This window comes from Perognathus longimembris, chromosome 2 (genome assembly GCF_023159225.1).
Source record: "Perognathus longimembris pacificus isolate PPM17 chromosome 2, ASM2315922v1, whole genome shotgun sequence".
In the NCBI taxonomy this organism is placed as follows: Eukaryota; Metazoa; Chordata; class Mammalia; order Rodentia; family Heteromyidae; genus Perognathus; species Perognathus longimembris.
Window position 1 is genome coordinate 149,062,479 of NC_063162.1, and position 125,611 is coordinate 149,188,089.

Here is a 125,611-nt window from a genome sequence, read left to right on the forward strand (position 1 = left end):
CAGCGCCACGTCTGGCTTTTTCTGTTTATGTGGTGCTGAGGAATCGAACCCCAGGCTTCATGTATACGAGACAAGCACTTTTACCACGAGGCCATATTCCCAGCCCATCACCTTTCATTTTTAACACCTAAGCTTGTCTCGAGGACAGGAGAACAGCATTGAGTCGGGACCGCCCGCGAGTTCCGTCTGATGAGCTCATGGGAGGGGGGACGGGGCCATACAGGCCGAGCCCGCGGGAAGGGTGGACGGGAGCCTGGACGCTCCGGCCGGGTCTCGGGCTCCAGGGCTAGCCTCGGCCGCTACATGGAGACCGCGGTGCTGCCCGGGAGCCGGGCACCCACCAGCGGGCAGGAGATGGAGCCTCACAAACTTAATTCCCCTTGCTGGCTTTGAACCACTGATGCTCTGACCCTCTGGGCCTCCTGAGTAGCTATGATTGCCGTATCAGCCGCCACCAGACAGCAGAGAGACACTTCCGATAGACTGCGCCTCCCGGGGGAGCATGGGATTGATTTTTCTTGAAGCAGAAGGGGCTGAGGAGGAGGAAGTGGAGACGCAGGCCCTGCGCAGGGCTGAGGCCCCTGGGTTGCACTTGCCTGGGGTGCTGTGTACTGCCTGGGTGCTGGTTGATTTGACCCATCTGGCTGGAATGAAGCCTCCCGAGTGGTCTTTACAGGTTGGTGGCGCGCCACACACGCACACGCACACGCACACGCACACGCAAAAGCATTGAGTGACCGGTGGACCACCTGGGCTGGTCACCTTGAAATTCTCCAGGGCTGCCACCCCCCAGGCCGGCTTAGGGAACCTGTGGGCGTCCATAGACTAGAAAGGCCCATACGGAGGGCTCCGGAGGGCTCCCCGGTCCAGCAGGCCCTTGGGGGAGTGCGACCCGTGCCCAGCGGGGAGCCACGGCCTGCCGGGCGGGCCAGGTAAGAACCGACCCCACTGCGGCCTCGGGTGCCACGCCTGCGCGGGCTTTCTCATTACAGCCACTGGTCAGGCGCTTTTGAATGTAAGCCAAAAGAAGGAAGTCCCAGCGTCGCCCGAGCCCGCGTGGTGCATCGCAATCCTGCAGGGTTGCCATTGTATTTTCAGGGAAGACTTGGAAAGCAGCCGCCAGAAGCGTGAGTCCCTGGGCGGTGGCTGTCCCTCCCGTGCAGGGCTGCGCTAGACGGTGCAGGGGCAGCTCACGGAAGCGCCCGCCCCCCCCACCCCCGCATTCCCAGCCCTTCCTGCGTCTGGAACGTGGCCTAGGGAGATGAGCACATGGTAACCGCCGCCCAGTGCTTCTAGAAGGCAGAGATGGAAGTTTACTTCAGAGCAAACCACATAGGGAGTGCAGGCCTGTCCACGTGGCCCAGCACTGTGGATGCCCAGGGACAACACGGTGGGTGTTCTGGGGCGGGGGGTGTGTGTGGAGGGGAGGGTTCTCCCTGAATAGGGTCTGCTCCCCTTCTGTCCTTTCCATGTCGTCAGCTGCATGGCGGGAGCAGGCAGTTTTGCAAAGCTGTCACTGCAATGAGGCAGGGGACGGCCAGCCGTGTTAGTCCCAGGCTTCTGGAGTGATCTTGTTTTTACTGTTAGAGCAGCCGCGTGCTATCTGGCTACTCGGCCTCCAGCCCGCAGTCTGCCACTGTTCCCCATGCTTATCCAGCCTGCCCCATTGCTACAGCTATTGCTAGCTAGCTACACTAGCGAAGGAAAAAAGGCTTTGCCTGCACATTATCCCAGGACTGCGTGAACTATTGCTGTCTTCACTTTCTCTTCAAACAGGACCCCTTTAACAAGCCCCCCCCAAAGTCCTTGGCACATAATACCACAGGAAGGGCCTGCGCAGTGTGTACTTGCTATAATGCTTGTCTTGGAATGGTGGCCAGATTGGAAAGCAAGTGTACTTCCTGGCTGGCCTGGCTGAAAGCAATGTGTCCCCAGGGCTGGGAATATGGCCTAGTGGCAAGAGCACTTGTATACATGAGGCCCTAGGATCGATTCCTCAGCACCACATACATAGAAAAAGCCAGACATGGTGCTGTGGCTCAAGTGGCAGAGTGCTAGCCTTGAGCAAAAGAAGCCAGGGACAGTGCTCAGGCCCTGAGTCCAAGCCCCAGGACTGGCCAAAGGAAAAAAACACGCCCCCTGCTGACCCTGCTGACCTCGCAGGCCGGAAGCTCAAGTGGAGTAGCCCAAACTAGTCGGCTATGGCTGCCAGTGACTGCCCACCCACCTCATTGCAATCCCATTTTGCATGCGCGTTGGCACACTCCGGGCCATGACAGTTGACAACGGCCCTGGTGATGACTGGAAGGACCCATAAAAGGAGAAGTGGCAGGGCCCAACTTCAGGGGAAATCTGCTCGTTGCAGAAGATAGTTATCCCTCCCCGTTACTGGCCTGCCCTGCCCTGTTTTGTACTCTATAACCTCCCAACCACCAAGCATTGACCAGTTGTTGTTATTGTTGTTTTTAATCTCCTACTTTTCTTTTTGGACACTAAAAAATTTCCACTGCTTAAGTGTCAACAGGACTGCCTATCTTGTTACTGGTTCCACAGCCCAACAGGTGAAAAAGGACTCAGTTTGGGGGCAAAAATTAAAAAAATCATAGCAAGGAAAGTTATACTTTTCAATCGATCAACAACTTCACCTCCTTAAAATATTCATCTTCTGCTGGGCACTGGTGGCTCGCGCCTATAATCCTAGCTACTCAGGAGGCTGAGACCTGAGGATCAGAGTTCAAAACCAGCCCTGCTAGGAAATTGTGACTCTTACTTCCACCAAAAAGGCCAGAAATGGAGGCTGTGGCTCCACTGGCAAGGTGCTAGCCTTAAAGGAGGAGGGGGAAAAGCTCAGAACATGGCACCCATGCTCTGGGTTCAAGTCCTAAGACAGCCACAAAAAATGATCTGCCTTTAGTCTTGCTGAAAAACAACAAAAATCACACTAAGGTAGAGGAAGAAAGTGTTAGTAAAGCCAAGATGGAAAGATCAGCCAACCCGGCGGGGCAGGCGTATCTGACAGGTGTTTGTGGCAAAGAAGGTGGGGGCTTGGCTCAGATTCATCTCGGGATCATTGCTCCCCTTTGCACGTTTGGGGGTCCCCGCTGTCTGGCCAGCCTTTCTGTTCGGGTCATGGGAACGCAGGTGAGTGAGGCGCTTTGCGTGGAAGGCAGGTCTCTCGGCGCCCTTCACCACAGGTGCCCATCGTTCGCCAACACCTGTGCGCCCGCAGTCTCCCGCCCAGGGCAAGTGTCTTTAAGAGCTCTTTGCTGCGTTTTCCAGAGGAAAAGAGCTGCTCTTTATCTTTCTCCTCGTTTCTGGATGTTGCAGCTTACTGGGGAGTGAGGCTTAAAGCAAAGTGCTCATGTACTGCTAACCAAGCTATGCATGCACTCAAGTGTAGTGGGAAGAGCGCGTGAGAGAGAGAGAGAGAGAGAGACAGCGAGCGAATGAGAGCGAGATTGTTTTTTTGTTTGTTTTTTTCCAGTCCTGGTGCTTGGACTCAGGGCCTGAGCACTGTCCCTGGCTTCTTTGTGCTCAAGGCTAGCACTCTACCACTTGAGCCACAGCACCCCTTTGGGCTGTTTTCTATATATGTGGTGCTGGGGAATCGAACTCAGTGCTTAATGTATATGAGGCAAGCACTCTACCACTAGGCCATATTCCCAGCCCCGAGAGTGTAATTTTTCAAGTACAAATAAACATACCAAATGGGAATTATGTCAAGGGTCTGAGCAGCAAAACCCCAGTGCCGGTGCGATTGTTACTGCTTCCCCTCGTGGTATGAAGGCCCCTGTGCCGTTCTCAACATTAGCTGCGTTCGCAACTGGTCTCTGAGGCTCCTGGGGCTCCGCACACTGCGCAGCTGGTGGTCTCCGGGAAGCACCTCCTGGGCGGCTGCACCCAGGAAAGGTCAGGAGTCACGGCCAGAATGAACACTGCTGAGATACCCAGGAGCCTTTGGGGGTCCTGAACAGGCCGAGCCCACTTGTGATGAGAAACAGATGCGCCCCGTTTGCCTGTGTCTCAACAAGCCCATTCAATTAACCACCAAAACAGCCAACCACCAGTGGCCTAACCCATGAGAAACAAGCGCGCGAGGGCCTCCCCAGGGGAGGGGCCGGCCGCCACCCGCTCAGCTCAGGTGGAGGAAGTGGCAAGGGCGAGGAGGCAGCCAGGGCCGGGACCTGGAGCCCCTGTTCTACGTGACCCAGTCAGCAGCAACCTATGGAGTGTGTGTGTGTGTGTGTGTGTGTGTGTGTGTGTGTGTACGTGCACACGCGCCTGGCCTCCAACTCATGATCCTCGTGCCTCCCTCCCAAGTGGTGAAAGTGCTCCAAATGCAGGTGTCCACCACCCAGCCCGGTGCCCTTTCATCTTTTCTAAGAATGTTGGGAATTCCTATTTACACAGCTGTATTTCTTTGGGTTTTTGTGTTTTTTTGCCAGTCCTGGGCTTCTTTTGCCCAAGGCTAGAACTCTACCACTTGAGGCACTGCACCACTTCTGGCTTTTTCTGTGTATGTGGCACTGAGGAGTGGAACCCAGGGCTTCATGCATGCTAGGCAAGCGCTCTACCACTGAGCCACATTCCTAGACCCACAGCTGTATTTCTAATAACTAAATCTAGACTAGTGGAATTTAGAGCTAGATAGACAGGATCTTAAAATAACCTACTTCAGGGCTGGGAATGTGGCTTAGCACTAGAGCGCTTGCCTTGCACGCATGAAGCCCTGGGCTTGATCCCTCAGCACCACATACACACAAAAAGCCAGAAGTGGCGCTGTGGCTCAAGTGGCAGAGTGCTAGCCTTGAGCAAAAAGAAGCCAGGGACAGTGCTCAGGGTCTAAGCTCCAGGACTGGCCAAAAACAAGAAAAGAAAAGAAAGAAAGAAGCTAGTTCACTTCTATCACGTTTCATATGGAAGTTAGCTCTCTCTCTCTGGGAGGCCCGCTGCCGAGAGCCCAGCCTGTCGGGGCTCCTGTGTGCAGGGGAGCCCCCAGCCTGTCGGGGCTCCTGTGTGCAGGGGAGCCCCCACCCCCGGCCCTGAGGAGGCAGGCGTCGGCATATCGACAGGCAATACGAACATTAATGATGTTACATATTTAGATAAAATGTATGAAAGCATCTTTTACAAATTACACAAATTAATTCTGCCTGTTAATGCCAACAGGCAGGATTCATTTGTTAAATCACAATTTGGAAAAAAGGAAACTAAAAAAAACCCCGAGGAGTGAAGTCTTCAAGTGTTTTCCCACTACAGAGAGTCAGTCAATGAAAGTGAGGTGGTAGACGCGCGACAAGGAGAAATTCAAGTATTCTTTATTCAAAGTTGAAAAATGTACCATACTGCATTATTGCAAAAATTCACTGGTACAAAACACTTTGCAGCTGGTGAGAAGGCAATAAAAAGTTGATTTTTAAACTCATTACTATAAATTATCGTTACAGTACTTTGCAAATTCAGACTTTCACACTGCGCGTTCTCTTCTACGTCGCCCACGGTCCTGGAGGCTCCTGACGCTAAGGCCGCTGTTGCCGGGAGGGGGAGGTAGACGTCAAGGGATTTCCATTTCTCGCTCAATGCCCACGTACTTCAGGGCATCGGCCTGGCTGTATCTGAAACACAGGAACAGGAAGGAGCACGCGTCCAGCCTGCAGGGAGCTTAGCTCCACCCCCCTGCCCAATTCAGGGGGGCATTACAATGTCTTTTTAAAAGCTCTCCCCCAACTGCACCACGACACACAGGCCCCTCTGTGGAAGGCGGGGCACCCCCAGATGAGAAGCTGCTGGCTCTCAACTGAACAAATCTGGGCTGGGAGCCACCGGGAGCTTCTGCCCCACGCAGCCCTCCAACGCCGCTGTACTGCCGTAACTGGGGGCTGCGGGGGGTGCCAGGCGCCCCCAGCCCACGAGCCAAAGCTCAGCCCAGGGGGCACACCTGGGGTTCCCTCCTTCAACACCGCAGCATGCTACTAGAGCTGGGTACACACGGGCCCTAGTTTGCAGTAACTCAGTTCTCAAGAAGTGTTTCTCGGGGGCTGGGAATATGGCCTAGTGGCAAGAGTGCTTGCCTCCTACACATGAAGCTCTCGGTTCAATTCCCCAGCACCACATATATGGAAAACGGCCAGAAGTGGCGCTGTGGCTCAGGTGGCAGAGTGCTAGCCTTGAGCGGGAAGAAGCCAGGAACAGTGCTCAGGCCCTGAGTCCAAGGCCCAGGACTGGCCAAAAAAAAAAAAAGAAGAAGAAGAAAGGAATGAAACTAAGTAAAAGAAATTAAATATAATAAAAGTAAAAAATTAAAAAAAAAAGTGTTTCTCGATAGGATGCAGGCTCAGCTACAAAAATTATCCAAGTAGACCATAAACGTGTATTTGATCATTTAAATAAACATTCAGTGCACGCTAAGGATAAACTGCCAGGCAGATACCTGCCGGGAGTCCAACGCGGCCAGGGGCTTTGTGTCTCCAGCACCCCAGCAGCTCCCCCACCCACCCAAAGAACCCACAGCATAACAGAGTGGATACTTGCCACAGTGCTTGACTTTTAAAACAGTAAACGATGGCCAGGCACCAGAGGCCCATGCCTATAATCCTAGCCACTGAAAAGATTGAGAACTGAGGATCACGGTTCAAAGCCAGCCTAGGGTAGGAAAATCCATGAGACTCTTATCTCCAATGAACCACCAGAAAACTGGAAGTGGCGCTGTGGCTCAAAAAGGTAGAGCACTAGCCATGAGCTGAAGAGCTCGGAGACAGCGCCCGGGCCCGGAGTTCAAGCCTTATGACTGCACCCCTCCCCCCCAAAAAAAATTTAGAACTGGAAGAGAGCAAGAGGAGTGCCACTGTTCAAAAAGAAATATACTCTTTACTTGCTTTATGTAACTATAACCCCTCTGTAAAACACCTTTATAATAACAGTAAATTAAAATTTTAAAAAATTCTTGGGGCTGAGGTTCAGGTGGCAGAAAGCTTGCTTCTTGAGCTGCAAGGCCAGAGGTACAATCTCCAGGACGGCAAGCAAACAAGCAAGCAGACCAGGAGGAGCTACGCTGCGAGGAGAGGGTGGCCACGCCCCTAGCAGACGCTGGGCACACCGCGACGACCCCTCCCGGGACAGAAGACCCAGCACAAGACTGAATGCAAAGCAGCTCGCCCCCATGTCACGGCGCAGGAAGGAAAGCCCTCAAGACCACACTTGAAATGGTCTTTACCAACCTGTAATCAAAAAACAGCTCTTCACCGGTCTGGATAGCCCTCTTGGCAAAGATTCCTATCCTGTGATCGCCGTTGACCATCATCACTGGAAGGAGAGACACGATGGGGTCAGAGAGCAGGGAGCCTGGGACAAGCCACAGCGCGAACCAACGCCCATTAGCGAGAGTCCTGCGACCAATTCTGACTTCCCAAGAACCTACCTTTTGCATAGCAGTTTGGATTTACTGAATGATTGGCAAAACGAATTTTGTTACCCTTGCGAGTTGCATCCACCACAAAATCTAAAGAAAAAAAATAAAACAAGCACAATCCAGTGAGGACCTGAAATTCTTAACTGCTATAAATGTGTGTGTGTGCACACGCACATGTGTATACACCTGAGCAAATCATGGCTTAAAAAATGTAATTTCTCCCCAATATCAAGAACTGGAGGGCTGGGAATGTGGCCTAGTGGTAGAGTGCTGGCCTCGTATACGTGAAGCCCTGGGTTTGATTCCTCATATATAGGAAAAGGCCAGAAGTGTCGGTGTGGCTCAAGTGGCAAAGTGCTAACCTTGAGCAAAGAGAAGCCAGGGACAGTGCTCAGACCCTGAGTTCAAGGCCCAGGACTGGCAAAAAAAAAAGAACTGGAGCCTCTAATCAATCCTAGCTACTTAGGAGACTGAGATCTGAGGATCACAGTTCAAAGCCAGCCTAGGTAAAAAGTCTGTGAGACTCTTACCTCCAAATAATAATCAAAAAGCTAGAAGGGGAGCTGTGGCTCAAGTGGCATAGCACCAGCCTTTTGATAAAATAAAGAAATAAAGAAAAGGCTGAGTTCAAGCCACGTGACAAACAAACAAAACTTTCACACTTAACAACTCTGCCAGAAAACCCATTCCCTCGAGCCCACCGTTTCTCTGAGTCCGTCCTATTCTGGGCACACTTCTACTTCACGCAGTCGGCATCCTGGCGCGTCTGGAAGGCACGCTCAGATCTGGTTCTCATTGTCCTTCTAGGTCAGAGGCTCTCAGGGACAAGCACCAGGAAGCATGGCTTCCTAGACCGCCAGGTTCTTAGCATGGAGCGGGGACAGGAGGCCTGCACGGGTCCCATGAGGACGGCCACGTCCTGCACCAGTCCAGCCAGTCCGCATCCATGAGGCAATGAGACAAGAGGCAGCAGGGCCACTGCCGGAGCCAGCCTTCTGTGGTCAGTCGCTGGCCTCTATTCTAAATCCTCTGCCAGTAGAAGGTTCTCAAGCCAACTTTAACTAAGTGCCTGCTGGCTCAGAAACACATACCATTGTTCAAGTTGAACAGAAAGCTGCACATGTACTTATCATAGACTTTCCCTCTTCTGTCAGCTTCATCTTGAGAAATAATCTAAAAAGAAACACAGGAAGAGAATGTCTTGGGGTGAGGTGGAGCCTGTGAGAACAAACAAGAGCCCATCAAGGGTGTCCTGGTTCTTCCTGAGAATCCTCCAGCCCATTCCTCCACTCCACTGGGCTGCACGCTGTGAAGGCGCATTAAGGCCTCTAAGGCAGAGATCTCTCTATCTCAAGCAATAAGCTTAGAGAAAACGATCGACAAAAGTGTGCTGGCTGAATAAAAAACACACAAACTGTAGCTTCAATCCAGTTGAAGCTGGCCCTCCAATACAGTCCCTAACCCAGCAAGTGACAAGAGGATAATATCACGACGCTCGTGTTCGCGGTCACTGTGAGCTGGGCTGTGGATTAGGCAGAGCAGTCTCCACAGAGTAAAGCTTGCATCGTCCCTATCCACCCCAATCCCCAGGTGAGAAAAGCTAACCACGGCGAAAACTAAAGCAATCCAGTCACTGAGCAAACCAGATCCACAAGCATAATAAATCCTAGCATTTTATGTTAATTCATTCTAATTCAACCCAATGATTTCTCCAATAAAAATCATTCCAAAACAAAGAAAGCTATTATAAGATACTACCACTTTAGGGCTGGGGATATGGCCTAGTGGCAAGAGTGCCTGCCTCATATACATGAGGCCCTGGGTTCGATTCCCCAGCACCACATATACAGAAAATGGCCAGAAGTGGCGCTGTGGCTCAAGTGGCAGAGTGCTAGCCTTGAGCAAAAAGAAGCCAGGGACAGTGCTCAGACCCTGAGTCCAAGCCCCAGGACTGGCCAAAAAAAAAAAAAAGATACTACCACTTTAGTAGTGATCGTTGCCTTACCTCTCCACAGTACTCTGAGATGAATTCATTTTTCTGTACAGGATCTTTGATAAAAATCCCCCATCCTGCCACATCAGATGGTGCCAGCAGTAAGTGCTAAAGAACAAAACACAACCACATATCAGAACTGGTGACAAATATACTACCCAGTGAGGCCCAAGGTGCCACGGGAGGCCGCAGCCCAAGAGCCACAAGGCAACACACAGGCAGATCCAATCTGCACAAAAGCAGGTGAGCACAACTGCAAACTATGAAGACCATGTCTTTCAGGAGGGAACAGACCAGCCTTTGGTGTTATGGGTCCCCTACAGCTACGGCAGTGAGCACGCTCAGGGACTGCTGCATAGTTATGCCCCCCTTCAGCCCTGATTTTGTTCGTTTGGATGATGAAGTATCCCCCAAAAGTCTTGTGTACTGATGGCTAAGGAGGGCTCTAACCCACTGATGGCACTGTTGGGAGGTTGCAGGAACTAGAGGGGACCTTGCTGCAGAAGTGGGTGACTACAGGGTGGATTTCACCCCAGCCCCTCCCCTCCATGCTCCCTTCCTGCTGCGCTGCCTCACCACACGCAGCCTGGGAATCAGGCACTGAAACCTGTGAAGCCATCAGCCTAACAAAGCTCTCCTCCTCAACAATGCTTTCCTGTCGTACATTTCTGAGCTTTTTGAGACAAGATCTTACTCTGGGCAGCCCAGACTGTGGTGGAACTCATGTTCCTCCTACCTCAGTCTCCCAAGTACTAGGAGGACAGAGGTGAACCACCATATCTGGCTAACACAATTAAATACGGAAACACCAACCACACTCCTCTCAGACTCCTCCCTCCATTCTTCTATTACCAGTGCTGTCTGGCTCTAGACAGAGCATATTGGGGGGGGGGGGGGGTCTGCCATTTTGATCATGGCAGCTTTCTTCCTTTTGGAGTCTTTTTCCTACTATTTATTACCCATGGTACCAAAATCTTCCTGTGACCTTGAAAAAGGCTCTAAGATCAAGCAAGCTCCTGAACTATGCTGTTCTGGTCCATTCTATATTTTCCCATCAGGTGAGCTTCTCACTTTTCTGATCATAAACAAAATTAAATATTCTGAATTAAAATGAGCCCCAGTTGATAACCTAGGCTTGCTTTGAGAAGTAAAGGACGTCAACAAGGAAGGAGCACGGTGAGCATGAGAGCACATCGCCCTGCGGCCCGGCACCACGCACAGGGAGGCCGCCTGGAGGAAACTGCCAGACAGCCTAAAAACAATCACCCTGCACAGCCAGCCAGACCACTCGTGGTAGGGTCACAGGTGTTGCTTCAGAGCCACAGGGAAGGAATGAGAAGCTGAATGTTTTGCGTGGGGCAGGATTTCAGGCAGAAGGAGCTCTGAAGAGTGGGGTGAGCTCAGGCATGACCACCCGAGCCGTACACGCACCACGCGCATGCGCAGAGCAGCACAGGGGGGCGCTGCAGTGAACACAAGGGAGTCGGGGCCAGAAATGGCAGCTAGTATGCTTAAAAAGATTACCGTTAAAAGCTTATTTTGCTCAGTAACTGCTTCATTTGAAATCGCCTACAATGCTATTCTCAAACTTCAAACTCCTAATTTCTGGATGTATGGCTTTCAAGTTTTTGCTTGGTTTTGGTTTTTTGCCAGTCCTGGGGCTTGGACTCAGGGCCTCAGCACTGTCCCTGAGCTTCTTTTTGCTCAAGGCTAGCACTCTGCCACTTGAGCCACAGCGCCACTTCCTGCTTTTTCCATATATGTGGTGCTGAGGAATGGAACCCAGGGCTTCATGGATACGAGACGAGCACTCTACCACTAGGCCATATCCCAGCCCCACTTTCAAGTTTGTACTGATCTGTGAGACAGGATCTCGTGAGACAGCCCAGGCTGAGCAGGAAGTCACTGTGATGACATCCAGGCAGCAAGAAACTGGAGGGCCCCTCACGCCTTAGCGCCCCCGGGGGCTGGGCATCCAGCCACTCCAGAGGCCCGTTCTCAGGGCTATTACACAAAGACACACCTACAAACCCCTGCCGTGGGAAACTGTACCTTTCACTCTGAAAAGACAGGAGCCTAAAGATTCCACCTGATGAGACTAGATCTCTCTATTGTGATAAAAATTAACATCTGTTTGGATTGAAAAAAACATATTAACTTAAAGAGAAATCTGTCATCTTTTAAGCAACTAGAAATGCCTGGTACCTAAGACCTACTTACTCTGTCTCGCCACCAAGTGGGGCATTCCCTGGGAAATGGGAAAGACGGCAGTTCCCCATAGAAAACCTGACTGTTTTCTCCTCAGCTGCAGCTTGACTTCCGCTGCCCCTGCCTAGCAGTCTGTCTAAAGCCAGGTGACACCAGAAGATGAAACGACCTTCTGACCTTGCGGTGGAGACTGCCGCTTACCTTTTTGGAACCCCGCTGAATGCTACAGTTCTTGCAGGACACGTTTTTACTGTCCCAATGGTCAGCAGCTCCACAGGTGAGGCAGAGGTCGGGGTCACACTCTCGGACAGCCAGGTAGCACGGGCACTGCTTGGTGTTGCACTGTGCTTTGCACCGGCATCCGGGAAAGCGGTTCTGACCTTCAGAGATAAGTTCAGCATCATCACCACCACCATCACCCACACTCATGCAAACACTTGCATAAAGGTAGTGGCAAGTACTGTGCAGAGCACCTGACGGACTCATCTCCCCCTTCACAACCATCTTATCATTCCACCGCGTGGATGAGGAAAGGACGGAACCGCAAATGCAAAACTGTTAGGACCAAGCAAGATCGCTGCTGAATGTCTGTTTCCAACTTCATACTTAGTAAACAGTACATGAGGCTGGGTGCCCGTGGCTCACACCTGGACTCCTGGCAATTTAGGAGGTGGAGATCTAAGGATCCCAGGAAGGAAAGTCCATGAGACTCTTATCTCCAAGTGATCACCAAAAAGCTGGAGGTGTGGCTCAAGTGGTAGAGTGCCGGCCTTGCAGAAAAGGCCAGAGAACATCTCCCAGGACTGAAGTTCAAGCTCCAGTACCGGCAAAAAAAAAAAAAAAAGTATATGAATTTTATTCAAGTTTGAACTACACAGCATCCATGGTCCTGGACCAATCTACCAGCCCCGATAGTTCAAACCTGGTCATTAGAATACAAGCTTTCTGTGCAACGTCTTTAAACAACTACAAAAATCCATTACCCTTGTGCTACCTTTTCTTCATTCCGAAGACTAAAATCTTCCTAACCCTAACAACTTCTAGTGCCCCCAAAATGTTTGGGCAGCTCCTTCTAGATTTCCCCTTATAGTCTATGCCAAATATACTATCATTCAATTTAAACGATCAAAGGATAATTTTTTAAAAAGAAAGAAAAGTCAAGTATTTCAATACAAGTCTGCCTAAACTTGCGTGCGCGCACATGCACACACTCGCGCGCGCACACACACATTGCCCAGGAGGGTGACCGGACACTGGGACAGTGCAGTTAAGGGATCAATGAGTACTTGTAGAATAAATGGGTTTCGTAAAGTAAGTGACAAGGGAGCGCGCCATGTCCTTATGCTTTGGTGTAAATTGCTAGGTTAAATTGCCAACCAAAGGCCTATTCGGTTCTCATGCAATTGCATCAAAGCAACAAATACTTACACTCTGAACTACATTGACAAAACTTTTCACAAAAATTTTGTGCTATCACACAAGGGCACGAACTGTCACAAGGCTGCCGTGGATGGTCACAGGGTTGATAGTTGTAAACATGGTTAGAGGAGCCGTCTGAGTAAAGACAACAGCACGCAGCCAATGAATCCAGGGAGATGGGAAACGGTCACACAGTTAACAAGAGCACATCCTTCCCCACTGCCTGCGGAGCTCCCTGCTGGGTTCTGCCACCGTACTTACAGTGCTGCGTAAGTTCCACGGCAAACCGCAAGAGTCACCTCCCACCCCCAAGGGCTGTAGCAAGGCCTCACATCTCCAGCCCATTTCCACAGCGCTTCTCTCGGGCTCACTCCATCCAATCAGCTTTCGTTTCCAAAAGATAACTGACTGGAGACTCATCCACAGGTTATCTTTCATTTAAGTTAGTTTGTTGTATAAAAAAACAATTAAATCCGAATAACCCAACTCCAGTCCAGTTACTACTCTAAAACATGAGAACGAGGTAAACACTGTTACAGTAACCAAGTTAAATGGAAAGCTACTCACCCTTTTTCAACTGTATCTTTCTACAATGGGCAGCCCACAACCTGCAAAAACAGAGGAAAATACATCATCTTCTGGGGAAGGCCCAAGTATCATGGCTGTAAATCCAGCCAAGCTGCTTAACCACACACCCACCTGTGCACTAATCTAGCAGGCGGTATGGTAAGGCCAGGAAGAGTCCTAAGCTACGCACTCAGCTCAGTGACTCCAGCAGCGGCTTGCTGAGGCTCCTGGGCTGTGGTGATGCCAGATGGAGGAACCACACCCTGCGCTGTACCTGAGCTCGTCAGCTCAAGGCCAGTGCTCTACCACTTGAGCCACAGCACCACTTCCGGTTTCTGGTGGTTAGGTGGAGAAGCTCACGACTTGGGAATGTGGCCTAGTGGTAGAGTGCTTGCCTCGTATACATGAAGCCCTGGGTTCGATTGCTCAGCACCACATATATGGAAAAAGCCGAAGGAGCGCTGTGGCTCAAGTGGCAGAGTGCTAGCCTTGAGCACAAAGAAGCCAGGGACAGTGCTCAGGCCCGGAGCTCTGGCCCCAGGACTGGCAAAAAAAGAAAAGAAAAGAATCTCATGACGTTCCTGCCTGGGCTGGCTCGGAACCGCAATCCTCAGATCTCAGCCACCTGAGCAGCTTGGGTTACAGGGCTGCCGCCTATCTATCTTTGACAGCAGGTTACAGTCGTTAGTCCAAGTGAAAGGCAGCGTCCACCCTTGGGACATGGCCTGCGTCTTCTGTGGGCTTGTCCTGAGGCTCTGCCGCACTCACCGGTGTTTCCTTTTCTTCTTCCTTGGAGGAGTGTCCACATCCTCGGCAGGGGCAGGCGCTATGATACTGGATTCTTTGACTCTAAATTCATACACCTGAGGAGAGGCACAGGCACAGTTAGGACAGCAGGGTGCCAAGGAGCCGCCCTGTGCTCCCACACACTGGGAAAACGCCTGCCTCTCCTATGACACTGCTGGCAGCTGGGGCCCAGTGGGCGTCGCTGCCACTCTATCTCTTCGGGAGAAAGGCAGTAGTCACATTGTGGTCATGAGGCACAGTGTCAAGGGTCAGCCTACTAGCTCTTTAAATCTATTAGCCTGGCCTTAAATCTAAAACGAGGAAATTGTATAACTCAACCAAAGAATGATGTTCATTTCATTTTCTCTGGGCAAAAAAGAAATGGAATTCTTTTCAGAAGACGAAGAGGACTTTGCATATGTTTGGACATGGGACATACGTTATTCCTATATTTTTACCAGGATACTTACTTGTCTGCATGTTTTGGTCCCAATTAGCCTCGCGATGGCACAGAAATTATCGTAGTAGGTGCCGATGAGGACTCTAAACATTGACGCTTCGGCACCGCTCCACTCCACATTCTCAGGAGGTTCAATATTTGGTTTCATCTTTATTGGGGTTTGACACCGAGAATTTGCTTCTACAAAACCAAATGTTAGCACAAGTCAAGAAGAAAAATTCAGGGTATGCTTAAGAACACAGAAGGAAGTTAACTGTATCTTAGGATAAAATGAAGCTAGAACCAATTCCAGAAAGGTTCTCCCATCCCAACCATGAAGTTGCCTTTTTTTTAATAGCCTAGGAAAATAAACACAAACGGGTCCTCAAACTGTTGCTATAGTAGAGATGTAACTCCTAAAGTTGAAAAGACAACTAAAATTCAATCGGTAAAATACTCAAACATGTTCTCTAGTTTTCTGTCTAACCAAATCCATTCATATGTCATCAAGAACATTAAAAGCACATGATCAGAATTTCATAGTGCCCTGAGAAAAGAAAGCACCCAGAGGGTGGGAATACTCTGGATTGGCCCTTAGGGCAAACATCATAGGGAAGGAAAATCTGTAACAATTCAGCTACATTTGTGAAAGAATTCCCTGATCTTAGACTGCTTGTTTATTCAAAAGAACCAACCCAAAGAAGTATGGCATGTATGCTACATCCTTAATCTTCACAATATGAACTTGTAATGCAGCGGTGAAATGACCCAGAGGTGAGATCTGTCTCACCAGAGGAGCTAGAGGTTTCATCCTTTTTCTCCTCCTCCTCTTTGTCGTTGTTTTCCCCTCCGGTCTCAGCCCCTGCTTCCCGGTCACTGTCCGTGTCCTTGGACTCCAGCACGTTGATGGTGGGCGTGCTGGGCCTGCTGCTGTTGGTGGGAAGCCGGCCCCTCCGCCGGCCCCCTGGCCGCTTCGGTGGAGTCTTAATCCTCTCTGCAGTCAGGGCAGCGGCAAACTCCTTTGCTCCCTCCTGAAAAGTGAAAATGGTCAGCATCAGTGGAAAGATCTAAACCTCATTTTGGTAAAAGAGAATACAAAGATATTGCATAAGGCAAACTGGCCCAGAGATTTATCACAATGAATCCATTCATCACAATCACTGCATAGCTAAATGTACTCACTTTTTTTTTTTCAATTAGATTTTACTGACAAGGTGATGTGCAAAGGGGGTACAGTTACATAATAAGGTAATGAGTACATTTCTTGTCATATTTGCTACACCCTCATTTTTCTTTCCCTTCCCTAGTTCATTCAAGTAAGCACATATACAATATCCAGTAATGTACTCACTTTTCATGATCTGAAAACTTCAGAAATGTCAATGAGCTTAATAACTTACTACAATAGCACGGAAATCAAGCAAGACAATTCTACATGGTGAATTTGTGAACTATATTAGCTGATTAAACAGCAACGAGTCAGACTTCCTATAGAGAATTTAAGGTAATTTAAAGGTGCTATTTAAAGTATACAAGAAAAATACAAAACAGAAACATGCATACTTTATCACTTTCTGCCTTACTATTAAAACAGCCAATACTTTTTCCTGTGAAGGAGGCACAGCCACAGGAAGACATGAAAGGAACTTCAGGAACAGACTCCAAGGCTTATTACATTTTGCACTGTGAAGTGATCCAGTCTCAAAGTATAAAACAATGGTAAGAGCATGGTTTATAAAGAGACCACAGAAACATTTTAGATGAGCCAAATAAACGTTCTGCCTTTAAAGAATACTATACAATAGTGCTCAAGAATTCCATTTTTTTAGTGGAAATAGAAGGGAGAAGTTTGAGAGCAGCTAACAGTTTTATACTTCAGTCTACAAAACCAAATTGCTTAAAAATAGGATACCTTCTGCAGGTGCCATTCATTGAATCTTCTCTCCAAAATCCAACAGGCAATATATACCCATTTAGTTCCTAGGTAGGAGTGGCTTGGTTCAAAGAGGGGAAATGGTAAACAATAAGATAGTACCCGTAAAAACAAGCTTCCTACCTTATAGTTTCCTAATCCCTTACCTTTTCTCCATCACTTTCTACAGTACAGCTCTACTCTAGGGCCTAGCACTCACAGAAGGGATACAGTCAAGAGAACACTTGAGAACTACCGCGCGTCACTGCTAAGGTTCTAACGTTAAATGGGCCGCACCTCACGCTGGCATTAACTTTACATATGTGTCTTTGATCCTACATGCCCTTCAGATGTTGCTAGGGAGGTAACAGATAAACAACAAGGATTCCTGCACAACTAAATCGTGCAATGCATGAGCTAGGAAAGACCACGAGTGAGAGCACTACCAGTCTCCTGGCCAACACAAGTGCAGGGGTGGACAGTACGAATGCTGGCTTTACTTCTCCACCAAAGCTCAGCATTGAAACTCCAATAAGAACCCTCCGGAATAAAAACCAACCACATCTTACCAGATGCTGGTAACACTGCGGTCCACAGGGTTTGTTGTCGAGAGCTGTTTCAGTGTTCTTCCGCTTATATGTATTAGGTGTTGCATGAAAAGCTGCAAAATAAGGTAAACACAAAGTATCTGAACGTAAATAGAAAAGACTCACTTTTTATTTTCCCAGACTACCGAACCATGATTGTAATTTTGCTGATGAATGGTTTACATTACACAACTTTCCTCCTAATTCTTACTAAACTATTAGTTTCCTCTAAGCAAGGTGGAAACACAGTAAACTATGGAGTGATTAGGTACTTGCTTATATTCTTATTGCATTAATAATTAACATACAGAACCCATTAACTATAAACATTGAGTCTTTAACATCTTCCACACAAGCAGTAGACAGTCTCAAAATTAGGCTTCCGTTTTCTATCAAGTAAATCCTGAGATCTACAATTTCTTCACTTCTAGAAAACAGTCAAGAAATGGGAATAGGGCTGGGAATATGGCTTAGTGGTAGAGTGCTCGCCTTGCATGTATGAAGCCCTGGGTTTGATTCCTCAGCACCACATAAAGAGGAAAAAGCCAGAAGTGGTGATGTGGCTCAAGTGGCAGAGTGCTAGCCTTGAACAAAAAGAAGCCAGGCACAGTGCTCAGGCCCTGAGTCCAAGCCCCAGGACTGGCAAACAAACAAAACAAACAAGAACAGGGTAAAGAAATGTGAATAGAAGAAAATAGTACATATTAAAACTCAACTATAAAAAGGACAGTTCTTTTTTTTGTAATTTATTAATTAAACATAAATTTTTTGACAAGGTGTTATGCAAAAAGGGTATAGTTACATAGTAGGGCAGCGTGTACTTTTCTTGTGATATCTTTTTTTTTTAGTTAATTGAACATAAATTTTTTTACAAGGTGTTGTGCAAAGAGGGTGCAGTTACATAGTAGGGCAGTGTGTACATTTCTTGTGATATCTTACAACCTGTTTTTCTTTCCCTTCCCTAGGTCAGGTAGACATATATACAATACACAAAGTACCAAGAACATATACAGTAGCCACGTGGCCTACGCCCAAGAAAATTCACCTAGGGCTTTAAATGTAATGTTGATATTAGACAATATGTCGATAGTAGTCTTATATGAACGTATATACATAGCTTTTGAGCTAAAAAAGGACAGTTCTAAATTACCAATATTCAATGTGAATCACAGCCAATGAAAAAAACGAACAAGGGCCAGTGCCTTTCCACAGGTCACTGGTCAGATAGAACACATTTTAACAAGAAAAAAAAATCTTTGAAACAAAAATTTCAAAACAAAAGATTTAAATGATGGCACATGGAGTATAGGAAAGCAATGCAAACACATTAGTATGAACTTCAGAGAAATTCTCAGGAGCATGCCTCCTCATACATAAAAGCAAATGCTGGGCTGGTAATGTGGCATAGTGGTAGAGTACTTGCCTCATATACACGACGCCCTGGGTTTGATTCCTCAGCACCACATATATAGAAAAAGCCAGAAGTGGCGCTGTGGCTCAAGTGGTAAAGTGCGCTAGCCTTGAGCAAAAAGAAGCCAGGGACAGTGCTCAGGCCCTGAGTGCAAGCCCCAGGGCTGGCCCCCCCCCCCCAAAAAAAGCAAACGCTTATAATCATTCATTCAGAATTATTTAATTTAAATTTTTTAAAGGATATACTCAAAAACCATTTTTATGGGTTGTTCCCCCCCCCCCCCTTTGTGCCCGAGTCTTTAACTCACAATCCTCCTGTCTCACTCAGACACCCAGTCCTGGGATTACAAGTGTGTGTTCTGGATTTGGGGAGGGCTCAGAACAAATTTATAAATACATGAACTTAAACTTACACTTAAAGAGAAATGGGAGCCAAGAAACATTTTATTTTATGTGGTGCAGGGAATGAATTGGTTTCGAATGTTATGAGCTAGTTTCTTCCAGAATGAGAACCTAATACCATCTGGCTAACTTGGCAGCTTACTATCCAACACAGACACTGAGTGCACAGAAGGTGGAAGTCACACCAACAGCAGGGAAACATGCTCATTAGTTAGAAGACTATTTTGGTTTGGTTGCCTCCTCTAGCACCTCTGTATTTAAGACGTGCACAGAAGAGATGGACACACACAGCTCATGTGTGCGCACACACCCACAGCTAAGGCACAGCAGCCTCTGCTGGTCCAAACTAGATATCTATCTCATCAGGTCCAAACAAAAACACCCAGAACGCTCATAAGATAGAACTATGCAGTCTAATACACAAACAAATCAAGCTATAAAGGAAAATTTAACACTGTAATAGTTGAAAGGTACATTAAACAACTTTAGAACATCAGCCAGGGAGGGGCCAGGGGCTCCCGACTGTAATCTTTGCTTCTCAGGGGAGGGAAGTACAAAGCCAGTCTAGGAGAACAAGCCCTCACCACTCTTATCTCCAATTAACTACTAAAAACACTAGCGCACAAGTGTGGCTCAAGTGGGAGAGCAATAGCCTGGAGCAAAAAAGCTCAGAGACAGTGCCTAGGCCCTGAGTTCAAGCCCCAGGACCCACACAAAACAAACAAAAAAAGGTCATATTTAATTTAACATTGTATTCAGCTAAGAGAATCACTGTAACTAGATTTCATTTGAAAGAATCCCAAACTTTAATTCACCAGAAAAGTACTTACATAAAGAATTCCTGCTTAAATAAATGCTTTAACTGTTTCTGATTTCCAGAAGACTAAACATAATTCTTCCAAACAGACATGTTAGTATTCAAAAGGAATTATCAAATAACCCAAACTCTACCCAATCACTGACCAAGTTCTCTAACCACAAGAGTCAAACTATGTGTAATATGGGGAAAATTACATTAAATTCCCCATCAGGAAAAGGAGGAAAGGGAATTATGCAAGATACTTTTTTTTTTACACTGCTGGGATTGTACCCTAGCCCTTGCATTTTTTCAGATAGGATCTCTGTATGCAGCTCAGACTAGCCTTGAACTTGCCTTTCCTGTTTCTACCTCCTGAGTGCTGAGATTATAGGCATATACCACCAACATTCACCTAACGATTTTTTAAACATTTTATTTTTTGCTGGTACCAGGGTTAAAACTCAGTCTTGTACTTGCTTACAGCTTGCTTGCATAGCTGGCATTCTACCAGTTGAGCCATGCCTGTAGCCCAAATTTTGCTGATTATTTGAGATAGAATACAGTGGAGTTTTCTATCCAGGCTGGCTTTGAACCACAATCCCCAAACTGCAACCTCCTAAGTAACTAGATTACAGGCCTAAAGCTCCAGTGCACAGCTAAAGACACTTTTTAAAATTGTACAAAAAACAGGAATGTTGAGGCATTTTATATCAATCTTTAAAAACCTGATAAGTCCTGGGCTGGGAATATGGCCTAGTGGCAAGAATGCCTGCCTCATATACATGAAGCCCTGGGTTCCATTCCCCAGCACCACATATATAGAAAACGGCCAGAAGTGGCGCTGTGGCTCAAGTGGCAGAGTGCTAGCCCTGAGCAAAAGGAAGCCAGGGACAGTGCTCAGGCCCTGAGTTCAAGCCCAGGCCTGGCCAAAAAAAACAACAACTTGATAAGTCTTAAATGTTTTCAAACCAAGACGAGAAAACTTTGAAATCACAAAACATTAATTCCATCTGTTCTCTATCCTTTAATATGAGATTCAATTGACAGCTCTAGAAAATGGCTCTACAATACCCACAGCAGCTCCCTAGTATCTTGAAACATTTCACCAAGTAACTCATATATTAAATACAGAATGGTGAGAAACAAGAATACAGAGCAGGAACAAACTTTAGCATTTACCTGTTTCCCGTTGTGATTTTTCACATTAGGAAAAAAAGGAACAAAGAGCTCATTTGTCTAAGTGTACCTCACTCAAAACTTGTTTGACTATGCTGCAGAAATGGGGAACATCTGGGCCCTGGGCCTTAAATCATTTGGTCCATGACAGAACAGACACATATGCTTCTTGTCAGCTCGCCAGGACCCATAGTGGGAATTTTGTATGGCCTGTAAATGATGCTACAATATTGAAAGGACTCTTGGCAAAAAAGGCCACCACTGCCCACCCCCCACACAACTTCAGATTTTTCTCATCAGTCTTTGTAATCATGTAACTGTCATCCCCCACTTCTTCTGAATATTTCTTCACATTGGTATCACATGAAAAACAGTAGCAGATCAACATCAACTGTCAATTTTAATAACTTTTGGTTAAATTATTGATCTCAACCACTCTTCAGTAAAATTTGGTAGTAAGAATAAATTCTTAGCCAGGTGCCCAGTGGCTCACATCTGTAATCCTAGCTACCCAGGAGGTCTTCATTTGTTTGTTTGTTTGTTTTTTGCCAGTCCTGGGCCTTAGACTCAGGGCCTGAGCACTGTCCCTGGCTTCTTTTTGCTCAAGGCTAGCACTCTGCCACTTGAGCCACAGCGCCACTTCTGGCAGTTTTCTGCATATGTGGTGCTGGGGAATCGAACCCAGGGCTTCATGTATTAGAGGCAAGCACTCTTGCCACTAGGCCATATTCCCAGCCCCAGGAGTCTTCATTTGAAGCAGCCCAGGGAAGGGAAATCCATGAGACTCTTATCTCCAATGAACTACTAGAAAAGGCAGAAGTACCATGTTTATTGCGGCACAATTCACAATAGCCAAAATGTGGAAACAACCCAGATGCCCCTCCACAGATGAATGGATCCAAAAAATATGGTACTTATACACAATGGAATACTACATAGCGATTAGGAATGGTGAAATATTATTCGCAGGGAAGTGGTCAGAACTCGAACAAATAATGTTGAGCGAGACAAGCCTAGAACACAGAAAACAAAGGGGCATGATCTCCCTGATATATGACTGTTAACAAAGGGAGATGGAGAGACAGTAGAGACCAAGTCTGTGAACACTGTATATGTGCTTGATACATTGTAAATTGCATATGGGTCTACCTGACCTAGACAAGGGATGGAAAAACAGGTTGTAAGATATCACAAGAAATGTACACACTGCCCTACTATGTAACTGTACCCTCGGTGCACAACACCTTGTAAAAAAATTTTTTTTGCTTAATTAATAATAAAAAAAATTTAAAAAAAAAAGAGGTTTTTCTTAGAAATTATAGCTAGAGACAAGGTAACAAACAGTCCAAGAAATGTATTCAATGACTAATGTATGAAACTGTAACCTCTCTGTACATCAGTTTGATAATAAAAAATTGAAAAAAAAAAAAAGAAAAGGCAGAAGTAAAGCTGTGGCTCAAGTAGCAGAAGTTCAGGGACAGTGCCCATGCTCTCAGTTCAAGCCCCAGGACCAGCACAAATTTAAAAAAAAAAACACAAAAAAACATTCTTACTGAATTACGCTTGCACCTGAAATTATAGAAATTCGGTGGTTTACATAACAGACATTGAACTTTTACAAAGAATACCATGCCAACACCAGAGTCTACATAACAGCAGTCACAGCTGCAGCAGTGAGAGGCTAGTGATAACCTCTTGATTTGAAGCACACAGGCTAGAGGCACTGTGTCATCTAATCTTCACACTCACACATATGCAAAACCCACATAGAATTAGAGTATCATCCACATCCAGAAGATAGGAAAATCCCAGGTTTAGAAGGGTAAAGACATCCTGCTAATTATGACAATTATGTCTGAACTTTTAGCCACTACATATTCCAAAATATGTCTTAAAAATGTTAACCACTGATCACAAACTCCAGAATATTTTCTTTGAAATTCTAACCATTTGGGAAATTATATTTTCTAAAAGCAACATCAATACACATTCTGAAAGAATATTAAAAACAAGATTTCCACATTAACACCTTTAGGGACAAACTAACACAATTATCAGGCTTCAATTTGATTTTCCCCAGAGGATATGGACATACTAGAAAGCATAACAATATTTTTCTACTGCAAGTTCTACTCTGGGTCCTGTTTCTGCCGCTGCAGATGCCCAGCCTGGTTTGTCACACCTCATTCTTCCTCCTTCCAGAAATGCTGTCCTCTCTGTCCACCCACAGCAGCCCAGGAGTCAGCCCGGACTCCTCTAGGCTAAAGCTTCTATAAAGAACATTTTCATGGCTCAAAGTCAGAAGAGCCAGCCTCCAACCTACAAAAAGAGCTGCTATCTAAAAGTGATTTTGGAACACAAAGTATGATTAGTTCCTGACTAAAACTATTTATTCCTTAGGCTAGTTAGAACACTTACATCCCCTCAACGGCTATACTGGGCTTGTAGTTTGGTTGGATTGCCAATTCTCTAACATCCAAACATCTTCCTTATTAAAATAAAGAAAAGAAAGAAACAAAGAAAGAAAGAAAGGAAGGAAGGAAGGAAGAAAGCACTCCTAGTACCTAAATACTAAGCAACACTTAAGATCAGTAAAACTACAAACAGAAATTTAAAAGAGAAAGAAAGACGTTTCTATAAATACTTTTTGGGTTCCCCCCCCCCCAAGTCCTGGGGCTTGGACTCGGACCCTGAACACTGTCCCAGGCTTCTTTTTGCTCAAGTCTAGCACTACCACTTGAGCCACAGCGCAACTACCGAACTTTCCTGTTTATGTGATGCTGAGGATCAAACCCAGGGCTCTATGTATGCAAGGCAAGCACTCTACCACTAAGACATATTCCCAGCCCAATATTTTATTTTTTGATTCTCTGGGTAAGTGGCTTTTTAAATACCTACATTTAAATTCAAGCAAAAGATAATGTGTTCTCAATGAAGTATAAGTATTGCACATATACTTTTATTTTTAAAAGTAAATATATCACTACTAGAATCCTAACTTTTATCTTACTTAGAAAATTAAATGGCAAATTTGAATTCTAGTTGTAACACATTATAGCACTTTTCAAGATATTTTGAACATAATTCCACAACAAAGATAGAAAATGAAAACGTACAATAATTGCACTTACGATGTAGGAAGCAGTCATACTTAAAACATCGCCGACAGAAAAGTGTATGAAATGAATGCAAGCTTTGCTCCCTCTGAACAGACTTCGCATTTGGTCCATCTATGTTAGGGGTACACTCAGGAGGAAGAGCGCCTGGGAGCTGCTGCTCAGTGAGCTCTTTATACCTAACATTAACCAAGAAACATAACAGGAGGGAGTCAGAAAGAAGTAGAAAAGCTTTGGAAAATAAAGTTTTCTATGATTTTTAAAGTTTACTCTGACTAACACACATACTTTTATTTCTTCAATTAAGCATTATGCATAAGAATTATGTACGCTCTATCAAGAATCAGTATGTGGGGCTGGGGATATGGCCTAGTGGCAAGAGTGCCTGCCTCGGATACACGAGGCCCTAGGTTCGATTCCCCAGCACCACATATACAGAAAACGGCCAGAAGCGGCGCTGTGGCTCAAGTGGCAGAGTGCTAGCCTTGAGCGGGAAGAAGCCAGGGACAGTGCTCAGGCCCTGAGTCCAAGGCCCAGGACTGGCAAAAAAAAAAAAGAAAAGAATCAGTATGTGTGGCATAACAATGTGTTTGATGGTTTGGGTATGCCCTAAGCTTTATATTAGTTTCTGTTTTGTTTGGGGGGGAGGGGGTAGTCCTGGGGCTTGGACTTAGGGCCTGAGCACTGTCCCTGGTTTCTCTTTGCTTAAGGCTAGCATTCTACCTCTTGAGCCACAGCGCCACTTCCGGCTTTTTCTGTTTATGTAGTGCTGAGGAATCAAACCCAGGGCTTCTTGCATGCTAGGCAAGCACTCTACGGCTAAGCCACATTCCCAGCCCCTTGTCACCTTTTCTTTACCTTAGTTTTAAGCATCAACTATTCTGAAATTTCCACCAGTATTCAGAAAATTTTTTTCTATATTGAACTACTATGAATTGTGGTGCATAGAGTGCTTGCCTAGCATGCATGAAGCCCTGGGTTCAATTCCTCAGCACCACATAAACAGAAAAGGCTGTAAGTAGTGCTGTAGCTCAAGTGGTAGAGTGCTAGCCTTGAGCAAAAGAAGCTCGTGGACAGTGCCCAGGCCCTGAGTCCCAAGCCCCAGGACTGGCAAAAAACAAGAGCAAAACAACAACTATATATATATATATATATATATATACATATATATATACATATATGTATATATATATGTATATATATATATATATATTTCTTTCACCTACAATAAAGGTTTTGTAGCACAGAATATCACAAATAAATGCCCTACTTGTGAACACTACAACGAAAGTGAATGGCTTACCACCTGGAATAGCTCCATTTGCAATAAACCTAGACATAAGTTACATGCCACACGAGACAAGACTACCTCAAAAGAACAAATTTTACTTACTTTTCCTTTAGTTCTTCTGCTGTGCCCTTATCTGGAAACATTGAAGAAATAGCCTCAAAAATTTTATCAGAAGGAAATTTCCGAGGTGGGTGGCTTTCTTTTTCTTCATAAAGAATTATGAAAGGGGGGGGGGGGAGAAGAATGGAAATAAGTTTTCATCCCTTCAGTTTTTCCATATAGTAGTAACTCGATAACTTGAGCCTTTTATGGCACAAGTGGTAAAATAGTTAAGTTCAAAGCCCAGAACTGGAGTGGAGGAAGCTATTTCTAAGAATCATCCACCTTGTATTTCACTTACTTCTAACATAGAAGTCTATGGAATACTTTCAGATCAGACACAAAAGTCAATTCTGAAGGGTTCAAGAGCACTACCACACACAATGACCCCAGATTCCAATTCTCTGCTACTATTTAACCATTTAGATGTTTCCTCATCTGTAATATGAAGAAACTGAAGTAGATTATTATAATACCTGTTATTTTAAAAAAAAAAAGTGTCTCTTTCAAACTGTAATCTTCCCCTGAATTTCTCCACATTGCCTTAGCAGGAGCTTGGCTGAGTAGAGAAGAGCACTACGGGCTGGGCTTGAGAGCAGCTGTTTCATGGAATCCATAATAGTACAGGGTTGGAAAAGCACAGCTCTGGAGGCAAGGTATGCAGAGGTTAGCATCCCAGGGGTTCAGGATTTCACTTCTCTCAATCTGTTTCTTCAAATATACAACAGACCTAATAATAACATCTACCTTTTGAAGCTGTGAGGATTAAATGAGTGGATGCCTCAGAAGTGATTAGATTACAATTTGTAGATAACCAATGCAATGCTATCATTATAATAATGATCATGCAAATTGCTCAGTGAAGTCCAAAGTAAGAGACTATGTTCTTTTATTAGCCAATGGAAAGAAAAACCACTCAAGTGAAATGTTGCAAATGTTCTTTTTTACTTTGATTATAATATTAGTATAATATTTAACAAAAGAGAAAGGATCTAATTTCTACTTAGATTGGTTTTGTTTTCTGTATTAGTGCTGGGGTTTGAACCAAGGCCTGGGCACTTGATTCCTGAGCTCTAGCTCTACTTCCAGCTTCTTGTGGTTAAGTGGGAATAAGAGTTTCTAGGACTTTTCTTGCCCAGGCTGGCTTTGATCCTCAGGTGTCCACTTCCCTAGTAACTGAGATTACAGGTCAGGCATGAGCCCCCGGTGCCTGTCCTGGACTTTTTTGCTTGTTTGTTTTGAAAGAATATTGTTGATGCACAAAAATCTGCCACTAGACATACCATCTCGGCTATCCTCCAGGTCCTTCTGTTTCTCTTCCCGTTCATCAGGATCACCTCCATCCTCCTCCTCATCATCATCATTGTACTGACCAAGAGCATTCACCAACTCCACAAAAATTTCATCATTTATAAACCCACATTCTGAAATTCATCAAGGCAAATGTTAGCAATGCACCAAAGAAAGCAGTAATGACAAAGCCAATTTATGACTTTATAAAAAATCTTTATAGTCCTTTCCGAATTTGGAAGAAATACCCACTCTATGAGCACTATAACATTAGTAATGAAATGGAGAGGACTGACAAGACCATTTTCAGGACTGCCCTCTAGTAAAGTTAAGAAGCAAAATTTGTCTTCTATTCTAGATGCTTCCTCTAGAGTCAATCCCCACCAAAAGCCCCAAAGCTAGTAGTACCATCCCAATCCTCCAAGAACCAACTGTAGCTTTCTTCTCCCAAAAAAATCTGTGTGTCACTGACATGATCACATTTACCTTGTTCTCCACTAATAATGGCCACAGATGATGCTAATATGGCATTACCCTCCATTCAGGCACTTTCACAAAGCCTCCTGGACACAAAAACAGAGCCAGGATTCTGGTGACCAAGTCTTGAGTGTGTGGCTTCCCTTGAGGGCAGGCATATTCAAACAGGGAGGGTTTTTTGGAGCCTGAGGTCACATAAGTACAGCCCTAATTATAAATAATTTTTTTTGGTGGGGGGCCAGTCCTGGGGCTTGGACTCAGGGCCTGAGCACTGTCCCTGGCTTCCTTTTTGCTCAAGGCTAGCACTCTGCCACTTGAGCCACAGCGCCACTTCTGGCCATTTTCTATATATGTGGTGCTGGGGAATCGAACCCAGGGCTTCATGTATATGAGGCGAGTTCTCTTGCCACTAGACCATATTCCCAGCCCAATTCTAAATAATTTTGCTATAAAATCTACACATTCAGGGCCCAGGTGGCTCACACCTGTAGTCCCCTAGCTACTCAGGAGGCTGAGATCTGGTTCAAAGACAGCCAAGCAGAAAAGTCCCTGAGACTCTTATTTTTTTGTTTTGTTGTCAGTCCTGGGCCTTGGACCCAGGGTTTGAGCACTGTCCCTGGCTTCTTTTTTGTTCAAGGCTAGCACTCCACCACTTGAGCCACAGAGCCACTTCTGGCCGTTTTCTATATATGTGGTGCTGGTGAATTGAACCCAGGGCTTCATGTATACGAGGCAAGCACTCTTGCCACTAGGCCATATTCCCAGCCCCTCCCTGAAACTGTTATCTCCAATAAACCACTCCGAAAACCAGAAGTAGTGCTGTGGCTCAAGTGGTAGAGCGCTAGTCTTGAGCTGAAGAGCTCGGGAACAGTGCCCAGGCCCCAGAGTTCAAGCCCTACCACTGATCAAAAAAAGAAAAAAAAATCTACACACAATTTCTACTACATTTACAACTATTGCTATTGTAACGTGTCCCACAACCAGCTATGAATAATTACTAGATGTCAAAAAGAATTCCCTGGCCGGGTGTTGATGGCTCATGCCTGTAATCCTAGCTACTCAGGAGGCTGAGATCTGAGGATTGCAGTTCAAAGCCAGCTGGGGCAAAAAAGTCTATGAGACTCATCTCAAATTAACCACCAGAAAACTGGAAATAGTACTGTGGCTCAAGTAGCCGAGCGCTAGCCTTGAGCTGAAGAGCTCAGGGACACTACCCAGGTCTACAGTTCAAGCCCCACAATCCAAAAAAAAAAGAATTCTCTGATTTTAAAAAATAACATCATTGAAAAGTTCAGGCTTGTGAGTCCAGGCCAATCAAACACAAATTTTAATTTTTAATATTAAAAATTGTCTTTCATATCCTATGCTTAATAACCTTTGCCAATTCTTTAGCCTTTTCTTTCTCAAAACAGCAGACGTGTGGCTCACCTCTATCTCCATGTACTTTTCCATCATAATTTTTTATCAATTCTTCAATGAAAGTACCATCCTGGTCTAGAACTTCATCCCCCATATAAGGAATGTTATGTAAAACAGTTTCATCTTCCACCTAAAAGTGAAAACAAAACAAAAATATTATTTAAAAACCAGGTGTACCTGGGCAAGCCCTGGTGCCTCGTATCTATAATCCTAACCACTCAAAGGACTGAGAAGTAAGGATCCTAGTTTGAAGCCAGGCTTTAATCTCCAATTAGGTATCAAAAAGCCACAAGTAGAGCTATGGGCTCAAACAATTAAGCTAAGGGACAACGCACAGGCCCCAAGTTCAAGCCCCATTACCAGTACAAAAACAGATGAATATTAACTATTATTTTTTTTAATTCAACGTAAAAGATGCTACAGATGTAGCTCGGTGTTATTGTCTGCCTAACATGTAATAGGCCCTGGGTTTGATCACCAACAGCACCACCAAAAACAGGGAGATACCTAGAAACAAACAATTGCTCTCCCTGAAAGTCTACACTCTAGATTTAAATGTTAGTCAGAGAGCGAAATGTAACTATTGATGATGATGAGGGAGAAAAAGATTACACTCAATCTATTTTGTCATCAACCTTTACCTTTACATGCCTCTACAGAGGAAAAATGCCGCCAGGTGCCAGTGTCACACTCCTGCAATTCTAGCTACTCAGATAGCTGAGACCCCAAGAACTTAGGTTCAAGGCCAGCCCATGCAGAAAAGTATGTGACTTCATCTCCAATTAACAAGAAAAATGCCAAAGTAGAGGTACAACAGAGCACCAGTCAACTAGGAAGAAAAGTGAGGGGAAAAAAGCATTGCCCAGCACCCTCCTACCCCACCCCAAAAAAAGGCAGGCACTGTAATCCTAGCTACTCAGGAGGCTGAGATATGAGGATCCTGACTCAAAGTCAGCACAGGCAGGCAAATCCATGAGACTCAAATAACCAGCAAATAGCCAAATGTGGAGGTGCAGCTCAAGTGTTAAGAGTACCACAGCCTTGGGAGAGAGCCAAGCAAGAAGGAAGGCTCTAGGGCGGGAATGTGGCTTAGTGGCAGAGTGCTTGCCTAGCATGCATGAAGCCCTGGGTTCGATTCATCAGCACCACATAAACAGAAAGGGCTGGAAGTGGTACTCAAGTGGTAGAGTGCTAGCCTTGATCAAAAAGAAACTCAGGGATGGTGCCCAGGCTGAGTTCAAGCCCCAGGACTGGCAAAAAAAAAAAAGGAGGGGGGGGGGAGGGAGAAGGGAAAGAGGGAGGGAGGGAGGGAGGGAGGGAGGGAGGGAGGGAGGGAGGGAGGGAAGGAGGGAAGGAGGGGGAAAAAAAAGAAGGGAGGCTCTGAGTTCAAGGCCCAATAAAGAAGGCCCAATAAAACAAGAAAAAAAAAGGGGGGGGGGAAATGCTGCAGATTATAATGAGATACTAATTTTAAGCCCCTCCCATATTTCATATGTTAAAACGGGAAGTGTGTGTCTTAGAATTCATGGTATTGTTTGTCAAATTTCAACTACAGATGTCCATATGAAAAACAACTATAATAAGCAAAGGTTCCTAAAATTCACTTGACCTAGCTATTAAGATAGTTGATATAATAAAACTATATGGATGTAAAAGAGTATTAAATGCTTTAAATTTCATACCAAAAAGTATTTAGCCTTGTAAAATAAGAACACTGAATAATAACAAACTATTGAGACTCTGGTAAACAAAATGTATGTTAAAGTTCATTGTGCCAGTAAAAATGATGAATGAGTTGACATCAAGGTTTAGAAGACAGGGGAAGAAAAAGCATGAAAGCCTTCCAGGAAAGAGTGTGTCAAAGCAGAGTTCAGGGAGCGCTGAGTACTTAAGAATAACAGGACCAGGACTGGGATTTCTCGGTGGAAGAGCACTTGCCTGGCCAAGGCCGTGAGTTTGGTCCTCAGCTGGGGGGAGGGGGGATACACAGGACAGAAAGCTGACATTCACAGGAGAAACTGAATTCTCAAGAAGAACAAAAGCAACAGTAACTATAGATGAAGACAGGATAGTTCTGAAGCATGGTTAAAGTGGTGAAGGCAGGGTCAGGCTCTAACTCTTAAAAAGCTTTTGAACAAGATATTGGTTAAAAATGGAATTTTAGAAAGACAATGCTGATAAACAGAATGGACTAGCTAGGACTACAGAGGAACACAAGTATACGATGAGACAGGCTGGAACTAGACTGTGATCACAATCAACAGGGAAGAACACAATGGGAAAAGCCATGACACACAGGAACTGTCAAGCAGCAACATACAGCAAAGAAGAAATTATTCAAATAATCACTACATAACGAATTCTGGACAAAAGGAAAGCCCATAATTTATCAGTACTTCAAAGAACAAAAAGGAAAACTGAAACAAAAGAAGTGTATGAGATTCAAAAATGAAAATTTAGACTTTAATGTATTCATCTATGTATATTCAAGTACATATTAAAGTCTTCTTTTCATTATATCTTGCTTGCACTAATTCCATTTAAACTAGGAGTTCATTTCTTTGGATCCAGGCCGAAATTGTAAATGACACTTACTTATTTTGTTTCTTCAACTCTATCCTCTTATGTTTGTTATCAAAATATGTCGTAGCCAGGGCTGGGGATATGGCCTAGTGGCAAGAGTGCTTGCCCCGTATACATGAGGCCCTCCCTGGGTTCGATTCCCCAGCACCACAAATACAGAAAACGGCCAGAAGTGACGCTGTGGCTCAAGTGGCAGAGTGCTGCTAGCCTTGAGCAAAAAGAAGCCAGGGACAGTGCTCAGGCTCTGAGTCCAGTCCCCAGGACTTAACCTCCACCAAAAAAAAAAAAAAAAAAAAAAAAAAAATGTCGTAGCCATAATAAAGATAGACTACCAAATTTGCCTGGACCAGTGATCAGAGAAACACAGAGGATTGTTCATAAACATTTAATGATAAATTTAAATGTTTTATCTTTCAAAATTCCAATCTGAAATATTAAACCTCCCTTAAAGTTTTACAATACAAAATTTTGAACAAAACCTTAAATGCAAATGTATATACCTAAATAGTTCAAGTTTACCTTCCTTAAACCTCCGCTATAAGAAGTGTAAGAGAAAAGTCAGTAAGGACCATTAAAAACATCTGTTTAAAAAAACCAAAAAAAACCCTAGTAGCAAATTCTACAAAGCAATCGTCTAAAATTCACCAAGGATACTCAGCATTTTATTTACCTTCTCGTTTTATGTGCCAGGTTAGTGGGGAAATCATGTTTACTTAACAATACAAGTCAAGAATGCACATCTCAATTTCTTTTTTGTTCTGCCCTCCTTTGGTCTCTTTCTATAAAGAATTAAATATGAGCATTTTATTATCAAAGTTACTAAGGCCACGTGTTATCTAGTTTGGGCTTGTAGTGTATAAATTCTGAGAATATTTCCTACTGCACATTATCACTTGCTAACCTGTGACTTACTATGTTAGTAAGCTCTTGATTCACAAAAGATAAAAGACTGAAATTACAGGATACAGACTGACCTTTCCAAGGATAGAAATGATACGTAGCAGCATCTTGTAAATGTGTTTAACTCTAGGGTTGTTTCTTTTTTTCTTTGAAAAGTATAGAGCAATAGCAAAAGGTTTTTCTACACCCCCCCCACCAAAAAAAAAAAAAAAACTACTGACTTTTAAGATTCATTCCAATTATCATTTTTAATTAGCTTTTTATTTTCTATTATCTTCAAGTAGTTGTACAGAGAGGTTTCAATTCAACCCGTCAGTGTGTAAGTACAATGCATCTTCTTAAGTTTATTTTTGTTAAGCAACTGTATTAAGAGGTTTCAATTCCAGAAGTCAGGTTGTAAGTATAATGCATCTTGACTAATGTCACCCCTTTCTTAATTCTTCCCCATCTCTTCCAAGCATCCATCACCTTGAAAGATGTTTTTACTGATACTGTCTTCATTCACTATAACAGTCACCTATGGTTTCTTATTTCACATGAGTTATGATCAACTGAGCAGGAGCTGCGTTCCTCACATACCATGAAGTTCTGCTGCAGGGGCGACCACGAGTACATGATGGGCACTGACGCCACTGCGTTCAGCGTCTTTAACGGGATGACCTGTGTCGGGAAATCCAAGTCACTGCTCACCGAGCACTGAAACAGAAAAATACATTTTTCTCTGAAGGATAAAAGGAAAATCTTAAGCTGTAGCCATCATACTGTAGAGATGTTAACTAGGCAAATAATTGGAAAAGAAAATTTTTTTTTCCTAGAACAAGAAAGCTCATAAAAACCAGAGATTCATCCTCTTTTGTTAACTAAGCATGAAAAAAAGTCAACAGATTTTGCAGATTTTCAAAACACTCAACACTCTTCCTACTTACCAATTACAGTAAGAACCAAACCTTGATTTGTATGTTAGCTTCGGGAACCTGATCCTCTCCTCCACATGTTCACTATGAATTTCATAGCTCCTGCTTCAATTCTCTGACCTCACAACACATAACAACTACACACATAAGAGTAAGAACATTTGTAAATATTAACCTTTTCTGTTTGCTTGGGGTTTCTGTGGGAAGATTTGTTTTGTTTTGTTATTGAGACAGGGTCACACTATACAGCCCAGAATGGCCTTGAACTCATCTTGGCCTCTAACTTAGAATCTTCCCATCTTCTGATTATTATGAAGTGCTGAAACGACAGGCATTAGCCACCATGCCAGGCTAAATATTTTTATCTTCATCTGCCCTTTGAAAACAATGTCATATTAAAAATATTACATTTGAGTTTCAATTGCAGCCATGTGAGTTCCAACTGATTCTGTAAAACTAATTTTCTAGCACAGTTCCTATATTAGGCTCTACCACTTTAAACATATTACATGCTTTATCATAGTTATGTTCACTGCAACATTATAAGATGGGGACTATTCTTAACTCCTGTTTTGCGGGTAAGAAAACTAAGGTAAAGAAAGGATAACAGGGGTCTGGGAATGTGGATTGGCGGTACAGTGCTTGCCTAGCATGCATGAAGCCCTGGGTTCGATTCCTCAGTACCACATAAACAGAAAAGGCCGAAAGTGGCGCTGTGGCTAAAGAGGTAGAGTGCTAGCCTTGAGCAAAAAGAAATCAGTGACAGCTGGGAATATGGCTTAGTGGCAAGAGTGCTTGCCTCCTATACATGAAGCCCTGGGTTTGATTCCCAAGCACCACATATACAGAAAACAGCCAGAAATGGCGCTGTGGCTCCAGTGGCAGAGTGCTAGCCTTGAGCAAAAAGAAGCCAGGGACAGTGCTCAGGCCCTGAGTCCAAGGCCCAGGACTGGCAAAAAAAAAAAAAAAAAAAAAAAAAGTAATCAGTGACAGTGCACAGGCCCTGAGTCCAAGCCCCAGGATGGGAAGGAGAAGGGGAAGGGGAGGGGGAAGGGGAACGGAAGGGAAGAGAGAGAGGGAGGGGGAGGGGGAGGGAGAAGGGAAAAGAAAGGCTGATGGGGCTAGGAATGTGTCTCAGTGGAAGAGTGCTTGCCAAGCATGCATGAAGTCCTGGGTTCGATTCCTCAGTGCTAAATAAACAGAAAGGGCCGGAAGTGGCACTGTGGCTCAAGTGGTAGAGCGCTGGCCATAAGCAAAAGCTCAGGGACAGTGCTCAGACCACAAGTTCAAGCCTGAGGACTGGCAAAAAAAAAAAAAAAAAAAAAAAAGGATGAATGATTTGTTCAAGGTCCATTTCAAAGGGCTAAAATGTAAACCCCAAAGTCTGACCCAAGATTTACCCACAACCACGGCACCATATCTTAAAGTCCCTTGAATCCCTTAAAATACCACATTTTATACAATCTATATTGACACAAACCATTTCTTTGATATCACTAAGAAAACAATGCCAATTAAACTGTGATGGAATCCTACCTTATCACAATGACTATAAGTATATTGTTTTAAGATGTTAAAGGGTTTAAAATTTTGCATAATGCATGTTGTGAAATAGGGTAAAATGCTATCCCCAAATAACTACAGCTCTTTTATCCTGTCTAGAAATCCAGCTTTTAAAAAGTATTATGACCCAATTATCAAGTCTCTACAGCCTTCTGAAAAATCCCCTAATCATGGGCTCATAATCTGCAATCAGTGAAAATCCAGCAGAAAAGAATAAAGTGAAACCTAAATAACCAATCATATATACACACATAGTGTTTAATCTTTATTTAAACTGTCTTAAATACAACAAGACTAGGACCGGTGAGATCAGAGTAGAAATCTTTAAGCACAAGGGCCGCACCAGGCCCTGTGAATCTCACACCCAAAAATAATCCCTTCTTTCGTGGAAGTAAAAGTAGTCAGAAAGAACTGTGACCATGATTCAGTCATTAATTGGCTTCCCAGAAAGGGAATGACAGAGATAATGACAGAAAGCTGACAGTTCAAGTAAATAATAAGATATGAATAGTTTACTAACTCCAAATCCACAATCTTTCCTTTTTGGCTATTAGGCCTCTGGTGCAAGCCTTCAGCTATGCATCCAACAATCCAGTAACAACAGCAATGAACATTTTTTGAGCAAATCCTATATTCCTGGCATTCTGCTAAGTGCTTATATACGTGATGTTAAATATTTCTTCTTTTAATTTTATCATGCAATTTCAATATCATTAACTCCACAAGTAAGGAAACAGAGGTTCAGAGAAATTAAATTTACCTAGCCAGAAAAGTAAATTACAAAACTCAGATAGAAACCTAAATGTGACTTGCAATACACAAGAGCTAATAACAGGCTGGGAATGTGGCTTAGTGGTAGAGTGCTTGCCTAGCATACATGAAGCCCTGGGTTCGATTCCTCAGCACCACAGGAACAGAAAAAACTCAAGAGGTAGAGTAGCTAGCCTTGAGCAAAAAGAAGCCAGGGACAGTAACTCAGACCCTGAGTCTAAGCCCCAGGACTGGCAAAAAAACAAAACAAAACAGAGCTAATTACTGTGATATAATTCTTGCCCTTCAGGTCATAAGACAAAAATGGCCATAATAGCTCTGCAATATATGCTATATAAACACAAGCATGACAACACCGCAGAATGCCTCCTCCACCAGCGTCCTCTTCTACCTCCTTACTACCATGCCTTCATTCCTTCCCTCATTAACTAGGAAAAGGATTATTATTGCTAAATAAAGTATTCTAGATTACTGATACTTTATAATATTTTTCATTTCTTAAACTTGTCAGGGTTTGTTTATATTTATAGAGTTAAATTAATCCTGTGTCTTTAATTCTGCGGAGAAGCTGTCTTTGAAGCTTAGAGAGCCTGGTACTGGTGGCTCACACCTATAATCCTAGTTACCCAGGAGACTGAGATCTGAGGATCACCATTTGAAGCCTGCCCAGGCAGAAAAACCTGAGACTCTTATCTTCAATTAACCAGCAAAAAGCCAGAAGTTGAGGTGTGGTTGTCCAAGTGGTAGAGTACCAGCCTTGAACAGAAATGGCTAAGGGACAGCACCCAGACACTGAGCTCAAGCCCCAGTACTGGCATTAAAAAAGAAGAAAAAAAAGAAAGAAAATGCTTGGGAGTAGTTACCGCATCAACTCTGAGGTTCCCACTTGTGTAAACAGCGTCAGACTCTGAGGTGTCACATGTAAGGTTAGATGGTTGAATATTCAACCACAAGACAGGAAGTATATTGGCTATCCTTATATTTTTCTATATATGTATATTATAGTATATGATTCCAGATATATTTCCTTTTATTTCAATACCATATGTTTGCTTTGGGCATACCGAATGAAATCTGGGTTCCTCCACGAACAGAAAGAACTCATAGAAACACAGAAAGTAGGAAAGTACCAGCTACAGCACTAAATACTTCCAATCCCATACCATTCCTCCATACTCCCAAATCTGAATCATAGAATTGCCAAGGGACAAGAAATAAGCTTTCTGAGGGCAAAAGCAACTGAGGCAGAGTGTGGTTTCATCTCTCTGTCTGAAAAATAATACTCGGGGTCTTAAAAAAAGGGGGGTGGAGACACTCAAAAGAGTTTGTGGAATAAACATACTACATTTGCTGATTCTTGCTAATGAAGAGTTTAAGCCACTCAAAATTCAGGAAGCAGGGCTGGGAATGTGGCTTAGTGGTAGAGTGCTTGCCTAGCATGCATGAAACCCTGGGTTTGATTCCTCAGTACCACATATACAGAAAAACCCACAAGTGGTGCTGTAGCTCAAGTGGTAGAGTATAAGCCTTGAGCGAACACAAGCCAGGGACAGTGCTCAGGCCCCAAGTCCCAAGCCCCAGGATTGGCAAAAAAAAAAATTCAGAGAGCACCTAACACTGAGTCTGCCCCATCACTCATTCACTCTGCAGTGCCTCTGCAAACTACCCCACTGGAATCCAGTAACTACTATTAACTGGATCCCTTTCATTTATGAAATAATGCTCCAATGCACCACTATTTGCTAGTAAAACAAGTTTGGAAACTCTTATGTAATGAGTTAACAGGAAAATTACTCAAAAATCCCAGTTACTTACCAGCAACTTTATTTTCTTTGAAAATGTGTCATCCTTGACAGTTTGCATAACTCCCCTATCACTTGGAGCAGTGACAGGAGCGGCACTTCACCTGATCACATACCTGTCCTCACCTCAGGAAATCATGAGGAGACCTAGATCAGCACATTAAGTTCTCTAATTCTAGTTCCAGCTTGAGGATCACACAAGGAAATGATTACAGATGATTTGTCAAAAACAGTGAAGAAAGAAAAGACCCAGCTATCAAGGATGCTACATTTTCAGAGAAGCAGAGCTTACTGCTAAGTAACCAGGTTCCTCTGAGGATGGATAGACTTACATCAACCAGCTGGTACAATAGGCGACTGTGTGGCTGGACCACTGGAGAGGGAAATCAAGCCAAAAATAGTAGCTGTAGGAGTACACAACCAAATTGAGACTCTTGGCAGAAGACTGGTTCCAAGGAAAAACAGTGTTATGGAAAATCGTAGAGGGAAGAGCAGGTGAATGGCCTGCAGGGAAGGGAAAGAAATTAACACACCTACTATGTGCCAAGCACTGTGCTAGAGACTTACCAAAGTTAACTTCTTTAAATTCACAACTTCCCTGTGAAGCAGACAGGACTTCCCATTTTAAGACAGGACTTTCCAAAGGACAATAGCTATAGCCATCCTGTCTGAATAATTTTAACATCCGAGAGATTAAAGTCCAACTTCCATATAGGGGCAGAGGACAAGCAGCTAATCAGACGAGTAGCAAGGTTGGAAAAATATGTGGAGATATGTTTAGATACTAGTTGGTCCACTTAATTCATACAGAGACACATGAACTGTGCTGTTGACTAACATCCTTTAGCTTTTCCACGTGAAAACAGTGAGAACGGGAGATGAGTGCAGGGAGATGAGTGCAGGAAGATGAGCACCTCGTACGGAAGGGTCAGAAGGAAACACCAACTCTCCGGAGAGCTGAAGGCCATCTCCGGAACTATTCTTTCTTCAGGATTTAAGGGAAGAAAAGGTAACACATACTCAGGTTTTAAATGAGTCATTCTGGTGAAAATAACAGTACATTGAATTTTAATTCAGACTACTTTTAGGTGAAGGAAGCACTGAAGAAAAAATTGGAATGAGATAAATACCAAGTTTGATAAAGAAGCCCAGTAACGGTGGTGAACTTCTTAACCAGCTTTAGAAAGCAAAAGAGAAAGGGGGTTGAAGGAATCATTCTTGAATAAAATGCCTTAAACAAGAGAGGAGCAGAAATAAAAATGAGAGGAAAGAAATCCAGCTAAAATCACGATGTGAATAAACTAATCAAAGAGGCAAATGTTAAGGAATAAAGAACGTTTCATCTCAGACTGCAAATTATTTCCATTTTTGCTATTATTAAATGTAACAGAGTCATTCAGATTAGGAGAAAAAAAACTCTACCTATAATACAAGGCTGTTTATTTTCAATTTTATTTTGTTTTTTATCAGTCCTTCTACTTCTTCCTGGAGGGATAATATGCCCACTTAACAGAAAACACAGACCATCTGGAATACAACTTCAGTTAAGTTGAAACCCCTAAAACTCCTCCCTGGACCCCAATCAGAAGCTGACCCTGAAGGACAGGATCATAAGAGCACAATAATCTTAGGTTAAAAACCAAGGCCAGGGGCTGGGAATATGGCCTAGTGGCAAGAGTGCTTGCCTCATATACATGAAGCCCTGGGTTCAATTCCCCAGCACCACATATATAGAAAACGGCCAGAAGTGGCACTGTGGCTCAAATGGCAGAGTACTAGCCTTGAGCAAAAAGAAGCTGGGGACAGTGCTCAGGCCCTGAGTTCAAGGCCCAGGACTGGCAAAAAAAAAAAAAAAAAAAACAAGGCCATCTGTGTCTGAATGTGGCTGTTAGGGTGAATTGTCCCTTCTTTATCTATAGCTCTCAGAATATCAAATTCACAAAATATAAGCTGGTAATAAACACACACGCTCTCTCTCTCTCTATATATATATACTATATAGTATATATATGAGTATACTATATAATATATTCACATATATAGGATACATTTGTATACATATTCACACATGAATATATATAGTATATACAGTATACTATATGTGTGTGTGTATATATAGTATGAAAGCAGAGCACAACTCATCTATTACATGCAAGCTCCAGTATCTAGCCCAAAAATGGCCCTATGTACTATGTAGACCAAATAAAACCATTTCTGCCTTTGGAAGAAAAAAATTTGAAACAAAAATTTAAAAATAGAACAGAGTATTATGTGAGTTCATGATTTCCACAAGCTAATAAGGCAGCACACGTGTTTCAAAGCCTTAATGAAACAATGAGTATCAGAATCATCACTAGAAATAAGAAGGCAGGATTGCAGTCCAAGTCATTCTCAGAGTCCTGGGGCAGAAGGCCACCACTGTCTTTAACTGCTCACTGACTAGTCAATAAGGAGTGTGGAGACAACGGGCCAGCTCAACAGTAGAGGTCTATCCCCACTCACTTTTTATGCCAAAGGAAATTCCTAATGGGCTATATATTAGAACACCAAAATGAAAACACAAAACTAAAAGATAGGATGACTTGCAATCTTTTAAGTGGAGAAAAACTTCCTAAACTCATGAGAAACAAAACTCAAAGGGGGAGGGGGGATGGCTGCTGTATAAATAACAGCAGAATATAAAAATAGAAAGAAAAAAAAAAACAAAAAACGTTTAACTAGTATGTCCAACTAAGGTCTTACAGATCATTAAGAAAGGCCCCAACCTAACTTTTAAAATATGTTTGTTTTGCTTCTTGACAGTACTAGGGCTTGCATTCAGGTCTTAATACCTGTGAGGCAGGTGAGCAACCACATTAGCCACTCTCCTAGCCCCGTTTGCTTTTTTTTTTTTTTTTTTGGTCAGTCATCGGGCTTGAACTCTGGGCCTGGACACTGTCCCTGAGCTTCAGAAGCTCAAGGCTAGCACTATACAACTTGAGTCACAGAGCCACTTCCAGTTTTCCTGTGGTTAATTGGAGATAAAAGTTTCACAGACCTTCTGCCCTGGCTGGCTTTGAACTGCGATCCTGAGATCTCAGCCTCCTGAGTAGCTAGGATTACAGGTGTGAGCCACCAGCGCTCAGCCTGCTTGTTATTCTTTTTTAAGTCTCTCTTTTTGCCAGTTAACCTGAACCATGGTTCTCCCATTTGTTTTCCTCACGTATGTGTGCCAGCTGAAAACTTTAGACATTAAAAAACAAAATCAAGGGCTGGGGATATGGCCTAGTGGCAAGAGTGCCTGCCTCAGATACACGAGGCCCTGGGTTCAATTCCCCAGCACCACATATACAGAAAACGGCCAGAAGCGGCACTGTGGCTCAAGTGGCAGAGTGCTAGCCTTGAGCAAAAGGAAGCCAGGGACAGTGCTCAGGCCCTGAGTCCAAGGCCCAGGACTGGCAAAAAAAATAAAATAAAAAATCAAGGGGTATCCGGGAAAAAGTATCTTGCAATTTCTAGCAATAAATGATGAAGAGGGGGCTGGGAACGTGGCCTAGTGGTAGAGCGCTTGCCTAGCATGCATGAAGCCCTGGGTTCAATTCCTCAGCACCACATATATAGAAAAAAGCAGAAAGTGGTGCTGTGGCTCAAGTGGCAGAGTGCTACTTAAGCAAAAAGAAGTCAGGGACAGTGCTCAGGCCCTGAGTCCAAGCCCAGGACTGACAAAAAGAAAAGAAATGATGAAGAATATGGGGGGGGGGGGGGGGGACGACCCCACTAATGAAAACATCAAGAGAATCACCAATGGCAGCTGCTTCATTAAAACTAGAAAAAGACACTGAAAAACAGGAAAACTAATAGGAAGCCTTACAGAAAATAGTTTTTACTGGCTAAGACAAAGTAATAACCACCACACACAAACCACAGTTTTATAAATAGTCATATATTATGGCAATCTGGTGGTACATCCTTTAGCCTGTATTTGCTGTTGAATGACATCTTTTTTGTTTGGTTTGGTTTTGAGGGTTTTTTTGGTGCCAGTCCTTAGGCTTGAATTCAGGGCCTGAGTGCTGTCCTAAGCTTTTTTGCTTAAGGCTAACATTCTATGACTGGAGCCACAGCTTTTTGGTAATTGGGAGACAACAGTCTCATGGACTTTTTCCTGCCTGGGCTGACTTTCAACCACAATCCCGAGGTTTCAGACTCCTGAGTAGCTAGGAATATAAGTGTGAACCACCAGTGCCTGGCTAAATGACATTTTCAAACTGGATGCTCCTTAAAAGCGCCTGAGAATGGAGCCTAGTGGTAGAGAGTTTGCCTAGCATGCATGAAGCCCTGGGTTTGATTCCTTAGCACCACATAAACAGAAAAGGCCACAAGTGGAATTGTGGCTCAAGTGGTAGAGTTGCTAGCCTTGAGTAAAAAGAAGCCAAAGACAGTGCTCAGGCCCTGAGTTCAAGCCCCAGGACTGGTTTTTAAAAAGAGAAAGAAAAAAGAGATTAACTGGGGCTTTCAATTGGTGGAACACTTGCCTAGCAAGTATAAGGCATTGAGTTCAAATTCCAGTATCAAAGGAAGTAAATGTCAAACATACAGTTAGAATTTTCAAGTCAGAAGTATAAAAAAAGAGATAAAATAGAAATGAACAAACAAGCCAGGACAACACGGTTCTACCAATAATCTTGGCAACAAGAATAAAAAAATTCCTGCATCTAAGTCAATGCCTACAGTGGTATTCCAGGAGGACAGAAAGTCAACTCTGGTTAGACATTGTTTACCAAAATAACCTAAAAAGGGCTGGGATGTAGCTCAGTGGCAAAGCACTTGCCTAGCAAGTGCAACGTCCTGGGTTCGATCCCCAGTACCAAAAATAAAGAAAACACAAAAAAATACAGTTGAAAAAAAAAACCAACCAAAATAACCTAAAATTCACTGCAAAATTTAGTGTCACCTTCTACAACTACATAGAGAATAAGGCATAAGGCTTGTTTGAAGGGTAGAAAAACACTGTTCATCTGTCATGTTGCAAAGAATCTCAACTGAAGGTCATAGCACTCACATAAAAATAAGCAGATAACTCCCATCATGCCACTTCAAATGGCTTATAGACTTCATATGTTTGAATCCAACACTGCGGTCAGAATTTTGGCCAAACATCTCTGTAAAACAGGCTTGGCCAGGAGTTTGGCGTAGTGGTAGAGTGCTTGCCTAGAATACATGATGCCCTGGGTTCAATTCCTCGGTATCACATACACAGAAAAAGCGGGAAGTGGCACTGCGGCTCAAGTAGTAGAGGGCTAGCTAGCCTTGAGCAAAAAGAGCTCAAGGACAGTGCCCAGGCCCTGAGTTCAAGCCCCATGACAGACACCCCACCCCGCCACCCCCCCAAAAAAAAAACAGGCTTTATTTTTATTTTTCTCCTCCTGATTGACCTATTTGATACTCTAACTTCTAAAACATTTAAAAGGGATGGATGGGTGGGTGGATGGATGGATGGATGGATGGACATATTGAAACTGAGGAGAAAAGAAATAATCAGGGAAATATTCTCATCCAAGAAGTCTAGAGGAGATTTGACTATGGTATCAGTAAAGTCCTTTTTGGTTAATTAAAGTCATGAAAATTCTCAACATATATTGTGGCAACACCAAAAAGCCTACAAATCTTCACAAATTATAAATCTTCCTTTCCCAAAAGTTAGTTATAAATAGATTGTGGGGGTGTTTGTTTTGGGGGTAAGAGTAAGGTGGATAAAAGATGAATCATTTGTAACAGAAGCAGCAACAACATGGGCTCAAGAAAAAAACTAATGACCTTGACCAGGGCAGAGTTTTAGGCAACAAAACTAAATTCCTCAGGCTGGGGGCTATTTTCTTTTTTTTACACCAGTATTTTGTTTTTGTTGTTGTTTTTTTAAATGTTTTTAATTCCCTCAGCTTTTCTTGGGTACTGTAGCAGTATTAAATTCTGAAAGCCATTTTGTTTTGTTTTATTAAAATGCTAATCCCTTTCATAGCATCTCATAAACTCCCACATCAAAAAAAGGTAGGTTTACATTCAATAACTTATCCTCACTTGACAAACTAAACACACAATTAAACTAGTAAATAAATCTCTTCTTCAGTACTTGCTACCCCTAAATTTAATACCAAATATCTTATCAGGAGCAATTCAAGCTGCACATATTACCATTCCATGCTATGCAAAATGTATTCGAGAAAGCAAAGTGACTTGATTGCTGCAAGGCTGTTTGCTCACCCAGGGTAAAAGGTATAAACATTAGAAAGATGAAGTTGTATACAAAGGACCTAGCATGGTGCTAGAAATAGTACTGCTGTTAGCTTTTATTACACACCCAAGTAAGGCTGTTCTTGGTGCTTGATACTTACAATGTATATCAAAAGTATTTCACGTTGGGCTGGGAATATAGCCTAGTGGTAAAGTGTTCCCATTGTATACATAAAGCCCTGGGTTCGATTCCTCAGCACCACATATATAGAAAAAGCCAGAAGTGGTACTGTGGCTCGTGGTAGAGTGCTAGCCTTGAACAGAAAGAAGCCAGGGACAGTGCTCAGGCCCTGAGTCCCAAGCCCCAGGACAGGCAAAAAACAAAACAAACAAAAAAGTATTTCATGTTATTTCCACCATAGTCCTCTAAATTTCTAAGATTTTTTTCCTCAAAGGAGAAAAACTGCTTATTTTTCTTTTACTTCAGAATTTCCTAAAGGCCACCTGATAAAATTTTCAAAGAGAATAGATTTACCCATACCTATGTTGAGAATGTTACCCTTAGTGTTAATTAAAAACCAGTTCCTCTAATATCTAGACTCAGCTTTGAATCGGATCGTGAGGAAGGTGTCAACACAAAATACATATCGAAAAGTCAGGCTTTAAGGAGTTGTCACCTAGCTGGCACTGATGGCTCACATCTATAATCCTAGCTACTCAGGAAGCGAAATCTGAGGATGTGGTTAGAAACCAGCCCAGGCAAATCCATGATTCTTATCTCCAATTAACCAACAATAAGCTGGAACTGGAGATCTGGCTCAAGTGGTAGAGCACCAGCTGTGAGAAAAAAAGCAAAACAAAAGTGTAAGGCCCTAAGTTCAAGCTCACACACACCAAAAAAAGATTGTCACCTGAAAAAATGAGTAGATACCAGGAACCATTCCCAGTCATCTATCACCATCGAGGTGACCAAAGTACTCACTAGCATCCTGCCTGCAACCACTGTGAAGCCTCAGTGTTTAAAGCCTGGATGTCAAACTATCTTGATAAAACCATGGTAGTTAATTACTGATTATTTATTCACTACAATAAAAATCGCATTTTTAAAGCGACTTCATTGAAAATTATTTTTAAAATTCAGTGGTTCACATGCTTTTCATAATTAAATATGCAGATAAACATCTACTAGATAATCTTAATCTTGATTCTTAATCCTCACCCCTCCTTTTCCTTCAGCTTTCATTTGACTATCCTACACCTGTGTTTCTTTAAAACACAGGCAATTTAAATACAAGTGCCTACACCAGAACCCTACTGACTAGTTCTATCCTGCTTAGGATACTGCCATTTTCCTCTCATCTTGCTGGCAGATTCATTGCTTTCTTTGAAAAATAGGAGATGCTTGGAGTGAATAAGATCTACTTCTGTCAGGAAATGCTATAGAAAAAGGAAACTCCAATGTCAACAGTCAATTTTTAAATTCTTATTAAAAGCCTTAGACTTTAAATAAAATCTAACTTTCTTAACCCATGAATATGAATATGAAAAGAAAAATTTATGACTACATGGCTAATTCATATTGGGGGAAAGGGGAATGAAGACAACTGAGTCAGAAAGCCTGTTCTATTACTGATAACCATATTAAAGAGTATTTGACCTAAGCATTGTTTTTTGTTATTTTGAATCAACAGTCTTACAAAAAATGGAATGTACCTAGTAACAACAATATATTCTAAATGTTTAGAACGCTAAGAAATTGCTACTAGTATAAACTAAGGCATCCATTAACAATTTTACACTAAAAAAGAAATAGCAATAAAAAAGGACATCCTGAGGTCAATGACTTTCTTCCAATAACCAACATTTCAATAAGCAAAAAACTAAAATGTGCTGGTAATTACAGCACATTGTGTTAACCAACCTCCCTAGTCCCGCGCAATGAGCTCACAGAAGTCATGATGTGCACAGGTTGTATCCTTCGTTGTTTCCATTCTTGGTTTAAGATTTCTGTTCTTTCCAAAATTTTCTGACGATTGGAACTAAACATACTCTTGAAAAAAAAAATGGGAAGAGAAATTGTCCATTTTAGAATGTGTAACATCTGTAAAACAGGTTAAAAATCTAGTAATCCCTCAAAAATTCCATGAACATTTTCTCAAATGCATATAGATTATAAACGAGGCTATCATTTCCTACATTCAAATAATACAAAAACACCACATGTATTATTTTATTCCAAGTGAAAAGGCAACAGGAAATTATTCCCATCCTTTCTTTGTTAACTCTGTGTTAAAAAAAAAAAACAAACACTGATATTTGGAACAGTTATGAAACATATTCCTTTGTATTTGGGCCCCAAGTCTAAAAATGAAATGCAAAGGTATATATACTTTACAAAAAATGGTAGGGGTGTGGGGGCACGCTGGGAATATGGCCTAGTGGCAAGAGTGCTTGCCTCGTATACATGAGGCCCTGGGTTCAATTCCACAGCACCACATATATAGAAAAGACCAGAAGTGGTGCTATGACTCAAGTGGCTGAGTGCTAGCCTTGAGCAAAAAGAAGCCAGGGACAGTGCTCAGGCCCCGAGTCCAAGGCCCAGGACTGGCAAAAAAAAAAAAATGGTGGGGCTGGGAATATGGCCTAGTGGCAAGAGTGCTTATTACCACATATACATGAAGCCCTGGGTTCGATTCCTCAGCACCACATATATAGAAAATGGCCAGAAGTGGTGCTGTGGCTCAAGTGGTAGAGTGCTAGTCTTGAACAAAAAAGTATGGAACAGAGTTCAAGCCCCAGGACTGGCAAAAAAAAAAAAAAAATCCTAAATAGCATTTTCATTATCATTAATGTGACAATACAATGTTAGTTATGACAGATCAAGGACCTCAGCTTCCAAGTCTCCAATAAATATGACCTTGGCTGACATGGACTATTTCAAATGATAATTTATTTAACTTGGGGAAATTAGCCTTAACTGTATATACATTTGTACAGAAGATAAAATTATACCTTTACTTCATCAGCTCGTCTGAACCTCTTGAGCTGCCTCAGTCGCATGTACTCAGATTTTACACGCTTCCGCCAACACACTGGTCCCTTCTCAGATTTCTTCCCAGTCTGGCCCATGGTTATTCTAAAAGCAATGATTTCACATTAAAATCACTAATTAACCAGCCTGAATGTCTTTTAAACACCAGCAAACTAAAAATCAACAATCAACACATACTGCTGAGCTTTATAAAAAGGTGTTGATTTGTTCTATATGGTTAAACCCTTAAAATATTTTAAGGATTAAAACACTTTTACTTACAAAAATTTTATACTTTGAAGTAACATCAGTCTTACAGAAGTATGAGCTCATTACAGGAATTACATACCATACCACAAGCTGCTTTTTACTCTATAAGGTCCACATAAGTGGAGGCAAAAACATGTAAAACATTCTTTTCTCACTAAGACAGATGTTAAAGACACAAGATGTGACTGTGGAATAGAGTTGGCTCTCCAAATCCACAAGTTCCACATTTTAGGTCTCCACCAACCTAAGATAAAAAATATTCAGAGGGGCTGGGAATATGGCCAAGTGGTAAAATGCTCGCCTTGTATATATGAAGCCCTGGGTTCGATTCCTCAGCACCACATATATACATAAAAGCCAGAAGTGGTGCTGTGGCTCAAGTGGTAGAGTGCTAGCCTTGAGCAAAAAGAAGCCAGGGACAGTGCTCAGGCCCTGAGTTCAAGCTCCAGGACTGGCAACAAAAACAAAACAAATAACCAAAAAATATTCAGAAAAATGTTCCAGAAAGTGCCAAGAACCAAAACTTGAATTTGTTATATGTCAACCATTCCAATGAATAGGTTCAAGTCTCCAGCCATTTCCCAGAGGTTCAATCTCCTAACACTTGTTCATTGGGGACTGTTCCACTCATATCTCATTTTGTTCTATGTAACTGGGTGGCCCCACAGTGGTTGTCTTTGTACTGAACATGTACAAACCTTTAATTTCTTGTCTTTATTCCCTAAGCAATACTATACAAGTCAATTAAGTACTTCCACTGCACTTATATTACTCAGTATAAGTAATCTAGAAAGCCAGGTGCTGCTGGCTCACGGCTGCAACCCTCATTATTCAGGAGGCTGACATCTGAGGATCAAGGTTTGAAGCCAGCCTGAGCAGGAAAGCCATGAGACATTTTTATCTCTGATTTTTTGGTGGTTACTAAAAAAAAGGAAGTGAAGCTGTGGCTCAAAGTGGCAACAAAGCTCAGGGACAGCACCCATGCCCTGAGTTCAAACACCACAACTGCCAAAAAAGAAAAAAGTAACCTAGAAATGATATGAAATACATAGATAATATGCATAGGTATGCAAATATCTTGCCATTTTATTTAAAGAGGCTTGAACATAGACTTTGGTATCCCAAGGTACAGTAATCAACCAATTCTCCGCTACTAGTAAAGAACTACTATAATTGACAGAGGTAAAAGTGAAAAAGTAAAATTTCTATAAAACACACAAAGTAGAAAACAATATAGCATGATATACAATCAATGCACAAATTAAAGTATTTTCTTCCACATATTTTTAGCCATGCTTCATACATTTTTAAGTTTTATCAAGGATTTATTTTAGTATAAGTGTTAGAGCAGGAAGAAAATTTCTTAAAAGGGAACATTTCCTGCTCTCCATGCAAGGAATAGGAGTTAAAGACTCCCATGCTTCCTATTTAAACACTGTGATAGTCTGTTTTCCTGCTTCTTATGCCACCTCTATTCACATGAGGTATATCTGTTAGCAAGAGCAAAGAGGAATGCACAAATTGATTGCAAAGTAAATTTTAAGCCTTATCTTTAGTTGCAGGCTCTAAGAACCAATTATGTTTAAGTGGCAAGACAGCCTATATAGTTCACCCAGTGTCTACAGTTTACCTTAAATCTAAGAAAGTAAACTTTTCTAGAACAGCTCCTCCTAAAATTATTTAAATCACACTATCTTCAATAGAGTAGAAGGACAACTTACTGTTAGACAGTGAAAAGTTTCATAAGCCATGCTAATGATTTTTAATTTATCTTAAGAGCAATGGAAGCCAGCATGTTTTAAGTAAAAAGGGAGGTGTGGTTATTAATTCACATTTGAAAAGACCAAGCTGACCGCATGCAGGAACAGGACAGGCAGCAGCCTAGTCTCTAAACAAGAGGTGACACAAGCTTTAGACAACACAGGCAAGGAAAGAAAAACGAATTAAAGTTCCTGAGGCATTGGTCAAGTGGTAGAATACTTGCCTAAAAAAAAGTACAAGGCCCTCAGTTCTATCTCCAGTACCACAAAATAAAAATTTAGGACATTTTGCCACCATGATTTAAATAGAACAAATGAGGAAGAAAATGACTTTCCAACATGAATATCTGAGTTAACTAAGTAGAAACTTCATTTATATTTGTTTAAATAAAACCCTCAGGAATAGAGAACTTCTATGGAAATTTAGAGGGAGAGAAAAATCCCTGAGGTTGGCAGATATTCTGCTTTGAATATGAAATGTCACCCAGATTCTTCTATTGAACACCTGGGTCCCCCGCTGGTGGCACTAATTTGAAAGGTGATAGAAACTGGCAGGTAGGGTCTCAATGAAGCAGGCCCTGGCTGGAGGGAAGGCATGCCTTGAAGGTTCTACCTGGTGCTGGATCTTCTCTGCTTCCTAATTGTCATGAAGTAAAGAGCTCCATCCACTACAACCCTACCATACCAGGATACACTGCCCAAACTCATGTGACAAAGCAACACTTTGAAGCCTTGAGCCAAAATAAATCCTTCCTCCTTTGAGTTGTTCTCTCAAGTATTTTAGCAAAGCTATACAAAAATAAAATGCCATGGGTATCTTCCTTCTCCTCACACTGGCCACAGTGGGTATTTTTCTTCAGAATACTCAACCATCAATAGGAGCAGAATTGAAAGGGGCAAAGAAATTCATTTTCTTAAGCATGGAGTTAAGCATTATGAACCAGGTAGAGGTACATAAAGTTGAGTAAAATAAATATAAAAAAACGAATATAGGACTGGGAATATGGCTTAGTGATAGAGTGCTCACCTAGCATCCATGAAGCCCTGGGGTTGGTTCCTCAGTACCACATAAACAGAAAAGGCCAGAAGTGGCACTGTGGTTCAAGTAGTAGAGTGCTAGCCATGAGCAAAAAGCAACTCAGGGACAGTGCCCAGGCCCTGAGTTCAAGTCTCAGGACTGGCAAAAAAAAAAAAAAAAGGATACAATTTTGCTTTTACAGAACTTATATTCTACCTATAAGTTTTAAGAAAAGCAAAAAAAAAACTACATTATAGGATTCATATGTAAAAGGACTTTGAAGCAAGAAAAGAAAATTACGAAGTATAGAAGGATAAAAAACTGACAACTGAACTCAACCCCAAGTTGGGTTGATTCCAACACACAAAGAAAGAAGGGAAGGGAACGTAAAATCTGACCAAGAGAAAGCTAGGCAGGTGGCAACTAAAGGCAGATGGATCTGGTTGGTAGGTAACAAAAAGCCTGGATTGTGAAAGTGAACCCAAAGTACACATTGGTGCTCTTGCTTTCCACCAAGGAAGAAACCACGTCCATCCTCTTCCATCCTCCTAGATTGATGGAGGCCCCTGTGAAGCACATAGCCTCCTAACCTAGCAAGTGCCAGGCCAGGAAATTCAAGGATCCAACCGTCTTCCCCATGAAGTACAAACGTTCCACTTGTGATAGGCCTTTACCTAAGCAGGCCTCTACTCTGCCCCTTCTTACTCAGATGCCAATGATTAACAACTAAAAAAAGAATGGGGCGGGGGGGGGGGGGGGGGGGGCGGGAACATCCCTAGGCACATGGTTCTTGATGCTTTACAAGGTCTTCCTACAACACGAGCTAAATCAAGCAGCAGCCATCTATTTTTCTTCTTACCAAATAGATGTCTGTCTGTTTCTACTTGTCTAGAAAAATGAAATCAAGGGCTGGGAATATGGCCTAGTGGCAAGAGTGCTTGCCTCCTACACATGAAGCTCTTGGTTCGATTCCCCAGCACCACATATATGGAAAACGGCCAGAAGGGGCGCTGTGGCTCAGGTGGCAGAGTGCTAGCCTTGAGCGGGAAGAAGCCAGGAACAGTGCTCAGGCCCTGAGTCCAAGGCCCAGGACTGGCCAAAAAAAAAAAAAAGAAAAGAAAAGAAAAGAAAGAAAGAAAAATGAAATCAAACTATAAGCAAAATTTCTTTCTAAACTAAATTAATAGTATTAACTATTACTCTTAACTGCCGAATACTAGGCTAGATAAGGTCAAATTCAAGCCTCCCAAAAATGACATATAGTATGGTTACAATATTTTCCCTAAAAACCATTCACTGATTGCCATAATATTGCCTATTTTGCCGGGCACCAGTGACTCACACCTGTAAGTCTAGCTACTCAGAAGGCTGAATCTGAAGATCAAAGTTCGAAGTAAGGGCAGGCAGGAAAATCTATGAGAAGCTTATCTTTAATTAACCTGCAAGCTGGAAGTAGAGTGGTGGCTTAAGTGGTACATGAGAGCCTCGAGCACTTGGAAAAAGCTAAGGGAACTCAGCATCCAGGCCCTAAACTCAAACCTCACCACTGGAGTGCACATGCACGCGCGTGCACACACACGCACGCGCGCACACACACACACGCACACGCGCACACACACACGCACGCGCGCGTGCGCACACACACGCGCGCACACACACACACATTCCCATTTTGGAGGGAAAAAAAATCGCCCCAGTTGTCAATAGTATTTAAATGTTTAAATGCTTTGATGGGAGTTTTAAGTTTTACTTAAAATTTTTTATTCTTTTCAGTTAAAAATTCATTTCATTAATATAATGAAACGTAAATTAATGACATCATAAGATCATGACACTTAAGCTATTAATAAATCAATTACCTAAGGGAAACATCTTAGGTCGGAAAGGATATGAAAGCAATACTCAGTCTTTGGGAAAGAAGACCTAAGAAGAATTCAAGAGATCAGATACAAAATGCTGTGCACTGTTTAAAAGAAACTGGCAAAAATGGAGGCAGCAGCATTATCCATTCCAAACAAACCAACAAGAGAACATTCAGACTATTCATTCTAAGTCCCACACACAAGTCCTATACAAGAGCACAGATTCCAAAGCCATGCTACCTGGGTTCATATCCCCACCCTCCCACTTAACTAGCTGTACATGAAATTGGCCAGGTAATTTAACACCACTGTGCCTCACTCTACTCATTAAAAAGAGCTTATTCAACAGCATCAACCTCCTAGTTATAATGAGAAGTAAATGTACAGAAAGTCACAGACAATGCCTGGAAAAGAGTAAGGACTCTATCATCACTATGTATCAGCTATCAACTAATAAGTGACAAATAAATATGGTCCATTTTAAATAGGTTAGACAATAACTTTAATGTTGAAAAGTTGTAAGACCTAAGGTTGAAATACAGGCTACACAATAAATCCGAATTATTCCATTCTCATAACGTCTTGGAAAAGGAGATCTAACCTATATAACTTTGGAAAATGTGTTTCATCTAGATAGAATAAGGTTAAAGACAAAAAGATCTGCACTAAACATCAAAATGGAGTTGCAAATGTGCTTCTCACAAGGGTACATCTTTGTAATTATGGAAATATTCTACATGTATACTAAAGTAAATTGCAGGTAATATGAGACAAGTTTCTCAGTGAGAGAAAAAAGCAGCACTAAACATTAAACATTCATGATAAAAACAGAAGACACAGAAAAGGCAGACACTTTGTATTCACAGACTGGGAAAATCAATACTGTTAAATATCTATACTAGCCAAAGTGATCTATAGATTAGAAGTACTTCCTGTCAAAATGCCTCTAATAACCATGGTTCTACCTGAGACCACGCAGGAAAATAATTCTAAAATTCATGTGGACCTTCTTTAAAAACAAACAAACCACAATTGCCAAAATAATTTGGAGCCAACAAGAACAGAAGAGTGCTGCACTTGGTTGGACTAATCTATAATTCTAGTTACTCAGGAGGCTAAGTACAAAGCCAAACCAGGCCAAAAAAAAAGTTCAGGAGACTCTATCTCCATTTAACCAGCAAAAACAGTAGGCTGGATTCATTGTTCAAGTGGTAAAGTTCCAGCCAGTGAGCGAGCTGAGCAAGCTCAAAGCCCTGAGGTCAAGCTGCCATGCTAGTACCACAAAAGAAGACAGAAAGTGGAAAGGGGAATTCTACTACTTGACATCAAAATACAATATAATACAAGCAGGGGTGGAACTGTGGCTTCATGGTAGAGTACTTGCCTAGCATGCATGAAGCCCTGGGTTCCTCAGCACCACATAGATAGAAAAAGCCACAGGTGGTGCTATGGCTCAAGTGGTACAGTGCTAGTCTTGAACAAAAGGAAGCCAGGGACAATGCTCAGGCCCTGAGTTCAAGTGCCAGGACTGGCAAAAAATAATAATACAAGCTATTGTAATTTTTTTTAATAGCATACTGAGACTGGTGGAATGATTCAAGTGGTAAAGCGCTAAGCACAAAACCCTGAGTTCACTCTCCTCTACTATCGAAAACCACAAAGCACCGACATTAAAAAAGACCTACAAGCTGGGATGTAGCTCAGTGGCAAAGCGCTTGTCTATCAAGTGCAACCTCCAGGGTTCCATCCCCAGTACCAAAAAAGAAAAGAAAGACCTGCAGACCAATGGGACATTAGAGAGCCTAGAAGTATTATCACGCATCTACAACCAAGTGAGGGGAAAAAACGAAACAAGGTAAGTGAAGGAGGAAAATTAAAGTTGGCAAACCGAAACCTGTGCTGAGACACCTAGCCTCAAAGCAACAGCAACAGGAAACAGATCCCACCAACCAAGCAACCAACAACAACTCACTAACAAATCTAGTAGTAAAAAGGCAGTAATTTTTTTCTAGTAAGCCTTCCAACTAAATATCCATTTAATTCATTAAGATTTCAGGAATTCTACAATGCCTCAATGGTCAGCACAGCTTTACAGACTCTTCACCGACAGTAAGACTGGTACACAGGATGGCCCTGTTCTGCTTAGCAGTATGTCCACATATCCTGAATAAAGAGGGCTAAAAGTTAAGACTGTATTATAAAACATTCATGTTGTAGAGAACTAGCCTTGAGCTGAAGAGCTCAGGGTCAGCGCCCAGGCCCAGAGTTCAAGCCCCAAAACTGACCCAAAAAAATCATGAAAATGGTATTTCTCTGATTTAAGACAAACTTAACATACCAATTTATTATAAAACTAGTCTATTTTAAGCTCTAATATTAGTTGGTCAGTCTTAACAAAACAGAACTATTAACATGCATAGCTAATTTGGGCCAGGAATGTGGCTTAGTTGGTAGAGTGCTTGTCTAGCTAGCATGCATGAAGCCCTGGGTTTGATTCCTCAGTGCCACATAAACAGAAAAGTTCAGAAGTGGCGCTGTGGATAAATTCAAGTGGTGGAGTGCTAGCCTTGAGCAAAAGCAGCTCAGGACAGTGCTCCAGGCCCTGAGTTCAACAGGGGGAAAAAAAGTATAGGTAATTTAGTGGCATTTAATAAATATGCTTTGGTTGTACCACACGTGGTTTGTATCTCTACATTTTTAGGAATCATGTTAATAAAATAAAAATCAAGTCAATTCTAAAAAGTTCCATTCCAAATGTGTAAAAAAAAAAAAAATACCATATTAGCACTGAACACATTGGCAAATTCCTGTAATTCCAGCAGCCAAAAGTTCCAGAATGGCCCAGGCTATATATATTTGAACATTGAAGAACATCAAGCCTCTTGTCTTCCTGTAAAAATTACTAAGTGCTACTGTTTTGTTTTTTTCCCAATTTCTTTAGTATCTGTTTATAATGATTAGGATATAAAATAGTTCCACAGGCTCCTGTGTGACTATTACATAACAAAAGGATGGTCATCAATGGGTTAACTTTACCATGGATGAATTCATAGGTGAATGCCGTATTAGGTGGGGTCTAGTTGAAGGAAGTAGCTCACTAGGGGCATCACTTTCAAAGGTGTATCTTTCTCTAGCCTCTTCTTATTTCTCTACCTCCTAGCTGCCATAAGATGAGCAGTTTGCTACCCATGCCCTTCTGCCTTGATGTTCCTGCCTTGTCACTGGCCTGCAAGTCATGAAGCCAGCCAACTATGGACCAAAAATCTCTGAAACTAGGATCCAAAATAAATCTGTCCTGCCTTAAGTTGTATATCTGAGGATGTAAAGTGTTATCACAGTGACAAAAAGTTGACTAGCATACTAAAAAAAAAAACTGCTAGGTTCTCATAGTTGCTTTTGCATCCAATCTATTTCAGGGTTCCTTGGTTAAAATAAATTAAGAAAATTCCATTACAAACAGCCAGAAAAGGAAAAAGTATTTAAATAGCCTTTTGAAATAACTGTAGACCTCACGCTTGGGTAGTATGCCAAAACTCCTCTAAGAAAAAGTGGCCACTTCTGCCTACATCTCAATCTCATCCCTCTAGACAACTATAAGCACAGGTAGCTTCTTTCAAGATTAGATTTAAGGTGAAATCTGAAACTTTATCAGTAACTTTTTTCTCCTCTACACATGAATATTCATTCATTGGTCTATTCACTCTGATTGATCTTTAACCCATGTGTAACATCATCATTCTTCATTTGAAAATTGCTAGTTCACAGTATAATGCAAATTTTCAGATTTTGATATATTTTTAAAAATCATGTTTATTAAACCCACTAATCTCATCAGAAAATGTGTACTGGGAAGCTATTAAGCTCACAGTAACAGATACAAGTTTCCAAAACTTTTAATTTTTATTTGAAAGCTCAAAAGTTCTTATAGGGGCTGGGGATATGGCCTAGTGGCAAGAGAGCTTGCCTCGTATACATGAGGCCCTGGGTTCCATTCCCCAGCACCACATATACAGAAAACGGCCAGAAGTGGCACTGTGGCTCAAGTGGCAGAGTTCTAGCCTTGAGCAAAAAGGAAGCCAGGGACAGTGCTCAGGCCCTGAGTCCAAGGCCCAGGACTGCCCCCCACAAAAAAAAGTTCTTATAGCCAACAAATTAATAATAACAATCAGTTGTCTTTCATGAAGTAACAGGCTCACTTCCTTGACATGAGAAAATGTCTGACAAACATCTAAGTCTGCATTACCATAGCTTACAAGCTACTCTTTTAAGTAAAAGGAGTTTTCCATGAGCAAAACAGCTAGTGTCAATCATATTCAAACCTATTCTACTTTAGTATGCAAAAGCTTTTCATGCACATTCCATCTTGTAGCTCAGAATATTAAAAGTGTATGCATTCGCAGGGTGCCTTGGCTCATGCCAATAATCCTAGCTACTCAGGAGGCTGAGATTTGAGGATCACCATTTAAAGCCAGCCCAGGCAGGAAAGTCCATGAGACTCTTATCTCCAATTAGCTACCAGAAAACCAGAAGTGACACTGATGCTCAAAGTGGAAGAGCACTAACTTTGAGGGAAAAGCTCAGGGACAGTGCCCATGACCCAAGTTCAAGCTCCATGACAAAAAAAAAAAAAAGAAAGAAAAAAGTAGGATCAAAGCTTAATAAAAAAATCATTAATCCTTTATAGTACTTTATTAAGAACTACTTTATCAAAGATAAACTTGCTTTTATTTCCTAATAAAGTGTTTAAGTGCCAACAATTTTTACATATCATTGCTTTTTCACTATAGACAGAAATAACAACATGTTTTGGTTTATTTTAAAACAGTGCCTGTAACAATAGATTACTAGTACATACAACTACAGATGAGAAAGTGTAACTGCATAGCATTTGTATTCAAGAAATCTTTTTTTTCCCCCGGTCCAAGACCAGGACTCAAGCTCGGTACCTGCTCAACTGGCTAGTACTCTACCAACAGAGCCATGTGCCTCCAAACCCAAGAAATCTGTTTTAATTTTGTACCCGTATAGGGCCTGGCACTCTCATTTGGCTTTTTCGCTTAAGCCTGGCACTCTACCACTTGACCCACACCTCCACTGTTGGATTTTGCTGGTTAATTGGAAATAAGTCTCTCAGACTTTTCTGCCCCATCTGGCTTCAAACCTCAATCCTGTTCTGGGCCTCATGAATAGCTAGGTTACAGCCATGTGCCACCAACAATCATCTGTTTAAAAAAGATAAACTAGTGAGAGTAATGAGAAAAACTAAGAAGTAAAAATAAAAAATAAGGGCTAGTGATGTGGCTCAAATGGCAGAATGCTTACCTAGCAAGGCCCTGTGTTCAAACCCAGCACCACCAAAAAAAAGGGGGGGGGGGGAGGGAAGAAACAGAAAATGTACAAAATATAAGCCAGGGATAGTGAGGCGCTCCTGTAATCATCACAGTAACCCATGAAACAGAGACAGGAGACACATAGTTCAATGACATCCCCAGCAAAAAGTTAGCACAACCTCATTCTCAACAAATCTCAACAGCAACAAAATTGGCACACTTTTGTAAGATCTGCAGTTCAAGGAATGGCCTGAGCAAAAAGCCCTATCTGAAAAATAACTGAAAAGCAAAAAGGGCTGGTTGTGGCTCAAGTGGTAGAGCACCTGGTTTACAAGCATAAGGCCCTGAGATCAAGTCCCAGTATCAGAAGAGAGAGTAGGGTAGTGGGGAGAAGAGGGAAAAGAAAGAGATGGTGAGAGAGGCAGAAATATTTGTAGCTCTGGATTCTGCAGTGCTAAAAAGTAAAAAAGGTGCTGTGAATGGCCCCATAAGCCTGTAATCGCAGAGCTTAGGTAGGAGGAGGGCTTGTTCAAGGCCAGCCTGGACTACATAGCAAGACCCTGTATCAAAAGCCGCAAAAGCTCACTGCATCCTGACTTTCAGATGACTCAATTCCTTAGGTATTAAAATGGCTTACTTCTTTTATATCTTACTATGGGACTGCTTTAAGGGTGCTGTATTCTGCTGCAAATCAGTAGATGTTATATTGAAAGTCAAATGGCAAATAATAACAACAACAAAAAAGCCGGGAATATATAATATACTTCAGTGTACAAGGTGTTCCCAGCATGCACAAAACCCTGGATTTTTTGTTAAGTTAAAAGGTACACAAAACTTATAGTAACTTAGCAATTTTAGCTGAATGACAAATAAACTTGACCAAGTTAGTAGATTCTTCAGTGTTTTCCACAAAAAGACAAAAAAGTTATTCACTGAGTTCAACATGGAGTTTCACAAGGCCAGTATTCTTTTGTTTGTTTGAAAAGTACTATCAGCTGAAAAGAAACTGTAATAGGGAGGTCAGATCTGGCCAGTGTCATCATTAGCTGTGGAGGAAGTTCAGGTTGACTCCAGCTCAAATTAGAGCAGAAGCCAACTCCATCTTCACTAAGATCTCCTCCACCCTATCCAGGGAAGCTCCCCTTTGCTGTGATAAGATTGTGTAAACTGCTTGACCACCTGAAGCATGGAAAGTTCAAGGAATGTTCAAGGTTAAACCCATGCCCTCCTGTTAGTAGGCGTAACCACCTGCATCATGTGAGCCCCACCCAAATCCATGCGCCAATTCTAACTAGAATGATAGGTTGGTACAAACAGATACTATGAGACAGACTGTAACTCTATTGGCCACCTGAGTGCGGCCTAGCATGCTCTGTAAGTGTTGTATCCTCATGGGCCACCTGCGTGTGCAAGTTTGTCTGTGATGTTTGCCTTATAACAAGGCTGAAAGGCCACATGGACACACAGTTCCAGCTCCCGAGTCTGGACTGTACACGTGCGGGCAGTTCCAGCTCCCGAGTCTGGGCTGCACACATGCGGGCAGTTCCAGCTCCCGAGTCTGGGCCCTGATCCTGTACACGTAGTCGGCAGTTTCGGCTCCTGAGTCTGGGCTGCGACCAAGGCCGGTCGGTTCACTTTTTGTTCACTTTTTACTTCCCCAATAAATCTGTCTTTTTGTTATCTTGTAGCTGGAGACTGTGTGGTGGACTCTTGGGGGAACCAGGAATCCCCTCCCTTGGGGGGGGACCCCGTTTCGTTGTAGCGAACCCCCACTCTACTTCAAAACCAACTGGGGAAATGAATTATCATAAATGCTTTAAAGAATGTGCTTGAACAACTGATAAAACAGATCCCCTAAACTGACATCAAAAGGGTTTATTATCTTTATTTGTACAAAGGAATTTCAATTCCACAAGTCAGTTTCTAAGTACAATTGTCCTTCCATCACTTTCCCCATCGTTCCCAACACCACCCATACCCTCAAAGCTACATGGTTCCATGTTCACATACTTACATTGAATATAGTGACTGTATTTGCCCTCCTCGCTCCATTCATTTTACACAATTCTAACACATAGAGCAAAGTTTTAGAGAAAGTGTAGCTTATGTGAGTACAGGAATCTATCAGTTCTAGTCAATTAAGGAAATTTTTACCTAAGCATGAGATGATGACAAGAATCTGCTGCTCATTGCTCGCTCAGTGCAGGTGTGTCTTACCAAGGACTCTTCCATTCAGAGTGATTCTACTGTTTACAGATAAGACCTAGAACTGGTGACTCAAGCCTATAACCCTATCTACTTAGAAGACAGAGATGGGGGGAGAGGGTTTAAGAGCAGTTCAAAGCCAGCCCAGCCATAAAAAAATCAGGAAACTTCATCTCACCAATGGCTAAAGGCAGTTGCACAGCCTGTTGTTATCCCAGCTACAGGGGAAACACAACGGCCAGGTGCAATGGCATGCACCTGTCACCCAGCAACATAGGAAAGCCTAAGTAGGAGGATTAAAGTTCAGGCTCGCCTGGGCATAATGCAAGACCCTATCTCAGAAGAAAAAAAAAGTGTGTATATGCGTATGTATGCAGATATGAGGATAAACACACACACACACACACAGGTAGGGGGTATGGGCCTGGCAAGCATGAGGCTGAGTTCATATATCACTGACCCTTATATAGGTGTATACCAACAACTCTCACAACATAATGTTCTCGTTCTAGGGGGGAAATGAACTCTTACAAGGACAGTTATCACACATGATTTCTAGACTAAAACAACAATGTGACGGTGGAGGAAGCATTGCTAGACCCATAATTCCATACAGAAAATGATGGGGCTGGGGATATGGCCTAGTGGCAAGAGTGCTTGCCTCGTATACATGAGGCCCTGGGTTCAATTCTCCAGCACCACATATACAGAAAACGGCCAGAAGTGGCGCTGTGGCTCAAGTGGCAGAGTGCTAGCCTTGAGCAAAAAGAAGTCAGAGACAGTGCTCAGGCCCTGAGTCCAAGGCCCAGGACTGGCAAAAAAAAAAAAAAGAAAAGAAAATGAACAAAATGGGAGGACTCAGACCAGTGGCTAACACTCAAGCAATACAGAATCTAGGGTACATATGAAAAGACTTGCTTTTTTTTTTAAGTAGTCTAGATTTAAAAGTTGGTATTTTCTCTCTGAAGGCTATTCCACTTTTTATTTGAGTAGTTCTAGTGAGATATTTATAACATAATTTGAGGACCATACAAAATTACCAATACAGACTATGGGCAGCCAAGAATAATAAGAAGCATACAATGTCTGTCCTTCATGCACCAAATGACTCTTTGGGCCTTATATGGAGCATGGACCAAACAGTCCCCAAGCCTGCGAGAATTAAGGCACCCCACCCATAAAGTAGCTTGAAAGCATTTTCTTTTCTAGAAATGATGTATACTACAACCAGTTATCACTTGTCACTAGTAACACGCAATGTCACCAAACAAAGGAAAAGGAAACTTGTATTTCCTCAACTACAATTTTAAATTCTATAAGAGTTAGGAACTAATAAGTTTGAACAAGATCTTAAACTTGATTATTTACAAAGATAGTTCAGTCAAACAACTCATTGTCTGTTGTTCGTGGTAAAACATTTTAGGTCCTATTACATCCATAATGCAGAGACACAAAAGAAAAAACAAACCTATAACCAGCATTAGATATTTTATGAATTAAGGACTGTGTGAGAAATACACATAATACATATAACCACACAATACATATAACCATTAAGTGCCAGCTAGGGAGAATCACACAATCACCTCTAATAGTAATATGAACCTAAGCCAGTATTTCCCCAACTCTCCAGAGAAGTTTTAATTGGATGGCAGAAACCAAGTGCTTAGAGTCCCAGGATGTGAGCTTAAAAAGGACCCTTGAGGCAACAAAAGCCTGTTGATACAACTCTTGAAGGTCCCTAGTCCTACTGGCGTGGGAACCCAACCCAAGTTACTTAATCAGCATGCCTCTATTTCATCAGCTGCAAAGTGAAGATTCACTTTCAGTAGAAGATTCTTTATATGCACATAGCATTCATTTCACAATGAAGATGAAATCCACAAAGTGTATATATATATATATGTAGTCGCAGAAATACTACTAATTTAAGGGCAGATCCACACAGTCATGTTTGTGTCTGTCTGTGTGTGTCTGTGTCTGTATGTATAACATCATACTGTTGATGGGAAAGAAAACAGTCCAGAAAACTATCTTTCTTGTAGCAATTTAACCAACTTGAGCTCTCTACTTCAAGCAGACATTCTCCAAAGAGGCAAAATTACTAAATGGGGAAGCAGGACAACTGTTCAACTGTGAGAAAAGCCATCTTTTCTATCAAAGTGGGTTGCTTAAATGTTCCTGCTTTAGGGGCTGGGCATGCTTGCCTTGCATACACAAAACCCTGGATTTGATTCCTCAGTACCACATAAACAAAAAAAGCCAGAAGTGGCGCTGTAACTCAAGTGGTAGAGTGCTAGCCTTGAGGAAAGGACGCTCAGGGACAGTGCCCAGGTCCTGAGTTCAAGCCGCAGGACTAGCAAAAAAATAAAAAGTTCCTTTTTTGGCCTGGTGGCTTGGCTCTTGTTGATTATTCACCCAAGACATTATCAACAAAGAGGAAATGCTTTGGGATAAAAATTTTTGAAATATAGTTTTTTTGTCTTAACTGGTTTTTCCAAATAGAAAAGTTATTCAGTCACACCCTTGATTGTTCAAGAAAGTAATAAAGGGTGTGAGTATTTAATCTTATCTTGTGGTCCATTGATGGAAATACATCCTACCCTCCCTTAAACTAGCTAATCCTGAACAGACTGTGAACCTGAGCTCAGGCGGCTTAGCAGAGGGGCAGGGCCAGCAGCATTAGGGATAAACAGGGAGCAGCCTGCCTGCTCCAGCTTGCTTACCAGGTTTTTAACTGACAGTGCACCTTTCTACAGAAGTAAATTTTGCCGTGCTAAATTCAAGTTAGTATCCTAATTCCTACATGACACTCCAAAACTCCAAGACATTTCTAACAAACCTCTTCATCCCCTGTGCCTGTTCCACAAACTTTATTTCTGCTATCTTCAGATACTCACTGATCATTCCAAAAGGGTACTCCATCTCCTACTAACGATCAAAATATTAGAATGGAAGCATAGCTCAAGTGGTAGAGCACCAGCTGTGTGCAAGCAAGCCAAACCAGATCAAGGCCCTGAATTCAAGCCCCAGTATACCTATACAATCAGTAATCAATTAAGGACACAAATAAAAATTCTGCAACAATCAATAAAATGACAACAGCAGAGATCATTAAGTGACAGAGTACAGTAAACCTGCCTTATTGGGAGCTTATTACACTGTTTTCACCAAGCACAGTCAAAAAGAAAAATTGTAAATTCTTGTACACATTACATACACAGCTCAGTTGATTGATGTGGACAGGCTCTTAGGCCCATGTTGTCTGTTGTGTTTAAATCATTGTGTAATCTGGGAAAACATACCGCCAAAAAAAGCCAGAAAGTGCCACAAAAAGCAAGGTAGAAATTAGCATTCTGAATTTAAAGGAAACTTTGTTAAAAGGTGGCAGATCTTTAGTTAAAAGTTAGATTTCAGTGTTATGGGAAAAATGAATCAAGCATCCACAGTCCAGCTCCATGCATCAGGAACACTGATTTTTCCTCAACTATGCTCTTATTGAACCATATAACTGCAAAAACCAAGGATCACACAAAATTCATAAAATTTATTTGAAAGACTCTTGCAGGTTTCACTTTAAAGAAGAGGGGTGATATTAAAATAATTATTTCTTGAATTTCTGCTGGACAAGTCTCCCACATTTCAGGTCTCATGCCCAAATAAACTTGGCAAGCATTTTATTATTGCCAATAATGCACAAAGGTCTTTTTAAAGCAAGTTCTGCCATAAAAAAAATGAGTAGAAATAAAGAGCTTATACCAGGCACAGGTGGGCTCAGACCTGTAATCCTAGCTAGTCAGGAGACTAAGATCTAAGGTTCACAGTTCAAAGCCAACCAGGGCAAGAAGGATAGTCTGTGAGACTCCAACTAACCAGCAAAAACCTGGAAGTGAAGTTGCGGCTCAAGTGATAAGAGTGCTAGCCTTAAGCACAAAAGCTAAACAACAGTGCCCAGGACCTGAATTCAAGCCCCAGTAAAGGCACTAAAAAAAAGAAGAAAAAGCTTAAAATGAAGCGTTCTGGGGAAAGAAAAACATACCTGGGCTTGTGTACTATGGCATTACCTTTGTTTTGTTTTTGGCCAGTCCTGAGGGCTTGGAACTCAGGACCTGAGCACTGTCCCTGGCTTCTTTTTGCTCAAGGCTAGCACTCTACCACTTGGGCTACAGCACCACTACCGGCTTTTTCTATATATGTGGTGCTGAGGAATCGAACCCAGGGCTTCATGTGTATGAGGCAAGCATTCTACCACTAGGTATTTTCAGTTATGTTGATTTTTTTTCTTTTTTTGCCAATCCTGGGCCTTGGACTCAGGGCCTGAGCACTGTCCCTGGCTTCTTTTTTACTCAAGGCTAGCACTCTGCCACCTGAGCCACAGCGCCACTTCTGGCCATTTTCTATATATATGTGGTGCTAGGGAGTCGAACCCAGGGCTTCACGTATACGAGGCAAGCACTCTACCACTAGGTCCTATTTCCAGCCCTCTATATCGTTTTTAAAACTCAAAATCAAACTTAAAAAAAATGTATTATACAATCTGACCAAGAATATGTATGGACTATATAACAATCTCCCCGACACTCAGTGAGACAATCTACTTTTTAAAGTGGGTGAAATGTTTGAATACAACATGTATAAATGGCTGGTAGCATTATAAAAACATGCTCAAGATCAATGAACATCTGAGAAATACATATTAAAATACAATGAGATAATTAACACTCATTAGGTGGCCATCATTGAAAACTGGCAACACCAAGATCTTGAGAACGTGAAGAAACTGTAGGCCCTATACAATTATAACTGGAACCGCAATTTTCAACACAGATGGCACAAATACTTTGGAAACATTTGGCAATATCTCAGGAAGTGAAATTAATATTTACCACATGACACAGCAATCTACTCTGAAGTATTTACCAGAGAAACTAAAAATCTAGAAGACTTACACAAATAATCATATTTAAACTGTTAATAGCCAAAAACTGAACACATCCCCATGTATCCATCAACAAATAAATGAATTATCCAAAAAATAGCCTAGTATTTTTACACAATGGGGATGACTCTAAACTACTGTTAGAAGCTACCACACAGATGCATCTCAAAAACATGCTGAATGAAAGCAGTCACAAAACATGGAATTATATACTGTATAATTCCATTCACAGAAATCTTGAATAGGAGACATGTCAGTTTAGGAGACATCTCATCAGTGAATAACAAGACAGTGGCACTGTTTTACCTATGTGTGTATGTTTGTATGTATGTGTTTGGGTGAATGGTAGCTTTTCAAACAGTACCTTTTAAACGTGCACTATGTTTCATGTAAAAAGCTGACTTGATAACTAAAAAATTGGTACCTCTCTAAAAAGAAATCTGACAATATCAATAAAAACTTGAATGGCCAGACACATTAAAAACTGAGAACTCTGCTCAATGGCAGAGCTCCTGCCTGGCAAAAGTCAGCCTCTAAATCAAACCCAGTTGGTGGGAGTGTTTAATTCCTGTGTATGAAATGGGCATAATCTTGAAAGGGCAATCTTCGGTTGAGGATGTGGTTTAGTGTAGAGTCCTTGCCTAGCATATGTGAGGCCCTCAGTTCAATCCCCAGCACTGAAAGGCGGTGTTCAGGGAAAAGCAGTTTCTCCACAAAGTTCTCATATAGGTATTCAAAGATACATGAGTATGCTCACTTCATCTAGGGCCAAAGAATAGTGCTGATTTACTGTATGGTGTGACACATTCATAAACTGGAATACTGCACATTCCATATACAAGAGATGTAGCCTGACAGCTCAGAACAGGGTATAATATTCTGGGTTAGATCCCCTGTACTGCATATATGTAAAAACATTTATTTACATATAAACACTGAGAAAGGGCTGGGAAGAATTATACTAAACAAGAATTATAGGGATCACGAAAGCCTTTATTTTACAAATGTCTATTGTCTCAGTTTTCTAAGTCAAACACTTACCACTTTTTTTTTAATGTAATCCTGTTGTTATCATTAAGGTGCTGTACAGAGTGATTACCATTTCCTAAGTTAGGTAATGAGTACAATTTTTTTTTTTTTGGCCAGTCCTGGGGCATGGACTCAGGGCCTGAGCACTGTCCCTGGCTTCTTTTTGCTCAAGGCTAGCACTCTACCACTTGAGCCACAGCACCACTTCTGGCCATTTTCTATATATGTGGTGCTGGGGAATCGAACCCAGGGCTTCATGTATACGAGGCAAGCACTCCTGCCACTAGGCCATATTCTCAGCCCCATAAATACAATTCTTTTTGGACAATGTCACCCCTTCCTTCACTTTCTCCCATTTTACCACTTCCATCCTTGCCCACAAGTTGGATAGTTCATTTTCCACATGGTGTATTCTGAATACCATGACTGCGTTATTTTGATCAAGATTGTATTTTTGGTAGTACTGGGTTTCTTTTTTTTTTTTTTTTGGCCAGTCGTGGGCCTTGGACTCAGGGCCTGAGCACTGTCCCTGGCTTCTTCCCGCTCAAGGCTAGCACTCTGCCACTTGAGCCACAGCGCCGCTTCTGGCCGTTTTTCTGTATATGTGGTGCTGGGGAATCGAACCTAGGGCCTCGTGTATCCGAGGCAGGCACTCTTGCCACTAGGCTATATCCCCAGCCCCAATAGTACTGGGTTTCTGAACACAAGGCTTCATGCTTGCTTGGCAAGCCCTCTACCAATTGAGTCACACCTGCAGCAACCCCTTTCACTTTCTTCTCAAGTAAGGTTTCATGTTTATGCCAATACCAGTCTGGAAAGTGATCCTTCTCTGTATGCTTCCTGCATGGCTGGAATGACAGCTGAGCACCAGCACGCCAGCTTTCATTAGCTGAGATGGGAGTCTCCCAACTTTTTGCCTGAGCTCACCTTGAACCTCAATCCTCCCAAACTCTGACTCACTTGTAGTTAAGATCACAGGAGTGAGCCACTATGCCCAACTTAATACATCTCTAAAGAGAAATAGATAAAACTAAGATTTCCTTTACATACTAGTCCCTAAGCAGACATTTAAACTTAAGAAATGTTTGATTCCACTGAGAAAACACATCACTTGTAAAACCATACCGGCACAACAACAAGTAAAAACTATTTATCAAACTTTATGGCAGGTATGAGTCTAATTGCACAATCACCAAATTGGACAGATGTTGTCATTACTATGGTCAATTTATAGACAGGATCAGACATCCAGAAGATAGCACCCCAAGCACAAACAGGCAGCTAAGAAACTGAAGCCCAAGCAACCACTTTATTTTATATCTCCCCATAAATGCATACTATTAGAGCAATGGCTGAGAAACAAATCCTCAAAGACATCTGTCTAGAGGCAACAAGGATGGTCTATCTTTTTTCTTCTTTTGGGCCGGTCATGGGAACTGAACTCAGAGCTTTGGCATTGTCCCTGAGCTGGCTCAAGGCTAGTACTCTACCACTTGGAGCCACAGTGCTACTTCTGGTTTTCTGGTTGTTAATTGGAGATTAAAGAGTCTCACTGTTTTAATTTGCATTTCTTTTATGGCCAGTGATGTTGAGAACTTCTTCATGTGTCTCTTGGCCATTCTCATTTCCTCTTCAGAGAAGTCTATTTTTAGGTCTTTAGCCACCCATTTGCTGAGGGGGCAGTTGGTTCTTTGAGGATTTGTTTTGGAGGAATTTAATTTTTTAAGTTCTACATATATCTTAGATATGAGGCAAATCAAAACAACAGAGATTCCACCTTACCCCAGTAAGATTGTCCATTATCAAGAAAACTAAAAATAACAAATGCTGGAGGGGATGTGGCCAAAAGGGAACACTACTACACTGTTGGTGAGAGTGTAAACTTGTTCAACCACTCTGGAAAGCAGTGTGGAGGTTCCTCAGAAGGCTAAACATAGAGCTGTCCTATGACCCAGCAGCCCCACTTTTGGGCATCTACCCAAAAGATTACAATCAAGACCACACTTAAGCCATCAGCACAACTATGTTCATCGCAGTACAATTTGTCATTGCTAAAACATGGAACCAACCCAGATGTCCCTCAGTACATGAGTGGATCAAGAAAACGTGGTACATATACACAATGGAATTCTATGCCTCTATCAGAAAGAATGACATTGCCCCATTCGTAAGGGAATGGAAGGACTGGGGGGGGGGGGGGGGAGAAATCATACTAAGTGAAGTGAGCCAGACCTAAAGAAACATAGACACTACGGTTTCCCTCATTGGGAATAATTAGTACACATCTAGGATAGTCCTAGCAGATCACAACAGCTCAACAGCTATGTCTGTATGAACATATAAGATGATATGAAGCAAAATGAACTCCAAGTTATAGAAACAAGTGGTATATCATTGTTATTTTCAACACATCAGGTGAAATTATGCCCTTTTTCTTTTGTATTTCTTCCCCGTAGTTTTACCCCTGATATCACTGCAACTGATTTTAGTATCCTGGATATTGTATAGACATGTATTGAAACTAGGGAAGGGAAAGGGAATACCAAAATCAAGAGACAAAGGATAAAAAGAAAAACCAATACAACAGCAATACTTACAAAACTATATGGTGCAAACCAACTGTACAACTCATAGGGGGGAAGGGAAATGGGGGGAGGTGAGGGAAAAATGAGGGAGGAGGCAACAAGTTGGATAAGAAATGTACTCATTGCCTTACATATGAAACTGTAACCCCTCTGTACATCACTTTGACAAAGAAATGGGAAGAAGAAAAAAAAAAGTCTCACTGACTTTCCTACCCAGTCAGGCTTTGAACCAGGATCCTCAGATCTAAGCCTCCTGAGTAGCTACGATGACAGGAATAAGCCACCAGGGCCTAGCTAACAATGGTCTATCTTTAGATGAACTGATTGATTCAAATAAACCTACACTTCTTGAAGCTGATATAGCTTTAATTATCAGTAAATCTGAAAATAAAGGTAGCATCGAGGGCTGGAGGCATGGGTCAAGTGATGATAAAAGAACCAGCTAGGCAAATGAGGCCAAGTTCAAACTCCTTTATAGGTACAATAAAACATCAATTTTTTAAAAATGGAAAAGATAATATGGTATATATATTTTTAAGCAACCTAAGTTTAGATCCTGACTATAAATTCTAGATCTGGACAAAGTCTTAATTCTAGCAATTAAGCTTTGGGTTGTGCCATTTGATTTTCAAGGACAATTTGTATCTTTTTCTTTTTTTTTTTTCCAGTCCTGGGGCGTGAACCTCTCTGTGCTCAAGGCTAGCACTCTACCAGATGAGCCACACCACCACTTCTGTCTTTTTCTGTCTAACCTAAGGGCTTCATGTATGCCACTAAACCACATTCCCAGCCCAATTTCTATCTTTTAAAAGCTTGCTTTGGAGGAGACAATTTAGTAGCAATTGTTCTATTGTTTTTCTTGCTAACTGGGATGTTAGCTGAGCTATCTAATCTGAGAAGAGTATCTGGTTAAACAAAAAGATTCACCAATTGTGATGAGAATGCAATCAATAATCCAATGTATATCCTACAAAATTAAGAAAAGCGAGGGAAGGGGTGGGTTGGGAGAGATGAGTAAGAATGTTGAAAGGGGTGTCATTGATCAAGATGCATTGTATTCATAAGCTGCTTTGTTGAATGGCAACTCCTTTATACAACTTTTTTTTTTGCCAGTCCTGGCCCTTGAACTCAGGGCCTGAGCACTGTCCCTGGCTTCATTTTGCTCATTCTACCACTTGAGCCACAGCGCCACTTCTGGCTTTTTCTATATATGTGGTGCTGAGGAATCAATCCCAGGGCTTCATGTATACGAGGCAAGCACTCTTGCCACTAGGCCATATTCCCAGCCCTGTATAACTTCTTAAAGATAATAAAAATATATTTTAAAAAATTCTTAACTCCATTAAATTAGCTTCCTTCATTTTCATATCAGTAAAGGTTGGCAGATTGTGTTAAGTACTGTATTCTGGTAAAATATATATAATATTTGCCATGCCAATAATTTTTAAATGTCCAATTTTGTGGCATTAAGTAGTGCTGGCCCTTCATATCCAAAAACAGTAAGTTACCCTTCCTTGGAAAATCAAGACCTGAGAATGTTCAAATTTACATCTTTAATTGTACAGTCTACTTTTTCCTGGCTACTGTTTTGAGGCAGTCTTGTCATTTTTCCCAGGCTCATCTCAAACTCTGAGCACAAGCAATCCTCCTGTCTCAGTATCCTATGCAGATAGGAGGTAGCCAGGCAAAGACACCCAACTATTATGTGTACTTTAAATCTAATCTGATTACTCCTAACACCTAATATAATTCACATGCTATGTGAACAGTTGTTATACTGTATTGCTCAGGGGAAAATAGCAAGAAAATATTTCTACACATGTTCAATACAAATACAATTTATTATTTTGTTTGTGAGCTAGTACTAGGGCTTGAATGAGGCATGGGTCCTGTCCCGGAGCTTTTTTGCTCAAAGCTAGTGCTCTACCACTTAAGTCACAGCTCCATGTCTGTCCTTGTGGTGGTTAATTGGAGATAAGCGTCTCACAGACTTTCCTGACCAAGCTGGCTATGAACTGTGATCCTAGATCTCAGCCTCCTGAATAGCTAGGATTTCAGGTGTGAGCCACTAGTGCCCTAACTATATTAAATACAACCAGCAGTTGGTTGGATCCAGATATGAACCCCTGACTGTATAGTCAGCACATTTTTAAACCATTACCACCACCCAGCTCCAGAATTATTTCACTATTCTAAATAAAACCTCTCTGTTCATTCATTAAACAACTCCCCACTTACCTTTCTGGTCACTTCCTAACCTGTACTTTGTGCTTCTATGAAGTTACCTTATCTAGCTACATCATACAAATAGAAACTTTTTGGGGGTGGGGGGGGTTGGTCATGGGGCTTGAACTCTGGGCCTGCATGCTGTCCCTGAGCTCTTCAGCTCAAGGCTAGCATTCTACCTTTGAGCCACAGCACCAATTCTGGTTTTCTGGTGGTTAATTTGAGATATGAGTTTCACAAACTTTCCAGCCCAGGCTGTCTTTGAACCAAGATCCTCAGATCTCAGCCTCCTAAATAGCTAGGATTACAGGTGTGAGCTATCGGTGCCAGGCTCAGAATCACTAACTTTTTAATGCTTGTGTATATAAGGCTGTGATTGGCATATTCCTTCTACCTAACATATGTCCTCTAGGCCCACCCAAGTTGTACAATATGTATCAGAATTTTACTCCTTTTGTCAGAATATTTTGTTTCATGCATATTTGGTTCATCTGTTGATAGATTACAAGTAGTTTTACAATAATTAAAAATAAAGTATCTGATATGAATATTAAAATAAAACAAAGTGTCTGGCCGGGCCCCCGGGGCTCACACCTCTTAGGAAGCTGCTATCTGAGGATCTCAATTTGAAGCCACCCCACCCAAGAAAGTCTGTGAGACTCTTCAAGTGTCTGGGAAATAGTAGACACTAGCGATATAAATCATGTGTTGGATAATGACAAGGACTTGTAACTGATTTTATTGCTGTGTGAACAACCTAAATAGAATGTATTTACACAAACTAAGATAGTGCAATTATCTTAAGGAACTCTCCTCCATAAACATTTTCCTTCATTGACCAAACTTCGTTACGCACTGCACTTTCATCATGCAGTAATGCCTTTCATTTTCTTGTCATATTTTTTATGCCAAGTAGTGTCTCAATGGCAAGATATGGAACTATACAACCATTTTGGAGCCTCACCAGCTATAACTTTTGAGACGGCACTAGATTTACTAACCTGTGAATAAATAATTCTAAAAGAATTTAGAAGAACAGGGCTGGGAATATGGCCTAGTGGTAGAGTGCTTGTCTCGTGTACATGAAGCCATGGGTTCAATTCCTCGATATATATATATATATGCATATATATACGTACATGTATATATGTGTGTGTATATATATGACAGAAGTGGCTCTGTGGCTCAAGTGGTAGAGTGCTAGCCTTGAGCAAAACGAAGCCAGAGACAGTGCTCAGGCCTTGAGTTCAGGCTCCATGACTGGTTAAAAAACAAACAAGAATTTAGAAGAACATCCCAATAAGCAGCCCACAATTAACATTACCTTGCTTCCTCTTCTTCAGTTTTAGCTTCAAAACCTACTTGAAAATATGCCAAGAATGAACTTAAATCCAACAATACACCCTTCAGTTAAAAGACATGCCACTCTCAAGCCAGACAGTGGTACATGCCTGAAATTTCAGCTACTACAGAGGCCAAGGCAAGAGGACCACTTTAGCCCCAAATTTTGAGGCTAACCTAAACAACATAGCAAGATCACATATTAAAGAGAAAAAAAGGGGGGGGGGGGTACACACATCTGTAATACTATTACTTAGGAGGATTATGAATCCAGGACAGCCTGAACTACATATTGATACTTTGATTCAAGAGAAGGAGGGAGAAAGGGAGGGAGACATATGATCATGTCTCACATATACAACATCCTCCCTTATCAATATCAATTGCAAATATACACAACCTTCTTTACCTTGTATTTTTGTACAAGAATCAATATCAACTACAAATAAAACATTTTTTATAATGAACATCCAGATGGCTCATCAAGCCTTTTCCAGTTACCTGAAGTAACAGACATGATTATCAACAGTTGAACCTAGAGAATTTCCCATTTTCAGCCAGGAATCATGGCTCATGTTAGTTACAAGGCCGCATTCAGGAGATGGCATTTCAAGGCTAGCCATGATAAAAAGTAAGACACTCTCAGTCCACAAACACTGGGCTCAGTGGTGTGCACTTGTCATTCCAGCTACATGAGAATGATCCCTGGCACAAAACAAAATCCTACTAAAAAATAAAAGGAGAAGCAGGTAGGGGTGTGACTCAAGCCTGTTAGCAAGCACAAGGTCCTAAGATCAAACCCCAGCAGCACCAAAAGCAAAAGTGTAGGTAGGTAGACAGATAGACAGATCACCAACTTACAATATCACAGAATATAACTAATAAAGACAATGGAGCTTATTTACCTTGGCAATTATTTTTCTTTGTAACCACTGTTACAAAGGGACGGAAAACACCTTCCAAAATTCTTGAAGGCATAAATACAAACATCCTGTTTGCTTTTCATGTTTCTTTGCTAAACTATTTCACTATCTTTCATATTTCCTTAATTCAATTATTTGGTGCAGCTGCTAAAATTACAATTTGGTACATTCTATAATAAAACTTCCAATGACAACCAAGAGTGCCAGAGAATTCGGGGACAGCCTCTAGAAGGGAAAGCACATCATCTAATGAACTTTTCTCTAAACTTAATGAAATTGTTTCTCTCCATCTATGCTCCCCCTTAAGAGTTTCAGTCCCAACATAGCTGCTTCATGATTTACAGAACACTTTTCAGTCATCTATACAGGCACAAAACTTTAAAGCTAATTCATAAACCCTTTCTAATTAACCATAAATTCCTTGTTGATTTCTTAAATGCTGATCAACCTTCCTAAGCATCGTTTATTTAAAGATTAAAACAAATTTATACTTCTTGAGCACACCTCTCAAAGCATAGAAGATATCCTGAAAAAAATCCAGTGTGACCTGGAGAAATCTCCTTTAAAGTTTTAAAAGGCCAACACAAACATGAGCATTTTGGGTACTATGGCAAAACAAAGCCAGTACTAAAAGGCTTTTTCCCCTAGCTACACTAAATCAACAGGTGTTTTTCTTTTTTATCACTGATATTTAGGCTGACTAGATTTCCAATTAAACCAGGAAAACAGTTTCCCACTAATTCCAAAAAAAAGGGTGTTCTAAAATTACCTTGTGCCAAGTACAAGACCAAGTACGAAATACTTTTAATCCTAAAATACTTAAGTTTCTACCAAAAATTTTCAAAACTAGCTCATTTTATATAATGGATGAGATTGTCAATAGGATTTTTAGATACATAATGTATTACTAGTATAAATGTAGCCCTTACTTCACAATCTCACCACTTAAGCAGCACCTACAATGTCTGTTCAGTGATGCTCAACATTCTGCCAAACAAATGCAATACAGATTCTTACATTGTATTTCTTTGTCTCCACTTCCATGAAGCCTTAAGTTGGCAGATGCACTATGTCCTCATCAGTGGGAACAATGTAATCAGAAAAGAGCCTAAGTCTCTCCAATTTATTTTCTTGGAATATATTCACTTCCCACAAAAATGAAAATGTAAGGCAAAATTTTCCTGTTTCTGGGACTTTAAATATCACATTCCCCAACCCATCTTCAAAGAGAAAGAACAGGACTCTTTGTGTGCAAGACTAAAAGCCAATCCACTCCTAAATTTAAAGACCATGAACAGGAAATTAAAATATAGCTTAACTACTTTCTTTTTTTGGCAAATAATACTATGAATAATCTAGTTAGGCTTGCACACTTCTGCATTCTATTGTGAAAATTAATTCGTGGTTAATGTTTATGAATACTGAAAAATAAACTCCAAAAACCCAACAAGTATAAACTACACTCGAGTGTGCCACTATCCGTGTCCTTAAAGGTTTATTTTTAAATGTTTTAAGAAACATTAAAAACTCATCAAATTAAACTAAGGACCTCCGGAGTCCTAAAACCCCTTTTTGTAAAATGTTTTAAATACCAAAGACTGGGGGTTTTTTTGTTTGTTTTTTTAGCTCCAAACGAATGTAAATTTGCGATAAACAAAGGAAGTTTAGTTGAACTGTGGGCAGCACACATTCAATTTCTTAAGCAACGAACGTTTCTACATCCAGTCTTTTCTGACTCACTAACGCTATTGTCCACGGAAAACGGGACCAATTAATAAGAATCTGCCGACCCTCGGGTCAAAAAACCACGTTTTCCGTAGACATTTCACCTCCACCATCTCTTCCTGTCACCTCATCCACATTCAACCCCTCAGGACTCCGGGCAATCATCGCTGACCAAATGACAGTTGATTTCGTTAGCACCTGTCGCCATTCGCTACTGTATCACACAAGTTGGTCAAAACAGCCCGAATTTATTTTTTTTTCTAAAGATTACGATTCTTTACCAAGTGGTAACTCATGAGGCGTTCACCAAGTTTTTCCGAAGAAAGCCCCGTGCTTCTCCATTTCTCCCGTTTTCCAAAGAAAGTAACCCCTGGACACCGATCGGGTCGTGAGTGGAGAGGGGGTGATCACAAAGAAGGGGGAGATGGCGGAGGGTGGAGTGGGGGGGGGGGGAACGACTCCAACCGAAAGCCCCCTCCACCCCGCAACACCGACACGGCCCGAGAGAGCGCGCGGGCGAGAGCCACTCTTCCCCCCCCCCCTCCTCCAACTTAGCACAAAGCCCGCCCGGGAGGAAAGGCTCGGCCGGGCAGCCCGAGGCTGCTTGCTGTCGGGGAAATGTCACCGCCGGGCAGTCCCAGGTCCCACGTCGCCGCGCACGCCGTCCCGGGGCAGCCGGGCCGGACGCGCGACCCGCCGCCCCGAGGCGGGAGGCGGGAGCAGGCGCGGGGACCGGCCCTGCCCACCCGCGCCGCCGCCCCACGCCCCCGGCCGCCTCCCCGCGCGCGCGGGGACCCCGGGTGTCGCGCCCTCCCCTCGCGCCGAGCCCTTCCGAGACTCGGTCTGTCCTTTGTCTGAGTGCGGACCCCGCGGCACGGTCCCACCAACTTGTGTCTGTCCCCGTCCCACCCGGGCGCTCGGCTACACAAAGGAGACTTGAGACCCGGGACTGCCGGCCCGGCCCGGCCCCGGAACGCCCCCCACCCTCCCGCCCGGGCCCCGGCGGAGTCAGACACCGGGACGGGAGCCTCCACCCCCCACCCCACGACCCTGCCCCGCGCCCACCGGGCTCCAGCCCAAACCTCCGGGGATCCGCGCGGTCCACTCGCGGGGTCCGGCCCCCACCTCACCGGCCCCTCCGAAAGGGGCCCTCGCGCGCCCACCCCCACGCGCCTACAAAAGCGGCGCCGGGGGTCAAGCCCCGCTTGGGCGATTCCCCGGACCGGTCGGGCAAAACACTGGGAGGACCCCGCGTCGCCGCCGCTCCGGGTCGCACTCCGGAGCCCCGGCGGCCGGCCACCGACAGCGCGCGTTACCTTCGTCCGGCGCGCCAGCCCGCGCCTCTCCCGCGCGCCTCTCCCGCGCGCCGCCCCCGCGCGCCGCCGCCGCCGCCGCTCGGGATCCACAGCCTTCTGTGTCCCACTGGGTGTCGGACGCGACCGGACCGAGCGCCAAACGCAGCAGCCCAATCGCCAACGCTTTTATTTGGCCCCCCCTCAGTCCAATCAAGCGCCTCTCTGATTGGCGGAATGCGAGCGGGAGCCCATCCAATCACAGGGCCCGCCGGGCTCGGAGGCGTCGAGCGCGCCCCACGCCGAGGGCGCTCGGGACTCGCGGGCGGCGGCGCGTGCGCGGGCGGAGGCTCGTGCTGAGGGACGCGGCTGGCAGTGTGGAAGCGCCGCCGTGGCCGTCGTCTTTGTTCTTTCGCCGAACGCGCGACGCTTCTCCAGAAGGCGGTGGGCAGTCAGGCAGGGGGGGACCGGGGGACTCGGCGGCGCTCAGAGCCCGCCTCCAGCGGGAGGCGGGGTGGCGGGAACCGGCCGGAGGGCGGGACTGCGCGCTCGCGGCTCTTGGCGGGAATCGGCGCCGCGGAGTTCCCGGGAGGGGGAAGGGGAGGGGGAGGGGGCGGGCGCTTTGGCCAAGTTTGAACCAGTTCAAAACTCAGCGGCGGTAACGGTTTCCAACCGCCGCGCTCCGACCGCCCCGCCCCAGCCAGCGCGCGGGGCCCGGCCGAGCCGGAGCGACGTCCGCCCCCAGGGTGGCGCGCGGCGGGCCCCGCGCGAGACGCTGGGCCGGGCCTGGCGCCGCGCTGCACGGTTCGGCGGCCGCCGGCGCGGTTCCTTTTGAAGGAGCTGAGCTGGCGGAGCCCAGCGCCCTAGAAAATTCTACGGAAGAGTCATTTGACGGCGATTTCGGGTTTCTCTGAAAGTTCTCTTCAGACCTGCGCAGCCGTCACGGCTTCAGACACGTGTCAGCGTTCAGATGTTTCTTTGGGGTGAGCTCAGGTCACCGGCCCCACGGGGCCGTCCCCGCGAGACGTCAGAACGATCGCGACGTTTTTCCTGAATGGTTAGAAACGATCCTGCTTAACCCAGAAGCAGCAGAAATCCTCTGCTCAGAGTACAATGTGCTGGCATCTGGCTGTGAAGTTAGGGACCCTCGGGATTGGTTTTTAATAGGGCAGAATCCCAATCACCCATCGACACCGATACTCAATATTGGAATATGGGAATTTTTTTAACTGAACGGTTGGACCGGGTGTCCAAGGAGAAATGGGGGGGGTGGGGGGGGTGGTTAAGGACTTTCTTAAGTGATCGAAGTTCTTAAATGATTTATCTCCATGATTTAGTGATCTAAGATTTTTAATCTGATTTAATTCATGATGTTCGCATCTTTCCATCCAGTTCCTCGTATATTCTTGAACAAATTCAACGATAAGTATACGTGCAGATATAAAAGATACAGAAGAAAAGCAGCCAAGTGCCTAAGTTAAAACTAAATTATGAATAAATCAGTGCAAAAGTAGATGTTGTGCAACTCAGACATCTCCATAAAATAATGTGACCAACTTTAGCAGTCTTCACTAACGAGCAGTGCACCAATACGTTTTCCAGGGTAAAATGTTTCTGCCTTGCACTGCTTTTCTGAAAAGTAGTTTCAACATCAAGAAAGTTAACTTTTTATCCAAAAGTTAACTACTTATCCTTAAGCTGTTACAATGTTGCTGATTTTATCTCTTCCCCCCCCCCCATTAAATATTAACACAAGCAGATTTTTTTAAAGAAAAATTCAAGGAAACTGCATTAGAAACTGTCACCAAATAAATGAAATGTAAAGAAATGCATAATAGGAATTAAGGTGTTTAAAATCAAGAAATAGTGACTCAAGATTTTCCTGAAAAAAAAAAAAAAAACACTCCTGAAGAAAGCACAAATAAAATCTAGATGGATTGGAGAGGGAGGGCATTTGAAATGGATATGAACATTTACTCTTGAGTGTTTATACTGAATATAACTCATGCTGAGAGTTCTCTTGGTTAAGAGTGAGTGGAGAGGGAACTGGCACTATATTAAACACAATGTACATCTTTACATTACAAAGACCAGATTAGAGCTTGGAGGGTTATCAGTGAGTCAGAACATTGTCTTTATTTAGTGATGACATTACTAAGTTAAGCCAGATCGTGTAGATCACAGTGATAGTGGAAATCAGTAATTGGAAACATTGCAAAATGACTTCATTGTATATGTTAAGCATATGATATCTTGGAACTAATTTTTACATAACAAGTACAGCAAGTGAACAGTAAGTTAAGGAGAAGTGTTTTGTTATTGCTACATAAACAATTAACTGAAGATTTCCAATCCAGGTGAAGAAAATACATTCTTTTGATATTTCACTGGGGGAAAAGGATTTAATGTACATAAGGAATACTAAATGTGAGCATATGTAGGTGTTAACACCAGTTACTAAAGAGGCCTATATGAAGCTGAAAGCTAGGCAGAGTAGGTGGATACGAAGAGTCACCAAGTGTTTTCATTTCTGTCTAAAGATGGTTACATTACCAGACACTACTAGTAAGTCATCATTTACTCTGTGAAATAAGAGATGAACCAACCCCTGGGAAAGTTAAACGGTAAAGTTCGGAAGTGCTTGTACCTTGCTTGCTTTTATATTCATAGGGTTTAGCGCTACTGGAACCCTTTAAGTCTTCAGGGTTTACTAGAAATACCAGAGAAGTTAGGTGGGAAGTGACGTCTGTTAACATCACAGACCTTACCTTTCAACCCATGAAAGGGATATGTTTCTTACCCTTTGTTTACTCGGTACTCAAAAATTTTTATGGAGGGCTTACTTTAAATGGCACTGCTTTGGTGCTAGGAATACAGTGTGGGCCCGCAGAACCCTTGAGTACACTTAGCTAACATACTACTAGAGAAAAGCAGTAAGAAATAAGTTGCCAGGCACTGGTAGCTCACACCTGTAATCCTAGCTACTTAAGAGGCTGAGGTCTGAGGTCTGAGTTTGGTGGTTCACAGCCAGCCCAAACAGGAGCAGGAAAGTTCATGAGACTCGATCTACAATTAACCAATTAAAAAAAAGTAGAGTTGTGGCTCAAGTGGTAGAGCACTAGCCTTGAGCAAGCAAGCTCAGAGAAAGCACCTACATCCTGAGTTCAAGACCCAGAACTGGCACAAAAAATAAGTTGAGTTAGGGCATGATCCACATAGTAGTGGGTCTGCCTAGCAAGCATGAGGCTCTGAGTTCAAACTCAAATACAGCCAAAAGAAAAAATAAAAATATGCAGCCCTAGATGGTGATACCTAAAATAGAGAAAAAACAGCATAGAAGAGGGAAAACTGTATGACCATGAAAGTCACCATTGGAAGTGATAGGCTTTTTCAGTCTATAGGACTGACAAGTGAGAAAATTGAGCAAAAAGGTAATTTTTACCATTTTTACAAAATCATTTGATCTGCTGTGTTGATCCAGCATGGAGCAGCAATTGCATCAGAGAGAACAGTGCTGAGACCAGCAAGAAATGATTACAGTGACAACTAAAGTGGGAGGGTAAGCAGGACATAGATATATTTTGAAAGCAGAGACGGTAGGATTTGCTGACAGATTGAATATAAGAAGCAAAATAGGGCTGGGAATGTGGCTTAGCCGTAGAGTGCTTGCTTAGCATGCATGAAGCCATGGGTTCGATTCCTCAATACCACATACACAGAAAAAGGCTAGAGTGGTGCTGTGGCTCAAGTGGTAGAGTGCTAGCCTTGAGCAAAAAGAAGCCAGGGACAGTGCTCAGGTCCTGAGTTCAAGCCCAAGACTGGCCAAAAAAAAAGCAAAATATCTAGAGTGACTATAAGCCTGTGAAGCTCTCAAGAGCAGCAGGGACTGTTGGATGTTTGGCTATTGGAATGTGGTGTGGGACGTAACAAGGTATGAGATTTCCGTTTCCAACCAAGTAGAGATGTCAACTCTTCACTATCTGAAGTTAGTACTGAAAGGAAAACCTTTCCTCCACTGGTTTAGGACCTCAGCCTACCTAGGCTGACAACCTGTGAATTTACAACAAATTATAATTTGTGATAAAAGGAAAATGGAATTTATAACAAAAGGAAAGTTGTTTACAAATACTCAAGTACTCATACAGTGACTCACAGACAGGTAGGGGTAAAGATTGATTTACTCAATAAAGGAAGTAGTTTAGGGCTTCAAAAGGTAGAAAGTCCTAATGAGATTTGGTTTTACTTTTTTTTTTTTTTTTAATGTGTCAGTACCCAAGGTCTGTGGGATTTGAGATACTAGGGTTGAGGACTCTGCTTTTGTCAGATTAGAGAAGCTCACATCATATTTGTAAATGTTTTCACTTTGAATCAATATTTGGTCTCTTTGTAACATTTGGCCTTTTGTTATACAAGTTTGGATTTAGGGAAAGATTGTGACTAGAAATATCAAATTGGAATCATTAGCATATAAATGGCACCTAAAATCAAGGAAGTATTCCTTGAAGGGGGAGTTGTGGAGTGAGGGAAAAAATCAATGAAGGCAGAGAAGAAGCAGTCAGTGAAATGGAAGAAGTAGGGAAGTCTTGTGTCCTGTGAGCAAGGAAAGAAAGTGACTCAGAGAGAGCAGTCTGTCACATAGCATAAGGCTAACCAGTGAAGTAAGATTTTACCCTAGGGTTTAGCAACATGGAAGTTATTGGTGACCTTGATAGGAACAATTTCAGTGGCTAGGAGAGCTAGTAGGAGTGGACTCCCTAGTGAATCAGAGAAGATAAAGAGACCAGTTACAGACAGTCCCTGACAGGATAGCTTGACTTCATAATGATAACAAAGCAATACTCATTCAGTAGAAACCATCCCTTGAAGTTTGAGTTTTGACCTTATGTCAGACTAGTGATATGCAGTACAGTAAAATCATCCAGTTGCATCTCCCACTAAGCCATGACTACAGCATCCTGTGCTGCTAAACTGATGGACAACAGGTTAGGTACAACACATGCAATTTTCACATAATCATTTCAATTAGTGATGGGTTGGTTTATTGGGACCAAACTCTACCAGGGGTCAAATAGGCAAAGAGGAAATGTCCTGGGCCACAAGATTATATTCCTTAAGACCTCAGATGGCCCAAGTCCTTGACCAATGATTTAAAATAATACTACTATATCCTTATGGAGCCTATATCCCATATAAAGGTCGTGCCTTCCACTAGCAGCAAGGAACTGGGAAGGGCAAAGAAGATCAAATAGTCACTTGCCTTCACCTTCTCAAAAGCACAGACGTGTATGACTGCAACCACTGAGAGTTGTCAGACTGTGGGGAAGGAACATAAGGGCTAAAGGCCTGTCTGTGCCGACTAGTAACCTAGTCCCTTTGGATAATAAAACCCCAAATCTCAACAACCTTTATACAGATGTGCACTTCATGCCTTCACCGTTGCTTTGCTAAGTCATTCCTCACCATCTTCCTACTCTGTAGGGATTGTTTGTTTTTGCCACATCGGAGGGCAGCACCTAATCTCAGCTGTTGTACCCAAAAGACTGAGGAAGCCCCCATCCATTAATAGCAGTAGTGTCTAATAGATAAAGGAAAAAGAAGATACAGCAGGAGTCATAAGTGGAATCGAGAGATTTTAATATCTTTAGGAGAAATATTTTGTCTGATGAAAGAACCAATGCAAATGGGAAAATTGACAATTCAGGAAGGAATGTTGCTGGAGCAACATCCTTAAGTATAACAGCAAGGATGGACTCGAGAGCTTGAGCTGGTGAAAGTACATGGTTCTCAACACCTGACTGGAGGATTTAGCCTTTGCTTGGAGGATGAAGAGTATGTGGTCACAAATAGAAGTGCACAGGTTATCTTAGTACAAGCTCTTGATTATGATAATTATTGACCAAGTATGGGAGTGAGTATGCAAGAGCTGGTTGGGATAAAGATTATAAATTTAGGGCTGGGGATATAGCCTAGTGGCAAGAGTGCCTGCCTCGTATACATGAGGCCCTAGGTTCGATTCCCCAGCACCACATATACAGAAAACGGCCAGAAGTGGCGCTGTGGCTCAGGTGGCAGAGTGCTAGCCTTGAGCAAAAAGAAGCCAGGGACAGTGCTCAGGCCCTGAGTCCAAGGCCCAGGACTGGCAAAAAAAAAAAAAGATTATAAATTTATGGAATATTAGGACATTACATTTATGTTTCCTTTCTTGGTGTTAATTTCTCAGTCCTAACTAAATGAATGCATTTAGTTTAATGAACTTAGAGAGAAAAATTAAATAGCTGAAAGTTTTTGGAGAACATAAGTAAGATGTGAGTAAGAAACAGCCTGTCACCAAAGGAGTATCAAAGGCCAAAGATGGGATAACATAAAGAGTAAGACTGGCAGCTGGTTGCTTGTGGCTCATACCCCTAAAGTGAGGCTCTAAACCAGACCAAGCAGACAACATTATGAGACTCTTATCTCAGTCAGGGAAAAAAAAAAAAAAAAGAAGTTGAAGTGTGACTTAAATAGTAGAGCACTTGGAAAAGTCAAGAGAAAGTGTAAAGCTCTGAGTTCAAACCCCAGTATCTACACACACATACAAAGAGGAAGAGTGGCATTACACTTCACACAGAACAGCCTGGGCTGGGTTAGATCTGTAGCAATATAGAGGCTCCTTAATTTTTTTATGATAAAATAGTTTGACTATGACTTAGGCTAGCCTGATCCTTTTCCAAGTTAGATTGGAAGTTAGCTCCAGATGCCAGCAAGGCATGTGGTAGTCACCCTCTAAAATGCTTCCTGACATAGCCTTTTTTAATTGTCTTCCTTGAGTGTGGCCTTGGCCTAGTCACTTACTAAAATATGGCTCAAAAGGAGAACATGAATCAAACTAAAGAACTATTTGAGATGAGAAGGTGAGGGAAAAAGGATGAGGGTGGGGGCTGGGAGTATTGCCTAGTGACAAGAGTGCTTGCCTCCTACACATGAAGCTCTCAGTTCGATTCCCTAGCACCACATATATGGAAAACGGCCAGAGGGGCCCTGTGGCTCAAGTGGCAGCGTGCTAGCCTTGAGCAAGAAGAGGCCAGGGACAGTGCTCAGGCCCTGAGTCCAAGGCCCAGGACTGGCCAAAAAAAAAAAAAAAAAAAAAAAGGATGAGGGTGAATAACATTGCAAGTATGTATAAGGGCAGCATAGAGAAGCTCAGTGAAAGCTGTTAAAGTAGAAGATGGGGAGTAGAGAAAGAAATAGCCTCTGTGAGTGGGTTGTTGCTAATGTGTGGGGTTTAGGCTGATGGGGAAAGATTAAGAAGGTTGAATAATGACCAAATAGATTTTTTGCAACTATGAAAATGGAAAACTGAAACCTGTTGGGAATTTGGGGGGGAGGGGGAGATGGACAGGATGAGATTGATTGGAATGCATTGAGAGTATGGATGTAGATATTACAATAAAATCCTAATATAAGCTAAAAAAGTTGTTTTTTTGTTTTGACAGTCCTGGGGCTTGAACTCTGGGCTTGGGCACTGTCCCTGAGCTCTTCAGCTCAAGGTCAAGGCTAGTGCGCTACCACTTGAGCCACAGCACCACTTCCAGTTTTTTCTGTTTATGTGGTACTGAGGAATCGAACCCAGAGCTTCATGCATGCTAGGCAACTATTCTACCACTAAGCCATATTCCCAGCCTGAAAACAGGATTTTTTTTTTTAGAGAATATGGACCAAAATGAGTAAGATATCATTTCTAAAATGAATGAGAAAATGACTTCCTCCCTCTTATATTCCTTGCTCTGGAAAGAACTAGGTATGTTTTCACCTTTTGGCTATCTCCAGCACCCCTAAATTCTAGCTATCCTGTACTAATCACCCCCAAACACAAATACAGCTGAATCAATCTCAAGATGTTAACATTTTCCTTTAAGAAAACTGTAAAAATGGCCTGGCAGTTTTAAAAAGAATTCAAATATGAAACTCAGTATTTCACAAAAATATTATTACAAATAACTGTATCATCTCTTTTGCAAAGATGGTTGAGGATTTGGAGACTCTGGGAACTGAGGAATCTTAACTATTATTCTGGGCCATAACACAGGAGACAATAAGACAAGATATTGCGTAGACTAGGAGCTAGTGGCTCCAACATGTAACCCTATCTCCTCAGGCAGCTGAGATCAGGAGGATAACATTTTGAAGCCAGCTCAGGCAGAGAAGTCTGCAAGACCCCATCTCTAGTTAACTAGTAAAATGCCCAACTGCAACTGTGTCTCAAGTGGTAGATTGCCAGCCATAAGTAAAAAAGACAAGAGAGAAAAGAGTACAAGGCCCTGAGTTCAAGCCCTGGTGCCAGCACACAAGTACATAAGAACACTATCCTTAATAGCCCAAAGTGGAAATAATCCAAATGTCCATCATGGTCGAGGGTTTGCTGGCCTTCCTAAGACTCTTGAGTTCCAACCCTAGCTTCACAAAATGAAAGAATAAATAGCTTGATGCAAATTTACATAAGATTACAATAATGTAGATAAACACTTTGCAGCAACACATAGAAAGCTGAGTAATAATCTTGAAAGTTCTTTGGGCTAGAATATAGCTCAATAACAGCATTTGCTTATGAAGCCTTGGGTCCAATCCAAAACAAAACTACTATGTTAAGGGCAAGAAACTAGGCACTGAAGATCACATAGTATAGTGACTTACCTAGAATGTATAAATCTATAGAGACAAAATAGATTAAGGGCTGCCTAGCATGGGAGGGGTTAGAGGGGAAGGAGAAGATAATACTAAATTTTACAAGGTTGTTTTAAGGGCTGTGTCACGAAAATCACACACACACACACAGTGTACAACTGAAGTGTGCTAAGAGGGAAAAAAAAGATTTATTGCTACCATTAAAAGAACATGCTTCACTTCTATATTTTAAATGTAAGAAATGTTTCCAACTGCAGAAACTCATTCCTATTTTGAGGAGAAAGTATTTTCCTGCTGATGAAATTTATCAAACTGGTGTATAATCTTGTGGGAAGGAAAAGGCAATGACAAAACTTCAGCTGGGAAACATATGTTTTAAAAAGCAGCCATTTGACGCTCAGGGCAATATATCAAATGATAGAGTTAATTCATGTTACAATATTCTCACATAGCTTACCTGTAAATTTTTTTTTGGAAAAGAATCTCTGAACTTAGACTATTGTACTGGAGATTGAGCTTGCCAAAGACTTAACATGGAGTAATCTTTAAAGAATTATCAATGACTCAATAATTTATATCTTTTGACAGCAAAAGTATGTTAATGAACACTAGCCAAACCTTCTCAGTAACAAGATTTATTCATTCTTGCTCCTATATTCATTGTATAGCATTCCTTCTATTGTTCTATATGTCAGTGAATGTCTTTTTAAACTCTGAATTATAACCAAATTAATGAGATTACAGTCTTCCCTCACTATATTGCAGTTCACTTACTGAAGCTTCCCTGTATCATGGGTTGGTTTTTTTTTTTTTGGCCAGTCCTGGGCCTTGGACTCAGGGTTTGAGCACTGTCCCTGGCTTCTTTTTGCTCAAGGCTAGCACTCTGCCGCTTGAGCCACAGCGCCACTTCTGGCCATTTTCTGTATATGTGGTGCTGGGGAATTGAACCCAGGGCCTCATGTATATGAGGCAAGCACTCTTGCCACTAGGCCATATCCCCAGCCTCACGGGTTGGTTTTGTTTGGTTTTTTTTTTAATATATAAATAGTGATCCCTCACCTATAGGGGGAAATCCTCAAAGTAGCAATAAGTGAACGACAATACAGTAAGGAAAAACTAGTGCTGCTACTTTGTGGATTTTCATCTATCAGAGGGGTCCCTAGATTGTAACTCCCAAGATAGGTGAGGGATCACTGTATTCTTTTAAAAGGTTAAATTATTTCTATTTTAGATTACAGTAATTATGTGTGTTCTAATGATGTTTTAAAGAATCTAGTGTCTGTTCATAATTGTCTTTGTGTTGTAAAAACCCAACCTAGCGTAACTGTAGTCTAAACAAACCAACTTTTCAATTCTCTTCATCCAGTGGCTAGATGGACAGCCCTTAGGGTGTATGTGCCCCTACCCTACCCCAGAATTACTATATGCTTTCCGTGGCAGTTAAGTGCTAACATCTTTAACCATTATTTTTCAGGTTACAAAAGAAATGAGTATTGTGTACAGCCTGTCTCACAAAGGGAACTACTATTTTATCTTGGTGTCTTTGCTTTCTTGAAAAGTGACATTTGGCCAGATGCCAATGGCTCATGCCTGTAATCCTAGCTACTCAGGACCTGAGGCTGAGATCTTTGGATCAAAATTCGAAGCCAGCCTAGGAAGACAAATCCAGGACACTCTTATCTCCAGTTACCCTCCAAAATGCCAGAAATGGAGCTGTGGTTCAAATGGTAGAGTGCCAGCCTTAAGCAAAAAGAAAAGAAAAAAACTAAGGGAAAGCCTGAGGCCCTGAGTTCAAGCCCCAGTACAGAGGGAGGGATAAGAGGGAGAGAGGGTGCCATTTCACTGTAATTTTGTAATTTTGTGTGTGTGTTTGGGGGGGGGTAGTCTGCTTGCTCATTCCTTGAGCCACACCTTCAGTCCACACCACTGTGATTTCATAGCATCTTGTCTCATTATAAAAGGAAGACATGTACATTCAAGAAATCAGTCAAATGTTCTTGATTTTTTTTTTTTGGAGTCAGGCTATTTCATACACCCAAGGCAGAAAGAAAAGAGGAGATTAATTGGGTAGCCAGATAACCACCTGCACATTGCCTGAGCCGCCCTTCAGTAGCTGTTCTTCTCAACAGGAAAACGACGCATGGAATGTAATTTTGCCCTTTTAGAGAATGGAGACATCAAAGTTTTGAGCATCTAGTAAGCTAGTGATAACTATCGTAAATTGCCAAATGGGATTTCAGTGACATTCCCAGTGCCTTTAAACCCATCCATGGATGGTTACATGGAGGTAGCCAATGAAGTCCGCTCCAGCCAGCCTGGTCCTCCACAGCACACAGCTCCCTGTTCTGCCTTTCCACATTTACACATGCTATGCATCTGCTGGTGTTGTTTTGCATCTTTCCTCCTGTCTGTGATTGAGATTGCATTTGAAGAAGTTTGGTGAGATCTACAAAAAAATAACAAAAACTGTTATTTTCATTTTGTTAGGTTAAAAATAAGAAGACCAGGGCTGGGGATATAGCCTAGTGGCAAGAGTGCCTGCCTCGGATACACGAGGCCCTAGGTTCGATTCCCCAGCACCACATATGCAGAAAACGGCCAGAAGCGGCGCTGTGGCTCAAGTGGCAGAGTGCTAGCCTTGAGCGGGAAGAAGCCAGGGACAGTGCTCAGGCCCTGAGTCCAAGGCCCAGGACTGGCCAAAAAAAAAAAAAAAAAAAACCAAAAATAAGAAGACCAAAAATTAAAAACTTAAAAACTTGAGTTTCCACTTTAAAGCATTCCCAGTGCCAAGTTGCAAACCACTGTAACCAAGAAAACATAGCTCTAGCACCTGCTATGAATTTTTTTAGCATTATTGTACACATTTCATTATGACATTCCCATACAATGTATTCTAATCAGCCTCATTCCCTTTTATCACTCCTCCGTGACACTCTGCTTTTTTTTTTTTTTTTTTTTGCTTGTTTTGGCTTTTTGTGTTTTTTTTTTTGTCAGTTGTGAAACTTGAACTTAGGGCCTGGGCACTATCCTTGAGCTTGCTTTTTGCTCAAGGCTAGCGCTGTACCACTTGAGCCTCAGTGTTCTGGTAGTTAATTGGAGGTAAAAGCCTCTTGAACTTTACTGTCCGGGCTCTCTTGAAACGGTGGTCCTCAGGTCTCAGCATCCAGCATCCAGCTGCACTCTCTCTTCTTAAAACAATCTCAACAAATTTCATCATTCTGGATTTTTAAAAAATTATCTTTTAAGTAGTACAAAGGAGTTTCAGTTCACCATGTCAGTTTATGAGTACAATGCATCTTGTTCAGTGTCACCCCTCTGATCATTCATTGTTCTATTTTCATCCATGCAAATAAGCTACATAATACATATTCATCCTCTACCAAAGAACTCATCACTCAAAAAATTTAGTTTGGGGCTGGGAATATGGCCTAATGGCAAGAGAGCTTGTCTTGTATACATGAAGCCCTGGGTTCGATTCCCCAGCACCACATATATAGAAAACAGCCAGAAGTGGCGCTGTGGCTCAAGTGGTAGAGTGCTAGCCTTGAGCAAAAGGAAGCCAGGGACAGTGCTCAGGCCCTGAGTTCAAGGCCCAGGACTGGCAAAAAAAAAAAAATTAGTTCACTAAAGGGAGAGGGAAGATAATGTTATTAAGCAATATATGGTTGCTTTTAGAAATGTCACCTATTTTGAAAATACAAAGTTATAAAATCAGTCAATTCCAGACTCCAGATTTTAATAAGTAAAATCAGGACATACCAATATTATCTCAAATCATATCTTCTAAGCAGAATTCTTCATGTACTTTGATTATGAAATAATGATAATGACTTCCATGTATGATTTTCAGAAGTCCCTTTCCTAACTTTGTAGGCAGTATGAGACAAGTTCCTGGTGACTGAATGATGATTCCAAATTAATTCTGTCAGTGGAAAAAGTCATAGAAGTAGAAAAGATGAGAAGCAGGGCGGGGGGAGGAGGTAATACAAATACAGGTTTTCTTATGACTAGATTAGAAATAATTTGTCAAATTTTATTTCTTTGTTCAATAATTATCATATGCAGCTTTATGCTTTTTTTAATGTAAGTTTGTGATTCAACTCATTACATTTCTTCTCTAACAAGACATTCTCCACGGCTCCTTCTCTTGGTCAGCAGGGTTTTACACTTTGCACTGGTTTTGATGTCATGAAGACCTGAATCATTCTAGAAGCAGTTATGAAACATCTCCTGTAGAAGAACAGCCTGAGGAATAACAGCCTAAGGCAGATGGAGGGAATTAACTCAAAGGAGAGTAGGCCCCTAAGCAGCCTTCTCTCAGGCCCACAGACATCCTGTTGAGGTGACTTCAGTGGAACCCACAGAGCTGAAACATCAGAATGCCTCCAACTGTGGTCCACAGAGGGGCCAGCCTGTGCAAGCATAGGGAGGATCGGGGCTAAGGTTTCAGCCCAGTGGCTGTGAGATCCTATTTCCTCCTGTCTGAGGCCAAGAAGCTAAAGTCTGTGTTTGTTAGACACTGCCTACAATTACACTCCTTACTTCCGGCCTTATCTTTCCTTCTGGCTTAGTCTCCAACTCAATCAAGTCCAGCAGTTGTAAACCGCCCTGAGCACCAGTGGAGTGACATAAATAACCCCAACCTTTCCTGGGCTTTATTGCATGGAGAATGTCTGCAGCCCAAGGAAAACAGGATAGACATTGTGAATATAATCTAAAGAACAGAGACTTCACCTTTACCTTCCTTTTTTGTTCTATATGTTGCTTTTTGTTTCGTTTCCCTTTGCTACATGAATTTATTGCAGAAACCTGACATTCTGGTAATCCAAAAGCCATTACAGTATTAAAGGTGTTTTGTGTAATAGAACTCATAGTTCATTTGTATTTCTACATATATGAACTAACAATTTCAAAAACTCCAATGCATATAAATCTAATAAACCCAAACACTACTTAATAGCATGGTCATGGTGAAATCTACAAACCAAAAGCACTGTTGCAAACCAAACATATTCACATATTAAAACCAGATAAATATTTGTCCTATAGTGGAAACAACTTGCTTCAAAGATAAGGTACACCTCAAGGATGCACTCAGATGCTCTCAAGTCTCCTGGGGGAAGGGTGTCAGGTCAAGGGTGGGGTTCATGGAACTATCTTAGCAGGACAGACCAGACCGAGCAAGACTTGAAATATTTAAAAATGGCTCAGGCAGGAAAAAGGCCCTGAAAGAAGACAGGAGTTCGTGGGGGAGGATCAACAACTTAATGAGCACCTAATACTTGCCACATGTGTATGACTTGTTTCAGGTACATCAGTTCTCACGGTAACTGTAGGCATCTAGGAAGCTTGCCCTCTTAGAAGTGGAGAGACTGATTTGGGGTGGGGGGGAGATGGACCCTGACACTTGAACTCGGGGTCTGGGTGCCATCCCTGAGCTTTTGTTCAAGGCTAGTGCTCTACCACTTGAGCCACAGCTCCACTTCCCACTTTTTCTGAGTAGTTTATTGGGGATAAGAGTCTCACAGACTTTTCCTGATTGGGCTGGCTTTGAACCAAGATCCTCAAATCTCAGTCTTCTGAGTAGCTAAGATTACAGGCATGAGCTACCAGCACCCAGTGAGAAATGAATTTTATGACAACTTCTTGGTTGGAAATTTTGAGTCTATTCTTAGCCTCACAGAGAATCTATCTTATTTTCCTTTATATTTCCATCATTTTACATTATGCCTTATGCACAGAAGACGTTTAATAAATACTTGTTACATAAACATCTCTCCTTGTTTTCCTGATGAGGCCCACTTGGAGCAGATGGTACACTACTTTAATAAGATGTTAACTGATTAAGGGTGTTCTCTGTTTCCTTTGAGGCAGGGGATCATCCAGGAGCTTTCAGTTCCCTGATGTAAATCAGAGCCACATGCTCGGGGCACATGTGTGCCTCTTTCCTTGTAGCCACGGGAGAAAAGGCTCTGGAGGTCAGCTTCCCCAGCCGACAGACCAAGCCCTATAGTTGCTATCTTGAGCCTTCATCAGTTTTCTCAGAGCAAGACTAGCATGTGACCGCCACTATCATTCCTCCATCTGTCTTATTGCCCTTTCCCAGTAGTTATCTTAAGAATAATACAATCCTGTGTCCACATAAACATTTGATAAGGGTATTTGGAACAAATGCGCATCCTCGGGAGGATTATAGTCCTACTAATTCTGATTATACCACTACATTAGTCAAATTAATTCCTTCTTGGCTGAAATTTATGTGTATTTCACAACTATAACATTTTTTCTGTTCTCATTTATCCAACTTCTTTGTAATTGGAAAAGGCAAAAAAAAATTAAGTTACATCATGATCAAATTTTCTGAATTAACATCATCTCCAATACCTACCCAACCACATACCCCACTCCTCCCACTGTTCCTCAGTCTTTAAAGCTTTTTGATTTGAAAAAAATCTTAGACTGAGAAAACAGGACATAGTGCAATCCATCAAGGTAATAATTGTCTCTTCATTTTATAGAAGTTTTCTATGTAGCAGTAGAATCTGAGGACAATGGTTGACATTCCTTTGTGGCATTTCTGGTTATAAATCAAACATACAAGAGAAGAAAGTCTGTGATTAAAAAGTGGACACAAATCTGGGCTCTGTGGCTTACACTTAAAATCCTAGCCACTCGGGAGGCTGGAATCAGGAGGATTGCAGCGCAAGGTCAGCCAGGGAAAAAAATGTGCAAGGCCACATCTCAACTGATAATGTTAAAAAAAGCTGGACACAGTGCATGCCTGTCAACCTAGCTATGTAGGAAGCAGATAACCAGGACATGTTCAGACCAACGTGAGCAAAAGCAACATCTTACCTGGAAAATAGTGAAAGCAAAAACATTTGAGAATGTAGCTCAACTGGTAGAGCATCTGCCTCACTAGTATGAGACTGAGTTTCAACCCTAGTACTGTTAAAAGGGGGGAGGGGGGGAAGTGCTGCTTTACAGCTTGACTTGATTTTAGTGACATTTTTTAAAGTATTCTGATCATGCCTATGAGGATTTTTTTTAATCAAAATCTTTATTTGATCATCATCAAAATTTTGAAACCTGTTCCACAGAAAGCAATGGCTATAACATAATTTGTTCTGTTCCTAACCAACTGTACAGTCTCTGGTAAATCAGTCCCTCTGGATCTAAGCTTCATTCATTCAGTAACATTTATTAGAATCTTACAGTATGCTGGAGATGAAGGGGATTCAAGGGTCTGTACCTCCCAGACCTTCCTTATACAGCCCAGGAAGCTGAGCCCTGGATGGTTCCGGAACTTACACAATCATAAGTCATTGCATTCCAATCATGTTCATCTATAAAATAATACATGTGGAACATATTTTCTCATGGAGTATCCAAGGGTCAGGGACCCACAGGCAGCATAAAGACTGCATCTTTGTTCTCAGGTATGTCCCTGTTCTCAGATCTTTGTTAACTACCTTGGCCTCTTCTAGGGGAATTGTTAGTTTGTAGTTTATCTCCCTCTCCTGGCTGAGAGTCTTTAGGCAAGAAGTTGTTTCACTCTCTTCATTTACCTGGGCCTAACAGTAGAGTATAGGCCAGAGGAGGTTAAATGGATGATCTCTGTCCAGGCCCTCGGCTGGCAGTTATGGAGACTTGGGGAGTAACTAAAATCATTCAGCTTTGGAACAGTGTTCTTCCAGAAATCTGCCAGGAGTAAGCCCATGTGTTTTGCTCTCTCCCTTCTTCCCTTTCCCCTTTCTCCCCTGCCTCTTGTTACAAATTACAGCTTGGACCTCAGCCTCCAGGGCAGCTGGCCCCACACCACCTGCCTCTTACTCAGAATGCAAGAGGAGATGGCCTCTCACAGTTCACCTCAATCCCTGAATCACTCAGCACTGCATCAAGATAAAGAGTATGACTCACACATACCAGTGAGAGAGACTGGAGGCAGTCTCAAGAAAGAGAACTCTGAAAGCAGAGATCTTCCTGGGCCTCCCCTTGGGTGTAGAGTTCACATGGCCCCTCCCCCTCAGATGCCACCGGACAAGATCTCTGTTTTCCCAGATGGCTGGATCTGTGCCAGCGTGCCCGCTGAGCAGTTTGCTCTATGGTGGCACTCCAATTTGATGGGTGATGTCCCTCCCAATAGTTCCTGGCAAAGCCTAAGGTGCTTGCTTGGTGGCTGCCTTTTCAGTTCTACTACTCAAGAACTCTCCGCTATACTATTCTTTGAGCATTGCCTCTTCTTAATCTTATTTACTTTTGTTAGAGGTAGGGTAGTATCCTACTAGCGCCTCCTAACCAGCTTTTTGCTTGTTATTTTGGAGAATGGAGTCTAGTGGATTTACCTGCCTAGCAGAGCTTCAAACTGCAATCTTCCAGGTCTCATCCTCTTGAGTAGCTAGGATCACAGGCATGGGCCACCAGTGCCCAACTCCTCTGGAGTTATTTTTAATCTATGAATTAGTGGGAGCCCAGTTCTACTTTTCAAACATTTTGGGTCTCTCTCTTTCTCTCTCTCTCTCTCTCTCTCTCTCCCTCCCTCCCTTCCTCCCTCTCCCTCTCCCTCTCCCTCTCCCCCCCCCTTTGAGCTAAGGTGATCTAAGGGGTTGAAATGGGAGGAGAGCTGCCACCAGCTCCATCCCATAAACAGAGGAACTGGGACTATCTCCGTACTCGTGGGTCTCCTCAATCAGCCTTCAATGAAGTCCAGCCAGAGTGAATTCAGGACAGTGTGAGTATCAGGGGTCTCTGAGGATTTTGCATTTTTCCTGTCAATTATTCACACTTGTGCTTCACAACAGCCTTATGAAGAAGGCATTGTTCCCATTCTTCAAATGGGAAAATGATGGTCCCAAGAAATCAGAGACACTGCATCTGTTGTTTCATTTGATGACATCACGAGGCTTCATTCTCCCTGTGCTCCATCTAGTATATTGTTTATGAAGAAGCCTCACAAATGTCAAGCATAAGAAAATCGGGGGCGGGGGGGCTGGGAATATGGCCTAGTGGCAAGAGTGCTTGCCTCGTATACATGAAGCCCTGGGTTTGATTTCTCTGCACCACATATATACAAAAAGGCCAGAAAGGGCGCTATGGCTCAAGTGGTAGAGTGCTAGCCTTGAGCAAAAAGAAGCCAGAGACAGTGCTCAGGCCCTGAATCCAAGCCCCAGGACTGGCAAAAAAAAAAAAAAAAAACCAAGAAAATCTGGTTGTGTTTCGCCTAGCAACCTCACTGGGTCAGAGTCCAAGTTACTTGTTACAGTGGTCTTCCCAAGTATAGTGGTGGACCTGGAAAAATGTTCTGCTTGCCTGTAACCCCAGCAACTCAGGAGGTAGAGATAGAATCAAGACCTGAGGCTGGCTAGGGAAAAGCACAAGACCTTTATCGAAAACCAAATGAAAAGCAAAAGGATTGAGAGTGCCAGGCACTAGCAACTCATGCCTGTAATCTTAGCTACTCGGAAGGCAAAGATTGGAGGATCACAGTTTGAAGCCAGTGTAGACAGGAAAGTTGGTGAGACTTAACTCCAGAGTGGGCCTGTGGCTCAAATGGCAGCATGCTTGTCTAACAAGCATTAGGCTCTGAGTTCAAACCCCAGGACTGCCAAGAGAAAAACAACCTCTTAAAAAAAATAGACATTTTTTTTTTATCTTGACCAGAAGTCATGATTTGTGAATCTGAACCTCACCTTGTCACTTTTGTGTGTGTGTGGTCACGCTGGGGACCCAGCTGCAGACCTCACGCATGCTGCACTCCCTGCTTAGCCTTCTAAAAGCAATCTCTCTCTTTTTTTTTTTTTTTTGTAGTACTAGGGTTTAAACTCAGAGCTTTGTGCTTATTAGACAAGTGCTCTAAATGTGAGCCATGCCATCAGACTCATTTATGCCAGTCCTAGGGCTTGAACTCGGGCCTAAGCACTGTTCCTGAGCTTTTTTGCTCAAGACTAGCGCTCTACCTGCCACGTCCAGCTTTTTCTGTTTAAGTGATATTGAGGAATCGAACCCAGGGCTTCATGCATGCTAGGCAAACACTCTACCACTAAGTCACATTCCCAGGCCTAATTAATTTTTTTCACAAGGCCCAGGCCCATGATACAAAACTGAAAAAACTAAGTTACCAGCTGCACGGTCACCACTCATCCTCTACAAGATATTCCTTGTCTATGCTAACACCCCATCGCCATCCTCTCCCTGCCTCTGCGGGTAGACTTTGAGGGGGCAGATCTTGTGCTACTTCAGGCCAGGCTGAAGCACATGCCTTCATATGTGCAGGAATCAGCTGTAAACAAGTCTGTAGCTAGATCACTGGCAAGCTCTTTGCAATACTATTTTTCTTGTCAATGTCATCAACGCAGGCTCTGAATATTAACACATCTCTCTCACTACAAAAGAGCAATGTGTGCTTATTGTAAAAATTCAGAAACCACAGCTTACTTTTACTCTAAAGCTGTACTATATGCTGTCAACTCTACCTTGCTGTGTGCTGTAATGATAATGAAATCTGGTGTTTAATCTTTTAGAGATGTTTTTATGTACATGTATGGACAATGATATCAAAATATATGTCCTGTTCTACCACTACCAATCATCCTTAGATGTTAAAAGTAGCATGCAAAATATCAGGCAAAGGATCCTGATATTAAAGCAAGTGTAATTCCAAAGAACCTATTTGCAAAGCAAAGAATCACATCTTTGCAGATTTTAGAAATGTGAAAAACCCACCAATATGTAGCCACAGGGTTGTATGTTTGTTTCCTTGAAGTTCACTCAAAAAGATTGTTTTTCATGCAGTATTTATTAAAATGTATGCCTTCTGTCTAATACTATTGAAGAAAATAAATTATTTCTGTGGATCCACATAACCATCTTATTAACTGTAAATTGCATTATCTGAAATGAAATCAATATTCCTCTGGTATACAATGCTCCTAACACCAATTCTAAGCCACATTCATAGAGAAACCTGCATATGATTTAACAGCCCTTGTCTTGTGTAGCTATTGTTCAGATTTCTTCATCCAATCCCAGCTGTCTGAAGGGAGCATTAATTACCAACAAAGACAGGGGGGAAAAATGTCACTTAGAGTAAATACTGCTGGGTGCTGGTGGCTCACACTTGTAATCCTAGCTACCCAGAAGGCTGAGGTCTGAAGATCATGGTTCAAGGCCAGACTGGACTGGAAAGGTGGTGAGACTCTTACCTCCAATTAACCACCAAAAAGCTGGAAATAGACCTGTGCCTCAAGTGTAGAGGACTATCCTTGAACAATAAAGCTCAAGGACAGTGCCCAGGCTTTAAATTCAAGCCCCAGAACTGGAAATAAACCAGCCAGGTGCTGATGGCCCACACCTGTAATCCTAGCTACTCAGGAGGCTGAGATAGAATTATGTATGTTTCAAAGCTATCCTGGGCAGGAAAATCTGAGATTATTATCTCCATTTAACCACCAAAAAGCCAAAGGTGGAACTATGATTCAAATGGTAGAACACCAGCTTTGAACTAAAAAGTCAGTGCACAAGGCCCTGAGTTCGTTATATGATAGCAAAATATGTAGATGAAGAATCTGAACAGGAGCCAGCAGGCTATACTTCAACTTCCTGCCAGATGTTTCCTAGCTAATAAATTCCTTGGCATATAATTGTCTAGGATTAATCTCCAACAAGTAACTAGATCCTCCTGCCAGCTCAGAACTTCCTGGTACACCCAATGCCATTACTTACCTAAGTCTACATGTAATGATTTTTAAACAGAGGAAGGATAGGTAATAAATCATTTTAAGTTTGGTTGATAAGATGGGGTCAAGCACCAGTGGCTCATGCCTATAATCCTAGATGCTCAGGAGGCTGAGATCTGTTTGTCTGAGGATCATGGTTCAAAGCCTGCCCAGACAGGAAAGTCTGTGAGATTCTTATCTCCAATTAACCACCAGAGAGCTGGAAGTGGCACTGTGACTCAGTGCTAGAGCGCTTACCTTGAGCAAAAAGTTCACAAACAGTGCCCAGGCCCTAAGTTCAAGCCCCACAACTGACAAAAAAAAAAAAAAAAAAAAGAAAAAGGAGGAATGATGGGAACTCAAGATCCATCTTTAAAATGTTGTGGGTTTAACTGTGCTCCAAAAAAAATAAATAAATAATTTGAATCAGGTGGTGGTGGCTCATGCCTGTAGTTCTGGCCACTCTAATTAGGTTGAGATCTGAAAATCACAGTCCAAAGCCAGCCTGGGCAGGAAAATCTAGGAGACTCATTTCTAATTAACCACCAAATCACTGAAAGTGGATGTATGGCTCAAGAGGAAGAATGCTAAGAGAGCCCCCAGGCCCTAAATTCAAGTCCCAATTCTGGCACACACACACACACACACACACACACACACACACACGTGTGTGTGCGTATGTATGTATAAGCATCTATGTGTGTATGTATATATACATATGTTGTGCCAAGTCGCAAGACCACCCCCAAGAAGACCACCGAGATTCAGACACTCCGAAATGCAAAAGCAAGGCAAGGCTTTATTTAACGAGCTGCCAACTCGGGCCTCGTCCTACCCACCGACACAGCGGAGGTTAGGAGGAAGCCCCGAGCTGTGATTACACAGGGCTTATAAAGGCAAAGAACAAGGTTACAACAATCAGCTGTGCAAGCAAGATTAGAACACAGGTACAAATCTGATTGGCTCAGGGTTCGATTCTAAAATGGGGTTCACGTGGTGGGGCCTGACTTCAAAGTCCAGCACCTCACATATACACTGAAGTCTTAAACCCTAGTAACTACAAATGTGACCTAGATATAAGTAAAGTTTTTGCACATGGAATTAGTTAAGATGAGGTCATTAGGAATAGAGTGGCCTAATCAAATATGAGTGCAGCCCTTACAGAAGAGGAAAGACTGAAACATGAACACACAGAGAGTTCACGTGATGGTAGAGACATGAATTGGAGGGCTGCATCTGGAAGGCACTGATCCCCAAGGATTGCTGGCCACGTGGGAAGCTGCGAAGGGACAAGGAGAATTCTATCAGAGTCTCACAGACAACAAGGCCCTTGACTTTGGACTTCTGGCCTCCAGGACTGTGGTTCCTTGTTCTAAGTTACCCAGCCTCCATTACGGTCCTCCATTATGACAGCTCTAGGCAACTAATCCACACAGAGAAGGTGACATGGAACACGTCCCTTCACCTTACTGAGTTGCCGTCACTGTACCACATGTGAAGCAAGCATCAAGGACCTTGGGGAGGACTGATGATGTAATTTCTGTAAAATAATAATAAACCTATAAAACTGTGGGTCTGTCATGTCTGCTCAGTCTTGTTATGAAACAAGCTGAAGAAGAGCTAGATGGTAATTATGTAATTTGGCATTTAGGATTTTGCTCTTGGGACAAATTTATACACAGTGAGAAGAACAAGACATTGAAAGTACCCATTGCTCACACCCTGTGGAAAATTCTGGGCTGTGAGAAACCCCCACCTGCCTGGCCTGGCTCTCCAGCACTACCCATGAGCCAACAGGAAGAAATTCTGAAAGCAATACTGACTTGCTGCCCAGAATTGAGGACTTTTAAAAAGGTCTTTTTTTTTTTTTTTGGTCAGTTGGGGGGCTTGAACTCAGGGCCTGGGTGCTGTCCCTGAACTCTTTCACTCAAAGCTAGCACTCTATGACTTTGAGCTACAGTGCTACTTCCAGTTTTCTGACGGTTAATTGGAGATAATTGTCTCACAGACTTTCCTGCCTAGGCTGGCTTTGAACCATGATCCTTAGATCTCAGTCTCCCGAGTAGCTAGGATTATAGGTATGAGCCACCAGCACACCCAGCTAAGAACATTTTGTTTAAGAGAATTAAAAATCAAGTCTATCCGCTGGGTCCCCTAAAAGATGGACATGCTTCCGGGCGCCGGTGGCTCATGCCTGTAATCCTAGCTACTCAGGAAGCTGAGATCCTAGGATTGCGGTTCAAAGCCAGCCTGAACAGGAAAGTCTGTGAGACTCTTATCTCCCATAAACTACTCAGAAAAATGTGGAAGTGGTGCTGTGGCTCAAGTGGTAGAGTTTTATTTAGCCTTGAGCACAGGGAGGCTCAGAGACAGTGCCCAGGCCCTGAGTTCAAGCCCCAGGACTGGCAGGGGAAAAAAAAGAAAAAGAAAAATGTTTGTACTTAGCCATCTGTAATCCCTTCCAAGCTCTCTGCAATCACCACTGGAATATCTAATGTTACAAATGCTATTAGATCACCGAGTCACAGGGCAGGATTTGAGCTACTGAATAGACCCCTGCCCCTCAGGCCCCTGTCTTCAAAAACCACATCTTAGCCAGGTGGTGGTGGCTCAAGCCCATAATCTTACCTACTCAGGGTTGAGATCTGAGGACAGCAATTTGATTTCCAGCCCAGACAGGAAAATCCATGGGCCTCTTATTTCTTATTAACTACAGAATGCTGGATATGAAGCTATGGCTCAAGTGGTAGAGTGCCATCCTTGAATAAAAGACTAAGGTACAGCCCAAACCCTGAGTTCAAGCCCCAGTATCAACACACACATACACACACACACACACACACACACACACACACACACACACACACACACACCTTTAACAGGCCAGAAAATAGGCCAAATGTCAGTTCCTCCATCCCTTCCTGCCTCCACCTACCAACCCTTAACTACATTTTGTGTCAAATGAGACCAAATCCCCAAACATTTGAATTTGCAAGGAGAGTGAAGAAGCGCTTTCTTATCTTAGGACCCATGGTTGTTGCTTACTATGAACAGCTTCAGGAATACTAAATACCTAAATACTCTAAGACAGTCCCCCCTCTTGTCACTGGGATAGCTGACCTAAGTAGCTACCAGGTGCCGAATCTAGTCCAACTCAATTGATCCCCTGCCTCAGTTCCTATGGAAGGAGCTGGCAGAAAGAAAAGACAGACTTGTGCTGTGGAAACACTTGCTGTTGTTCCCATGAGATGGGATCTCAATGGAGCTGGAATCAGGTGGTCTTGATCACCTGATCTCAGCCCACCCCAGCCTCTCCATAACTGGGACTACAGGTATATACCACCGTGTCTGACTAAAGAGCATCTTTTTCACAGAGTCAAGGCAAGATCTTGTCCTAGAATGAAAGTCCCTGTCCCGTCTGGCTGCCGTTCTCACACCTACCCATCCTCTTCCCATTCACGGCCTGTAAGGCCTTCCACCACCCCAGTCAAGCAAGGCTCTCCCCGAAAGGCTCTCCCCTGTCATCGCTGAGCACATTCTCTGGGCGTTCTCATGCGGGCACCAAGCCAGAGCCTTGGGGAGCATGAGTGAAAGATGCGTGGGCTAAGAAGTAGGTTTTCTTTTCTTTTTTGAGACTAAAGTCTCCCTGTGCCTTGAACTCACCATCCTCTGCCTCAGACTCTAGAGTGCTAGAAATACAAGTATAAACCACCAGACGTGGCCCATTTCCTTCCTTTTTGTCACTTTCTAACTCCCGTAAAAATATGTTTCGCTTGTGCTGGTGTTTTATACAAGTAGTAGAAGCCAGGCACCAGTGACTCACCCCTACTGGTTGCTTCTCAGGGGGCTGAGATCTGAGGATCTCAGTTCAAACCTCTCAGGACAGGAAAGTCCAAGAGACTCATCTCCAGTTAACCAACAAAAAAAGCTGAAGTAGAGCAAAAAAGCTCAGGGACAGCACGCAGGCCCTGAACTCAAGCTGTAGGACTGGTGTGCGTGCACACACACACACACACACACACACACACAAACACACACACAGAGTAAATAAAAAAAATTAATATACTAGAGAAACAAAAGACCTAAGGCTAGCTTCCCTATCTGCCCTCTTTGATCAGTTCTTGGGTTTTGAGTAATTCATGTTATTTCCTTTAGTTCAGTAAGAGATGGGGGAAATACTTTGCCTCTACCCTCTCATGTTGTATGCTTGGGGGCTTGCGAAATAAACTGGCAACTGATTAATAAAAGGAAAAATCAGTTTTGTGTGTGTGTGTGTTCATTAGGTTAGGAATACAGGGGTTCTCAGTAATGAGTAAATCAAAGAGGTAATTAGAACTTGGGGTTTAAAGACCTAACTTACTAAGTTAGGGAGAAGCAGGAAAGACTACTTAGGAAAAGGCAAGTGGGTTTTCAGAACACAGGAAATAGAAGGTGTGTGGTAATATCGGTTTCAAGAAGTAGGACAAGCCTTTCTGTCTTCCCGGTCTTCTGTATTTTTATTTATTTTATTTTATTTTTTGGTGTCAGTACTGGGACTGGAACTCAGGGCCTGGGCACTGTCCCTTAGTTTCACTCAAGGCTAACACTCTAGAAGTTGAGCCAGAACTCCAATTCCAGCGTTTTTATTTTGCTGGACAATTGGAGATAAGAATCTCACAGACTTTTCTGTCCCCACTGATTTCCAATCCAAGATCCTCAGGTCTCAGCCTTTTGAGTAGCTAGAGTTACAGGCACCAGTGCCCAGCTTCGACTTAATCCTTTCTATCCCCAGATATCAAAGTTTTCCTCATTCATCCCAACTGATAATCAGGAAGTAATGAGTCTTTTTCTGAGCAACTTCGTGCTTTTTGTCTTCACGGAAAGAACATTAAATTACCAGGAAAACTTGAAACATATTGGTAAGAAAGTAAATAAATGTTTCAAAGTTTCCCCAAAGGGAATTCTCTTCCTTTTATTGTTTTTAATAGTGTATTTTTGACATCTTTTAATTGTTAAGATGCTGTACAGTGGATGAGTACTTTTCTTGTCATACTTGTTACCCCCTTCCTCATTTTTCTCCCACCTTCCCTCCTCCCAACCCCACCCCCTTTCATCATTGTTTTTAACCTACAAAGGGAATTTTTTTTTAAACAAGAAAAGGCAAAACTATCCTTGAACAAATTCCCATAATGCTAATAACCCAAAAGATTGAATCCTATTATTTGTAATTAATGTTTAAATCTGTCTCCTGTTTTGGTTCTGGGGTTTAATACATATTTTAGGAACACTGGGATTCCGCCTGAAATCTCCTGTGGCCCCAGACAGGCGTTCGCGTGCGGATACTTGGGCAGGGGCCGTCCCGCGTCCTCGGCCTTCGCCACGAACACTGAAAGCAGCACTGAGGGGTCGGGCTCCCCAACCCGTTCTTGAAAGGCAATGAGGAAATGAATGCCCGGCTCACGGGGGTCTGCAGCCCGGCCGGGACTCCGGGGGGGGGGGGGGGGGGCGGGGACCCGCTGAGGTTGCGGGGTCGCCGGTTCGCCGGGCGCGGAGGACCCGGGCTTTGGAGGGAGGGATGCTGAATGGCGACGGCACCCGGCCGCGCAGGTGAGGGGCGCGGGTGGGAGGGTGTGCGCAGGTGAGGGGCGCGGGTGGGAGGGTGTGCGCAGGTGAGGGGCGCGTGGTGGGGGGGGCGCGCAGGTGATGGGTGCGCAAGTGAGGGGCGCCGCGCAGGAGAGTGGCACGGGGTAGGGGGCACACAGGTGTGGGGCGCGGGGTGGGGGAAGCTGAGGGCCACGCGATGGGGGCCATACAGGCGAAAGGTGCACAGGTGGGGGGGGAGCGCGGGGTCGGGGAGCGCAGATGAGGGGCGCACAGGTGGGAAGGGCGGGGTGGAAGTCGCACAGGTGAGAGACGGGTGGCGCTGGTGAGGGGCCGGGGGTCTCCCTTCTCCTCCCTCCCCACGCGCCCCGCCGCGCACAAGTCCTGAGGCTGCAGCCACCGGGACTCTGCTCGGAGACTGACCTGACCTGCAGCAGACCCCGCCCGCACCCCGTCACACCCCGGGCGAGGGAGCCGTTCCCTCCCTCCCCACCTCCCTCTCCACCCGGGACGCGGCGGAGACAGCCCGCCCAGGTCCCCGTCCCCGCCCAGGTGGGCGCGGCCGCAGACAGCCCGCCCCGCGCCCGGCCAGCCCCGCGCTACCCACAATGCATTTGCAAACTGGAGACATGCAAAAAAGCCTAGCGATTCACATGATTCTTACAACCACTCCTTAAGAAGGGGTCATTTCTGTTTTATTTTCATTGTTTCTATTCTGGTACTTTTACATATTTTATTTCCCAGGGTTGTGGCAAAGGTCCTAAAAAAGTCTCCTTACTTTGAAAAGATTCTAGATCTGGAATATAAATTCCTACAGAAACAAGTAAGTGTCTAGTTGGTCCGAAGGCTGTGGGTTATTGTTAAGCTGTTTAACATTGTCTCCCCCCACAGCCCCACTTGACTAACTTGGCCTTTTGCACTTGCACACTAGGTATGAGCAGTTTTTACCTAAATTACATGGTAAATATAGGTATAGATACCTAGTCGTTTTAGGCCATTCTTTGAATAGGAGGCCTTCAAAGTACTTTATCTGGTAATAAACTTGGTAAAATAGCTTTCCCTCAGTATTTATGTATTGACTTCCAAAGTGCCGGGGACAAAAGGTATGCAGGAAGAATTGTGCACTGGACACATGTTCAAAATGAACTATACAACTTGTGGGTGAGGGATGAAAGAGATGACATTGTCCAAATAGAAATGTACTCTCTACCTGAGTTACATAACTGTAACCCCTCTGTAAATCACCTTTATTATAACTTTTTTTTTTTTTTTTAAAGAATTGTTAGGAGGACAGTAGAGAGCAGGTCTGCAAAGCAACAAAACTTCTTTTCAAATGGTATTTCCACATGTTTAGGTCAGCGACTTTACATTATGTATCTAAAACGAAACAACTACTAAACGTAAAAAGGTCTAGAATAAACCTATCAGTGGATCCCAATAGCTCAACAGCTATGTACGCAGGATCATATAAGACGAGGATAAGCAACAACAACTCCAAGAGAAGGACACAGGAGGATTCTACTGTTGATGTTATCTTTAAAGTTCTAGGTGAATTTCCTGTGGCGTACCCTACGTGGTTACTGTATATGGTACATATGCCTACCTGATCTAGGGAAGGGAAAGAAAAATGAGGGTGTAAGATATCACAAGAAATGTACTCACTGCCTTATTATGTAAGTGCACCCCCTTTGCACAACACCTTGTCCATAAAATTTAATTAAAAAAAAAAAGAATTGTTATGGCCTGAGAATGTAGCTTAGCAGTGAAGTGTTTATCGTGCCTGCATGAAGCCCTGGTTTCAATTCCTCACCACCACATATATAGAAAAAGCCGGAAGTGGTGCTGTGGCTCAAGTAGTAAAGTGCTAGCTTACTGAGCAAAAAGAAGCCAGGGACAGTGCTCAGGCCCTGAGTCCAAGGCCCGGGACTAGCAAAAAAAAAAAAAAAAAAAGTTAGGTTTAATTGCCTTTGACCTTATTAAAGAGTATCTTCAGAACCTTTGTGGTAGTGCTTACCTGTAATTCTAGCGCTTGAGGGGCTGGGGCAGGAAGATTTCAAGTTCCAAGCCAGCCTGGGCTCTAGAGCAAAACAAAAACAAGAAAAAAAAAGACTATCTTCGGTTTTGAAAGGGTGATCTCATGTACTTAGATGAAACATTTAGATTAATTCTTAGGTATATTTGTATCTAGATGGAAAAAAATCTAAGATAATAATTATTAAGTGTTAGAATATATTAGAGATTGCCAGAAGCCACAGGCAGACATCCAGAGATAAAAGAACAAAGGAATGGTTTATTGCCAGCAAAGGGACCAGCTAGACCCCTTCTCCCAAGACAGAAGAAGTGAGAGGTGCTGGCTATTGTGTTAGGTGACCTTTAGAACTTCCTAGGTTTGGGAGATCTTGCTGCCTTATATGGTTATAGCTGCCCCGAAGGAGTGTCATCTCAGGTGACCTACAAGGCCTGGGAGGTGTCGGAGATCCTGCTGCCTTATATGGCTAGAGCTACTCCAAAGGAATGCTATCTCAAGGTACAGGGAGGTAGGGGCTAAATGGGCCTAGTGTTGCTTAGGAAAGGAGCATGCTAAGCTACGGGACTGGGGCCTATTGGGCTTACATGAACAGTATCTAAATGACTCTGAAATGAAAAAAAAAAAAAAAAGCAGTTTGTTTTACATGGGATGAATATAGGCCCACAAGTCAGGATCAGTATCCAATTTGCAACCAGGTAGGAGAGGAAGTGGCCACTGTTTGTGCCCTTGGGCAAGAGGCTTCCTGTCTACCCAGCCTTTCAGTCCATGGCTGGACTCTTTGGTCAGCAGCCGCTCTTTGGTTCAGCTGCTATAACAGGGGGTAGTTTAACTCAGTCTTGATCTCCAGGGCCTGACAAACTGCTTTTTCTTCATTAGAGCTAATAAACCTGAGCCCATGGTTGAGAGATATGGACCCTCTGTTGCCAGTGTCCTTCAAAATAATAATAATAAGCCAGTGCTGGTGGCTCACTCCTGTAATCCTAGCTACTCACGAGGCTGAGATCTGAGGCTCTCAGCTCAAAACCAACCCAGACAGGAAAACCCATGAGACTTATCTGTAATTAACCAGCAAAAAGCCTGTGGAGGGCTGGGAATATGGCCTAGTGGTGGAGTGCTTGCCTCGCATACATGCCTTGCATGAAGCCGTGGGTTCGATTCCTCAGGATCACATACATAGGAAAAGCCGGAAGTGGCGCTGTGGCTCAAGTGGCAGAGCAGAAAGAAACCAGGGACAGTGCTCAGGCCCTGAGTTCAAGCCCCAGAACTGTCAAAAAAAAAAAAACACAACAAAAACCTGGAGTGGAGCTGTGTCTCAAGTGAACAGAAGGCCCTGAGTTCAATCCCCAGTACCAGCACAAAAAATAAATAAAACAAACAAATAGTTACAGCCTTGAAAATCTTGGGAAGATGGCCCTCCTGGAACCACTTGTTACTAAGAAACTTTCTTAGCAGGCTCAAAAGAGAAGCTGTGTATCTGTCAGCTTCGTTGACTGTGAATAGCCAACTTAAATCCTAAATTAAAAGTATTGAGAGACAGTCTCCAAACTCAAGAATGGTTGGTATGCTAGAAACCATGTGAGAATCTTGCCCAATGTGACAGGCACTTCCAGTGTCTGTCTCAGATGCCAAAAAGTCTATCAGAGATGAGATCAAGTGTGGAAGAAAATGGACTAGACTTGAGCTTCGCATTTGTAATCTCCACCTATGAATCAAAGCCAGGAGTGACAATGATGAAGATTAGTTAGTGTGAAACAATTTTTTTTCACAAAAAAGTGTGTATCACAGATGTTATCCTTACAAAACAATGAAAAGTTTAAAAGCAAGTATGTATATGTCTACATACACATATGTACTATATGCATATGTATATCCGCTTGACCAGAGGAGAGAGAAGGAAAGGGGAGGGAGGGGAGGAGAGAGGAAGGAAAGGGAGGGAGGGGAGGAGGAGAGAGGAAGGAAAGGGAGGGAGGGGAGGGGGAAGAGACTTTGTTGAAACGAATGTTGTCATCAACTTTGTCACTGGAATTCCACTATGATCTGGCCTCCTGGGGTCCATTATTCCAGCTCTGTGTAATCAATCACCTCTCCTTGCGTGGGGCCTGAATGCATTGACTTGTTTCAAGGAACACATAAAGGAAAAGTAAAGCTGCTCTTCTCCTTTGCTCTGGGAGAAGCCAGCTGCCACGTAAGTGAGCAGCTCTCGAGAGCAGCAGGAACGATGTGTGCAGCCAGCAGCCAGCCAGGCCCTGAGCCTGCCAAGGCCCCGCGAGTGAGAGGATCTGTCGGCAGATCTTAACCCATTTGAGCTCCACATGACCACAGCCCAGATGACACGTCCACTGCCGCCTCAGACCGGGCCCCTGTGCGTGTGCTCCCGATCCCTGCCCCACACACAGCAGCTGGGAGAAAACACACTTGTTGCCTTAAGATGTTGAGTGGCGGGTTCAGGTGCTTTGCAGCATTTGATAACCGACACAGGCACTTTTTGTTTGAGCACACCTGGAACACTTTGGTTCAATGAGCCTTTAAACACCTCATTTTTTATTTTTTTTGGCCAAGACTGTTCCTCCAAGCCTGTTCTCATCAGCTACAGCATCCTTTGCTTCTAAAAGACCATGGGCTGCTAGAGAAGAAAATCTACCTTCAATGAGGAAGATTCACCATGGGAACACTACAAAAGAGGATTCTAGCTAGGCATTCGTGCCTCACACCTGTAGTCCTAGCTACCCAGAAGGCTGAAATCAGAGGATTGGGGTTCAAAGGCAGCCAAGGCAGGAAAGTCTATGAGATTCTTATCTCCAATGAACCACCAAAAGCCAGGAGTGGAGCTTTGGCTCAATGGTAGAGTGCTATCCTTAAGCAAGAAAGCTAAGGGATAGCACTCAGGCCCTGAGTTCAAGTCCCAGGGCTGGCACCAAAAGAAAAAGACTGCAATGAATTGAGTATATATATATATATATCCAATATACATAGTATAAATTAATGCATTATATGTAACATACACATTATACTATTATATAACATGTATATTATATATACAATAACATACATTTACAATGCATTCAATATATAATAATTTATATATAAATACATTTTTATATATTCCCTCTATGTGTGTGTATATATGTACGTATATATGGTCCTTTGTTCAAATCCCAGAAACAGTTTTTAAGAAAATGAAAAACAAAAGTCATACAAGCATCAGAAGATGCTCAATCTGTTATATACATGCTGTTCAACTACCCTTTGGAAAATTCCAATAGCAGCAGCAGCAGAACTAAGTATTGGTAGTGAACTTCACCACTTTAATGTTCTCCAAGTACTATAGTTATAGGATACCACTACTTTTAAATAGTTACATGATTTGTATATAGTTGGTATTATTTAAAAATAAACACAATTGCATCTTGGGACTTTTTATTTTTATATTTTTTGTGCCAATATTAAGGCTTAAAATCAAGGCCTCATACTCTAGTTTGGCTTTTACACTCAAGGTTAACACTCCACTGTTTGAGCTGCAACTTCACTTCCAGCATTTTTCTGGTTAATTGGATAAGAGTTTCTCAGATTTCTGCGGTCCAGCTGGCTTCAAACCATGATCCTCAGATCTCAGCTTTTTTTTTTTTTTTGCCTTTTGTTTTTTGGTACTGGGGATTGAACCCAGGACGTTGCACTTGCTAGGCAAGTGCTTTGCCACTGAGCTACATCCCAGCCCAGATCTCAGCTTCCTGAGTAGCCAAAATTACAGACATGAGTCCCTGGTGCCCCGCTGACGGGCACATCATTTAGTCTCTCAGAACCTGAGTTCAAAAAGGACTCCAGGCTCAGGTGTCCTGAGTTCTCTCCCTTTTTTTTTATACAGAAACATAAATACCAATGGTCTTAAGCAGGAGATGGTCAACAAATATTCACTGGCCGCAAGCAAGTACTTTGGCAAGGAATACACAAAAGAAACAACTCTGTCCTCAAGTAACCCAGTATACAATGTAATTTTCCTGCCACCGTGTTTCTCTCTCAGGTTCTAAAAGGAAGCTAGCCAGGGGTACAAGTCTGTGGTCCCAGTTGCTTGGGAGGCTGCTTCTGCCCATGAGTTCAAAGCCAGCCTGGGCACATAATGCAGTCCTTGTCTCTTAAAAGAGAAACAACTGATGTGTGATGTGGTAGTGCACACATGACGTTGCAGCACCTGGGAGGCTGAACCGAGTGTAGGTGTCCCAGGCCAACTTGGGCTACAGAGAGAGAGGCCTTCTCTCAACACACAAAATAATGAGGGTTGGCTATGCAGCTCAGGGGCTGGACTCAAGTTTCAGCATGTGTGAGGCCCAGGGTCTGATCCAAAACACCCTCAAAATGAAAACCAAACGAACAAACAAAACTAGCTGAAGTGCCACAAAGTAACAGCAAGGTGCGACATAAAGTTCTGTTGGTTAAAAACGGATGCCCTCAGTTTGGGGCCGGTAGGTCCGGTCCCCTCTCGAGATGGTCTCGCTCTGGCCGGCCTTTCCCGTTGGTCCCCGTGCCCGACCCGCCCGCACTATGGCTTCGGCTTTGCAGGAGCTGCAGAAAGACCTAGAAGAAGTAAAGGGATTACTGGAAAAGTCTACTAGGAAAAGAGTACGCGATGCTCTTACAACTGAAAAATCTAAGATTGAGACAGAAATAAAGAACAAGATACAACAGAAATCACAGAAAAAACAGGTTGACAATGAAGAGCCAGCTGCTGTTGTTGCTCCCATGACAACTGGACATACAGTGAAAAATCAGTAATGACGGATGGGATCAGTCAGAGACGTTTGTGAAAATCTGCATTACCTTAACTAGAGTTCACCAGGTTCCCAATGAGAATGTGCAGGTGCCATCACAGATAGGTCATTTGATCTTTTGGTAAAGAATCTAAATGGGGGGGGGGGGGGGGCTGGGGATATGGCCTAGTGGCAAGAGTCCTCGCCTCGCATACCAGGAGGTCCTAGGTTCAATTCCCCAGCACCACATATACAGAAAATGGCCAGAAGTGGCGCTGTGGCTCAAGTGGCAGAGTGCTAGCCTTGAGCAAAAAGAAGCCAGGGACAGTGCTCAGGCCCTGAGTCCAAAGCCCAGGACTGGCAATAATAATAATAAAGAAAAAAAAAAATCTAAATGGGAAGAATTACTCCATGATAGTAAACAATCTCTTGAAGCTCATCTCTGTAGAAGGCACTTCAAGAAAAGTCAAGACAGATACAATTCTTATGTAAAAAGAAAGCAGAAAACATACGATGGGATTACTTGACTCAAGTTGAAAAGGAGTGCAAAGAGAAGGAAAAGCCTTCTTAGGACACCGAAGCAGATCCTAGTGAGGGATTAATGAATGTCCTAAAGAAAATTTATGAAGATGGAGACGATGACATCAAGCACACCGTTAATAAAGCCTGGGTAGAATCAAGAGAGAAGCAAGCTGAAGGAGACCCAGAATTTTGAGACTTTTAAATCCTTTTGGAACTGCGATGAGAGAATACTGATGTTTCCAATAAAGGAATCTTGGCACATACGGATTGGGCAGATAATATTTACACAGTGTTAAAGGCAGTGAATTCTCCATTTCTTCCTGGATGATTTAAATAAAATAAGCTTATTAAACACAAACACACACACACACACACACACACACACACACACAACCTGTTGCCCTTAGCATCAAAAGCTGTTGATGGATAGGAGATTGATCCTGGTTTTAAACCAGACCACACGGACAAATCTGAGAGACTTTTATCTCCAATTAGCCAATAACAACATTTCCAGAAGTAGCGGTGCAGCTCAAGTGTTAGAGCCCCATCCTTGAGCAGAAAAAGCCAAGTGAGATTTTGAGGCCCCAATACTGGCAACAAAAGAAGAAAAGGGGGAAGAGAGAGGAAAAAACAAACCAATGAGTCTTCAGGTTATGGTGTCATATAGTACAATATCTGAAAAGCCACATCTTTTTTTTTTTTTTTTTTTTTTTTTTTGGCCAGTCCTGGGCCTTGGGCTCAGGGCCTGAGCACTGTCCCTGGCTTCTTCCCGCTCAAGACTATAGCACTCTGCCACCTGAGCCACAGCGCCACTTCTGGCCATTTTCCAATCCAACCCAGGGCTTCATGTATACGAGACAAGCAGTCTTGCCACTAGGCCATATTCCCAGCCCGCAAAAGCCAAATCTTAAAGGATCAAATCTTGGAGTGTTTATTAGAGCCTTAGCAGCCTGCAGGCAGCCAGTGGTTACAAAGGCCTGCAGCCCGCACATACACTTAACACTGTCAGGAAACAGGCCAGAGAGGGAAGCAAGAACAAAAACCATACCAACACACCAACCCAGCTCCAATGGAGAGCTGACTTGGGACGCCATGGTGACTGGAGACCAGCCAGGAGACGGGACATGCAGATGGAGACATGTGTTAGGGCGTAAAGGCGCCTGCGCTGGCCTGACCCTAAATAGAGTCACATCAGAGGACGGAAGCTTCCAGTCCCAGGCACTTGAAGGACAAGTACCTATAGGCTAGGCTAGGTGCCCACCCCTGTCTCTAGGGATTCAGGAACACACATCACCTGGGTGATGGGACTTCCCTTCCTTTAGGAATCCAGGCGCTCCCATCAAGACGAGATGCCAGATAGTGCAACTTGCCGAGTGGCCAGTGATGGCGCTGGCCGGGTCTGACCTCCACACTACGGTGGTACTCACAGGACCGCCTTGCGCCGGGAGAAAGATAGAGGAGGAATGACCTCAGCTACCCCCCGGTGGTGGGGCTCATTTGGACCTGGCCCTGCCGTGTCCACCTGCGCCTCTCAGGCCTGGGTCCCGTTTTCCAGGCTCCAGGCTGGGGACCCGGGCTGGCCCCCCTCTCTCTCCCCTTGGCCCCAGCGGCTGCCCGGCGCCCAGAACCCCATCAGAAGAGCGGAGGAGCCGGCGTGTGCACCACAGGCACAAGTACAGAGGAGGAGGAACTGAGGTTTGTAGAAGGAAAAGAAGTCCCTGCCATTGCCAACACCAAACCACACAAAGCGCCCTTGTTCCAGTTCCAGCGTCACAGCCCAGCCGCCTTACATAATAACGCCTGGGGGCGCCCCCCCCCCCCCGAGGATCCCCTCTCCTGGGCCTGGGGGCACGGGGGGAGGGGGGTGGCCGGGGGTGGGGTAGGAGCCGCTTCCCTGGGGTGCCAGGCTCTTCTCCCACCGCGCCGGGGCCCAGGGCTGCGCCCCAGGTTGGCAGAGCCCTCTGGGAAGAGGACCCCCAGTTGTGATCTTCCCTAAGTGCACCAGACGGCCCCCTTCTGGGGCCTCTAGCTGACACCCTTGAGGACCCCTGCCTGAGGGTAACAAGCTCCCCGAAGAGGCCTCGGGAGGAGCCCGGGGTAAGCGCTCAGTCTGCAGCTTTGCTCTGCCGGCCGCCCAGGCCACAGGCATGAACTTCCCAGAGTCCTGTTGACCTTGGGGTTCCTATTCCCATCCAAGCTAGGGGGCTCTGTGGTGGTACTTACATGGAACCAGGGTCTGCCCTCCTGCTCTCAATCTAATGAGCTGAGCAGACTTCAACACTGTCTCACCGGAATGCATACAAACTAAAAAGGAACACTGGGCTAACACAGCAAACTCTATCTATCTATCTATCTATCTATCTATCTATCTATCTATCTATCTGTAAAGTTTATTAAAGTAGGTAGCAGATAAAGGAGAACACCACGCAGGAGGGAAAAGTTTATTCCTCAACTGCTGGTCGGTGGCTGAGAGGATGCATGGCCGGAGAGAAGGGCTGAACCACTGAAGGGGCCCTGCCTTCTCTAGGGCAGGGGCGGAGGTGTGGCCAGGTGGATCGGTTGTGACCTCAAAGAAGGGAGAGGTGACTGTCTCCAGGTGTGCCAGTTACTTAGGGAACACAGGTACTGGGTGCAGACTTAAGCAGGTAGGGGATAGCTGCGTGGAGCCCTCCCAGGAAGTGGGCCTTACAGTATCTATCCATCCATCTATCTATCGCCAGTACTGGGGCTTGAACTCAGGGCCTTGCACTCTCGCTTGGCTTTTTCACTCAAGGCTGGAACGCTATCACTTGACGACACCTTCACTTCCAAAATTGCCATTTAACTATAAATCCCCCAAAGCCAGATCTGCCGAATCATTTCCACAACCTCTGTCTACTTACCCAAAGCACCTAGTCCCAAAAGACCTACTTTGTACATTTCTAGTTTTTCGCTCATTACTAAATTAAGAGCCCAAATAAGTTTGTGAACAGCTTTATTGAGATACGTGCATCATAAAATCCAAGGATTTTTTTAAAAAGTAAATCTGCAGTTAGACAACCATCATTACAATCACTTCAGAACATTTTTATCATGCTCCAAAGTTCCTCCTATTTGCGTAACTTAAAGTGTGTGTGTGTGTGTGTTTATGCTTGCCGATACTGGAGCTTTCCAACTCATGGTCTGGGTGTTGCCTGTTAGCCTTTTTACTCCAGGCTGGTACTCTACCACTTGAGCCATAGCCTCATTTTTGGCTTGTTGGTGGTTAATTGGAAGAGTCATACTAACTTTCTTGCCCAGGCTTGTTTTAAACTGGCATCCTTAGATCTCAGCCTCCTAAGGACTACAAGGTGTGAGCCACCCGTGCCTGACTTACATAACTTTTTTTTTTTTTTGCCAGTCCTGGGGCTTGAACTCAGGGCCTGAGCACTGCACCGGCTTCTTTAGCTCAAGGCTGGCACTCTGGCAACTTGAGCCACAGCACCACTTCCGGCTTTTTCTGTTTATGTGGTACTGAGGATTTGAACCCAGGACTTCAGGCAGGCCAAGCAAGCACTCTACCACTAAGCCACCTTCCCAGCCCATATAACCTTTTTAAAAGGAAAGAATTACCTTCTGATCTAGGACCAGAGCATTAGTGTCTTCCTTTGTTTAAAGTTTAAGTCATATTTCTTTGTTATCTTTGCCCAAAGGCAACATGTTGATTATGTCGGCTCTTGTTACATGTCTGTTAAATTCTTATCTTTGAAGAGGCATCTATGTATTTACTCTGTGGAAATCAAGTGAAAGGTGTAGGGGAACCCCCTTGTTGAGTCCCTAGGAACAGCAGGCTTAGACAAGGTAGTGAGCCTGGGGATGGGCAAACCTAAGCCAAATAACAGGAGCCAGAAGCAGCTTGACCTAGAGCTGCTTGGCCTTTGTAAAAGAAAGGAATGAGGATGACCACTCAGTTTGCATGGTTTAGTTTAGGGGAAGTTCCAGAAAGAGAAAGATGTAAGGTTAATTAAGAAGTTAAATAGGTAAATACCAGTCACACCTAGAATCAGAATTGAACAGAGTATTTTGCTTGCCTAATGGTCTTATTGCTTTGATTGCTTTGTTTACCAAAGTTCAAGGAATTGTAATTGCTGTCTGTAATCACTGAACGCCACTTCTGTGTGTCTGCCAGCTTGCTTTGCCTAACTTGCCTGGCCACCTGGCCTGCATGTGGTACCTGTGATTTTTGCCTATAAAAGCCCAGTCCTACCGGGCCTAGTGCAGTTCCTCACCATCCTGGTGGTGGTGAACAGACGCCATACACAGCTAAATAAAGACTCCTAGCCCGATTGACTGAGTGCTGGTAACTTTATTGTTGTGGGTTCGAGGTCCACCTGTGTCTGGTATACAACAAAGATTCTCTTAGAAGGTTCTCCCCAGGCTGGCATTGAGCCTTGATCCTCCAGGTCTCGGCCTCCTGAGTAGCTAGGATTATAGTTAGTGATTGCCTCACTTTTTTTGTTTTGTACCTTGACTGAGATACAATTTGTGCACAACTATGCAGTTGGGTGAGTTTTGACAAATATGTCCTGACGTGAAACCACTTCAAAGCATTTCCTATTTCCACAAGCAAGTGCCTTCCTGGCCAATCCTCCATCTTTCACCCACTGTGGGCAAGTACACATCTGTTTTCCATCATCATAGATTCCTTTTCCCTTCTCTAGGCTATAAATACAACCACGCATACTGGACATCATTTTACCTGACACCTTAAGGTTTATAATGTGTGGGTGGGTTCACACTACCATGTTTTGTTTTGTCCCTTAGCTTTTCCACCCAGGGCTATGCTTTGCCACTTGAGCTACACCTCCACTTCTGGTTTTTCACTGGTTAATTGGAGATAGAAATCGTTCTTGGATCTTTCTTCCCTGGGCTGCCTTCAAACTGGGATCTTTAGAGCTCAGCCTCCTCTGTAGCTAAACTTACCAGGCAAGAGCCACCAGCATCAACTTCCTACCATGTTAAATAGAAGTTTCTTACTGACGTTTTCAGCAAGGGATAATCTGAGGCCAAAGCGGCCACTATCCTCCCGAAGGAATTCCTGTGCTGATTCTCTGGGTTGTACTGCCATCTGCTGTCGCCCTGCTGTTGGGATGGTATTTTTCCGATCATAGGCAGAAAGATCAGTAAGGAAGAAAAAAAAAAATCAAAGCTCACTCGTTGACAAAAAAAGTTTAATATTTCTGTCGCCGAACACTTAGTACAAACATGTTGATCTTCTTGCGTGGAATTTATGGTTGTCTTTTAAGATATGTGTGAAGGATAAGCAGCTTCTAGTAAGTAATTTCTATTTCCCATCATGCAACTACATTATTTTGAATATCATTTCGTGTTAAGCTATTTAAAAATGCAAAGGAAAGAATCTGGAAATCTATTGCTTTTCTGGCATTATAGAATAAGACCCATAAAACCTCAAATATGTCTGAGAGTTATTAAAATAACTCATCCTAAGTTATTTGGAGGAGCTATTTTGGAGATTTATATAATGAAAGTGAACAGTGCTGTTCTGGCTGGTCCGATGGTAGTGGGTTATCAGAACTTATTAACATTAGTATCACTAAAGTTGATATACAACCCGCCCACTGCTAAATTTGACTGGCTTTTTTTTAAGTCAAAAATTACCTTTTTAATGGCACGTGAAATTAGATTTTTGTTTTTTAAAGCCAGTAGACCAAGGTTTTTTATACATGAGAAATGGGATGCTGCAGACGCAACCCTTTCATTTGTATTTAGCTTAAACGCTAGTTTGTTCGTGAGGGAGTCAGCCGGAGCTGGATGGGGTCCAGGGAGAAAATGCCGGATAATCTCAAAACCAGCCATGGTGGACGGACAGACAGACGGACAGAGGGACGGGCATTGGCTGGGACATGGAACCCTGCCTTAGGGAAGTAACTTGGGAGAGACAAGCTGTTGAACTGGCCTCCCTCAAATGCTCTGGGCAAGCCCCCGGCCATGACGCTTAACTCTTCCCTCAGAAGAGGGACCTGTTTGCCTGAAGTGCTGTCCCCATGGTGGGGGGAGGGCAGCGAGGGCGGTGGCACCCCAAAAAGGGAAAAGGCCAGAACATTTTCCCATGGAGCTGAGACTCAAGTCTGAGATGTGAACACCCAGAAAAGAAAGCGTAAGGTCCACCACCGGGAGGGCTCCATGCAGATGCCCCCCCACCTGCTCAAGTCCTCACCCAGTACCTGAGTTACCTAGGTAACTGGCACGCCCGGGGGCAGTTACCTCCTCCTTCTGAGGTCACATCTAATCCATCTGGCCACATCTCCCACCTTTCCCTATATAATCCTGCCCAGCACAGGAAACCTCACCCGGCCCGGACACTGACAGGATTGACCGATTGACAGCTCTTTCTCGATTTTCTGGGTGGTGGTGCATGGCTGTTCTTAGTTGGTCGAGCGATTTGTCTGGTTAATTCCGATAACGAACGAGACTCCGGCATGCTAACGGCAGCAACGGCCCATTCCAACGTCTGCCCTACCAACTTCCTATGGTGGTCGCCGTGCCGACCACGGTGACGGTGAGTCAGGGTTCGATTCCAGAGGGGGAGCCTGAGAAACGGCTTCCACATCCAAGGAAGGCAGCAGGCGTGCAAATTACCCACTCCCAACCAACGGAGGGAGAGAGTAACAAAAAATAACAATACACCACTCTTTCGAGGCCCTGTAATTGGAATGAGTCCACGTTAAATCCTTTGGCGGGGGCCTGGACGGGGACAGAGGCCAGCCCACACAAGATGGAGGTAGGGAGACAGAGGGGAAGGAAGGAGAAAGAAAAGGAAAGAGAGCAGGGATTGTGTTGAGCCGGATTATATAGGGAAAGGTGGGAGGTGTGGCCAGGTGGATTGGATGTGACCTCAGAAGGAGGAGGTAACTGCCCCCCGGGTGTGCCAGTTACCTAGGTAACTCAGGTACTGGACGCAGACTTGAACAGGTGGGGGGCATCTGCATGGAGCCCTCCTGGGGGTGAACCTTACGTTCTGGCCTTTTAATAATTATGAAAAAGGGAGCCGACTCTCTCTGACTACTTCCTGCTGGCAAGGGGTGTCAACATTAGGGGTAAAAGGTGGAGATGTGGCCCCTCCGGGAGAAGGCGAGCAGCAGCGGCCCCTTGGTGGTAGACGCCCGTCCTTGAGTGAAGCCTGGAAGTCTCACGAGGCAGGGGCTGGAACTTACTAGGAATTGATCACAAATGCTTGTCAGAGTTGTTTCTCTAAAACTGCCCCGCCTTCTCCTTTGGCTTGTGGAGTATCTTAAACCCAGAATGGCTAGCCTTTGAGAGGGAACCTAGAGGGGGGTCCCTGGAACCCAGCTTACGTCGCACTCTCGAGACACAAGCCAGAAGGCTGGGCCATTGAGACTGATTTTCTAGCCTAGGAGGCATTCTGACTTTATGGAGTGTTACGGGGTTCGAGGGAGGAAATTCCACGTCCCTCCAAGAGTCCACCACTCAGACAGTCTCAAGCAAAAAGACGGATTTATTGGGGAAGCAAAAAGCAAACTGACTGGCCAGGGACACAGCAGACTCGGGAGCCGAAACTGCGACAGTGAAAAGCGGGCTGACTGGCCAGGGACACCCGGCAGACTCGGGAGCTGCCACCGTGACCCCGTGCAGCCCTCAAGCTGGGGTTTATCAAGGTAAAAGTGTAGCACAGATGTAGGGGGTTGGCGCAGGGGGTAGAGCAAGCAACAAACAAGTCATTTACAGAAGCAGAATTTTGGGGTCAGGTTGACCTAATCTACTCCCCCAACATTGTTTTGTTTTTTTTTTTCTCTTTTTGCCAGTCCTGGGCCTTGAATTCAGGGCCTGAGCACTGTCCCCAGCTTTCTTTTGCTCAAGGCCACTTGAGCCACTGCGCCACCCCTGGCCATTTTCTACATATGTGGTGCTGAGGAATTGAACCCAGGGCTTCATTTCATGTATACCAGGCAAGCACTCTTACCCCTAGGCCATATTCCCAGCCCCTCCCCGCAACATTTCCTACCATGTTTCCCTAGGCAAGATGGAGTCAGCTCTGCTCCCTACAAAAGTAGTGTGGTGAGGACATTGGAACCCAATAAGGCAGACAAATAGACAGGGTCACTCACCAGACGTAGAGAGATGGTGTGGTAGATGTGGAGCCAGCAGTGGCAAAGGTGAGAAAGAAGTTTGAGGTGAGGTTCCTCCAGCTTTCAGCAGTTTGGTCCGAGGAGGGGCGGTCAAGGAGGCCGATTAACCTCAGAAGAGAAGAGGGAGGAGGACATCCAGCGACTCCCGACTCCGTCCCCTCCAGAGTCACGGCACCAGATGTAAGGGTCGCCAGAAAGGAAAGGAAACCCGCCACGTGGCTCAGGCAGACAGGCGCTTATTGCGGGGAGAGCAAACTGCCAGCCCACACAAGATGGAGGCGTGGGGAGACAGAGGGGAAGGAAGAAGGGAAAAAGACAGAAAGAGAGCAAGAGAGACTGTGTCGAGCCGGATCATGCAGGAAAAGGCGGGAGGTGTGGCCAGGTGGATTGGATGTGGCCTCAGAAGGAGGAGGTCACTGCCTCCAGGTGTGCCAGTTACCTAGGTAACTCAGGTACTGGGCACAGACTTGAACAGGTGGGGGGCATCTGCATGGAGCCCCCCTCAGGGTGGATCTTTCAGAAAGGAGCCCTGGCAGACATGGCGAAGGTACCAGGGCAGGTCTGGCTGCTAAGTACCCTAAGTACCCCAAGAACAGGCAACCCCAGCAGCAGACCTACTGACAGAGCTATGCTGTGTACTGTGCACCCTGGTAGGCCTTGAACCCATGACAATTAAGTCACCAGCATTCAGTCAATCGGACTAGGAGTCCTTATCTAGCTGTGTACAGCATCTGCTCACCACCACTGGGATGGTGAGGAACTGCACTAGGCCTCGGTAGGGCTGGGCTTTTAAAAGCAAAAATCACAGGAACCACACGCAGGTGGCCAAGTAAGGCAGGCAGGTGGCCAGGCAAGTTAAGCAAAGCAAGCTGGCAGACACACAGAAGTGGCGTTCAGTGATTACAGACAGCAATTACAATTCCTTGAACTTTGATAAACAAAGCAATCAAAGCAATAAGTCCCTTAGGCAAGCAAAACACTCTCTGTTTAATTCTTGGTTCTGGTTATACCTATTTAACTTCTTTTTTTTTAATTTTCATCACTTTATTTTATAGAATAATAAAGAAGATAAAGAATGAAATGTGTAACATTTTTTTCAGGCTTCTGACCAAATCAGAAAGAGGAAGGCTTGGCTGGGAATATGGCCTAGTAGCAAGAGTGCTTGCCTCATATACATGAAGCCCTGGGTTAGATTCCTCAGCACCACATATATAGACTGGAAGTGGCGCTGTGGCTCAAGTGGTAGAGTGCTAGCCTTGAGCAAAAAGAAGCCAGGGTCAGTGCTCAGGCCCTGAATTCAAGCTCCAGGACTGGCAAAAAAAAAAAAATAAAACAGAGAGAGGAAGGCTGTTTCTGTCAAAGCTCAAAACATAACAAATAACCTCTCTGTTTGATAATAAAAATTATATATATTAAAAAACATAACAAATAGATAAAGTTCCAAGAATAGAACAATTGCACATCTAGGTGTTAGAGGTAGAACTAAGCAACCAAAGTGTTCTAGCTCACCGGCATGTCAGCCTCCTCAAGAGATATTTGTCCTCGATATTTAGTGGTTCCAAGGCTCAGAATAAGAAGATTGTGGAATTTAAGTGCTGAAAAGTGTCTTAAAGGTTATTTTATCTGATAACTGATATATAAATGTCAAAGGGTAATCCTCTGTCATAACACAGGAGAATAGAAACAGAGTCTGGACTAGTTTACAGGTGCAGATGGATAGCTGGCCTACCTTTACAATCAACTTGATTTGTAAAGATTTAATTAACCTTCTTAATTAACCTGAAATTGTTCTGGAACTTCCCCTAAACTAAACCATGTAAACTGAGTGGTCGTCCTCATTCCTTTCTTTTGCAAAGGTCAAGCAGCTCTAGATCAAGCTGCTTTTAGCTCCTGTAATTTGGCTTAGGTTTGTCCTTCCCCGTGCCGGCCCACTACCTTGTCTAAGCCTGCTGTTTCTAGGGACTCAAAAACGGGGGTTCCCCTACACCTTTCACTTGGTTCCCACAGCTACAGGTGGCCAGTGTGAGGTTATGCATGCCTTCTTCACCACAGTCCACCTTTCCAGGAAAGGAAACCCAGAATCACTGCGTTGATTAGGGGTATTTAAGTGATATCCAAAAGATCCAGAGCAATGTCGGTGTCTTATGAGGTTCACAAACATTTGTATAATTCCACCTTGAATGAGGTACACAATCTCTTGAATACTCCCAGCATTGTGTGTGTGTGTGTGTGTGTGTGTGTGTGTGTGTGTGTGTGTGTCCCTGAGCTTCTTTTTGCTCACAGCTAGGGTTGTGCCACTCGAGCCACAGCTCTACTTCCAGTTTGCTTGGTAGGTTAGTGAAGATAAGAAGAGTCTCACAGGGTTTCCTGCCTGCTTAGGCTGGCTTTGAACTGCAATCCTCAGATCTCAGCCTTCTGAATAGCTAGAATCACAGGCATGAGCCACTGGCAACTGACACTCCTAGCATTTTTTGTTTTGTTTATTTGTTTTTTCTTTTTTTCTTTTTTTTTGGCCAGTCCTGGGGCTTGGACTCAGGGCCTGAGCACTGTCCCTGGCTTCTTTTTGCTCAAGGCTAGCACTCTGCCACTTGAGCCGCAGCACCCCTTCTGGCCGTTTTCTGTATATGTGGTGCTGGGGAATTGAACCCAGGGCTTCATGCATGCCAGGCGAGCACTCTACCACTAAGCCACATTCCCAGCCCTCCTAGCATTTTTTTCTAGTCGGTCACAGACCATAAGTCTTTATGTGTTAAAGTCCACCATAGAGAGAATGCCAGGGAGGAAAAGGACCAATCCATTAGTCACAATCTGCTGTAACTGGTCAATCCTACCTGACATTATCTACATAGCTCCCTCCTGCACATTATTAGTGTTTGGTTTCGTTGGGAGGCTCCTGTGACTGTCACAGCCTTAGACTGTTCATCTGTGCTGCCGACAACATCCCCTATGGCTTTTACGCTCAGGAGTCACTGTTGGCATTCCAAACCGGTCCTAGAATCTTCACTAGGCAGGCAGGGCACAAGTCCAGCCTTCACACCCGTTTTAGTGCATTCATTTGGACCTTCATTAAGGCAGGAACTAAACAGCCCATTGGTTCTCCGCTCATACTTCTAGATCATGAGGAATGTGGCAGGAGGAGAATGCACACACCACCACCTCCTGGGGTTCAGGATTCTTGTTCTGAGAAAGATCTGGAAGCACCCAAGTGAGCTCAACCTGCTTTACCTGTCCCAGGAGCAGAGCTAGAAAATGTCCAAGCGGATCCAAATGGAAGGAAACCACAATCCATCCTGCTGAGTTTGCAGCGCAGGCTGCAGCTTCCTCTGAGGGTGGCGTGCCCCAGGTCCAGCAAGGCCAGCCGGGACCCGCGCCAGGAAGCGGCCCCGCTGCACGCGCTCGGGAGGAAGCCGGCTTTCAAGACCGCAGCGCGTTTAAAAGGAGCCCCGGGATTGGTGCAGAGCGCAGCCGGGACCGCCGCGCCGCCCGCACGCAAATGCTGCTGCTTTGCATACAAGTTACCCACAATGCCTTGAGAGAGGTTGTTTGTTTTATTTTTTTTCCCCGGGAGCCTCTTTAATTTCAATGAAGCAATATGGATTTCTTTAAACGGATTCAGTGCTTCAGGTTTACATGTGGCTGGCATTTGATGTATACATCTATGTCGCAAAAGAACTACGTTCTTCTCAACGTGAGTGTGAAAGGAATTGATCTTTTGTACCATATATATGCGACAGGGCACAAGCATGCCTTGGTTGGTCCGAGGGCAGTGGTGTTTACAACTAATTGATCACAACCAGTTACAGATTTCTTTGTTCCTTCTCCACTCCCACTGCTTCACTTGACCAGCCTTTTGCTAGATTGGGGAATAAGGTACTTTTCCCCCTTCCGGTCGCACCACCAAGCTTTAGGCTTCCCTTGATGCGGCCTGTGAAACGTCTCAGTGTATTGTGCATCCCAGCTTGCCAGGGCGGTTGACCAGTTGGTGCCAGGCCCGACGAGCGCAAGCGACAGCAATTGATTACCACGTGTGAGAAACCCGCCAAGCTTTGCCTTTTATTACTCTGCTTCATTCTACACAGCAGAACAACCTTGTGCATAAGCGTGTCTATGTTAATATTAGCAAGGTGACAGTTCACGATGTTCTTACGCCCCACCATCCCTCCCCCCCTAAATCTGAAGGTGTCCCCCTAAATCCCTGTGTTGGAAACCTAATCCCCAGAGCAAGTGTTGGGAGCTGGGCTCAGAATGGAGTTCAGTGCTAGGTCTGTGTCACTAACAGACAGCGGGGACCCAGATTCTATCCCTAGGCTCACACGGAGAATAGGTGTGGCTCCTCCATTTGAGGACACAGCACCTGATGCCAGGTAAGGCCTAGAAAGAAAGCCCTGATGGAATTCTGGTACACCGATCCTGGATTTTGCAGCCTTTAAAACTGTTAGAAGAAAAAAAAAATCTGTGCATTATAAATTACCCAGTCTGGATTACTTACTCTGATAGCAGCGCAACACAAACGAAGACAACTAAGTATTGTGTATTTTATCTGGAGACATCATCTTAGTCAAGAAGAGTTATTCTATTACTTTGGACTGGCCTCCAGTGTCGTCCTAACATTCATGATGTTTGTAGCTATTCTTATCTGGTTAGGGATCTTCTGAGCCTGAATGGTGGCTCAGAATCCTAGCTGTTCAGGAGGCTGAGGTCTGAGGATCACCATTCGGGAAGGTCCGTGAGACTCGTGTATCTTATTTATCACCAAAAAGCCAGAGGTGAAGCTGTGGTAAAATGGTAGAGCACTAGCCTTCAGCAGAAAAGCTGAGGGATGGTATCTAATCCCTGAGTTCAAGATCAACTCCTGATAATAAAACAAACAAACAAACAAAAACAGCAATGGCACTCACTGAACACAATATTGAAAATGAAGTAACTGTATACCTGTGGGTGAGGATGGGAGGGAAAAACTGGGAGAGAGGGAAGGAGTGAAATTGTCCAAAAATATGCTCATTGCCTGACTTATGTAGCTGTAACCCGCCTGTACATCCCTGACTTCTGACTTCTGAAGACAGGTGGCATATGTTATCAGGAGAGATAAGATGACACAGTCCCATGAGTTATGGAATGAGATCTTTCATAAATCTTAGTTGTTAGTTGTGGGGCTTGAACTCTGTGCCTGGGCGCTGTCCCTGACCACTTGAGCCACAGCACCACTTTGGGTTTTCTGATGGTTAATTGGAGATAAGAGTCTCACAGACTTTCCTGCGTGGGCTGGCTTTGAACCTAAACTGTAATCCTCAGATCTCCTGAGTAGCTAGGATTGAAGGCATGAGCCACCGCTGCCTGGCTAAATCTTAGTTCTTGAATGTTTACATCAACAGACATGATTCTGTTTAATACCTTTTTCTGTGTGGGCCATTTTATCCACCCATTCATATTTGTGTTTTAGGGTTTGTTTGTTTTTCACATTTTAAGATTTAAAAAAAACCTGCCATACATCATATGTGCAGTATCAACCTGAACCTTTCACTTGCTCTCCCTTATCTCTCTCCTTAAGACAGCTTCAACTCATTACATTGCTCTATTTTCATATATGCATATAACCTCCCGGGTCCGTATTCACCCTCATCTACCCTTGCCATATACCCTCCCTTAAAGCATTTTGCAAGTGATTTAAAGGGTGTAAAAATTAAATAAATAATTCATATTAAAAAGTTGGGAAAAGGGGGCTGGGGATATGGCCTAGTGGCAAGAGTGCTTGCCTCCTATACATGAGGCCCTGGGTTCAATTCCCCAGCACCACATATACAGAAAACGGCCAGAAGTGGCGCTGTGGCTCAAGTGGTAGAGCGCTATGAAGCCAGGGACAGTGCTCGGGCCCTGAGTCCCAGGACTGGCCAAAAAAAAAAAAAGTTGGGAAAAATTTAAAACGTTGGAGAGCCGGTGGCTCAGGCCTATAATCTTAGCTACTCAGGAGGCTGAGATCTGAGGATCAAGGTTTGAAGCCAACCTAGGAAGGAAAGTTCAAGTGTCTCCAACTAACCACCAGAAAACTGTGGCACTGTCGTTCAAAGTGGTGACCAAAAAGATACAATAAAAAATAAGTAAAAATAGGGCTGGGAATGTGGTTTAGTGGTAGAGTGCTTGCTTAGAATGCATGAAGCCCTGGGTTCGATTCCTCAGTACCACATAAACAGAAAAAGGCCAGAAGTGGCGCTTTGTGGCTCAAGTGGTAGAGTGCTAGCCTTGAGCAAAAAGAAACCAGGGACAGTGCTCAGTCCTAAGCCCCAGGACTGGCAAAATAAATAAGTAAATAAATAAAATTGTAATAGAAAAGTTTGAGATTTTTCCCACCTCATTACTCTCACCGTAGATCTTTATTTTCATCTGCTGTGAAGTTTTCCAAATTCATTGTTGGCTCCTGGAATGTTAGGATCCAGTGGGGTACCCATTTCTTTTCCTCTATTTCTTTACTCTGTATTCCCCAAAGACGTCAAGCCCGCAACCCTCCTCAGCAGGCTCAAAAGACTAGTCAAGTGCAGTAGTGAGAAGGGGGGAAGAGTGTAGAACAAGGAGTTCAATCTGAAACTGACTGTGAACAATCAATTGTGATAACTCACTACCTTCGGACCAGCCGGTATAGAAAACTGTGGCCTGAGCTAATTAAAGCCCAAAGCACTTCGCACATTTACCTTACGGCGATGTTCCTCCGGCTGTGGTGCATCCCTGACTATATTCGCAGTATGGATGCCACACACCCTCCTCTAAAATGCTCCCAGGTCGTTATTCATCCATGAGCACGATAAACGCATTTAACCAGAAAAATCGAAGGCTGCCGCTTTTCACTGCGCACCCTGGGAAGGGAACATGCAAATGAGGCGCTCGTCATCGCTGGGTTCTGCGTGCTGAGTGGCGGGGCCGTCACGCCGGGTGAGGCCGGAGTCCAATGGGCGCTGACCCCCTTTGTCGACCCGCCCCGGCGTGGAGGAAGCGGGCGGAAGCTGCCCGGTGCAACCAGCCTCCCTGCCCCCTACTTTAGTGGCCCGGCCTCCTCTTGGGTCTCTAAGGCCCAGATCCAAGAGGTCAAATTCTCCAAGGTTCTCACAGTTGCACCCCCCAACCCCAACTGCAGCAGCAGCCTATTTTCTGTCACAGTCAGGGTGCCCATTCCGGTCCATGGCTGTTCCTAGTGTCTTCTAGCTATGGAAGGGATCCCTCCCGGCTATGTGTCAGGTCTAGGATGGTTTCCCGGGTATAAATCGACTAGAGAATGCCCTGCCCCGGCTGTCTGATATCTCCAGTGCCCAGATGGGACTACAGAAGACCTGCTGTTCCCAGCCCCTTCTGCCTTCAGCCTCCTGGATACTGTATAACTGCCCCCCCCCCCCGCCCCCCCCCGCCTGACAGCTGGCTACCTACCTAGCCTGTCTGACTGTAAAGTGCTTGCTTCCTTCTAGGTAACTATGTGTCTTCTGGGCTGGTGCTTACAGCTGCTATTGGTTGAGAAGGGATCTTGTGAACTTTGTTTTTTTTCTTTTGGCCTGGGCTGCCCTCACATTGTTCCAATATCAGCCTCCCAGGTAGCTAAGATTACAAGTGTGTACCACCAGTGTCAGACTCCCCATGCTTTTCAGGTCTGAGAACACTCAGAAAGGATCCATGAAAGGGCTCCTTTGCCCCATGATCCGTTCTCCAAACCCAGCTACTGTTCTAAAATGCCACCACTTAAGTCTTTATTTATGAACAAATGGTCCTTTGTTCCCCTCCTCCTTCTGCAGGACCTTGATAATTTAAGATGGGCTTCGGTTGAACAAGAAAACTATGCTCACTTTTGAGCCAGTGAAAGGGAAAATACAGAGCTGGGGGGGGGGGGGCAACAGGCAGGAGAGTCCTTCCCACCTGCCCCTTAGTCCAGTCTCTGTTTTCAGTGGTAGAGTTTGGGTTCATCCACAGCTCAAGAAAAAGAATGCCAAGTTGTTTTTCGAAAAAGAATGCCAAGTTGTTTTTCCTTTCCCAGCCCTCTGGTTTGCCAGTTAGCCAAAGATCCTATTCTTACATAGACTTAAAGGAAGGGGAATACTTCACATTATCTTGGGGGTTTTTGTTTTTGGCAGTTGTGAGGCTAGAACTCTCCCTTGAGCCAGGCACCACTTCGAGTCTTTGAGTGGTTACTTGGAAATAAGAATCTCATAGGGACTTTTCTGCCAGGGCTGGCTTCAAACTACTATCCTCAGATCTCAGCCTCCTGAGTAGCATGAGCCATGGTGCCCAGCTCTACATTACATTCTATAGAATGCTTTCTCTTTTGTGTTGTTTTTTTTGGCCAGTCCTGGGCCTTGGACTCAGGGCCTGAGCACTGTCCCTGGCTTCTTCCCGCTCAAGGCTAGCACTCTGCGACTTGAGCCACAGCGCTGCTTCTGGCCGTTTTCTGTATATGTGGTGCTGGGGAATCGAACCTAGGGCCTCGTGTATCCGAGGCAGGCACTCTTGCCACTAGGCTATAGCCCCAGCCCTCTCTTTTGTGTTTTTGAGACAGGGTCTCACTATGTAGCCCAGGCTTGTCTTGAACCTCTATGTTCCTGCTCTCTTTCTGGAGTACCGGGCTCAGAGTGAATGTTATCACACCAAGCATTAGGATAAAATTAAAATACCTTCTTGATGCATTATTCAAGTAGGAATCCAACAATTTCTCTAGCCAGGCGTTGTGATTCATGCCTATAGTCCTAGCTACTCAGGAGACTGAAATGTGAGGATTAAGAGTTTAAGCCAGCCTGTGCAGAAATGTCTGTGAGACTCCTATCTCCAATTAATCATCCAAAAGCTGTGGTTCAAAGTAGTAGAACGCTAGCTAAAGAAGCCCTACCTCTGTTCCACCTGATCTGATCTTCAGAAGGTAGGGGGTAGATACACCTGAGGTTGCCAAAGCCCTACCTCTGTTCCACCTGATCTGATCTTCAGAAGGTAGGGGGTAGATACACCTGAGGTTGCCAACTCCAGGGACAGGCTTGTGCTGGAAGTTCAGGGAGCCCTTTTCTGGTCCTCCTTAAAGCCTAGGGAAGGAGCTTAAGGCCTGGGGAAGGCTGATTGATCTCATAAAATAGCCTTGAGCTAAAAAGGATTATCATTACAACTGTCACTACGGAGCTGAGCCATGGATTTGCTGCTCTTT

The 125,611-nt window shown here is 43.6% G+C and overlaps 1 protein-coding gene and 1 pseudogene across 7 annotated transcripts; one reads left to right on the plus strand and one right to left on the minus strand.

The window, feature by feature from the left end:
• Nucleotides 1-5,302: 5,302 nt before the first annotated feature.
• Ezh2 (enhancer of zeste 2 polycomb repressive complex 2 subunit) lies at nt 5,303-75,242 on the minus strand. Of its 7 annotated transcripts, none has more exons than XM_048340417.1 (20): nt 75,099-75,242; nt 46,551-46,674; nt 45,487-45,588; nt 32,861-32,977; nt 28,808-28,928; nt 26,896-27,036; nt 25,616-25,718; nt 24,223-24,401; nt 17,302-17,393; nt 15,611-15,851; nt 14,852-15,021; nt 14,364-14,458; nt 13,596-13,636; nt 13,038-13,163; nt 11,811-11,989; nt 9,414-9,509; nt 8,500-8,581; nt 7,418-7,498; nt 7,218-7,302; nt 5,303-5,615 (listed from the first exon to the last, which is right to left on the minus strand). In XM_048340417.1, the coding sequence occupies exons 2-20, from the start codon at nt 46,665-46,667 to the stop codon at nt 5,555-5,557; spliced, it is 2,229 nt and encodes a 742-aa protein (XP_048196374.1). In that variant the 5' UTR covers nt 46,668-46,674; nt 75,099-75,242; the 3' UTR covers nt 5,303-5,554. The 7 variants fall into 7 exon arrangements, with proteins under 7 accessions (XP_048196374.1, XP_048196372.1, XP_048196371.1 ...); XM_048340415.1 differs by having other exon boundaries at nt 24,238-24,401; nt 45,460-45,588; XM_048340414.1 differs by having other exon boundaries at nt 45,460-45,588; nt 75,099-75,225.
• Nucleotides 75,243-107,591: 32,349 nt separating this feature from the next.
• Nucleotides 107,592-108,644, plus strand: LOC125345902 (annotated as a pseudogene).
• Nucleotides 108,645-125,611: the final 16,967 nt, after the last annotated feature.

Excerpts from the sequence above, each read along its gene's own strand:
- Ezh2 (XM_048340414.1), bottom strand. The coding sequence starts at position 46,667 with ATGGGCCAGACTGGGAAGAAATCTGAGAAGGGACCAGTGTGTTGGCGG. Across the intron at positions 24,402-25,615 it reads GCAGAAGAACTAAAGGAAAA|GTATAAAGAGCTCACTGAGC; the intron begins GTAAGTAAAATT and ends GGTTAATGTTAG. Across the intron at positions 5,616-7,217 it reads GAGCTGTTTTTTGATTACAG|ATACAGCCAGGCCGATGCCC; the intron begins GTTGGTAAAGAC and ends CCTGTGTTTCAG.